Here is a 128,870-nt window from a genome sequence, read left to right as displayed (position 1 = left end):
TCATAGTATTCTCCTAAACCAAGCAAAATTCATATTAAAATTGTTACTGTCATTGATATCAGAAAATTAAAATATATATTAACAAAGCAAATTCTTAAAATGTATATTATAATTTAGGAAATTAAAAGCATATACATTTACATTCTGCTTTATGTAGTTAAGTGTATCTTTGAACTCCTAGTAGAATAATTAGAAACAAAATTAGAAAAGATCAAAATGCCAGTAATTATAAATTTGCTATAGTGAATATAGCAAAATCTCAACGTTCGGAACTATCCAAAATCTCTATCTAAGGTGTTTTATTTCGATAACCTCTTTTGGTATTCAAAATAAAATAGGATCCGATAGCCAAATTCGGACCCGTTAGCCATGGCTAGAGTTTGAGCTTGGTCTTCTACTTATATTTCTTATTCAATTGAGTTAAAAGACTCCATTTAAAATGGAAGGGTATATTTGTCAATTTATTTATTAAAATAATTAAATAAAAAGTTAAATAAATAGAAAGGTATAGAAGAAAGAAATTTTAGTTTATATGGAAAAATTGGCTATTATGATGTGTTAATGGGGAAATTGACTATTTTGAAAGTTTGAATGGGCACACCGGAAATTTTCCCTTTTTTTATAGCTCATATAGAAAACAAGCATTCAAAACAAAATATATATATATATATATATATATATAGAGAGAGAGAGAGATGGGCTATGGTGCATTGCAATGCATAGGCCATGGTGTGTATTGGACCATAAATCACCGATTCAAAGTCCAAATGATCGATCCAAACCGTTCATCTTGTTCTCCATATTAATATGTGCTTGGAGACCAAATTTTATACTTTTTGGAATTTTTTTACTATTTATTAAGCCACTTTGAAAATCGCTGATCCAACGGTGGCCTCTGATTTTACTGTTCCAAACAGTCACCGTTGGATCAGCGATTTTCAAAGTGGCTTAATAAATAGTAAAAAAATTCCAAAAAATATAAAATTTGGTCTCCAAGCACATATTAATATGGAGAACAAGATGAACGGTTTGGATCGGTCATTTGGACTTTGAATCGGTGATTTATGGTCCAATGCACACCATGACCTATGCATTGCAATGCACCATAGCCCATCTCTCTCTCTCTATATATATATATATATATTAAATTTTGAACTAGATGCTGTCAGTTGCCAGCATTCGTGTATGTAGTGTCTTCGATCTCTATTCAGCGTTCTTTTGCTTTAGTTTTTTTTTTTTTATGAATCTTAATTTATGGACGGTGGTAATTGCCAACATCTAGTTTGGAATTTAAAATAGTCGCCAAATTAGCTCACATGTGTAATCCTAGATTTTCGAAGCTTAAATAAAGTATTTGGGAAGGAAGGAATGAATGCATGAACTATTAAATATATAGAATAACAAAATTAATTATAGAATAGGTAGAAAGGGAAAATAGCACAGCTAGGAGAAAGTCCTAAAACAGTTGGTTACTCAATTATCAAGGATTTGATTTTTTTTTTTCACGACTTTACAGTTTGTGTGAAGGTTTTTATTTTTTTTAAAATGAAATTAGATTGATTAGGTTATTTGGTAAATGGTGAGCTTTCTTTTTCTATGTCAATTCAATTTTTACTTTTGGATTTTCGGCCGTAATCCTCTACCCCATGAAAAGCTTGCTGATTGGATTGCGCAGGAAGTGCAACTGTGGATTGCCTGGTGTTGATTTCACAACTTTGGTTTTGTCTGTTTGTTTGTTTGATTAAGAAAGGGCATTAGTTTCTAGTCTTTTCTGTTTTTTCCTTTTTTGTGTGTTGCTCTGTAACATACTTATTGCGGATGATTTGTAAGATGTAATTCTCATTATTAATAATGCAAACTCTTGACTGCTTCTGTTAAGTTTCTCCAAAAAAAAAAAAAAAACCATATCCGAGTAGAGGTCGAAATATTTTTAGATTAAATTCGTTTAAAATTTAGGTTGAGCGGGACGTAACACCGTATTAATTTGGTAATTAATTGAAGTCCAAGTAAATATTCGGGTGCAAAACAGATAGATTTGAGGGGCGTTTGATTTGGTTTCAGTCACTAGTCAGTAAAATAATGGAAGCGTCTAATTGTACATAGTCTTTTGTCCACCATTTGTCTACAGCTTTGATTTGCGCGAATACTGTAAAATTACTTCTACATGCTGTATAATTATACAATATATCACATAAAATATATCAGTTAATCACAAAACATCCAGCAACTATTTGAAGTGGTCCCATGATAGTTAGAAAAAGATTGCAACTTGCACAATAGGACAAAATAAATGTACTTTCAAACTGTACTTTCGGAAATTACAGTTATAGGAAGTTATTGGCAGTTAGAGTTAGTTATTAGCAGTTATTAGCGGCGCAGTTAGAGTTAATTATTAGCGTCCGCACTGTGTTGAATCTTGTATACTGTAAAATTAAATCTTGTATACAGTAAAATTTTCAATTGAACCTTGTATACTGTAAAATTGAATCTTGTATACTGTAAAATTGAATCTTCTACACAGTAAAATTTACAATTGAATCTTGTATACTGTAAAATTGAATCAGCAGAACTGTAAAATTGAATATTGTATACAGTAGAATTTTCAATTGAATCTTGTATACTGTAAAAATTAAATCTTGTATACAATATAATTTTCAATTATATCTTGTATACTGTAAAATTTTCAAATAATACTGTAAATTTTCAATTGAATCTTGTATACTGTAAAATTTTCCCATAATACTGTAAATTTTCAATTGAATCTTGTATACTGTAAAATTTCTAAAACTAAACTATAAAATAATACCATCTATACTGTAAGATAAAATGTAACAAATGCTACATTTCAGTTTAAACTACAACCTATAAAGAATCATGTATACTGTAAAATTGTAAAATATAAACCATAAAATAATACCATGTATACTCTAAAATTGCTAAATCTATACATACATCCATCATCACACAAAAAATCTGTTCACCACAAAACAACATATGTTCACCACAAACAACATCTGTTCAACATAAGATAAAAATATTCACCGCAACATTCAGAATAGCATAATAGCAACAAAAAAACTATGGACAAATAATTTTTACATTAAAAACCTCTTGTGTTCATTATTCGGATGAGTAAGAAGCATCTCTATCATCTCTTTCCTCTAGATTTTCACAAGATGAATACTGTAAAATTACAAGATAAATACTGTAAAATTAACAAATCATCTCTTTCTTTCAAATTTTCACAAGATGAATACTGAAAAACTACAAGATGAATACTGTAAAATTAACAAGGCAATATTGTAAAATTAACATATCAATACTCCATATCGCCTCTCTATCATCTATTTCCTCCAGATTTTCACAAGATGAATACTGTAAAATAACAAGATGAATCATGTAAAATTAACGGGGCAATACAGTAAAATTAACAGATCAATACTTCATATCGCCTCTCTATCATTTCTTTCCTCCATATTTCATTTGAAATGCTAGATCTGTTACTTCATACAACGAAAACAACAAATTCAACATAAATAACTTACTAGATTTGAATTTTGCCGTGCTCTTCAACAAAAACAACTTCTATTCGATCGGACTCCACGATTGAAGGTTCCATTGTGATCATGTATAAAAATGAGATCGAGTCAGTAATCTCAATTAAAATCGACATTGCAAAGGAAAAATGAATCAGAGAAGGTAAATACAAAAAAATAACAATTACAATTTTGTTGCCATCGCGGCCGATCCAGATTATTTTTCCGATCCGATCTAGAGGGGAGAAGGGTTTGAGGTGATATCAGATTCGTATAATTGAATCTAAAGTGGTATGACACCTCCATATGTACTTTATCATTTCTTCTGAGCACATCGTCTCCATTATCGGTTGCCCCTCTCTCTTGGGGTTGCTTTTAGTCTGTTTTTCCAGGAGATCGATAAAAAAAATTGGCAGTTCGGATTGAAACCTTTTTTTAATTAGAAGTTCGGACTGAATTCATTTTTGTGTTCTCTTCTTTGAGAGAAAGGGACGAAACAACGATTAATATTTAGTGGAGTAGAGACGAAGAATGAAAAATACAGAGATCGGAGGAATCTCTAATGGAGAGATCGTTAAAAGAGATCTGAAAATTGATTGGAAGAAGTGATATGAAATCGAATTAAAAAAACGGAAGGAATGAGCGAAGAGATCTAAGACAATATCGGAGTGGGGACCATGAACGGTTAAAAGACAGTTAAATAGGAGTGGATAAGGTTGTGGACAAATGGTGGACAAAACTCAGTGGACATAAACATTTTCTCATTTTATTTTATTGACTTTTCAAAAAAGAAAAAAAAATCAAATCAGGTTTAATTTTCATGCAGATTTTTTGGGTTAGCTTGGATTTGACAATCCCTAAACTTGACAACAGTGACCTTAATAATTACTTAATACAGATGGAAGACAGGAATTATATGAAAATTATCGGCCACTTTCTGGATATTTTTTAGAAATTAAAAAATTGAATTGTCAGATTGATTTTTTTTTTCTTCAAAAATAGTAACAACCGAATCAAATTTTCTTCCGTCACAATATCAGAGCACCTGTTTCACAACATATCCAAAAAATAGAGTTACGCTGTTACGGGAACTAAATTTTCGGTCCACCTCCTAGCTGCAACGAAAACTTGATTTGGTCCACCCTCTTTTCTTTATTTTTTAAGTTTAACATATATAAATAATCATAAAATAAATAGTTTTAGTGAATACTTTTTATTTTTTATTTATGTTTTTGTACTAGTATTGTTAACAATTTAAAATTCTTTGTGTACATGTGTATTGTTATAATATCAGAGAATTTGGTCTTTTAGTTGTTGCTCGATTTCTCTTGATTTCTTCTTCAAATTCTTCATTTCTTCTAATCAGCATAATTGATCCAAAACTTCGACATTAACCTAAATCTTATCGATGAACTTAACTAAATTAAGATATTTAGTTTATTTTTCAAGATAAACCCTAGTCAAATTGTATATCAATTATCAAATTATCACCTATCACTTGGGCTTCCTCTATTTTACAGTGTCCAATTTGCCCTTAATTATATGGATGAGGAGCAGTCCAAAATATCTAATCATGGTTAATTGGTCATTGTACATTAGAAATGGTTTAAATGGACCAAGTGACAACTCGTGGATTAAGATTCCATTTATCTAGCCATGTTTCAAATGGTTCCAATGTGTCATACAATGTTACAAACCAAAACATAATTGTTTGTAACTTTGTATTAATTTTTTGGTGTACATGATCGATGTTGTGAATAAGTTTAAGATAAGAATGTGTCATTCTTTGCAACTTTTTTTTTATGAATTTCAAGGCAGGTTATATATTGGTGTTGTTCGATAAAGGGTTCTTTAGATTCATTACTTAATTAGCTCCTTAATTTTATTAAACAATATCTTTTTAGTAAATATTAAGTTTTGCTAATTTTGTCCGAATTCTTAAGGTTAAGTCTCTCTTGTCAGGATTATAAAGGCATCATTTCTTTTGAATTAGACCTCCTTATTATATTTTCTTGGTTCCTTAACGCTCTTTTTTATCAACTCCTCAATCATACTTTAATATAATTAATCCCTCCTCTTTTACTGAACAACATCATTATTATCAACCCTTAATCATATTGCATGCATATAATCCTACTTCATCAAGAGAATGGTGCAAAGATATCATCACTCATATGTTTAAGTACGAGAGACAACAATCGTCATGATGAACATATTCCTTCCGCATAAGTCATGCATAAAGAAACATTATCTTTATAACTACCGATCAAGGTTAGTGTTGGACGACATCCTAGAAATACACATTTTTTATGTAGAAAAAAATGAACATCTCAAACCTTAATTCAACACTTTATAAAATATTTAATAACACAAATGTTGGGATTTTGGGTAGGTTAAAGTGCAACAATTCAATTTAGTTCATCAGATTACCCGAAAACCAGAATTCATATATAAAACTAATTTCAAGATTAATATAGAGTTTACCACTAGATGCGCAGCGGAAAGTTCAAGCCCTAGTAGTAACACCTTCTTCACTTCGTACACCTCATGTCGGATCCACGCAACAGCAACATAGCCACGTCTCTATCGGTATCCACACAAACAAGTTGACAAACAACTGCAAGTCAAAGTGCTAGCACCAACTTACAGTCACCTTCTTGTCTTTCTGTTTTTCCTTTTTGGTTTCTAATTTAGCGTGAATTCAGACAGATCAGATTTTCGGTATCATCCAATAAAACTGAAAATGTTGTTCTTCTATTTTTTGTCTCTCTTTCTCTTTTGGTTTCTTATCCGAAAATATATCCTTATTTTCGATTTTCTGTCTTTTTCACTTCTGTCCGAAAATGAACAGTTTAGAGAGAGAGATAGTGATCCATCCGAAAATAGCATATGATTGTTGTATTTATAATACAACACACCTGTTGATTGTATCTATTGATCAAGCCTATTCAGAAGATCTTATCCATTTAATTCGCACCTATTCAGATATGTCTATCTAATCATACTTAATTAACTATTAATTAAGACCTAAAATATTCTAGCATGAGAGTACATATCTAACAACAAATACAATCCATATAATATTTTGTTTGGAATCTGCCCAATGACGTATTCTCTAATACACATCTATGAAATTAAATTGATAGCCCCAAATACATGGTTTGTAAAACATTACCAAGATTTAATTCTCATGCTAAGGTCAATCAGTTTTTCATGCTAATTACCAAACTTTGAGACAATTTAGAGTAATCATCATACACATTACGGAGTTGTACAAATTCAAGGAACAAAATGATATAAATCATCCAATGTATGCACAATACATAGAATACAATCATTGGATGATTGACTCTTGTTCACCAAAAAAAGATAACAAAAAAATAAATATATTAAGCACTTCATGTACATAATATCATAAAAATATAAATTTCTAAATTTTTGTTCTCATTATTTAAAAAATATATAAATTAAACGATAAAATATTGTGTAAATATTTTTTTTGTCATAAATCACCAATTAATAAACTATATACAATATTTGATAAATAAAATTTGTCATAAATTACAAATTAAAAAATGTATAAAAAAATTGTATAAATTAATCTAGTCATAGCAATAAAAAATGTATACATACAAATAAAAAAATCAAATAAGCTATAAGATAACAAGAACAAAATATGTCTACCCATATCCTTATTAGATAAGCGAACAAACTTTTTTATCCATATCTGTGCATTTTATGTTAACGAAAACAATGTCTTGTGGAATACAATACAAATACAAATAGGATAAACAGACGAAAGAATTTCGTTATCATTCGTACGGGATTCAAATCTGCTCCTTTTCTTGAGAAAAGGATCATCCTTCTATTTTTTCATCTGAGTCATTCAAAATCGATCACACGGCTCTAGTTACATCTGATTCATTTTAATATATTATATTGATATAAAAGAAAAAAATAATTGAGACTGTGTGATCGATTTTCAACGACTCAAATAGAAAAATAGGAGGGTGCATCTTTTCTCAAGAAAATGAGCAAATTTGAATCCCATTCGTACGTACATGATACATGAGATCTCATTTCCCTCATGTGCAAATCACGAGATGATTATCTGCACTTAAATTTTGACTTGAAGTTTCTTGTCCGTAAAACGAATGTTTTCAAAAAATAATTTAAGGACCTCATGACTCTGGTCAATGAAAATTTTCAGCTTCTACAAAATGCTGTTCTAAGATTATTCCCAATTAAAAATTTTAGCTTCTACAAAATTTTCAGCAAACCGGCAAAAATGGTGCATAACTTGATTTCTTTTTAAATATAGTTAGACCTTAAAAATTAATGTCATGTCGTACGTAGTTACAAAAAAAAAAAATAGCACTAGATCATCCAAATTATATATCTAGGGTAGAACATATATAACACAAATAAAAATAAAAGAGATATTATAGTGGTGGTGATTTATATCCATTTTTCATATTTAGATATTAATTGTACAAATGAAAGGTAGTAGAAAATCAGATTGGTGGTGTTGGGATTGCACAAATGAAAAGTTTGAAAGAGTAATTGTCAAAATTAAAGAATTTGAAAGCAGAGTTTGCATATGAAAATTATAAGTGAGGTTCTATTGCAATATAAATATTTTATTTGTTTGTGGTAGTTAACTCCCCGACAAATTCGAGTATTCGAAACTTGCGTGCTACAAAATATAATAAAAGTGAAAGTAACATCCCACTTTAGAAACAAACGAAATTACAAGAGTAAGGGACAACTTCGCTCTGTCGTGCAGAGAGGAAAAAACGGGAGATCGAGACCTAGCCGCGTCCCTTTCTCTACTCCATTTTATCTTTCTCATTTTCCTCTAGATCTCTATCCGACACTAGTATATTCTCCTCTTCCATCTCTATCTCCTTAAGAAGAGAAGAGAATGAGAGAGAAAGGAGGGAGCCGAACCAAGTAGAGCCGACCGGAGTCGAGAGCGTGGTATCATCGGAGCTTGAAGCGTATAGTCTCTACCCATCACGATCGAAGTGAGGCGGTGAGTTAATCTGGTCGTCGGAGCGCGGCAGTAACTAGATTCAGCCGTCGGGAGCACGGCGGTGAATAAATCCGGTCATGGAACATAGCGGTTAGTAGATCCGGCCGTTGGAGTGCCACGGTGAGTAAATCGAACCGTCGGAGTGCAGCAGTGCGTGTCAAAGTACGGCGGTGAGTAGTTCGGATCGTTGGAGTGATGCGGTGCGTGTCAAAGCGCGACAGTGAGTAGTTCGGACCGTCAGAGTGCGACGGCTATTGGACGAAAACAAATCAAATCGTGAAGAGAGTTGGAGAATGATGTATTAGAGTGTTTAAGAGTGTAAATAAGTAGGATTAGATGATGAAAGTAGTTTAGATAAATTATTGAGAATAAAAGAGTTTAGATTTAAAAATTAGAGTCATTTGACTCTTGTAATTATATTTTTTATCAATAAAATTATTAGTTGGCATCTAAAATCACTTACTTTAAAAAAATAATAATAATATCCCTGTACTTCTTTTTTTTATCTCCACTCTTATCTTATTGGAATCATTTCAATGTAACTTAGCTCAATTAAATAAAATGAAAACGACCCTGCAATAAAAAGTGTGAATTTGAAAAGGAAGCTTTATAATTTTATTTTCCGAAATTTTTATTTCTACTATATTCATACAAAAAAATAAATCAAAACATTTCAGTTTAGTGAGAATTCGAGATTCACTCAGGCTGCCAATTTATTTAGCGGTTCCAAAGACTGAGGATCGCCAATCTGTCCTACAGCTCAAATAAAATTTCAATTGGCGGAGATGAGGTGGCACATATTTCAAAGAAATCATAAAATTTATGTAAGAAAAAAGAAAAAGAAAAAAATAGGGCCGCCAATTTATTTGGAGGCCCCTAGACTAGAGTTGCAGGATCAATTGATACTCTCTAATCTTTGAGGCCACTGAATGATTTGACGTAGTTTTCGAATTCTCATCAGACGATACTGTTTTGTATTTTTTTTTATTATAGTATAAAATTTCGGTTTTATTTCTCCTCATATCGGAACCTACTCAATTAAAGATATATATTGTGTTTGGAAAATGATACTAATTAAGACGACTCAAGTTTGTTCTCTCTTTTTTTGTCGCAAATTCATAAAAATAAAAATTCAATTGAAATGTGGATTAAATGCAATTATATATTTTTTATTTCTCCATTAGAACTTCATTTAAAACTTTAATTGTAACTTAAAACTCAAATGTCAAAATATATTTTTTAAATATCATCGATATCATTTCTCTGTACATACGTAAAAGATTAAAAAATGTCAACTTTATTTTGATCAGTATTAAACTATTAATGGACAATAAAAATACACTAATGTAGATATTTTTTGAACGTTAGTTGATTTAACTTGTTCATTCATATGAAAACAAAGCAGAAAATACAATTTTTTTATGCATCTAGAAGCCAAGATGTTATTATTGTGATCTAGAAGCCAATCATTTAATGATTGGACCCTGATAATCCCCCCCCCCCCCCCTCCATTCTCATCCTCTCATTATTCTTCCAATTTTATTTGTTCAATCTCGTTCACATTTCTCACGATCTATAAGAAATTTTGCGAATCTAAAACCACGAACGTCTTCTACACAATTTTATCTTTCAAATGAGATCCATGATGACATACTTTCAAGCTCGTCGTCACGCAAGTATTTATACCTCGTAATTTAAGATTTATGCCTAGTATTTTACACATATGACACTGCTGACATTTAAAAGTATTAATATCAAGTATTACAAGTATTTATATCTATGTGGTCAACTATTTTTGTTAGAGAAAGGTTGACGCATGGACGATTGGGGAAGGTTGATGCGGAGATGCGGGGTCCACGATTGGAATAAATACTTGGATTTTTTTCATAAACCATAATTAATAAAACGTTTTTTAGGGAACCAATATGATTGATTTTTTTTTTCAAAAACCATAATGACTGTGGGGTTCCCACGGTCTCATTTTTTTTTTTTTTATAAAACAAAATTTTTTTAAATTTTTTGTATTAAAATATTAGAAATGTTGAATATATTTCTTTGAAAATAGATGAAATATAATATAATTTGATTTATTAGAAAGACTGTAATAAATAACCCGGATCAATATTTTTCAGGTCGGATTTGTCGCGGCTGTAAGAAAAATTAATATATTTCTTTATGTGTTATTAGAAAAAAAATAAAAATGCTTAGATTCTGAGTTATTTATCCCGGTTCAAAAGTCACTTCTAGGTAATTCAGAAAATATTGTGATCCTTCTAGGACATTTAATTTATAAAAAGTTATATCTATTTTGAGATTTCTTTTTGAATAACAATCATTAAATAACTTAAAATTTTTTGTTTTTTTCAAAAATAGATACAACTTTTCATCATGAGTAAAACTTGAATTCCATTTCTGCTCACTCCTGGCTCAAATCCTAACTATGCCACTGGTGCTCAGCCTAGAGCAAGATGGAGGATGTTACTCTTTAACACTGGATCAAAGACTGATTCTTCTTACAAATGGCTATAAACTTTTATAAACATGTTTTCAAATTCTAAGATATATGTAACAGTAACTTTTCATATATATATAGAGAGAGAGAGAGAGAGAGAGAGAGAGAGAGAGATGTGATTACCCAACAAACCAAAATGGGTCGCTCTTCATTGCTCTTGCTGTTCCTAATCTCTGTTTCTCTAGCCATCATTACAAGATCCCAAACTTCAAACCCACAAAATATTACAAGCATTAACATAGGAGCTCTCTACACATACAATTCCATCATTGGTCGCGCTGCTAGACTTGCAATTGAGCTGGCAGTAGAAGATGTGAACTCAGATCGAACCATACTCCCTGACACGAAGCTCAATGTAATCTCACGTGATACCAATTGTAGTGCGTTTCTTGCTACAATTGAAGGTAATGCACCCAACTATTTTTATACTCCTAATGGGATATAATAATGTTTGACATTTTTTTTATTAAATGATGTGGTCTTAGAGTAGTGGATTGGAGAAAAAAAAAATGTAGAATTAATTTGATTTTCAGTGGCTGTACTCTTTGCCAGCCGACCTTAATTAATAAAACGATTTTGCGGGGTCTACATGCAAAAAAAGCTCTATAGTTTTCATGAGGTTTTGATTGGAATATGCATATATCGACTCGAGAGCACTTACTGTTCCTTCTCATCATGTGTTTTTCCTTCAACTTTGAAATCAATTAGAGGCTCGCCTAGCTCACCAAATTCATCTCGGATATATATATATATATATGCATTAAGAGGAGGGATCGAGTTACAACACTCTTGAGTTACAACAAAGTTACAACATCTATTTTTTTTCATTTTCAAAGTCCAAATCATCGATCCAAACCGTTAGATATTCAATCTATATTAAAATGTGCTTGGAGACCAAATTTTACATTTTTTGAAATTTTTTTACTATATATTAAGATGGGTACAAAATCGCTGTTTTTTAATGGTGCAGAATTTTAATAAAAACAGCAATTTTGTACCCATCTTAATAAATAGCAAAAAAATTCCAAAAAATATAAAATTTGGTCTCCAAGCACATTTTAATATAGATTGAATATCTAACGGTTTGAATCGATGATTTGGACTTTGAAAATGAAAAAAATAGATGTTGTAACTTTGTTGTAACTCAAGAGTGTTGTAACTCGATCCCTCCTCATGCATTAATTATATTCGTAGATACATATTCTCGATGGATTAGTCATTAATTCTCTATTCAGAAATTTTCAATCCTAGAGTCCAAACCCTGACCCGTTTGATTTTCTTGGAGATTTAAAAGAGCTTCCTACATGTCATGAATATTGGTAGAATTACCAAAAATTTTAACTACTGATTTGGAAACAAAAATTAATAGCTAATTGACAGCATGCATGCTCATTTTTCTTTTAGGGGCCATTTAATTCTTCACCTAGTTTCATGTTTTCATCATATATTGGTATATATCCCTCTTATACGTACAACATGCAAAACATCAAGTATAGTTCAATAGTTTATCATACATTTCATCAATTGAGAGAAGTTTTTAATATCTTTACCGAATATGGCAGAGGCACAGCATTCAGCAGAATGACGAGCTCTTTCGTATTAATACCTATACTGACTTTGGCAGAGGCATTGCCACAGTTATGTACTTTTAGATTTTGAAATTCTTGTTGGCAGCAGCGGACTCAAAATTTTCGTCAAGGGGCAAAAAAGTAATGAATCGGATTTAAACCCATTAACTAATTAGGTATCCAATTAAAAAAAATAATAACATTTTGACTTATATTTTCTAATGCTCCGACTTATAATTTTTTATCTTTTAACTTATAATTCTAATTATCGATCATAATTCAAGAAATTTATTTTGATTTTATCATTTTAACACTACATTTAACCCTGAATTACAAATTAAACATCCAAATGGAGCAAAAAAAATTTCAAGGAGGAGCAAAGTAGATCAGTACCGATAGATCACCACTAAAACTCAAAATCCAGGAGAGGCGGCTCCCCCTGGTCTACTCTAGGTCCGCCCTTGCTTGTTGGTCATATTTAACTGGGCCTGTTGTCTACAACCCATCGCCAATTCTCTCAAAAAAATTCGTGAACACGGTTAGGGGTGCAAAAAAGGTCATGACTCAAAACTCAATTCGGAATCAGTTCGGATTCAACTCACTATAACTCGAGTTAAAACTGACTCGAGTTTACTAACTCAGTTAATTTATGAGTCGATTCCAAGTTACCCCCAACTCGATTCAGAATCAACTTAATTGGACTCATCACACTAAATCCTAATTCATATATTTCTAATTTTTGTGCCCCCCAAAACCTTATACCTGCTTTTCAAATTGCCACTTAAAATTTAAAAAAAAAAATCAGAAAAGCGACTAAACCTAATCCCCAATTTCCCATTCTCCACTTTGTCTCCGCCTCGCCTTTTTCAGATTATGTACTATTTTGGTATTTTTGTAATTTTTAATTATGTGTTGGCCATTATCTCCTTATGTACCTTTAATTGTGTATTATTTTGATAAACTATGTAATTTTTTTTGTTAGAATTAAATTAGACTGTCTCACTATGTATTACATTATGAATTACGAATCGACTCGCTTCGACTCGAACTGCTCGCAATTTGATTCCAAATCAGAGTTTTTGACTCAAAACTAAATTGGTGACTCAAACTCAACTCCGCTCGTGAGTTCACGAGTTGAATCCAAGTTATCGTCAACTCGGACTCAACTCGGCTCATGAGCAGCCCATTACACAGCCATCGCTAATTTTCTCGCCCATTGCTAAATCCTGAACCTAATAAACCATTGCTAATTCTCTCTCAAAAGAAAAGAAAAATTCATCTAAAAAAACTACGGGGGGCAGGCTGGCGGGGGCGGGCTACGGACTGGTGGGGCTGCATCTGATGCGCTCAGAAGTGCCACTGGCCGCACTTCTAAGCGGGAGATGATGCAACAGTGCTTTGAATGGGGTATTTTGGGAAGAAATGGAGTTGATTATTTTCCATCTGGAAGCGTGGTTGGTCGACTAGAGACTGTAATTCTGTCAGTAATCAGAATATCATATGAGAGGGATAAAACAATTAAGGGGATGTTAATTGATTGTGGGGTTGAGGTGTCTAATGTGCTCGGTGTAACATGGTGAAAATGGAGAAGACTTTCCTGGGATACAGTTTTAAGCTGATGGTAAGGGGTACTCTTCAATCTTATGCAAACTTTATAAATTTCATTTGTGATATTCTAAATATTTATCTTAAAAGGATGTTTGTGTAAATTTACATTTGTTCAACAAGTACTAAGTATAATCTTGACTATGTATGCCACCTTTTTTTTTTTTATAGTAATTAATGTATTTCTTCTATTTATACCACATGTTGCTGATTAAATAGTCCAAATAAGTACAATTTGTCATACGTTTATTTTGCATATATAAAATTTTGTTAATTACTTCATTTAATCTGCCGATGTACAAAAATAAGTTCCATATAATTCTTTATTTTGTATAAGTTATGGTGTATTGTTTCTATTTGCACAAAAGTAATACTATTAGCTGCTATTACTGACTAAAGCATGTTTTACATTCTCGGTCATAAAATTCTTAAAGAGACATGATTGATTAAATAAATCATGTTTTGCTAAAATTCATAAAATTCTGCTATTACTGAATAAAGCATGTTTTTCTATTATGACTAATTTATAAAAAAATGAGCCAATAAATAAAGATTTCAGCCAAAAGTTAGTTTATTGTATGATGATTTGGGCTTATATAGAGCCTTACAAAGCACTCTTACAAATAATCCCCTAGACCATTTCATAATGGCATATTTATCGATAAGCCCCCCAAAACTATTCTAATACAATAAACGATAAAGATAAAAATATCTCAACACTCTCCCTCAAGATGGCCAAAAGATATCCATCAAGCCCATCTTATCACAAAACATATCTAGATCTATTGAGCTAAGTCCTTTGGTGAGACAGTTAGCTATTTGATCTCCAGTAGCTACATGACTCAGCTCCAATAGTTCACTTTCTAGCTTTTTCTTTATGAAGAACCTGTCGATCTCCACATGCTTGGTTCTGTCATGCTGCACAAGATTGTTGGCAATGCTGATCGCTGACTTGCTATTGCACCACAATTTCATTTGAGCTTCATGATTCACCTTGAGCTCTTCTAACAACCTCTTCAGCCACACCATCTCAGCAACTCCCAATGCCATAGCCCTGTACTCGGCTTCTGCTATCGATCTCGAAACAACTGGCTGCTTCTTGCTACCTCAGAATGTGATACACTGCGTCCATATGGTCCTTCCTAGGGTCATGCATGTAGCGGCTCACCACGCTCACTGCAAATGAGATATCGGGACGAGTATATGTCAAATAGATCAATCTGCCTACCAGTCTTTGGTACCTCTCACGATCAACCTGTTCTCTTGCCTCTGCACTCATCTTGGCCTTCACATCAATTGGAGAAACTGCAGGGCCTGTCTCAGTGAGCAGGTCTAGCACATACTTCCTTTGGGACATAACAATCCCTTCGGGGGCACAGGTCACCTCAATACCGAGAAAGTATCTAAGTCGCCCCAAGTCCTTTACCTCAAACTCCTAGCCCAATCTCACCTTCAGCTGAGCGATCTCACTCTCATCATCCCCAGTGATAATCATGTTATCCACATATACGACAAGCATAGTGGTGTGAGCTCCTCGTTGCCTAAAAAACACTGTATGGTCTGCATTGGTCTGCCGATACCCCATGCCTACCATAGCTTTCCTGAACCTGTCAAACCAAGCTCGAGGGGATTGCTTTAGCCCATAAAGAGACTTCTTGAGTCTGCACACCTTACCCACTATCCTTTTCGTGCCAAAACCTGGTGGTATCTCCATGTACACCTCCTCCAACAAGTCACCATGAAGAAAAGCATTCTTCACGTCGAGTTGGTGTAACTTCCACCCCCCATTTGCGGCTAAGGAAACCAATGTTTGTACTGTGCTCATCTTCGCCACGGGTGCAAAGGTCTTATCATAGTCTATACCATAGGTCTGACTGTACCCCTTTGCCACCAATCAGGCCTTGTACCGCTCGACCTTCCCTTCCGGGCTTTGCTTCACTGTGAATACCCATTTGCATCCAACGGTCTTCTTGCTAGGTGGTAGTGACACAAGCTCCCAGGTTTTGTTCTTGGCGAGGGCCTCAAGTTCCTCTAGCATGACTGCTTCCCACTTTGGATCCTCCTTAGCACCCTGCCAACACTTAGGAATAAAGACAATGTCCAAAGATGCAATGAATGCTACATGTACAGGTAATATGTGTGAGTAAGAGACAAAGTTGGCAATGTCATGTGGGAAACCATATCGGTCAGGAGGAATGCCTGCATTCTCGTGAAGAGTCCTCCTTACCGATAAGGGAGTGGGAGGAGTAGAGAGAGGAATCATATCATCTGTGTACTCTGAGTCTGCGGTGGATGGGAAAGGTGTCTCAGGAGTCGAGGTAGGCAGGAACAAGGGACTTGGCACAAGCGTCACTATATGTATTGTTTCCTCATTCTCCTTTTGTCTCCTCGTGTACACTCTCAGCTCCCCCTGAGCCTGAGGTCCACCACCCTCGGTATCAGTCTCCCTTTGATTTGGCACAATGACCGGCTCTATAATCGGCACAACAACCGACTCCACCACAACTGAACAAGGGATAGCCCCTACACTCACCATCTGCTGCATCTCACCACTACTACTACTCTCCCCCTCTCGCCTCATACCTCCAGTATCGAATGAATCCTCAAAGAGTGAGATAACCTCAGAAGTGTAGTATGGCTCAAGCTCTCGAAACGTGACATCCAAACTCACAAACAACCTCTTCTTAATGGGGCTCCAATAGTGGTTTGCTAACGGGTTACTCGTGACTCGTTCCGGGTTACCCGTTAGGGGTAACGGGTAGGACGGGTAAAGAGGTAGGCCGGGTACGGGTAAAACCCGTGACGGGTAGACGGGTAATTTTCCCAAAACCTCTATCCGGTCCGTTTATTACCCGTACCCGTTGCGGGTTGACGGGTACGAGTCCGGTCCGCCCGATTTTTTTTTTCTATTTTCTTCAAAAAATTCAAAATTTTTTGAAGTGAAACGGGTCGGGTACGGGTAACGGGTACGGGTGTGCGGGTAGACGGGTACGGATACAACGGGTTTTTTTTCAAATTAGGTTGTCCGGTCCGTTTATTACCCGTACCCGTCTACCCGTTTGTACCCGGGCAACGGGTACGGGTAGCTCGGGTAGCGGGTAACGGGTACGAGCCGGGCAAAACGGGTTGAACCCGTTAGGGGTTTAGCAAACCAGTAAGCTCCAACACATATACCCATTTTGGGTGACCGAGTATCTCACAAAGACACATTTGACCGCCCTTGGGTCCAGTTTTCCCACATTGAGTCTTCTGTCCTGCACAAAACAGATACATCCAAAGGTCCTCAAAGGAAAGATATCCCCATTCTTACCTTGCCACACCTCAAACGGAGACTTCCACTCCAATACTCATGAGGGTATCCTATTGATCAGTTGCGCAGCGGTCTTGACTGCTTACCCCCACAAGTAGTTCGGTAGATTCATGGCAAACATCATACTCCTAGCTACTTCCAGGAGATGCATATTCTTTCGTTCTGCTACCCCATTCTGCTCAGGTGTGTATGGACAAGTGGTCTGATGCTTTATTCCCTGGGATGACAGATACTCCCCAAAGGCCCTGTTGGTGTACTACGTCCCATTATCAAACCTCAATACCTTTACAACTGCCCCATATTGAGTCTGAACCCCTTTATGAAAATCCCTAAAGCACAAAAGAACCTCACTCTTGTGTTTCATCAAATAAAGCCAAGTCACACGAGAACAACAATCAATGAAAGTCACAAAATATCGAAAACCACTAACAGTAGGTGTAGGACAAGGTCCCCATACATCAGAATGTATCAAATAAAAAGTACTGGAACTCCTAGACTCAGAACTAACATAAGAACTACTAGTATGCTTGCCCAACTCACAAGCATCACAAACAAGTTTATCTTTATTAGCTTTTTCAAATAAAATGGGATACAAACGACTCAAAAGACCAAAAGAAGGGTGGCCCAAACGCCTGTGATGGAGTAGAAACAAATCTTCCACACTACTCCCAACTCCTCCAGGGCTCTCCACAATGGACGAAAGGGCTGAGTCCATCCCATCTCGCTCCATGTACCACAGTCCACTATGCCATGTACCAGTCCCGAGCCTCCTGTCCATCCTCTTCTCCTGGAAGATCACCTTAGGAATATCAAAAGTAACAACACAATTTAGTTGGAGGATAATTACACTTATAGATAAGAGATTTACGGGAAAAGAATGAGCATGCAAAACATTAGACAAAGTTAGAGAGTTGGTACATTTTACTGTAACCTTACCAACCACAAGCCGGGCTGTACCATCAGCTGTCTGGATGCTTTCTAGAGCTGCTAAGCGAGTATAGGAAGAAAACTCCCCAGCAGCACCCGTCACATGCCTAGACGCACCAAAATCAACTATCCACTCGGCTGATCTAGTGGTAGGAATAAAGGCAAGAGCAAGTGAATCATAAGTACCTGTGGCTGACTAAGCAAACAGAGCAAAGTTACCTTTTGATGAAGATGAGGTGGATGCACTATCTCCCACACTCACTGCCTTCTACTTCCTCAGCATCTGAGAGAACCCATCCAAGAGTGTCTGATCCTCCTCGGTGAGATCCCCACTAGCTTCTTGTTCCTCCTCTGCAACCATCAGATGTGCCCGGTTGCCTACTCTTCCACCTCTCCGACCTCCACGGCCGCGACCATGACTCCCAAACTGCCCCCTCCCACCTGTGTCTCTCTCCTTGGGTGTCTTAGGGCAAGCTTGCTTCATGTGACCTACCTCACCACAATTGTAGCACTGTCGAGTCTCGCCTCTGTACCCTGTGTTACCTGAGTTGGAGACTGCTAGAGCTTACTTCACCTGTGCAAGTCCTCCTGCCCCAGCTTGCAGTCCAATCCGGCTCTCCTCATGTATCATAGCCGAGATTGCCTCATCCAGTGAGGGAATCTTCGATTGAGCTAGTAGCACCGCACACCTTGGCTCAAATGCCGAGTTCAACCCCCTCATAAAGTGCATAGTCCTCCTCTGGACTCTATGATCTCCTTTCTTGCACTCGGTGTCCTTGCAGTACGCGGGTGGTGAGAAATGATCATAGTCTGCCCACAGTCGCTCCAGATCTGCGGCATACTTCTGGATCGATCTCTCTCTCTGTGCCACTGCCTCTATCTCCCGCTCGATCTGAAATACCCTCAAGTTGTTGTCGGCTCCTGCATAGATCCTCTGCAGCTTCCCCCAGACATCACTCACGGCCTCTATGCCATCCACCGTGATAGCGATAGATGCGACCATCAAGTTCAGAAGCCAGGTATGCAGCAGGCTATGAGTAGTCTTCCACTTATTGTGCTCAACCGAGTCCTTCACTGGTTCCCCCTTCTCACCTGTCAGATACACCTCCAGGTTCCTTCCTGATAGAGCCCTCTTAACCCGACGTGACTGTTCGCTTACAAAGGTAGGCTACAAAGTCTCAGGTACAGCAAGCTATACCAGTTTAAACCTTGAATCTACTCTCGTCTAGGGTTGCAAGTGCACAACCCTATCCGTATAGTATATTAAGGTATCGATCCTCAGGGACGGTTTAATTCGATTCTAAATTCCTACAAATCCGAGTTAGGTACTAGAAGTGTGAAGAGTTGGGTTTGGTTTGTCTATATTTCCTAATTTCAAGTAGCAATTCGATTAATAGTGAATGAAAACAATTAAAGGTTTTAGTCTTGAACAATGATAAAAGGGGCGCTCCCAGGGTTTCAGGTTTCATCTCAAACTTTGCCTTCTCTGGACCTATCATTCGACTCGCATCATCTCTGATGCGACCCGTTTGATGCGACTCGCATCATCTCTGATGCGGGTCGCATGGCCCTCGAGCAGAGCTGACATGTGTTTGTATCTAAGTTGATTTCTTGTGCGAGGCTTCGACCTGTGGCTCTCACCTACTGGTATCTAACCTAAATTGATTGTCTGGTTTGCTAGAAGTATCCACAACCTTTCAATTATGGAAAATTCACCTCTCGGCTACTATTGATCATAAATCTACTTTAAATACTAAATCTCAATTGCAAGAAACATCAAGGTCAAATTACTAGAAGAGATGCTATAAACATCTAACAGTAGACAATCAAGAATCAATCAAGCAATCAAAATCAAGCAATCAATGAATACTCAAACAAAGAATCACACAAGTTCAAACTTAGATCAAATCAACATGCAACTCAAAGACAAAGTTATGAGACTACATCCTAACCCTAGGAACTAAAGATCTACTCAGTCATGATGAAACAAAGCATAAAAGAGAGATAGAATAGGCAGATCATGATGAAGCTCGAAGATCCAAGGTGGATTGGAGAGGATCTTGCAATCTTCTCTTCTCCTCTTCTTCAAGTAAGCTCCAATCTCCTTCTTCTCTCTTGATCTCTGCTCTCTAAGTGTTCTGGAATGTATGGGGGAAAAAGCTCCCGAAATTCTGGCATAGGACCTCCTTATATAGGCAACAGATCTGACTTGGGCTTTGCTGTCTGCTCTGGAAGCTCGCGATGCGACCTGCATCAGGTCTGATGAGGGTCGCATCGGCTCTGATAAGGGTCGCATCGACTCTGATGAGGGTCGCGTCGACTCTGATGAGGGTCGCGTCAGATGTGATGAGGGTCGCGTCAGATGTGATGAGGGTCGCATCAGATGTCTCAGAATTCAGTAACTTCCCTGATTTTGCCCGTTTTCGCCTGATTCCTGCAAAGTAAGAACCAAAACATAGCAGTACCACATTCTATGGATATTCAATGTAAAAGACACCATTTGTTGGTTCAAAACATAGATTTTTGTATGGAAACAAGTCGAAATAATAGGTCTAATAAAGTGATATCAAATTCCCCCAAGCTTAACATTTGCTTGTCCTCAAGCAGAGATCTGTTCTTTGTTACCGGGTTGGACTCTAAATGCAAGTTAAGTTCCTAAATGTGAAAATTTACATGAATTGCTTAAATCAAGAGCTTCGAGAATCTTTATGGTACGATTTGGACTTTCCTTGATCAATTTTGATTCACCCCACAAATTGACTAATCAAACTTCAAGTTCTAGAATGTTTTAATACTTGCAAAGCTGAATACTCGAATTGATCAATCTATCATTCTTTTACTAAAATCAAGGTCTCATTTGTGGAGATTTTCCCTTTTTCTCCCCCAAGCTTGGAACAAGCTTAGGTTAGCAAGTCGCGGACTTCGTGTGTTGATATATGCAAAAGTTATTTTTCTTTTCTAAATTTGGGAGACGAGCTCAAAGGCGCCCAATAGGACTTATTGCCAGTACTCTTATTTTCTCCATCCTTTCTTTTTTTTTTAATTTGGGAGACGAGCTCAAAGGCGCCCAATAGGACTTATTGCCAGTACTCTTATTTTCTCCATCTTTTTATTTTTTTATTCTTTTGCTTTTGCACATATACCATGAATACACACATCCATTGGTATTCATTCATACCAATGAATATCCAAATCCCCATTTCCCTATTTAAAAGGCACAGTTCAGTTTCAAAAATTGATTTTTGATACAATTCAAGTTTTCATCCTTTCAAGTTCTCAAAACATCCCTTCCTAATCAGTTCTTTGATCAATTATGAGGTTAGTTCTAATTTTTCAAAGTCATCCAAATCACAACCAAAATTGTTCAAACAAGTCCTTAACCCAAGCAATCACACAAATTTATCACCTAAAAATGCAAATTTTGGAAAAATAAACATGACCTAAATGCAGATACAGTTTTCTTCTATTCACCCCCCCAACCTTGAATGAAGCATTGTCCTCAATGCTTGAATTCACACAAGAAAAAGTAAAATAGAAGAAAATATGGAAACTAACCAGACATGGAGTGGGGGGTGAGGCGGGGGCGTCTCACTGATTGGTGGGAGGTGGATCAGGCGACACTGGGGGAAGCACCCACTTCTGTGGTACACGGACCATGCGATCAAGCCCTTGCATCAGGAGAATCCACAAGATTTCTTTCAAGGTCATGATAGAGCACCTGATCGCACCTGTGTTAGCTTTCATTTTCTCCAAGAGCGTGGCAGTCCGATCGGGTTTGAGATCTGCACTTATGATTACAAGACAAGATTTATCTGGGACTAGGAACTCATACCTGAAGTTAAAGCTAGCTTGGAGATTCTTGAGTTCAAAAGTCGGCGCCTCTGGTTGGGCTTTGACACAACCCGCGTCTGGTGCAATCGGCTCGCGTACGGATCCCGCGTGGGTTTCATCCAACCCGCTTCCTCTGGTCTCCAAGTCTTCAGGTCGTGGCACGCGACTCGCGTGAGATTCATGCAGCCCGCATCCAGGTTCCTCCAGGTCAACAGTTGTCACCTCTGCTCCATACACTGGTTCTAACTTGTTTGTTTCAACCTGCAACTCATCAGGGTAATTTTTAACTGAACTCTCGTATCCCTCGCGGAGTTGTCCCTTAGCCAATTGATCCATTAGCGTATTCATCATCTTGCTTCGAGCAGCTAATTGGGCATTGATCGCTTGCATCTGCTCGAGCATCATCTGATTCATCTTCCCTTGCTGGTGCATGAAGTCACTCACAGCGGGATCAATGTACGGCTCGGGTGGATCAGATTGAAATGCGTGGTTGTTCGAGTTGTTGAATGGTGCATTGTTGTAGAAATTGCGATTGTAGGTGCTGAGATAGTTGACCTGCTCGGGTTCCTCATCCCATTCTGCCAGTGGGCAAGACTCGTAAGAATGCCTCATGTCCCCACACATGACACATGGCTGTGGTCGATGGTTACCGACTGCCTTCATGCTCATTTTGATTAGAGCCTCTTGCATGGCTTCCTCCAGCTCGGCAGCTCTAGCAGATAGAGCTGTGATCTGATCAACCCTGTATCGACCGCCTCCTCCTCCTCGAGAATTGTCGTGACCGGACCACTGTTGGTATCTTGCCATAGCATCTTGAGCTTCTCTGTCTCTTCCACGCGAGTCGCGTCGGTTGTGATGCGGGGCGCGTCGAGAGGTGGTTGTGCAGGAACAGCTGTGTTCCTGTGGTAAGAGAAAAATAAAAGAAAAAGATACAAATTAAAATCTAGATTAACTTGGATAAGCAAAAATCTAGAAAAGAATTAATAGCCGTCCCCGGCAACGGCGCCAAAAACTTGTTCGCTTACAAAGGTAGGCTACAAAGTCTCAGGTACATCAAGCTATACCAGTTTAAACCTTGAATCTACTCTCATCTAGGGTTGCAAGTGCACAACCCTATCCGTATAGTATATTAAGGTATCGATCCTCAGGGACGGTTTAATTCGATTCTAAATTCCTACAAATCCGAGTTAGGTACTAGAAGTGTGAAGAGTTGGGTTTGGTTTGTCTATATTTCCTAATTTCAAGTAGCAATTCGATTAATAGTGAATGAAAACAATTAAAGGTTTTAGTTTTGAACAATCATAAAAGGGGCGCTCCCAGGGTTTCAGGTTTCATCTCAAACTTTGCCTTCTCTGGACCTATCATTCGACTCGCATCATCTCTGATGCGACCCGTTTGATGCGACTCGCATCATCTCTGATGCGGGTCGCATGGCCCTCGAGCAGAGCTGACATGTGTTTGTATCTAAGTTGATTTCTTGTGCGAGGCTTCGACCTGTGGCTCTCACCTACTGGTATCTAACCTAAATTGATTGTCTGGTTTGCTAGAAGTATCCACAACCTTTCAATTATGGAAAATTCACCTCTCGGCTACTATTGATCATAAATCTACTTCAAATACTAAATCTCAATTGCAAGAAACATCAATGTCAAATTACTAGAAGAGATGCTATAGACATCTAACAGTAGACAATCAAGAATCAATCAAGCAATCAAAATCAAGCAATCAATGAATACTCCAACAAAGAATCACACAAGTTCAAACTTAGATCAAATCAACATGCAACTCAAAGACAAAGTTATGAGACTACATCCTAACCCTAGGAACTAAAGATCTACTCAGTCATGATGAAACAAAGCATAAAAGAGAGATATAATAGGCAGATCATGATGAAGCTCGAAGATCCAAGGTGGATTGGAGAGGATCTTGCAATCTTCTTTTCTCCTCTTCTTCAAGTAAGCTCCAATCTCCTTCTTCTCTCTTGATCTCTGCTCTCTAAGTGTTCTGGAATGTAAAGGGGGAAAAAGCTCCCGAAATTCTGGCATAGGACCTCCTTATATAGGCAACAGATCTGACTTGGGCTTTGCTGTCTGCTCTGGAAGCTCGCAATGCGACCTGCATCAGGTCTGATGAGGGTCGCATCGACTCTGATGAGGGTCGCGTCGACTCTGATGAGGGTCGCGTCGACTCTGATGAGGGTCGCGTCAGATGTGATGAGGGTCGCATCAGATGTCTCAGAATTCAGTAACTTCCCTGATTTTGCCTGTTTTCGCCTGATTCCTGCAAAGTAAGAACCAAAACATAGCAGTACCACATTCTATGGATATTCAATGTAAAAGACACCATTTGTTGGTTCAAAACATAGATTTTTGTATGGAAACAAGTCGAAATAATAGGTCTAATGATCGGCGTAAAGCGCAACACAAGTTTCGGTACGCTTGGGAGCGTACCTTTTAAACCTCGGTTACACCTTCCGATTAGGGTTGCAAGTGCACAACCCTATCGAGGAATATAATCGGGTATCGATCCACAGGGACGGTTTCTTTATCTAAAATTTTACTTAGCTTAGCTAAAGACTAGAAGTGAGAAAAAGGGGTTTTGGTGTTTAATTTTCCTAAGGAATCAACTCAAGCAATCACACAATGATATAGAATAGTAAATGTGCAAGAAAAGGTATAAACTGTGTTTTGATTTGGGATAAAAGGTGTTTCAAGGGTTTCAGACTTCATCTCTGATTTGCCTCTAGTGGTACGGCCCTTACCAAGTTGGTACGGCCAGGCCGCACCAACCTGGTATGACCAAGCCGTATGGGGCTTGGTACGGGTAGGCCGCACCACTCTTGTAAGGGCCGTACTGGTTTACCAGAACAAAGCTTACAAGTTCGAGTTGATGTATTTCTTGCTGGTACCTCGTATTAAACTCTTGATAAAGGTTCAATTGACCATACCTAAGGTTCCTAAACCTCAACTCTCATTTGTTGGTTCAAGATCTAAGTTTTGGATTCAATTCTTCACCTTCTAGGGTTTCTAAACCTCAACTCTCGTGTTTTGGTCCAGATCCTCTAGTTGATTGATTGGAGATCTAAGGTAACCTCTAATCTGTCGATTAGAGGAGAATTCAACCTTTCGGCTTCAATTCGATCAAGTCTACCTAAAGGGATTGGTTTGGTTGAGAGAAGGCAATGGTCACATGACCTTGTTAGGGTTGATCTACCACTATAGGCACACCACATGCAATCACAGCAACACAAAGCAATCAAGACAAGCAAATTCACAATCAAATCAATCACAAGAGTTCATACAAGATCCAAATCAAGAAAAGCAACACAAATCAAGAAAATCCATCTACAAACCCTAGAAACGAAAGTCTACTACTCACAAGTCATGGATCTGTCCAGATATACAAGAAAAGAGATAGAGAAAGTCATGAAAGAACTAGATTGAAGATCGGGAATGGAGAAGGTGTAGATCCGTCGATTCTCGCCTCTTCCTCTTCCTTGATCTTCTCTTCTTGCTCCTTTACTCTCTTTCTCTCTTTCACTGAGCTCTCAATCTGGAATGAAGTGGAATACTCGAAAATGGAAAGATCCCCCGCTATATATAGCCTCTGCCAAGATTTGAATTCTGTCAGGCGGCACCTATGTACGGCCCGTACCAATTTGGTACGGCCAGGCCGTACAAGGTGGGAAGAAGGCTGAAACGGCTAAGTTTGGTACAGGCCGTACCAAGTTTGGTAAGGGCCGTACCAAGGTGTCCAAAAACGCCGTTTCTTCGTGTATTTTGCTCCAATCCTGCAGAAAACAAACAAACTCTCAGCAGTACCAAATTCTAAGAATATATCAATGAAATACACATGATTTTGACAATTTAGAACGTGAATTTGGTACGAAATCAAGTCAAATATAGGCTAAATATGCGAGGTATCATCTAATAAAGTGATATCAGCGACCAGCTCAAATACGTGGCTGATCCATCAAGTTTCAGCTCCACATTCTGAAGATCTAGCTTGACCTGCACCGGAGCAGGTGCTGAGACCGCAGTCTTGGTCGAGGCACTAGCTCCCTGTATGAGCCCGACCAAGACCTTCAGAACCTCAGGATCGATCTTGCCTAGACACTCCAATCCCGTACCTCCCGTGCCATCTCCTGACATCCTCAAACACCTTCCTCCTCTTCCAAACCCAATCTTGCACCCTCAAGATCTAGATCTTACTCATTTCCCCCTCGCTTCCTTTTCTTGACCCGATCTTGATTTATCCAGTCATCAAAGATCGAGATCCAAACCCGATCAACCCTCCTGCGGGTATCGTGGGGTATAGGCCCCCCACGCCAGCCGACCTCAATCAAACAAACAAGCCTAGGTGGTGGTCGGCCTAAAGAAGAAGCAGCTAGAGAGAAGAGAAGGGAAACCGGTTGGAGAGAGAAAGGCGGCTGCTACAGTAATGCGGTGCTACAGTGACGTCTATACCATAAAGATTTCAGCCAAAAGTTATTTTATTGATTAATGATTTGGGCTTATATAGAGCCTTACAAAGCACTCTTACAAATAACTCCCTAGACTATTTCATAATGGCCTATTTACCGATAGACCCCCCAAAACTATTCTAATACAATAAACGATAAAGATACAAATATCTCAACAATAAATAAGACCGAAAGTAATACTATGATTGTTTAAATTAAATGTTGTCTATAATTTCTTACTTGTATAAATTACAATGTATAAAAATATGTTGCTATATGGACAAAAGAACTACTATAATATGTTATGATCAATTACTAACTAAAATATATTTTATCTAGCAAAAGATCATGTCAACTTAACAAATAAATTTTTTCTCAAAGAGACATAGGTAGTTCAAATCAAATTTTATTTGTGTTGATTTAAGAGATAATTTTTTTGTCATAATTTTTTTTTGCCTACCTCTGATGAAAATCCTGGCTATGTCCCTAGACTTTGCCCTCCTTGGTACTAAATGTTTTGCACATCTGTTACAACCATCTATTTTCTAAGAGTAAACATGTAAAAACTAAAGTCCTAACAATTTTGGTTTATTTTGCTGGATCAAAAGATAAAGAAAAATCAGCAAATCTTTCATGGAGGTATGTGTAAATTTGCATTTCCATATCTATACACACAGAAGTGCCATCATTTAATAAAAAAGCTTTCGACTGTCTATGCATGTTTCTTTCTCTTTTTAAATCTTTGTGGATCTTCTCCTAAAAATCATCTGATTCTTTTCTTGGTACCCTTTCTGTTTATTGTGGTTGTTTTGTGAGGAATCCTTTTCTTTTCTTGTTCACACTGAACTTTTTGGTTCGTTGAGGAAGCCTTCATCCATATTTAGTTCCTGTGGGATCTCAACCCATAACCTCTTAAAAGTTATCTTAGTATATCACTTGAGCTACTTGGTCATTTGAGCCAATGTATTTTCATCTATTATGCTATGGGATTGTATTAACAACCTGCGTATACCTATCAGGTATACTAGATTTGTTAGGTTGCAGCCTAGGGGGCCTTGCTGATATGGTCTTAAACTTTTATGATACCATGATAGTGAAATTAGGAGCACTAACCAAGCTCTGAATTAGAATCAAATTCCTACAAGGTGGTGAGCAACTAAATAAAAAATAAAAATGCATAAGCAAATAGAAATATATGTCCTTTTGTGTTCAAAACCTTTCTAACAATTTTTTTGCTACACATTCTTGTTCTGGTCATGATTCTCTCCAGCATTACAAGTACTAGAGAAGAATGTGGTGGCAATCATTGGCCCACAATCATCAGGAGGCAGTCACATACTCTCCCATGTGGCGAACTCACTACAAGTACCATTAGTCTCATTCTCTGCAACCGACCCGACTCTCTCCTCCCTAGAATTCCCCTACTTCCTCCGTGCCACTCAATCTGACCAGTATCAGATGCGCGCCATAGCCGACATTATAGACTTCTTCCAGTGGCGTGAGGTCACCGCAATTTATGTTGATGATGACTATGGACGTAATGGTATTGCCGCCTTGGGTGATGAACTGGCGCTCAGAAGGGCAAAGATTTCATACAAAGCGGGTTTTGCACAGGCCATGGATCAGACTGATATCACTGACTTGCTTCTACGGGTCAATTTAATGGAATCACGAGTTTATGTCCTGCATGTGAACCCAGATTCAGGTCTGACCGTCTTTTCTGTTGCTCAAAAATTACGCATGACAGGACCTGGTTACGTTTGGATCGTAACTGATTGGCTGGCTGCAGTCTTGGATTCTAATGGGTTCGGATTAGGATATGGATACAGGTCAGTGGATGCCGACCCAAAAGTTCTTAATCTGATACAAGGGTCAATTTTGCTGAGAGGTCATACACCAGATTCAGATCTCAAGAAGAAATTTGCATCAAGATGGAGAAACAAAACAGGCAATACAGCTACTGGGTCCAACCTCAATGCGTACGGTTTGTATGCTTATGATTCAGTGTGGTTAGTGGCACATGCAATTGATCAATATTTAAAAACGAATGGAAACAGAATAAATTTCTCAACTGACCCAAGTTTGCATGATGTGAATGGAAGCGCTTTAAACCTGGCAATTTTGAAAATCTTTTATGGTGGTGAGGGCGTACTACAAAATCTGTTGAGCACAAACTTCACAGGTGTTACTGGACAGTTTCAGTTTGGCGCAAATCGGGACCTGATCCGCCCCGCATATGATATCATCAATGTGGTGTCTACTGGGCCACGATTGATTGGTTACTGGTCAAATTACTCGGGTCTATCTGTAGTTTCACCCGAAATCCTGTATGAAAAGCCACAAAACTTTTCAGGTCAGTCCCGTAGGCTATATGATGTGATATGGCCTGGTGGGACCACGAAGCAACAACGTGGTTGGGTTTTCCCAAACAATGGCCAGCCCTTGCGAATTGGAGTGCCAAACAAGGCCAGCTTTAAGCAGTTTGTGTCAAGCGGGTCTAATTCTAAATCCAACAGCAATGCTAGTGGGTTCTGTATTGATGTTTTTAATGCAGCAATCAAGTTATTGCCATACCCAGTGCCTTGTTCTTTTGTACTGATTGGAAGTGGTACTGATAACCCGAATTATGATCATATAATTAATATGGTTGCTCACAATGTACGCGCTCTTTCTTTCTGCCCCCCCCCCCCCCCCCCCCCCCCCCGTAACACACATACACACACACTTGCCGCATGGTAGCCAACTGAACAACTTTAATTGGCATTAGGAGCTAAGACTACCATATGAGTCAAATGCTATAGCCTGTATTGGATAAGTCCTGGTTGAAATGCCGGTCAGATATACGTCGAAATTCCCAATACCATACCAGAGTGATATCAATGCCGTGCCAATTAGACTCGGTACCAAGACAGTCCATTTTTGGTACATAATACCTGTATGAAGGTATTAACTGATGGCTAACTAACAAGACCAACAAGAACTGAATGAATTGGTATCATGTGGTATGCTTGATACCAAGACATAGAGGTGACTTATCAGCAAGGTTCTGGTATTGATCTGTACATGTACTATATAAATTGTACGTGAAGTTGGTCCAGTGGGTATAGCTTATGACATATCAAATAGCATTTAACTCTACTTATTCACTTGAGATCTTGAGATCTTATCTACTTTTAAACTTGACAGGAATTGGACGCTGCAGTGGGGGACATAGCGATAGTGAAAAACCGAACAAGGATAGTGGATTTCACACAACCTTATGCTGAAGCAGGTTTGGTGATAGTTGCACCAGTTAAGCACGACAGCTCAGGTGCATGGGCCTTTCTAAAACCATTTACACTCCCAATGTGGTGTGTTATTGTTGTGTTTTTCCTATTTTTTGGTGTTGTTATTTGGATTCTCGAACGCAGAACCAACAAGGATTTCCATGGACCACCACAAGAACAAGTTTCCACTATATTTTGGTGAGCAATCAGTTCCTACCTATTCTTTTTTTTTGCCAAGTTACCATCTTTTCAATGTCTTGTAGCAGCAGTGGAGATTGGACATTACCGTTAAAGCACATTACAATTTTTATGACATTATTAGCAAATGTATTTTTTTTTTATTTGTATAATTTGTTTTAATTTTCTATTGAGTTCCTTTTCAAAAAAAAAAAATCTATTGATTTGTTTTCTTCATTCTGCAGGTTCAGTTTCTCCACTATGTTCTTTGCACACAGTATGTCCTCTTCCTTCATCTCTGACTTGAATAAATAATAACAAGGCAGAAGAAATGAGTATTCTTCCATGTGATACCACAAACCATGACACAAACCCTAGAAAACAGTGTAGGTCAACGTACAACCAGAAATTGAAAAATGATAGAAATAAAACTAGGGAGAGGGGCTTTCTGGGTACTTTGAATAAACTTTGTGATGAATATTTTTCCAACACTTGTGATGGCACATAGGACCTGTTTTCAGGGGCATGCTTGATAATATTTGGTATTGTCACAGAGTATATTTTTAGAAATAAAAGAAAATTACTAAGTATATAATATTGTTTTGGCTTTGTTGTATTGCAATTGTAGAAGAGGACATAGAATCTGGGCTTGGCCGGTTTGTGCTGATCGTGTGGTTGTTTGTGGTCTTGATTGTTACATCCAGCTACACTGCATCTCTCACATCAATCTTAACTGTGCAACAACTCTCCTTTGGCATCAAAGGCCTTGATAGCCTAATAGCCAGTCGTGATCCTATTGGGTATTATAAAAACTTCTCATTATTATTGTTAACTTGTGTTTGGAATGAATACATCCAAAACTAACATTCTGGTCTAGATTCTAATGTGTTCATTCCATTTGAATAGAACACTTGTGGATTTAAAAACAGTCATGTTTCTAAGAAAGTACTAGGTACATTCAGTTTCTTCTGCATATACAGGTAATGGTGCAAATAAAAGGAAACCTTGAATTTTATTGGAGTAGCTTGTAGTTACAAAAAGTAGACAATTCCTGGTCAGCTTGTAATCAGTCATTTTGGTGGAACACTTATAATTCAAAAATCCACATATTCATTGTTAGCACTGAAAAAATAAATTAATTTTCATTATATAGAGGAAAGAGTTGCTAGTAAGCATTGATGTTGAAAGATTACTTTTGTAGAATATATCAGTCAAAAAGAAGCTCATTCCCATCAGCATTCTTTAATCTATGTCTATCTTACCAAGAGGTCACGGCAGGGATCGCAATCATACAACTCCAATTATTAAGGGACTAAAATGGAAAAATTATCTTCAAGGGCTGTAAAGGAAAAAGGATGATATTTTAGAGACCGGCTCTTTTCTTTTTAGTACCATACCTACATCATGAATCTTTAGATATAAAAGATTCAACATTTTCTGACAGGTACCAGGTTGGTAAATTCACAAAGAATTACCTCATAGAGGAGCTGAACATACCTGAGTCAAGGCTTGTGCCTCTAACTACTATTGAAGAGTATGCTGATGCCCTGACACGTGGGCCCCAGGGAGGTGGTGTCGCGGCAATAGTTGATGAAAGCCCATATATTAAGATTTTCCTCAAAAGTTATTGCAACTTTCGCATTGTTGGTCAGGAGTTCACCCGAGAAGGATGGGGTTTCGTAAGTCTCTTTTTAAGACTTATTGCAAAGTATATAGTAAAATTTCAATTTGAAGATATGTTTATAAACTCTTAAAATCATTTACAGTTTGAAAACACTCAATAATTCAAATTTCAAAGGCAAAATAGTGTCCATATTTTAAAGAGGGTTGAAATAACTTTACATTTGGTGCTCCCACTAATCCTCTCTTTTATAAACTTTTAATCAAACTCTAAAGCTGAAATGTCAAATAAAATGGTGAAATGTGATGCATGTCATTTCTTCTATGCACACTTAAAAATTACAAAATCTTCTGTATAAATCTAATGGTATAGATAATTGTAGAAATTAATTTTACAATTTCTTGGTCGTGACAACAAAGTTGAGATGCCATAATATTTTATGTACGTCAGAGTCAATAATATAGGTCAAATTGAACAGTTTTCACGAACAGTAGCATGAAAAATGGAGGCAACCACACCTACCTTTTTTGAAAATACAGTTTTTTTAGGATCATAGATTAATAACATACATATGCTTGAGACTACTTGTGTAATCTACAAGACTACAAGTAATACATGTATTTGAATCATACCATTTAATCATGTATATTTCTCTTAATAGGCATTTCAAAGAGATTCTCCGCTAGCAGTTGACCTCTCAACTGCTATTCTGACGCTGTCAGAGAGTGGAGAACTCCAGCGCATTCATGACCAATGGCTGAACAGCTACGATGGGTGCAGTTCTGAGGATACAGATATCGAGTCAATTCGTCTAAGTCTAAGCAGCTTTTGGGGCCTTTTTTTACTATGTGGTGGGGTTTGTTTTTCGGCATTAATTATATATTTTATAAAGATATGTGTTCAGTTTAAAAATAGAACAAGCCATACAAGAGAAAATGAACCTTTGCCTGCTGAAAAAACGCTGCCATGTGTCAACCAGCCAAGACGGCTCACTAGTTTGTGTAGTTTGAAAGATTTGATCAAGTTTATGGATACCAAGGAAGCCTGATCTGAAGAAGAGATAAAAGAGCGGAGAGGTGAAAAAGTCAATTACGAGAAAATATAGTGATAATGGTCACCAAACCTCACAAATTTCTATTGATTAAATATTTTTGTGTAATATGTATGCTGGGTTCTTGTTTATAATATATAGTTTGGAAGTTCTTTATTGATATTGAATTGTGAAGGGGCAAAAGATTTGGAAAACATAATCGCCAGTGAAGATTAGGATATGTTTGGATGAAGTGAGAATAGCTAGAATAGGGAGCTATTCGAGAATAGAGGCTATTCGGAATAGCAATATGCATCCAAATAATATTTTTGCTATTTGAAACAATGATAATAGTTGCTATTCTCTATTCTTTGTAAATGTTGGAATAACTACTATTCGAAAATGTGAAAAGAGAGAGAAAAAATGTTTCCTTCTCGGATTTCGTCCCGAAATGACAAAATTGACACAACTTTCATTATCTCCACGTCGTGAAAATTTGTTTGAGACCCCATTTGCATATCTTTCCTTTTAATTAGCACATTGATAATACTATTTTTTTTATCGGTTACAGCTATTCACTATTCCAAATATACATTCCAAACAACATTTTTACCAAGGTTCTAAATAGCGTTTATAGCGGCATAGCGGGGAGACCAAAAAAAAAAGCTTTAGCGAATAGCGCAGCTATAGCGGAAGCTATCATAAATAGCGTTTTCTTATTTCAAAAATTATATTTTATATTTCTACTAATAGTAAGCATGTCTCATCAAGAAAAAAAAAACACCAAATTGATTAAAAAGTTATAATATTCATATTGAAATTCAATTTCTCACGGACAAGGTTCCTAGGCATTGTTTTAATTTTTCATTTTTGGAAAACACAACAATAATGCATAATACAAAATTTAATTGATATAGCGGTATAGCCCGCACATGTTCCATTATATTGATATAGTTTGATAAAGTAAAAAAAGCCCATCTGGACATTAACGTCCATTAAAATTGCAAAATCATAAGCCAATGTAGCATAGCGGACCGCTATTGCCACTACGCGCTACACGCTATAGCGGCCGTAGCTCGATTAGCGCAGTTTTACCCCGTAGCTTACCTTTCTAGGTCCAAAACCGCTATAGCTAGCTATTTAGAAGCTTAATTTTTACTAATCCGAATAACATCATTTTCATACTAATTTGAAAATTACTATTTTTTTTCTATTTTCATTTACTATTCTTAAATTTCACTATTCTAGTTATTCTAGCTCTTATCCAAACGTACCTCTAGAGGGTTCATTTCATTGGCAAATAATACATTAATATCAAGATTTTGACAGAAATTTAATCTTATCCAAAGACGATGGGATAATAATACTATTGTTTTTTTTTTTTTGAAAGTTAGTGGCTTTAAATGCCTACTAACGATTTCATTCATAAAAAAGATAATAATACTATTGATAAATCATTTATTTCCAAAATGTTCTTATGCCTGAATTATCTCAAAATACTTCAGGTAGGGGGGCGGGGCAGATCTGCGGCCAAACAAGGCCGGGTGCTTACAAAAAAATTGCATGATATATTGCTAATGAGTAATGAATAGATAACGACTTCATTAACTAGTCCTGGTAATTGTACCCCATTCATTTCTTTAGAAATGCGGGACCCACTAAACATGAGATCTCAGTTTTACGATGTGCAAATCATGAGATTAGTATATGCAGATTCTTGTCCAAAAGAAAACAATGTTTTCAAAGGTAACACTACAGCAAAAATGATTTTTAGCGACCGGTATCAGCGACCGGCGTCAGTTCCAGTCGCTAATACTAAATTTTTCCAAAAAAAAAAAATTAATCTAAAATCAAGCGACGGACAGTATCAGCGACCGGTATCAGCGATCGGCGCCAACACCGATCTCTGAAAATGTTTTTTATTTATTTTTTATTAATGCCGCTGAAATTTTGGAAAAAAATGCGCGGCTACAAAAATAAAACGCGCCATCCCGATCGAAACCCTCTCCTCCAGTTCGCACAAGAAAGGGGCCGCCTCCCTTCTCCTTCGTTGTCGCTGTCTACTTCGGTGCCTCTCCCTCCTCCGGAGCCTATCTCCTCTGGCGCCTCTCCCTCCTCCGGTGCCTCTCTCCACTGTCCGCCGTCGCCTCTCTCCTCCGTCCGCCGTCGCCTCTCTCCTCCCAGCGCATCACCGTCTCTTCTCCAAGTATTTCACTGAATTGAATTGGTTTAGCGATTCTGTCACTAGATTTGGATCGTTTGGTTTAGCGATTGTTTGGTTTAGCTATTGACAAATTGACAGATTGCGACTGATTTAGGTGCTCTTATTTCGGCTGTTCTGTGATAGACCTAGTAACAAAGTGACTAACTTTTCACATTAGAACTAGTAACAGTAATGCTCTCTCTTTTTTTAAAAAAAAAATTCTGGTAAAGAGAGGTCTGACTCTCTTTTCACATTAGTTGATAATTAGTGTTAGAAAAAGTGTTAAGTATTATTAAAAATAGCTAGCCGGAGCCATGACAGATCGAAGGTACTAAATTAATTTGCAACTGGAATGCTCATGAAGCCTTTGGACATGCCGGGATTGTAAATTTTGGGCTTTAATAAAGTTGATGCATGTGAAAAAAAATAAACTAAACTTAGGCTAATATTTCAGGAACGTGCAGAAAATGGAGTTTATATATGTTTCTATATTTGTCTTTAGAAGATTGTAAATATGGTCTTTTATTTATCTTTAGTAGTTGGTTAATTTAAAGGGAAGTATACTTGAATGTTTGTGTTGTGTTTGATGTTTGAGAAAGAGATACTAACATGGCAAAATGATCTCTGTCAGAAAAATGATAAGGTTATAATTAGCTCATACTGGTATTTGACTGGACTAATACAATCTATGATGTGAATAACTTGGTATTTGACTTGACTAATACAATCTATGATGTGAATAACTTGATTGGTGCCTTATAGTTCATGAGATGACTTCACTTTGTTTTGGTAGGCAATTAATTAACGATATAAGGACAAACTATGAGTCCGAAAAGATACAAATTGTTAACTTGAAAAAGGCAAAGGTACAAACCAATTTGTTTTTTCTTTATTAAAATTGGAAAAAAGGCATGGTTGCCTTGTGATTCTCAATACTTAAAGTTTGTGAGAATAACTGTAACACCCGATAAATTTTTATATTATTTTTAAAATGACTATGGACTTATTTGTAATTTTCAGGATTAGAAGGTTACTTTGTATAAAAATGTTGAACTTTAAAAATATATATATATATATGATCCAACGTGGCATTCTCCCACGTGTCTCTCATGCATAAACTTCATCCCTTTGACCACCGTTAAAACCTCTATATAAAGTAATTTTCTTTCGGATTAAAGTGAAAAAAGAAGAAGAAAACATAACCAAATAAAATTGGAAAAAAAAGAGAGAGAAAGAGAAAATATGAAAGAAATTTAGAGAAAGTGGAAGAATTACTTGATATTGATTAAGATTTGATTGTTCTGTTCGATTGGAATTCTGTCTACGTCGCGTTGATTCTGAATAGTTGTTGCAACTTGAATTGGATTTCTGAATTGATCTCTATCAGGTAACCAGACTTCTCTATAATCTGTGCTTTCGATTTGTATGATTTATTTGCTATTGAATTGGGTAATCGGATTATGATAGCATATTTAACTGGAATATGGGGTCTAGATACTGAAATTGTTTTTAATGGACTGGAAATACTGGGAATCACCTGTTTCAGGGATTTCAACTGGAATGGAACTGATTTTACTGAAAACCTAGACCCAACTGATATTATCAGTTAAATATGCATGCGTAATCTGATTTTTAATTGTGTGGATTAATCCAATCCTATTGAAATGGTTGATTACTATTATTAAGTCAATTATAGAGAAGCTGCGTCGTTAAATAACTGGTTACTCGGCTTTGTAGCTGATCCCATATTGCTTCTGTTTATTTCTGTTGCGACGTAGATTGACAGGACGGCGGATGGATGCGAGGATGTCGTTCTGTCGCGTCGCGTGCCCGGCCCAATCGCTGGGGCGTGACAATAACCAACCCTTCATTATTTGGGAGAAACTCAAAATAGTTCATAACATGCATTCCCTATAGTTTCTGTAATTTTCTCTTGATATTTAATCTTATTTGTTATAATAGTTCATAATTGTTCATAGCATTCTTCCACATTCTCTGTAACAAATCAATCTCAAAAGGGAGAAACTCAAAATAGTTCATAACAGTGGATATCTTACATATGTCTGATTGCATGTAATTCATAGCATACACAGGTTGCAATTGCATTTACATTCTAAGTCTTTTTTGATGGTGGCTATGCAAATCGACTCAATTATTGTAGGTGGCTATGCAAATCGGAACATAGGTATTGAATTTATCATGTATACTTCTTTGTTTAGTGAATATGAGTTTGAGTCTGTCCATTTATTTCAGCTTGAAAGTATTTGAGTCTGTCCATTTATTTCAGCTTGAAAGTATCAGTGATGAAGCCTATTAATTGACTCAATTGTCATCAAAAAGGGTCAAAAATATCCTTCTGTTGAAAACTGGCAAATCAGAGAATATAAACTTTGATTCTGGTGGACAGACAGATAGAGGATTTAATTTCATGCAGTTTAGGCTCAAATTTTGATCAATTTGGATTTTTTTTGCTATTTTTAATGAATTTTTTAAGTTCAGTCCTTGAAATGGGAAAAAACAGCAAAAATAACAGAATTGTTCCTAGTTTACCCCTGTGTTTAGCCACTATATATATATATATAGAGTTAGGCTGGGGTGCTATGAATAGCATAGTGGCCTCTATGCTACGGCTCAATATTTGAGTTTTCAAAATCCAAACAGTCGATCCGAACCGTTCATCTTATTCTCCATATTAATATCTGCTTGGAGACCAAATTTTACATTTTTCTGAATTTTTTTACTATTTATTAAGTATTTTACAAAATTGTTGATCCAACGGTGGCTGCACAAAACAGTAAAACCGTTGGATTAGCGATTTTCAAAGTGGCTTAATAAATAGTAAAAAAATTCAGAAAATTATAAAATTTGGTCTCCAAGCAGATATTAATATGGAGAATAAGATGAACGGTTCGGATCGACCGTTTGGATTTTGAAAACTCGAATATTGAGCCGTAGCATAGAGGCCACTATGCTATCCATAGCACCCCAGCCTAACTCTATATATATATATATAGTGGCTAATATGCATTCGGTTGCATATGGACCGAAGTGCTTACGGTCCAAATTTGATTTTTCAAAATCCAAACGGTCGATCTGAACCGTTCATCTTGTTCTCCATATTAATATGTGCTTGGAGACCAAATTTTATATTTTTCTGAATTTTTTTACTATTTATTAAGTATTTTACAAAATTGTTGATCCAACGGTAGCTTAACAAAACAGTAAAATCAGCAGCTACCGTTGGATCAACAATTTTGTAAAATACTTAATAAATAGTAAAACAATTCAGAAAAATATAAAATTTGGTCTCCAAGCACATATTAATATGGAGAACAAGATGAACGGTTCAGATCGACCGTTTGGATTTTGAAAAATCAAATTTGGACCGTAAGCACTTCGGTCCATATGCAACCGAATGCATATTAGTCTCTCTCTCTCTCTCTCTCTCTCTCCTATATATATATATATATAGAGTTAGGCTGGGGTGCTATGAATAGCATAGTGGCCTCTATGCTACGGCTCAATATTTGAGTTTTCAAAATCCAAACAGTCGATCCGAACCGTTCATCTTATTCTCCATATTAATATCTGCTTGGAGACCAAATTTTACATTTTTCTGAATTTTTTTACTATTTATTAAGTATTTTACAAAATTGTTGATCCAACGGTGGCTGCACAAAACAGTAAAACCGTTGGATTAGCGATTTTCAAAGTGGCTTAATAAATAGTAAAAAAATTCAGAAAATTATAAAATTTGGTCTCCAAGCAGATATTAATATGGAGAATAAGATGAACGGTTCGGATCGACCGTTTGGATTTTGAAAACTCGAATATTGAGCCGTAGCATAGAGGCCACTATGCTATCCATAGCACCCCAGCCTAACTATATATATATATATATATATAGAGGTAGGCTAATAAACAATCGATTGTTCCTAGCCTCCCGTGCAACCAAGTCATTTTTCGATTTTTAAAGTCTAAATGATCGATCCAAACCGTTAGATGTGATCTCCATATTAAAATGTGCTAGGAGACCAAATTTTACATTTTTTGGAATTTGTTTACTATTTATTAAGCCACTTTGAAAATCGCTGATCCAACGGTGGCTTAACCAATAAGTAAAATCAGAAGCTACCGTTGGATCAGCGATTTTCAAAGTGGCTTAATAAATAGTAAACAAATTCCAAAAAATGTAAAATTTGGTCTCCTATCATATTTTAATATGGAGATCACATCTAACGGTTTGGATCGATCATTTAGACTTTAAAAATCGGAAAATGACTTGGTTGCACGGGAGGCTAGGAACAATCGATTGTTTATTAGCCTACCTCTATATATATATATATATATATATATATATTTTTTTTTTTTTTTTTTTTTTTTTTTTTTTTTTTTTTGCCTCTCTAGTCTCGACACATACATGACTGATTTACTGACTTACTGTTACGGAATTCTACATCTTTATTTTTATGATTTTTAACTTTTTTGCTGGCACAAATATATCACGATTAGGTGAACAAGTGCTGATTTTTCAAACAGTGTTATGCATTTAGATATTACGAAATTGTACAATATGGAATCTCACGGATACGGATCTCATGAATTAATTCGAGAGATTTCATATTCATGAGAATGCACACTAAATTGTTAAAATTGACAAAAAAAAAAAAAAAATAACTGTTCCGATATACTATTAAGAAATAAATGTGAATTTTTTTTTCTCTCTTTCAAGTGCTACATGTCAATATTATTATTTTTTATCAATAATTAACTAATTGAGCGAGCTTTAACAAAAGTACAAAACTGATTTTTTTAATGGAATATATTTTCATTATTCAATATTATAGTATTTAATATTAAAAAATATTGTTGTAAATTCAAAAGTTTGTATTATCGTAAGAGCATCTCTATCCCAGCCATTAAAATTAAATTCTAAATAATTGTTAACCACCACTTAGAAATTAAGTCTCTAAAATTTCTAAACTTTCACATTCATAAAATTAATTTAGAGTTTCTAAATAGACCACGTGAGCAATAGATTAAAAATGGGCTTATTTGAGGAATCATTTAGCCAACGTGGTGTTTAGAAATATTTTCTTAATAAAAAACTTTGTCGAATAGTTTGAATAAAAAACTACGGCATATCTCTAAAATTATATGAACTTAGAGTAGAAGTCACCACGTCAGATTGAAAACTCATAAAATTTTAGAAATAGAGATGCTTTAATATTAATATTAACGGGAATATAATGTATACCCATCAAAGTCATGTATTTTCCATTCTAAAATTCATAATATAAATTTTCTTCTTTTAAATTTCGTAAAGTCACAAATTTATCTAGTTTTTTGTTTTATTATTAGAACTCATTTAAATTTATAAAATACACATTTTTATTATATATATATATATATATATATATATAAAACATTTTTTCTGGAGCTGTGGTGCAACTAATTGGTTCTTCGATTTTCAAAGGCATATGCTTATAAGTTATGCATTTTCAAAATTCAAATAGTTGATCTGAAACATTCAACATGTTCTTCATATTAAAATGTGCTTGAAGACCAAATTTTACATTTTTGTGAAAACAAATTACTATTTATTTAGAATTTTTCAAAATAGTGTTTTAATATGCTATAAAAAATATGAATAATAATTTTTTTTAAAACAGGGTTTTCAAAAAATCTGAAAAAAATAGTAAAAAAGTTTCAAAAAAAAATATAAAATTTGGTATTCAAGCACATTTTAATATGGAGAGATGTTGAGCTCTTCAAATCGACCATTTAGACTTTGAAAACACAACAATAACTTATAAACATATTCTACTAGGTTTAGATTTTTGAAACCAAATCAATGGTTAGTTGTAGTCTTTTTTCACACTTTAAACCACGTCATGGCCGTGGATTTATCCGTAACTGCTGGGGTCGCACTATTGATGTGGTTCCATTAGTATGTCTTTAGTGGAACCACACCATTATATTTTTCGAAGAAAAACAATCAATATATCTTTTGAAGATTTTCTTTTATTTCTAAAAATAATCCGTATTTAATATTTTTTCTCTAAAAACAATGCACGAACACACTTCTGTCAAGTGTCTATAAAACCTGAGTCATTTATTTTTCGAACTACTCAATAAATATCATTTATTTAATTTTATCAAATATAATACACTTCATATCTATACTAAAAAACAATATTGGACTTTTTCACAGAGAAATTATTATAATTTTTAATTGCAATAATTACTAAACCGGTTATCTATTATCAAATAAATTTAATGTCAATGTTACTTATCCCTTAATTTATTGTAATTGATAACCTGAATAAAAGTTTCAAGCATGTCAAATAAACTAAATAATCCTGGTTTTGTACTGTTGCACACCGTTCATTTATTTAGAAATGCGGGACCCACTACCCCTAATATTCCCCATGTTCAAATCGCGAGATAGTATATGCATTTAAATTTTGACTTGCAGTTATTTATCCATCAAACCAATAATTTTAAAGATAATTATAAGGACTTAAAACTTCTGTTCAAGAAAATATTCATGTCGTGCATTCAAAGGCGGAGTCAGACTTTCTGACTATAGAGGTCAAACATGAATGGAATTCAATTATATTAAATTTTCTTGTTACGAATGCGAGTCAATATTACAGTATCAATAGCATTTTACTCTAAATTATAAAGAAAATTGTGTATAAGTACAAAAATTTAGAAACAAATAGAAGTCAGTTGGCCCCATTCCCTTTGAATACTCCGCCTCTGCATACATCGTTAAAAAGAAGTAATAGCATTACATCGTCTATATTCTCTCTAAGAAGGTATAAAATATATGTAATATGACAAATAAATAGAAAGAAGATAAATAATAATGTTAGAGATTTATAACCATTTTTTTTCTTATGGAGTTATTAATTTTAAAAATGAAAACTAGTAGAAAATCAGATTGGTAGTATTGGGATTGCACAAATAAAAGTTTGGGAGAGTAAATATCGAAATAAAAAATCTTGAAAGGAGAGCTGCATATGAAAATTAGGAGGTGAGGTTTTTGCATGATACGGAATTAGATCAAAGGTGAAATTAATAAATCCCACTTGTAGTGCCTTTCTTTGTCTTCATTCGGATTTTAATGGAATCTTTTCAATGTGCTTAAAAGAACCCTCCAAGAAAGTGTGAAAGCTTTACAACTTTCTCGCCAGATCGGACCCTACACCAGTCACCACCCAACGTTTGTTGTCCTTGTTTTTAATTTCGAGAGCATATTTGGAATTTTTTAATTTATTGAGGTGAGGATACTAAAAAATATCGGTATATACAAGTTTCCAAGAGAAGGAAAAATATCTTTTCCCGGGTTTGATTACTTATAAAACTATGCAAAACGACCCTTCAAAAGAAAAATATCCGTTCCTTCGTCGCTCCATGACACCATGACCCCTCCTCACTCTATAGTCTATAAACCATCTATTAAACCAACCAATCTATAGAGAGAGAAAGAGAGATGCCATAACCCAACAAACCCAAATTGATGGGTCGCTTTCCATTGCTATTGCTGTTCATAATCTCTCTTTCTCTAGCCATCATTACAAGATCCCAAACTTCAAACCCTCAAAATATCACAAGTATTAACATAGGAGCTCTCTACACATACAATTCCATCATTGGTCGCGCTGTGAGAATTGCAATTGAGCTAGCACTTGAAGATGTGAACTCAGATCGCACCATTCTCCCTGACACGAAGCTCAATGTAATCTCACAGGATACCAATTGTAGTGGGTTTCTTGCTACAATTGAAGGTAATATACTCAACATTTATTTAATTTCAATGGGATAGAATAATGTTTGACTTCTCTTTTTGTTCAATATACTGTGGTCTTAGAGTAGTGGACTAAAAAAAAATGTAGAACCGACGCAATGCTTCTCAAAAGTTAATAAAAGGCTAAAATTATAAGCATGTCCGTATTATTTTTGATAAGTTGTATATCAAATTTGGTGCAGTTTGAAAACCGATTTTGATTATCTATCAAATTGTTTTAAAAATAGTTATTCAATTCTATTGGGAATTGATTTTTTCCGAAACAATATTTTAGTATGTCAAATTTATAAGCAGTTTTTTAAGATAATGGAGCCACATTTGTAACTTTATTTTTTATTTTGATGAATTTTGACATTAATTAGTTATCACCTTTATCAGCTAAATTTGATTGTCAATATATTCCTTCCTTTTTTTTTATAAGACACCCTATTATTATTATTATTATTACTAAATATTTAATTTTATGATTTAGAAATAAAAGATGGTGAACTGATGTTTATTGTTGTTAATCGTTCTCAATTTCGCTCTAAATTTATATAAACAAACTACAGTTTATTAAAATTCTAGTTCTTATGGTGCGAGCAGGATTGATTTTTATGTTATAGAAGCGAGATGTTTAGATTTTGGATTTCATACAGCAGCAGCAGAGTGATGAGCCAATTCATATCAGTACCACTTCACTGACTTTAGCCAGCTTGCTACTAAATGTTTTGCACATCTTCCAGCTCCCATTGATTTTCTAAGAGTAAACGTATACAAACTAAAGTCCTTACAGTTTTTATTTATTTTGCTGCATACACACAGAAGTGCGGTCATTTATTTAAAAAGAACTGTCTATGCATGTATCTTTTTTTTGTTCTTCTTAAATCTCTGTGGATCTTCTCTTAAAAAGCATCTGATTCTTTTCTTGGTAACCTTTCTGTTTATTGTGGTTGTTTTATGAGGAATCCTTTCCTTTTCTTGTTTGCACTGAAATTTTTGGTTCATTGAGGAAGAAAAAATCAATGTGAGCTTTTCTAATTTTTTTTTTAATTGAACGGAAATGCCTCATAAGATTTCATCCGTATTTATTGGCTATGAGGTCTTAAACCCATAACCTCTTAAAAGTCACCTACTTGGTCATTTTCTCCCATGTAGCTTATTATGGTTTCAACTATTGTGCTACGGGATTGTATTGGTACAACCTGCATATACCTATTAGGTACTAGATTTGTTAATTAGTTTGCAGTCTAGGGGCCCTTGCCAATATTGGTCTTATACTCTTATGATACCATGATATATATATATATATATATATATATATTTATCAAAATTCTGAGCACCGAACAAACTCTGATTTAAGAATGAAATCTCTACTAGGTGGTGAGTAACCAAATAAACAGAATCAAATACATAAACAAATAGAAATATGCGTCCTTTGCGTTTAAAAACTTTCTAACAAACTAGTCTCTACAAATGCTTGTTTTGGTCACGATTCTCTCCAGCATTACAAGTACTAGAGAAGAATGTGGTGGCGATCATTGGCCCACAGTCATCAGGAGGCAGTCACATACTCTCCCATGTGGCGAACTCATTACAAGTACCATTAGTCTCCTTCTCTGCAACCGACCCGACTCTCTCCTCGCTAGAATTCCCCTACTTCCTCCGTGCCACTCGATCTGACCAGTTTCAAATGCGTGCCATAGCCGACATTGTAGAATTCTTCCAGTGGCGTGAGGTCACCGCAATATATGTTGATGACGACTATGGCCGTAACGGTATTGCCGCCTTGGGGGATGAGCTGGCGCTCAGAAGGGCAAAGATTTCATACAAAGCTGCTTTTGCGCAGTCTGTGGATCTGACTGAGATCACTGACTTGCTGCTGCGGGTCAATTTAATGGAGTCACGAGTTTATGTCCTGCACGTGAACCCAGATTCAGGTCTAACTGTCTTTTCTGTTGCGCAAAAGTTGGGCATGACAGGACCTGGTTACGTATGGATCGCAACTAGTTGGCTGGCTGCAGTTTTAGATTCTAAAGGGTTTGGTTTAGGATATGGGTATGAGTCGGTGGATACCGACCCAAAAGTTCATAATATGATACAAGGGTCAATTGTGCTGAGAGAGCATACGCCGGATTCAGATCTCAAGATGAAATTTGTGTCCAGATGGAGAAACAAAACAGGCAATACAGCTACTGGTTCTAGTCTCAATGCATACAGTCTGTATGCTTATGATTCAGTGTGGCTAGTGGCACATGCAATTGATCAATATTTAAAAACGAATGGAAACAGAATAAATTTCTCTACTGACCCAAGATTGCATGATGCCAAGGGGAGCACTTTAAGCTTGGCGGTTTTGAAAATTTTCAATGGTGGTGAGGGCTTGCTACAAAATCTGCTGAGCACAAACTTCACAGGTGTTACTGGACAGTTACAGTTTGGCCCAAATCGGGACCTGATCCGCCCCGCATATGATATCATCAATGTGGTGTCTACTGGGCCACGATTGATTGGGTACTGGTCAAATTACTCAGGTCTATCCGTTGTTTCACCCGAAATCCTATATCAAAAGCCACAAAACTTGTCAGGTCAGGCCCGTTGGCTATACGATGTGATGTGGCCTGGTGGGACCACGCAGCAACCACGTGGTTGGGTTTTTCCGAACAATGGCCAGCCCTTGCGAATAGGAGTGCCAAACAAGGCCAGCTTTAAGCAGTTTGTATCAAGCGGGTCTAATTCTGGATCCAACAGCAATGCTAGTGGATTCTGTATTGATGTTTTCAATGCAGCAATCAAGTTATTGCCATACCCGGTGCCATGTTCTTATATACTGATTGGAAATGGTACTGTTAACCCGAATATTGATGATGCGATCAACATGATTGCTCAAAATGTACTCCCCCCCCCCCCCCCCCCCCCCCCCACACACACACACACACACACCAAGTGTACAACCTTAATTGGTACCAGGACCTAATACTACCATACAAGGCAAAAGCTGTAACCTGTATTGGAGAAGTCCTGGTTGAAATGCCAGACAGACATATGTTGAAATTCCCAATAACATACCCGAGTCATATTAATGCCATGCCAATTAGACTCGGTACCAAGACATTCCAGTGGTAGTAATACCTGTTTGGAGGTATTAACTGATGGCTAACTAACAAGACCAAAAAAAACTGAATGAATTGGTACCATGTTGGTATGCTTGATACTGAGACGGAGAGGTGACTTGTCAGTCAGGTCCTGATAGTGAACTAACTAACAAGACCAAAAAAACTGAATGAATTGCACTTGAAGTTGGTCCAGTGGGTATATGACAGATCAAATAACATTTTATTTTATTTATTTTCTTGAGATCTCCTGTACTTCCAACTTTTCAGGAATTGGATGCAGTAGTGGGGGACATAGCGATAGTGAAAAACCGAACAAAGATAGTGGATTTCACGCAACCTTATGCTGAAGCAGGTTTGGTGATAGTTGCACTAGTTAAGCACGGCAGCTCATGTGCATGGGCCTTTCTGAAACCATTTGCACTCCCAATGTGGTGTGTTATCGGTGTATTTTCCCTATTTGTTGGTTTTGTTGTTTGGATTCTCGAACACAGGACCAACGAGGAGTTCCGTGGCCCGCCTCGAGAACAAGTTGCAACTATATTTTGGTGAGAATTCAGTTACTACCTTTATTTTCTCTTTGCCCTCTTTTCAGAGTCTTGTAGCAGCAGCGGAGATTGGGCTATTCAAAACCATATCATGGATTTCCTTTTTTTTATGAAACTGTAGGGCACATTACAGTTTTTATGAACATTACTGGCATATGTACTAATTTGTTTTAATTATCTTTTGATTTCTTTTGAGAAAAAATAACCTATTTATTTGTTTGTTAATTCTGCAGGTTTAGTTTCTCCACTATGTTCTTTGCACACAGTATGTCCTCTTACTTGAGTTGAAAAAATAAAAACAAGTCAGAAAGAAAATGAGTATTCTTCCATATGCACAAAGCATCACACTAACACTAGAAAATTGCAGATGTCCATATGCCACCGAAAATGAAAAAATGATAGATATAAAACAAGGGGGAGGGTCTTTCTGGGTGCGTACTTTGAATAAACTATCTGATAAATAGTTTTTTTCCAACACTTGTGCTTGCACACAGGACCCATTTTCAGATGCATGCTTGATAATATTCAGAATTGCCACACAGTTTATATTCATCAGAAATGAAAGAAAATTATCTAAAAATATAATATTGTTTTGGCTTTACTGTATTGCAATTGTAGGAGAGAACACAGTATCTGTGCTCGCACGGTTTGTTTTGATTGTGTGGTTGTTTGTGGTCCTGATTATTACCTCCAGCTACACTGCATCTCTCAGCTCGATCCTAACTGTCCAACAACTCTCCTCTGGCATCAAAGGCCTCGATAGCCTCATAGCCAGCCATGACCCCATCGGGTATTATAAAAATACATATCTTTTTTTTTCTTTTCTTTTTTTTTAAAAGTTAGATGGCCAGGGTCACTAACAAATTGTATTAATAAAAATGTTTATTGACAAATATAAAAAGACATATCTTATTGTTAAACAAATAGTTTTCGCAAAATGCAACTTCTCATCATCACTATTATTGGCAAATAAAACACCTAATTTCTGGTGTTTGGAAAGAATACATCCAAAACTGACATTCTGGTCTAGATCCTAATGATCTGTCTGTTCCATTTGAATATAACTCTTGTGGATGTAGAAACAGTTGTGTTTCTTAGCAAATGCTGGGTACATTCGGGTTCTTCTGTGGTATACTTTAGTCAAAAAGAAGCTTATTCCCATCAGCATTCTCCAATTTATGTCTATCTAACCAAGAGGTAACGGCAGGGACCACATTCTTACAACTCCAATTGTTAAGGGACCAAAATGGAAAATTTACCATCAAGTACTGTAAAGGAAAAAGGATGATACTGTAAAGACCAACTCTTTCTTTTTCCTATGATACCTACCTCATGAATCTTTAGATATACAAGATTCAACATTTTCTGTGACAGGTACCAGGCTGGTACATTTACAAAGAATTACCTCATAGAGCAGCTGAACATACCTGAGTCAAGGCTTGTGCCGCTAAGTACCATTGATGAGTATGCCGATGCCCTGATGCGTGGGCCCCAGGGGGGTGGTGTTGCTGCAATAGTTGATCAGAGCCCATATGTTGAAATTTTTCTCAAAAGTTATTGCAACTTTCGCATTGTTGGTCAGGAGTTCACCCGAGAAGGATGGGGCTTCGTAAGTCTCTTTTTAAGATTTATTGCAAAGTATAGTAACATTCCAATAGGAAGATATGTTCATAAACTCTTTAACTCATATTAAGTTTGAAAAAAACCCTATAAATCAAATTTCAATGGCAAAATAGTGTCCATATTTTGAGGGTTCAAATGACTTTACATGTGGTGGTCCCACTATGCCTATATTTTCTAAACTTTTAATTGAACTCTAAAGTTGAAATGTCAAATTAAAATAGTTAGATGTGATCTATGTCATTTCTTCTATGCATGCATAAAAAATTACAATATTTCGTAATAAAATCCAATGGTATAGGTAATTTCTAAATGTTAATTTTACAAGTTCTTGGTCATTAAAACAAAGTTGAGATGCTATAATTTTTTTTATGTACGTCGAGAGTACATAATATAGGTCAGATCCAATGGTTTCATTTTGTTATTTTATTGTTTTAGAATTTTTGATATCATGCATTGAAAAGTAGAGGCATGAACATGGAGGCATCCAACCTACCTTTTTTTCTAAAAATACAGTTTTTTGAGGATTGTAGATTAATAACGTGCATCTGCCTGTATAATCTATTTTTTTTTTGAAAACTTGGTAGTAGCTACCAAGGTTCGTGAGGGGGAATCGAAATCTCGACCTTTGGGTATAACAACTCTAGGACATTTTCCTAGCCAATTGTGCTACCTCCCCTTTCTCCTGTATAATCTATTGGGTAATGTATATGAATATGGAACATACCATATAAACATGTATTTTTCTCTTAATAGGCATTTCAAAGAGATTCTCCTCTAGCAGTTGACCTCTCAACTGCTATTCTGACATTATCAGAGAATGGAGAACTCCAGCACATTCACGACCAATGGCTGAACAGCCACGACAAGTGCCGCTCCGAGAATACAGATATTGATTCAAATCGTCTAAGTCTAAGCAGCTTTTGGGGCCTTTTTTTAATATGTGGTGTTGTTTGTTTTTTGGCATTAATTATATATTTCATAAAGATATGTATTCAGTTTAAAAAATACAACAATAGAACAAGTGATACAAGAGAAAATGAAGCTGCGCCAGCTGACAAGACGCTACCATGTGTCCAGCAGCCAAGACGGTTTGCTAGTTTTCCTAGTTTCAAAGATTTGGTTGAGTTTGTGGATACCAAGGAAGCAGATCTCAAAAATAACAGAGAAAAGAGAGGGCAGGTGAAAACTTCCATTACGAGAAAATCTAGTGATATTGGTAACCAAACCTCACAAATTTCTATTGATTAATTATTAGTGTAAATTTGCAGGGTTCTTGTTTGTAAAATTTTAGTTTGGAAGTCCTTTATTGAAATTGATTGTGAAGGGGCTAAAGATTCAATGTGGAATAAGATTTGGAAAACATAATTGTCACTAAAGATTAGTGATGTGATTTTTACTACTACACAAGTAATAAATCCTAATTTACCCTCAATTCGGTTGCAAGTGTACAACCTTGTCAAGTAGTATTTAGGGATCGTCTCCACAGGGACAATTCGGAATATTAAACCTAACTTAACTAATTTAATTTAGTAAAAGGAAATAAAGGAATTTGTTTGTTTTCTATGATGGTTTGGTTTGTTGCTGATCAAATTGAATTAACTAAATTCTAGGTCTAAATGTGGTTTTAAACAAGAATGAGAAATTAGGGTCTCTTAGGGTTCCTATCCACTAATGTCACGATTAATTGATTTATTAAGGTTGTTCTTATAAATATGAAGGCACAGTCTAATGTTATCGGTATAAAGTGATATTTCTATGTTAATACCGTCTTTAAATTAGTATAAATGTCACCTCTCGGTACTTGGTTACACTAACCCAAAGTTATTAAGTCTTTAACTGTCCCAATTGGTATAGAAAGTTATTCGTCACCTCTCGGTACTTGGTACAATTTTCTAACCTATCGGGTTAAGCCCGTATAAGATGAGCGTCTCCTCTCTGTACTTAGCCTATCAAATACTCTTTTCTTTATGGTCAGGACTAAATATTCAATTTCTCAATTGTAAATACCGAATCCTAGGGTTTCATGCAATTTCGCTTAAGTCATCACAAACAAGTAATATAAAGAAAAGATCATACCAAGGAACAAGTAAATATAATATAAAATCAACTAATCCATGACATAAGTTTCAAGTTCTAACCCTAATCAACCCTAGAAATAGCCTTAGCCAATCATGGCTGCAGCACACAAGAGAAATAACAAGTAAAAGAGTTCTAAGAGAAAGAAATCAATGTAACCGCTCGAAGAATTCGCTATCTTCTTCTCCCTTCTTTTGTCTCTCCTTTTTCTCCTTATTCTCCTGTGTTTTTCTCTCTTTCTAATGTCTAAAATTCGTCCCTAAAACAGTTATCCTTCCAGAAATAAAAACAACCAATAAATAGCAAAAATCGCTTCTGGAACTGTTTATTGCGGGCCGCAATGTACTGTAGCAGTTAACAGACTGCGCAGAAAAATTCTGAACAGGTCCTTGCGGGCCGCAATAAAAGTCCTTGCGGGCCGCAATACATTCCTTTTATATTCTCAGGTTGTAGATCTTCTCGTTAGCTTTCCAAAAAGTGGTCGCAATCCTAAATCGGAGTTACGAGTCAAAAGTTATGGCCGTTTTAAGTTCAGACTCAATTTTTGGCTGACTGCTACAGTGTATTGCGGACCGCAATTACTTTATTGCGGGCCGCAATAACTTTGCTGGAATAAAAGGGGCTCTGACTTGTTTGGTTGCGGGCCGCAATAACTCCATTCCGGGCCGCAATAAATGTTGGCAGAAGCTCATTTCTTCGTGCTAACTCACCTGTTTTGAGTCGTTAAGCTCCATAAACTTGATTACCTGTAGAACAAACATAACTAGGGCAGTAACTTGAACTTTTGGACATTTCTAACCTAATTAAACCTAATTTAAACTAATTTAACCAAAACTTGGCTTAATTTACATATCTAACCCTAGGTTTAAATAGATACAATTTTGGCTTATCAATTAGAGTGTTTATTTCATTGGTAAATGAAAACAAGATTTTGACACATTTTAATCTTATCCAACGAGGATGGGAGAGGGACACCTCATGTTGCTTTTGATCAGATATTAATACTATTGAGAAATCATTTATTCCCAAAATGTCCTTATGCCTTAATTATCTCAAAATACTTTGCAATTACAAACAACATGGTTTCAATTTTGATTCAGTAAAAGAGATTTGGTAATGCATTATTAAAAAGTCTGATGTCAAAGAAAATATTATAATTTGACTTTTAGTGCCATATTATGGGTTGTTTGGTTGGAGAGGAATAAGTTACTGTTTCATTTAAACAAACCTTAAATGTGTGATATTATTACCAGGTATGATTATTCTTTAATAAGATTTTGGATGACTGCTTTAGGATTCTTTTTGGATGCAATTTGTTCATTAATCATTTTAGACACAGCTGAAGAAATTGCACACGGATAAGAAATGGCATAGGTGACTGGTACAATCTTGGTACCAGCGGCAGTGGTGTGGCAGTGTTGGGCTGAAATTGTGGTGGCTTGTTGAAAATATGTGTTTGAACCTGAATGTAAATAATGTAAGGGTTCTGTGGCCTAAACTTAATTAGATTAGATTTTGGATGACTGGCCTAGGATTCTTTTTGGATGCAATTTTTTCATCAATAATTTCAGACACAGCAGAAAAAATACACCCGGATAAGAAATGACACAGAGGACTGGTACAATCTTGGTACCAGTGGGCTGATATTGTGGTGGCTTGTTGAAAATTTGTGCTTAGTCCTGAATGTAAAGCTTTAGTTTTTGCCTTTTGTTGTCTACATGTGGAGAATTAATAATCGTAATTTGTGCAGTAATGTTTGCTTGTTTCTGATTGAGTCAAAACTTGGTATATATCTTTTTGAAGGGTAAACTTGGTATATCTTTATAATTTATCTATCTAGATAAACTTGGTATAATTCAAGAACAGAAAGCTTTTCTTTTTGAATTTGCATAAAACAGTCACTGCAACGCAATTTAATTGAGTTTTACGCGTAGCTTTTGTCGTCTGAGAGATTGATCTGAAATTTTTTTACAACGCGTAGCTTTTATCTCTCGACTCTCTGAAAGGGTAAGGCCCCTTGGGCTGTCAACTGTTACGATATAGATAGTATTTCATACCAGTTAATGTTAAGTTAACAGGAAAAAAAATAAAAACTTTATCCTTATCGGTACTCAATTAAGTTAACGAACAAGAAAATATCATATCCGTCTTATTGAATACGGTTCGGATCGAATAAAAGGATGCCATTGACACTCTGATTTGTATAAAAACATTTTTCAAAGTAAGAGAAAGAAGAAGAAATGAATATGGACATGGAGCCATGGAGTAATTAATAGTTATATGATTCTAAAACGATGAATTAATGAATACAACTAATATATCTTATAGAAATTTGGAAAAGTACAAGATTGTAAAAAAAAATGTAAGTTGTTTCGTGGAATTTGAACTCTTTTATCTTTATTTTTGAACTTCCAGAATTGAAGCAATTGTGAAGCAATCTTCCGTGTTTATTGAGTCGGAAAGAGAAAAGGCATTGCAAGATTGTCTATCCTCACCACTAGATTAAGATTCATCAGATTTCGATGAATAAACTTTATTTATACCATCTTATCGAATACAATACGAAAATAGAAGGTAATCACAGCATGTCAGCATGCTACATAGACAACCTTACCATGTTAGAATATAATATTAGAATAATTATACTAATCCCCCCACCCCTGTCCCCCCATTTATCCCCGCACTCTCTCACTTCCTTAACTGTCATATCCCCTCACTTATTTGGCTAAAAATTTCCATTTATCCCCGCATTAAATTAGAGTCATTTAATACCAATTCCCGCATTAATTATACTTTCCTCTAATAACAATTCCCGCATTAATTATTCCTTTAAAAATAATTTCCGCATTAATTATATTGTTATCTAATAACAATCCCCGTTAATAAATATTTATTTGTTATTTCTGAGAAGTATTTATCCATGTAACATAAAATATTTATCCATATAACATAAAGTATTTATCATTATGTCTGAGAGTATTTATCATTGATGTTTACCGTAAGTTGCAATTATGTTTGAGAAATATTTATCTATGTAACATAAAGTATTTATCCATGTAACATAAAGTATTTATCCTTATACATGAGAGTATTTATCATTATGTCTAAGAGTATTTATCACTTATGTTTTACTGTAAGTGCAATTATGTTTGAGAAATATTTATCTATGTAACATAAAATATTTATCGTTGTAACATAGAGTATTTATCATTGATGTTTTTACTGAAAATTGCAATTATGTCTGAGAAGTATTTGTCTATGTAACATAAAGTATTTATCATTATGTGTGAGAAGTATTTATCATTGGGTGAGGGGATTGTTTATTTAATGGTCCCCAATTGTGCGGGGACAATCCAAAAAAAAAAAAATTTTGTGCGGGGATAACTGACAAGTATTTATGAGGGGATTGTTTATTTAAGGGTCCCCAGTTGTGCGGGGACAATTCAAAAAAAAAAAAAATTTGTGTGGGGACAATTAATGGATTGATTTATTCAGTCATAAATAGAGATCATTGCATAGGGATTAATACTTTGCAAATTCAGGATAAATACTTTGATGCTTCAAGTTAAATACTAACATTTTTTGCGGAGTTTAATGATTGAGCGGTCCTCCCCATGACTTTTTTGGCAGTTAGTGCGGGGTTTTTTGCGGGGATAGACCTGCGGGGATTGTTATCATGATCCATAATATTATGGGTGGTGCCATCCGAATTTTTTATTAATAAAAATAAATAAATAAAATATCAAAAAAGGGATGGCTTTTGAGTTTTATCGATATATATAGGTAGATAGGGACGAATTTTTCTGTCCAATGGACGGCACCAATTATCCCGTTCGGCTTTCTTTAATTTACCCGACCAGATTAGTTGCTAATTTTGCTTAACAGAAAAAAAAAATCTTGGACGGGATAGATTATCCCGTCCGGTAATGTAGAATTTTTTTTAAAACAAAATTTCATTATCTAAGATGAAACCAAAAAACAAAAACAAAAAAAGCTACAGTACCGGACGGGATAGACGATAATCTATTCCGTCCAAGAGATTTTTTTTTTCATCTAAGCGAAATTAGTGGAGCACTAATCTGGATGGGATGATTTATCCCGTCCAGAACACTGTAGTTGGACGGGATAAACCATCCCAATCTACCTATATATCGATAAAACCCAAAAGCCATCCCCTTTCTCGATATTTTATTTATTTATTTTCTATTAATAAAAAATTCGGTGATGCCTTACTAGGGCCGCAAACGAATCAAACCGAATCTAACTTACTCTAGTTTGAGTTTGATTTTGAATAAGTTTCAAACCGAACTGGTTTGATTTGTTTCAGAACAAACTAATTTCGAATCGAATTAATTACGAACTAGAAATTTTTCGAATCGAAGTTGATCGAATTACGAACTACAATTTTTTTGGGCAGCCTTACTTGTATCGGTAGTTTATGCATTAGTTTATACATACATTATATATACAATTACCTTTTAATTCCAGACCGTGGAAAAAATTCACGGTTTGGGTATTTTTTATAATATATGTATATATAATATAATGAGTGTGACTAATATGCTTCCAGTAGCACTTCGGCCGAAGTGCTACCGGTCCAAATTTTAAATTTTAAAATCTAAAAAGTCGATCTAAACCGTTAGATGTGATCTCTATATTGAAATGTGCTTGGAGACTAAATTTTACATTTTTCAGAATTTGTTTACTATTTATTAAGCCACTTTGAAAATTGCTAATCCAACGGCAGCTTAACAAAACAGTAAAAATCTGAAGCCACCATTGGATCAGCAATTTTCAAAGTGGCTTAATAAATAGTAAAAAAAATTCAGAAAAATATAAAATTTGGTCTCCAAGCACATTTCAATATAGAGATCACAGTTCAAATAGACATTTTAAATTTTAAAATTTGAATTTGGACCGGTAGTATTTCAGCCTGAATGCATATTAGTGACACTCATAATATAATATATGTATATGTATATGTATATATAATCAATATATGTGTGTGTATATATATAGAGAGAGATGGGCTATGGTGCATTACAATGCATATGCTATGGTGTGCATTGGACCATAAATCACTGATTCACAGTCCAAATAACCGATCCAAACCATTCATCTTGTTCTCCATATTAATATGTGCTTGGAGACCAAATTTTACATTTTTTGAAATTTTTTTACTATTTATTAAGCCACTTTGAAAATCGCTGACCTGGTGGTCCAGAAATTTTTACTGTTCACCCAGATTTTCAATAAATCTAAAAAAATAGTAAAAAAATTCCAAAAAATGTAAAATTTGGTCTCCAAGCACATATTAATATGAAGAATAAGATGAACGGCTTGGATCGGTCATTTGAACTTTGAATCGATGATATATGGTCCAATGCACACCATAGCCTATGCATTGCAATGCATCATAGCCCATCTCTCTCTCTCACTATATATATATATATATATATATATAGAGTAAAGCTAGCGTGTGACATGCTCACCAAGAAAGTTTGGTGAGCATAACTCCAAAAGTATATCGGATCGACGTCAAATGTCAAATCCAAACCGTTGAAATCCATGTACTTCATGAGTGATGCATATATATGCAAAATTTTGAAAGTTTCGAGTTTATTTGCTACACGGTCAAGTGGTCAAAGAAATGAACATTTTATTATAAGTTATTTTATATATTCAATTTTTATTATTTCTTTGACCACTTGACCGTGTAGCAAATAAACTCGAAACTTTCAAAATTTTGCATGTATATGCATCACTCATGAAGTATATGAATTTCAACGGTTTGGATTTGGCATTTGACGTCGATCCGATATACTTTTGGAGTTATGCTCACCAAACTTTCTTGGTGAGCATGTCACACGCTAGCTTTACTCATATATATATATGAGATGGGCTACGGTGAGTTGCGAAGTAAAGCGACTATTTTACTTCACGCTCATATTTTGCGATTTTAAAGTTCAAAACGTCAATCCGAACCGTTCATCTTGTTCTCCATATTGAAATGTGCTTGGAGACCAAATTTTACATTTTTTGGAATTTGTTTACTATTTTTTAAGCAATTTTGAAAGTCACTGATCTGATGGTCCAGAAAATTTTACTGTTTTTTACTGTTCACAGCAAAACAGCAATTTTAAAAAATGCTTAATAAATAGTAAAAAATTCCAAAAAATGTAAAATTTGGTCTCCAAGCACATTTCAATATGGATTAAACATCTAACGGTTCGGATCGGTCGTTTGGACTTTCAAAATAAAAATACGGCGTGAAGTAGAAACGCGTTTTACTTTGCAACTCACCGTAGCCCATCTCTCTCTCTATATATATATATAATATATGGGAGATGGCTAAAATGAGCCATGGAGTAAAACAAGTTTTTGCTCCATGGCACTATATTTTCATTTTGAAAATCTAAATAACTAATCCGAACCACTCAACACGTTCTCCATATTGAAATGTGCTTGGAGATCAAATTTTATATTTTTTTTGGAATTTTTTTACTATTTATTAGGCCACTTTGAAAATCGCTGATCTGATGGTCCAGAAATTTTTATTTATTTTTACTGTTCACAGCAAAACAACAATTTTCAAAATTACTTAATAAATAGTAAAAAAATTTCAAAAAATGTAAAATTTAGTCTCCAAGCACATTTCAATATAGAGAACATGTTGGAAGGTTCGAATCAGCTGTTTGGATTTTCAAAATGAAAATATGGCGTGGAGTACAAACGTGTTTTACTTCATGGCTCACCCAAGTCAACCTCATAATATATGTATATGTATATGTATATATGGAGTTAGGCTGGGGTGCTATGGATAGCATAGTGGCCTCTAAGCTACGGCTCAATATTCGAGTTTTCAAAATCCAAACGGTCGATCCGAACCGTTCATCTTATTCTCCATATTAATATGTGCTTGGAGACCAAATTTTACATTTTTCTGAATTTTTTTACTATTTATTAAGTATTTTACAAAATTGTTGATCCAACGGTGGCTGCACAAAACAGTAAAACCGTTGGATTAGCGATTTTCAAAGTGGTTTAATAAATAGTAAAAAAATTCAGAAAATTATAAAATTTGGTCTCCAAGCAGATATTAATATGGAGAATAAGATGAACGGTTCGGATCGACCGTTTGGATTTTGAAAACTCGAATATTGAGCCGTCGCATAGAGGCCACTATGCTATCCATAGCACCCCAGCCTAACTCTGTATATATGTATATATAATATAATATATGTATAATATATGTATATGTATATCAAATTTGACCTCTGCTAATAAATCAATAAGTCTGGACTGATACAGGGACCAAATTGCAAAAGTGATTACACCAACATGTAGAGCATTCAAAAATACACATAATTGACACAAATTTCAATTTATTTGGGTTTTTCTACAGTTAGTTATAAATTTTCAAAGTTCAGCTTTCGAAAAAAATTTAAACAGCCATAACTTTGGCTAGGAAAGTCGGATTTGTACGTATGACCCCTTTTCGAAAAAGGAGAACGAGACGAATCCGAATATTTTCCAGTGGGTCACTCTTGGGTATCTGAAGCATCAGAATTTAAAAAAAACGTCGTTTAGTGAATCAAAAATTCAGTTTAAGTTTTCGTTCAACGGTAGACGTATAACGATCGGTATTTTGTTTATAAACATCGTTTGGGTTCTTTTATTGTTTTTTTTATAATATAATATTATATATTATATAATATTATGTATATATAATATGAGGAGGGATCCGATTACATCCTTTTTTGGTGACACCGAATTACACTCTCCATTTTCAAAGTTTACAAAGTCCAAACAGTCGATCCAAACCAAGGTTCTAAATAGCGATTATAGCGGCATAGCGGGGGGCTAAAAAAAACTATTATGAATAGCGTAGCTATAGCGGAAGCTATCACACATAGCGATTTTCCCTTTTCAAACTTTATATTCTATATTTCTACTAATTATCAACATAATCAATATTAGAGAATTGATGTAACAACTAAATGACAACTAATCTAAGTCTATACTTTTTATCAATTACGCAAATAAGAAGGAAAAAAATCTAAAAAAGTAACATTATTTAATAGTTTATACTTTATGGTATTACATATTATAATAGACAAAGAACAATTAATTTTATAAGGTAAATGAAGTCAATATACATATTTAAACATTTTATAATTATAATAATAATCAAAATCAGCTTTCAATTGAAACGAACGATAATAATTTTACAAATGAATACTATAAAAAGAGTAATCAAAATGAAGAATTAGTATTGGAATATTTCTCGATATAGAATGATAGAATAAATCACAAATAAAAATAGAAGCATATAGTTTGGTTTAGTATACTTATCGTAGAAGACCATGTAGCATTATAAATAAGAATAGAAGTATAGAAGTCCATATAAATTGCAAAAAAAAAAACATGTAGCATAGTGGTAGCTATAGTGAGTCTCATATAGCGGTAATAGCGGTCAGCTATTATAGCTATAGCGGTCGTAGCTGAGTTAGCGCAATTTTATCTCATAGCTTAGCGTTTATGGTTCGGAAAAGCTATAGCGCCGCTATAGCTAGCTATTTAGAACCATGATCCAAACCGTTCAACTTGTTGGATATGTTAAAATGTGCTTGCAAATCAAATTTTACATTTTTTGGATTTTTTTTTACTATTTATTAAGTATTTAACAAAATTGTTATATTCAGACCGTTGAATTTTTGTACCCATCTTAATAAATAGTAAAAAAATTCAGAAAAATGTAAAATTTGATCCGCAAGCACATTTTAACATATCCAACAAGTTGAACGTTTTGGATCGACTATTTGAACTTTGTAAACATAGGGTGTAATCCGGTGTCACCAAAAAAGGGTGTAATTGAATCCCTCCTCATATAATATATAATATATAATATGTGGAGGGATCCGATTACACCCTTTTTTGGTGACACCGAATTACACTCTCGATGTTCAAAGTTTCAATAGTCGATCCAAACCGTTCAACATAATGGATATATTAAAATGTGCTTGCAAATCAAATTTTATATTTTTGGAATTTTTTTTACTATTTATTAAGTATTTAACAAAATCGCTATATTCAGAACCATTGAATTTTTGTACCCATCTTAATAAATAGTAAAAAAAACTCCAAAAAAATATAAAATTTGATCTGCAAGCACATTTTAACATATCCATCATGTTGAACGGTTTGGATCAACTGTTTGGACTTCAAAAATATAGAGTGTAATCTGGTGTCACCAAAAAAGGGTGTAATTAGATCTCTCCTCATATAATATATAATATAATATATGTATATATAATATATAAGAGGTGGGCTACGGTGAGTTGCGAAGTAAAGCGACTATTTTATTTCACGCTCATATTTTTCATTTTTAAAGTTCAAAACGTCGATCCGAACCGTTCATCTTGTTCTCCATATTGAAATGTGCTTGGAGACCAAATTTTACATTTTTTGGATTTTTGTTACTATTTATTAAGCAATTTTGAAAGTCGCTGATCTGATGGTCCAGAAAATTTTACTGTTTTTACTGTTCACCGCAAAACAGCCATTTTAAAAAATGCTTAATAAATAGTAAAAAAATTCCAAAAAATATAAAATTTGGTCTCCAAGCACATCTCAATATGGATTAAACATCTAACGGTTCGGATCGGTCGTTTGGACTTTCAAAATAAAAATGCGGCGTGAAGTAGAAACGCGTTTTACTTCACAACTCACCGTAGCCCATCTCTAATATATAATATATAATTATAATATATGTATATACATATAAATATATTATATTATATAGAGAGTGACTAATGTGCATTCGAATGTATATGGACCGAAATACATACGGTCCAAATTCAACTTTTTAAAATCCAAACAGTCGATCCAAACCGTTCATCTTGTTCTCCATATTAATGTGTGCTTGGAGACCAAATTTTACATTTTTCTGAATTTTTTTACTAGTTATTAAGTATTTTACAAAATTGTTGATCCAACGCTAGCTACTGATTTTACTGTTTTGTTAAGCCACCGTTGGATTAACAATTTTGTAAAATACTTAATAAATAGTTAAAAAAATCAGAAAAATATAAAATTTGGTCTCCAAGCACATATTAATATGGAGAACAAATGAACGGCTCGGATCAACCATTTGGATTTTGAAAAGTCGAATATGGATCGTATGTATTTCGGCCCATATACATTCAAATACAAATTAGTCACTCTCATATACATATACATATACATATACATATACATATACATATACATATACATATACATATACATATACATATACATATATTATAAAAAAAAAGAGTTTAAAAAAAATAAAACAAAAAAAACCAAACCGTGAATTTTTTTCCACGGTTTGGATATTTTTATAATTTCGGCTGAATCATGATTATTATTAATAAAATATTTATGAAAATAGATATTTTTAAAAAACTCGGCCGCATCCGGTAAACTTAATTATCCATCTATTATTCTTAGCTTACCAGTTCTTCTATTTTAGAATATCATGGGCGTGTGGTCAGCTGACTTGTTCCAACCCGTTAACATTTGTGAATTGTCACATTCAGGTTCTACTTGTGTTATTCATTAATGCATTTATTCTTAAACCAAACTAGAGAAAAATGAAACTATATATTCTGCCTCTTATAATACATTCCTTTCCTTATGTTTTACAAGAAAACATTCCTTTCTAGGCAACAAGGCAATATGAGCAGGACCATTGTTTCTGTTTTACAAGAAAACATTCCTTTCTAGGCAACAAGGCAATATGAGCAGGACCATTGTTTCGGTTTTACAAGAAAACATTCCTTTCTAGGCAACAAGGCAATATAAGCAGGACCATTGTTTCTGTTCAGGCAGGAGCATATTACAGCTAAGCCAGGTGGTGCTTAGCCATCCTTGTGATTTAATTTTTTTAAAATAATCTATATTGAAATTTAATTGAATATTTTATTTTATTTAATATAATTCAGTTCTCCCTCGTCAAATGCTAAATGTCTGCTTGTGGCTTAGTTGTCTGCATTTTATCAATAATTCATTATTTGTAATGATTATTATTTATTATGTTATTATTTTAAATAACTACTAATTATCATTATTTATATTATAATGTAATACATTGTTATCATTATTATCGGTACTATTATTATTACAATTAGTTATATTATTATTAACATTATTAATTATAGTGTCATTATATTTAATTATTATTCATATTAATTTTGCAAATATTCATATCATATTATTTACATTTTTATTATTATAAACTGAATCATCATCATTAATTATCATTAGTATTATAATAAATAAAAATTATGGTCGTTTATATCATAATCATCATTGTTACCATTATCAATAAAGTAGTTGTTGTTATTATTATTATTACTCAATCGATCTTTTCACTATTCTAATTAACATTATACCAAACAAAACATTTTCACTCTTCCAAGTTGTAAATAATGGATCCGTAATCTACTATTCTTTTCTAACAAGAAAAGCAGCTTCCTACTATTATTTTCTGTCTATATCTCTCTTCGAAGAACATGAGAGAGAGAGAAAGAATCATGTACGTGGGAGAGAGAGATAAAGAGAATAGCAAGGAATCGAGAAGGGATGTTAAAATTCAAGTCAGAGCCAAATTCGAAGGAGCTATCTTGGGACCCACTAGGAACGATTGATGCCGGTCATTCCTCATTTTCCATGTGCTGGAGGGAGGACAACTTGTGGGCTAAAGAAGCTACCTTCAGTATACTGGCATTTGAGATGCGATATCCAAATTTTTGAAATTTGAAATTTGAAAAAAAATTGAAATTTGAAAAAAAAAATGAAATTTGAAAAAAAAAAATGAAATTAAAATTTGAAAAAAAAAATTGAAATTGAACTTTAAATTTTGAAATTTAAATTTAAAATTTATCCGCATAAAAAAAATTGAGCAATAGGCTGGTATTAACCCCTCAAAATTCAAAACAATTACTCGATTGCTCATAAGTCATAACAAATGCTTGCTTAATAGAAAATACAAATAAGTAAAAATATGAGTCGGCTCGCAAACCGACTTGTGAACTCGTGAGTTGAGCTGAGTTACATGAGCCGAGCCGAGCTTTTTTCTTTCAAAAGCTAGCCGAGTCGAGTTCGGGCTTTTTTAAGTTTTGATTCTAATTCGTTATGAAATATTGAGCCGCTCAACTCATCGATTCACGAGTTGGCTCGACTCATTAGCAACCCTAGCTGGAACATTTTCTGAAACAATGACAGCAAATTTTTAAAAATAGAAAAGAGGCTGAAATGTTTTCTAAAATAGAAAAAGTGGGCTGAAACAAAACAATAATAATAGTTTTTTTCTAAAATTTGGATCCAAATTTTTTTCTCCAATTTTTTTTTTCAGATCTATCTATACCATCTAAAAATTCCAGCATTCTTTATGTTTCTCTTTATTATTTAATAACAATTTCTAGAAATAAAAATTCTCCTATTTGGGTACTAGACGAGGCACGTTTGTCTTGTTCCAAAAAATTCCACACACCACGACACCAACTGTTTCCTCACACGTGGCAACTTGAAAACCAATTATTCACCTGATTTTTTACAGCTAGATTAACATTCTTAGCAGAAATGGACGGGTAGATAATGACTGTGAGTGGTTGTAGACATGCATCTTGAAAATATGGTATAATTAATTAATAACATGCTTAGCAGAAATGTACGGGTAGATAACTGATAACCATTCATTCACCTGATTTCTTTTTCTTGCCTCTCTGCACACACAAGCAGAAATGGACAGATGACGCCTATGGGCTTTTCATCAAAAACAAAAGAAATGGACAGATGGATAATGACTGTGAGTGTTACTCAATTCCAGAACTTTTTTATGGTTTTAACTTTTTGCGGAAACCATTAATATATATTAAACACAAGGTGAAGAAATGTGCTGATTTTTCGAATTGTATAAGCAAAAATATTGAAGACATACAGTCAACAAGTACCGATTTTTCAATCAATATTACGCATTCAGGGTCCATTCAAATGTCAGGAGTGTTGAGAATTCCCGAAATTTTTATTAATAGAAAATTAATTAATTAATTAAATATCAATAATGGAGAACAAATCTGAGTTTTTTCGAGATATAGGGAAAACGTGATAGTTTTTATCTGGACGTTATAGACTATCACGGCCTAAAACAGTGCTAGTTTCTGACCAAAACAGTGTCATTTCCTGCCAAAACAGAGGCCGAAACAGACTGTTCCTGGCCGTGATGGTCTATAACGTTCAGAGAACGTTATAAACTATCACGTTTTTCCTATATCTCAAAAAAACTCAAATCTGTTCTCCATTATCGATATTTATTTAAATAATTTCCTATTAATAAAAATTTCGGTGAGAATCCAGGTATGATCCATATAGGGTTACAATTCGATTTTAATTTAATGAAAAAATATAGCGGAAGCTATTTTATAAACGTTAATCGTAATTGTTCTTCGTCTCACTTGCGTGTTAAATGTACACAGCAATGAAAATCATATCTCTACAACAATAAAATATATATATATATATAGAGAGAGAGAGAGAGTAAGACTTGGATGCTATGGATCGCATAGAGAGCTATGGTGCTACGGCTCAATAATTGAGTTTTCAAAATTCTAACGGTCGATCCGAACCGTTCATCTTGTTCTCCATATTAATATGTGTTTGGAGACCAAATTTTACATGTTTTGAAAATTTTTTACTATTTTTTTAGCTAGATGGAAAATCACTTGATCTAAAAAATTCTGCACCATTCAGATATTTGATTTTCTACCTATCTAAACAAATAGTAAAAAATTTCCAAAAAATATAAAATTTAGTCTCCAAACACATATTAATATGGAGAACAAGATGAACGGTTCGAATCGACCGTTAGAATTTTGAAAACTCGAATATTGAGCCGTAGCACCGTAGCCCTCTATGCTATCCATAGCACCCAAGCCTTACTCTCTCTCTCTCTCTCTATATATATATATATAGAGAGAGAGAGAGAGAGAGAGAGAGAGAGGGAGAGAGTGGCTAATATGCATTCGGTTGCATATGGACCGAAGTGCTTACGGTCCAAATTTGATTTTTCAAAATTCAAACGGTCGATCTGAACCGTTCATCTTGTTCTCCATATTAATATGTGCTTGGAGACCAAATTTTTATATTTTTCTGAATTTTTTTACTATTTATTAAGTATTTTACAAAATTGTTGATCCAACGGTAGCTGCTGATTTTACTATATATATATATTGTCTCTACCTATATTCATACAAACAAGTTAAAAACAATCATGAGTTGACATGCTTATTCGGATGTCCAAAAACATGTTCCATTGAATGAATTATAATATATGAATTATAATATATTTAGATCCTAAAACCATTAAAACCTTCGAGTAAGCATGAGTGATCGATTTAATTGTACATTTTCAGTCGCATCCATTCAGTTGCAACTTTTCAGAGTGCATGAATTTTGGTCTATAATTTTTGCGGCAGAGTATAATTTAATCCATATTTAATTTCGGCTAAAATAATTGACATGTAAGACATTTGTAACAATGAGATTAAACGGGATACATATCGCATGAATTTATTCGTGAGATTTCATACTGGTAAAATGACGTAATTTGTTATGAAAATTTACAAAATAATTGTTCGATTATGTTGTAAGAATATTAAAATTATTTTTTCTCTTTCAAGAGCTAGCTATCAATGCTAATTTTTTTATTAATAATTTGCTAATTTAGTGAGCTTTAACAACAGTACAATTTTAAGCTTATTTTGTAAAGGAATATACTTGCATTATTCATTAATCATTATTATAGTCTTTTAATGTAACACTGTGAACTTTAAAATTCAGATTTAATTAAAATAATAAGTGGTTAAATCGAATAATATATATATATACGTATATACGAAATTAGTGACGTGGATGGTGAACAATAATTATACGATTAATTGTGTTAAGAAAGAGGAGCAATGGGTGTTATATAAATCATTTAATCAATATCGAACAAGTGGAGGGTTTATTTTGCAAAAAGACCACTTACAAGTGGGGGCCCTTGTCATTCCTTCCTCTTTCCCTCCTTCCTTTCCTTTCCTGCGCCCCCATCTCTTCTCTTTTTCTTTCTTTGCTTCCGCCAAGAGGGAAAGACAACGAGAGAGTGAGAGAGAGAGCCCCCGGTGACCGTATTGCCCGAAAACGGAGATTTCGGAAGAGGAGCTCAAACCTCGCACATCCATCCGTTCCATTGGTAATTCCCCTTTCTATTTCTCTCTCATTTCTTGATTCCGTATTTTTAGGGTTTCGGTGAAAACCCGTAGAATCGTACCAAACTGATTATTCCGTGCCTTTGTTGTTTCTATAGTGTAAATTGATTGATTTCGTGTTCCAAAGTGCAACCAAATTTCCAACTTATGGATTTTCCCAAAAATTGATTAGGGTCTAAATTGTAAAAGTGTCGGAATTTAATGAATTGACCTATGTATAGATCCTAACGAGCACGGCTAGCGGGATTGACGAGCTTACCGAGTCGCGAGATCGCGGACCCTCTACGTGCCCTACGTAACCAGGTGCAGGGGTTCACGGGATCTGTTTTGGGGTTTATTCGTAGAACTAAATAACGGTGCATATTATTATATTTATGTTGATTGCTTGATTTAAATAAACTGTGCATAGCATGTTGAATCTCTGATTGAAAGCATTTGTTGCCGCATTGCATTAATTGTGATATTAGTGTAATTGAATTGTATAACTGTTAAGATTCTCATGTTGGTACGGTTTATCGATTGTTGATCTGTCGTTTTGAATAAGTGAGTGGAACCACAGTATGACTTGGATTGATTGTGTGAAGTGAACAGTGTATCATAGTGGAAAGTCTAGCTAGCTACTAGACTTTCATCCAGGACCCTTATGCGCATCTGGAGAATGGCCCTAGTGAACCCAGTACCGGTTGGGTAAGGGAAGTGCAGTGTAATTTTAGGTAGAACTGTGGTTCAGTGATTCAGTGAAAGTGTCAGTGATTTCTTTTTGAGAAAATTGATATTCTGTTGCATATTCGCGGAATATGCCCGTGTATATTTTAAGTGATGAATTGATGAAATTGTACGACTTGAAACCAGAAATTAGAATTGTTAAGCCGGAGGTGATCGATAGTTGATATCTGTACCTCATAACCAAACGTATATATATTATATCTGTGAAACCAAATCTTTCTGGAAATTCGTTGATTGATGTTGATGAGATGTGAATTGAAATCTGTTTGAATCTATTCCCGGTACATGTGCATTTATTATTATTGGTGAATAAATAAATAGATACCCTTTTGCTAGTGTATTTAGTTATGGTGATGGATTTCTCACAAATCCAGTAGCCCTATAAATTCCGCACTGAGAAAAACGGATGACAGGTTTTTCTCACCCCCTCCCCTCGGGGAATTTTTCCCTTTGAATTGAAATGTGCAGGTAAACGCGAGTGAAGTGGGACTCGGGCTCGACGCGTGAGTTTAGGCCGAGCTAATAGGTTATGCCAAACCCTTTATGCCCATTTTGAATGTGTAGTTGAACCCGTAGACGGTTATTTTGATGTATACGTTATTATCGAACCGTATTATGTTCTAAAACCCTAACGGTATGTTTTAAATTGTTGTTATGACTTAAATGTTGAAATTGCATGTTTAAATGTCATTAAAATTTCTAGTAAATGGGGAATAATTGTTTAATTATACGGGGATTTGATCGGATTTGAAAACGGGGTGAAATTTCACGAAAATGGGCAAAGGAATGAAAAACTGTACCCTTATTGCGGGCCGCAATAACCCTATTGCGGGCCGCAATGAGAGTAGACAGAGGGAAATTCGCAGATTAAAATCCAACCAGGTCATTGCGAGCCGCAATCAAATTCATTGCGGGCCGCAATGAATGGATGCCGAGGCCAACCAGGTCATTGCGGGCCGCAATGAATGGAGGCAGAGACGATTTGCAGAGGCTGGAAATTTTGGAACTTGTTGCGAGCCGCAACAGCCCTATTGCGGGCCGCAATGGGGATTCTGAAAAATGCTGTTTTGGGTATAACTTAGCCAAATTAAATCGGATTTGAACCAAACTTGTTTTAAATCAAATCATATGATAATTTGACTAATCTGGGCCGTCGGTTAAAGGATTGTTATGCAATTTGACTTCTCCGAAATAAAATTTTCCGGGCTCTATTGAGCGGTGCTTCGTAACCTCAGACAACGCTCGCAGGGCCTGCCGCCCCCCTGCCACCCCCCGCATACTCCTAGAAGCGGGCCCACACATATAAACATAACAATTTATATATATATATATATATATATATAAATCTACATGAACAAAACCGCATTTTAAAACAAAACTGCGCGACCCCCTGTTCCGGGGTGTGACATTTAATATTAAAAACTGTTGTTATAAATTTAAAACTTTGTATTATCACAATATTTAACAAAGTAAACTATAAACTAAATTTTAGGTTATTACGAATATTGTTTTATTTCCAATATCTAGAAATTTCAAGTTTAATTAAAACTCAATTTTGCGCAGTTACAATTTTCCTTTTTTTCATCACAAAAACATCATAGAAAATTTCATTGAGGAAAAATTATTGTACCGACAAATTTATTGTCAAATATAAAATTTAAGAACCACAAATTATATAAAAAAAAAAAATTTAAAATTTTAATAATTACCTAATCGGTTGTCAACTATCAACAAAATTTATTGTCAGCGTTACTTATCCCTTAATTTATTGTAATTGATAACCTGAAACAAAAAGTTCCAAGTATATCCACTTCATCGACTAATTCTAGTTGTTGTTATTTAGAAATGCGGGACCCACTTAAATTTTTAAAGATAATTATAAGGATTTTACTCCTCTGGTCATGAAAATATCCAGCTTCTATATATATTGGAAATCTTTTTTATAAAATTATTACCAAATAAAAAAGAGTAAACCGGACAAAAAGGGTGTATAGCTTAATTTTTTGTTTTTCAAAAAGAAAAATAGTTAGATCTGCAAACATGGCATTCCGTGCATGGTTAAAAAAGAGGTAATAGAACTACATCCTCCAATTTCTCTCTAAGAAGGTATAAATAGAAAGAAGATAAATAATAAAGTTAGAGATTTCATCTAAAAGATGTCGCATGTTCAATTCTATTAAGGGAAAGATTGCAGATTTAATTTTCAAAAATAGCATCTAAAAGACATTGAGATGTACCAAAATCTTTTAATTAAAAAAATAAAACAAAATAATGTCAGAGATTTATAACCATATTTTTTCTTATGAGGTTATTAATTATAAAAGAAAAAGTAGTAGAAAAACAGATTGGTAGTATTGGGATTGCAGAAATAAAAAGTTTGGGAGAGAAGATATCAAAATAAAATACTTAAAAGCAGAGCTTACAATGAAAATTATAAGTTAGTTTTTTGCAGGATACAGTCATACAGAATAGAACAATGGTGAAATTAATATATCCCACTTGTAATGCCTTTCTTTGTTTCCATTCGTATTATTCTTTGTCTCCATTCGTATTATATTGGATTATTGGAATCTTTTCAAAGTGCTTACCTCAGCTAATTAAAAAAATGAAAATGACCTCCAAGAAAGTGTGAATCTGAAAAAGGAAGCTTTACAACTTTCTCCCCAGATCGGACCCTAGAGAAAGATACCATAATAGGATTTGGAAAATGATACCATGACTCAACGTTTGTTCTCTTTTCTTTTCACAAATTCCTTCTTTTTTTTATTTTACACAACTTCATACCCAATAAAATGTCTAATTAAGAAAAGGGTCCAAATGTCTCTACATTTTATGCTTTAATATAAGTCTTTATTTATAAAATGTCAATAACTTCAAATTTAAATGTTAAATTAAAATCATTACATGTTATTTCTATTATTTCTGTATGCACCCGTAAAAGATTACGACCCACATCTAACGACTTGTTTTGACATAAATTTTAAATTTATACTATTAGACAATTAAAAATTGAAGACATAATAAAAACACAACAAATACATGCATTTGAACGAGTAAGTCTATGGTACTATGCATATTACGATTTGTTACCGTGCTACAGCTCTATATTCGAGTTTTCAAACCCTAACGGTTGATCCGAACCGTTAATCTTGTTCTCCATATTAATATGTGTTTGGAGACCAAATTTTACATTTTTTGAAATTTTTTTACTATTTTTTTAGATTTATTGAAAATCACTGTTTTTGGATGGTCCATAATTTTCAGATCAAGTAATTTTCTCATATTAATTTTTTGTTTAGAAATAAGGATTGTTGTTAACTTCGTCATTAATTTTCTTTTAGATGTTATAAATAATTAATATGTATCTCTTCGTGAGAAGCTACATCCATCACCATCGAGTCGACAAGAGACTTAATTTTTTATTTTTTTTTAATATTACCAGTTTGTCGATGTGTGAGGATTAAATTTGAAGGCAAAATTAAGAAAATACCATCCACATATAAACATGTTTCCAACAGAAAATAAAAGGAACAATATCTTTTTTTCCGGGTTCAATTCCAAGAATTCATAGATATTAATTACTCTCTAAAGTAATTAACAAAATGTTTTTCTGGGGCTCTCATTGCCCCCTCCCCTTCTCTATCTCTACCTCCTACTTATTCTCATCAAGTTTGACACCTCTTTATTTTTTTATTAGACTTTAATAAGTGAATAGTTTCTTTAAAAGAATATGTAATTCAAATAATATTTTTTTTAGACATGCAACGAAATTTTCGGTTTTAATTAGATAATATATATATCAAATACCTTTTTTTGAGTATTTATACTAGTCTGCACTACCATAATGAAATTATTTACACAGTTATACCGGTTGCCACTAGTATCTCTGGCCATCTCATATTGATAAAATTACAAAAGACAATAAATTTATAAATAGAAATCAGTTAGATTGGAGTTTTATAAATAAAAATCATATCGAATATAATTGCCATTTTCACCCAAGTAATGTGTAAACAAACAAAGAATAAAATATATATTTTGACAGTATATAATTATTTTTTGTTAAAATATAGAAATAAATTATTTTTATATCTTATATTTTGTACTTCTTATTTACATTTCAAAAGTATTTATATTTTTATGTAAAGTTTTTACTCTTGTTTTTTTTTTAATGATTATAAGAAAGTTTAAATGAAACACAGTTAAATAAGTAAAATATACATTTAACAGTTTGTCTTCTAAGAGTTAGGCTGGGGTGCTATGGATAGCATAGTGGCCTCCCGTGCTACGGCTCAATATTCGAGTTTTCAAAATCCAAACGGTCGATCTGAACCGTTCATCTTATTCTCCATATTAATATCTGCTTGGAGACCAAATTTTATAATTTTCTGAATTTTTTTACTATTTATTAAGCCACTTTGAAAATCGCTAATCCAACGGTTTTACTGTTTTGTGCAGCCACCGTTGGATCAACAATTTTGTAAAATACTTAATAAATAGTAAAAAAATTCAGAAAAATGTAAAATTTGGTCTCCAAGCAGATATTAATATGGAGAATAAGATGAACGGTTCGGATCGATCATTTGGATTTTGAAAACTCGAATATTGAGCCATAGCATAGAGGCCTCTGTACTATCCATAACACCCCAGCCTAACTCATCTTCTAATAACATACTGTATAATTGTGTAAATAAATACTTTAAAAAAGTAATAGACATTCGGTATGTGTATTATCTATCTGGAAACATAGAGATAGAGAGAGGGAGAAATGAGAACTCTACAAAAGTATTTTGTTATTTATTTTAGAGGACGGGCATTTTGTTTGAAAAATTTAGAAAATATAGCAATCACAGTAATTTATAATTTTTTTTAGAGGAGGGTTCAAATGTCTCCATGTTTTTGTGCCTCCATCATGCCTCCATCTCTCTCTATCATTTTCAAAGTTCAAACAGTCGATCCGAATTGCTCAACCTAACCTCCATACTAAAATATGTTTGGAGACCAAATTTTATATTTTTAGGAATTTTGTTTACTATTTTTTTAGATAGGTACAAAAATACTGTTTTTGGATGGTTCAGATTTACTGATTTTGTGTCTATCTAAAAAAATAGTAAAGAAATTCCTAAAAATATAAAATTTGGTCTCCAAATATATTTTAGTATGGAGGTTAGGTTGAGCGGTTCGGATCGACTGTTTGAACTTTGAAAATGATAGAGAGAGATGGAGGCATGATGGAGGCACAAAAACATGAGGCATTTGAACTCTCCTTTTTTTTTTTTATTGATAAAATTTTCCATTAATTAATATTCGTTCCTTACTCCATGATCACTGTACAAACCACCAGCTTCATCACTGTTCTTTCCTTCCCCCGTCCTCATTCTTTATAGCCCATCTATTAAACCAACCAATCTCTAGACTAGATTCCATAACCCCAAAACCCAAATGGGTCGCTCTCCATTGCTCTTGCTGTTCCTAATCTCTCTTTCTCTAGCCATCATTACAAGATCCCAAAATTCAAACCCACAAAATATCACGAGTGTTAACATAGGAGCTCTCTACACATACAATTCCATCATTGGTCGCGCTGCTAGGCTTGCAATTGAGCTGGCACTAGAAGATGTGAACTCAGATCGAACCATACTCCCTAACACGAAGCTTAATGTAATCTCACAGGATACCAATTGTAGTGGGTTTCTTGCTACAATTGAAGGTACTAAACTCAACATTTATTTAATTTCAATGGGATAGAATAATGTTTGACTTTTTTTAATTAAATATACTTTTGTCTTAGAAGGGACTTCCAATTTAAAGAGAGTATATGAGGTTATACCTTCTGTTTCTGTATTTGTTCTAACAATAGCCCATGTAAAGTTGGGATTGTTCTATTGACAACCGTGACAACCGACACAATGCTTCTCAAAAGTTAAAAAGCTAAAATTATTTTTTGGTTAAAAAGGCCGAAGCCCAGTTTCATTAATAAAAACGAAACAAGTTTTGGAAAAAGCTAAAATTATAAGTATGTACGAATTATTTATAAGTTGTATATCAAATTTAATGCAATTTGAAAACCTACAAATATGATTATCTATCAAATAGTTGTAAAATTGTTGATTTAATTTTATTGGGAATTCATTTATGACAAAACAATATTTTAGTATGTCAAATTTGATAAGAAGTTTTTTAAGATAATGGAGCCACATTTGTAACTTTATTTTTATTTTGATGAATTTTTGACAATATTTGTCACCTTTATCAAATAATTTGGTTGTCAATATCCACTAAAAAAATTATATTTGTCACCTTTATTAATATAATTAGCCGCTATTAAGTTTTCAAAAAAAAATAATTTGGTTGTCAATATGTTCCTTCCTTTTTTTATAAGACACCCTATTATCATCATCATCATCTATTATTATTTAGTTTTATGATTTAGAAATAAAAGATGGCAAGTGATGTTTGTTGTTATGGTGCAAGCGGACTGAGTTTTATGTTATAGAAGAGAGATGTTTAGCCCTTGGATTTCATACAGCAGCGCAGAGTGACAAGCTGGCTTGTATCAGTACCTATACTGACTTTTGCCAGGTTGCTACTAAATGTTTGCACATCTGTTAGCTCCCATCTATTTTCTAAGATTAAACGCATAAAAACTAAAGTCATAACAGTTTTTGTTTATTTCTCTGGATGGATACAAAAGATAAAGTAAAATCAGCAAAACTTTCATAATGGTATGTATGCATACGCATATGCATACACACAGAAGTGCCTTCATTTAATTAAAAAGGTTTTGACTGTCTATGCGTGTTAGCATGTATCTTTTTCTTTTTTAAATCTTTGTGGATCTTTTCTTAAAAAGCATCTGATTCTTTTCTTGGTACCCTTTCTATTTATTGAGGTTGTCTTGTGAGGAATCCTTTTCTTTTTTTGTTCACACTAAAGTTTTCTGTACATTGAGAAAGTAAAAACCTAAATTTAGTGTGAGCTTTCTAATTTTTTTGAACGGAATAGGCTCATAAGACTTCATCTATATTTAGTGGCTTCGAGGGTTTTAACCCATGACCTCATAATTCATATTGTCACCTTAGTATATCACTTGAGCTACTAGGTCATTTGCTCCAATGTAGCTTATTATGATTTCAACTATTGTGCTATGGGATTGTATTGGTACAATCTGCATATACTTATTAAGTTGCAGTCTAGCAGCCCTTGCCAATATTGGTCTTATACAATTATGATACCATGATAGTTTATTTTTTATTAAAATTCTGAGCACCAAACAAACTCTGAATTAGAATGAAATTTCTACTGTGGTGAGTAACTAAATAAACAAAATCAAATACATAAACAAATAGATATATATGTCTCTTTGTGTTTAAAAACTTTCTAACAAACTAGTCGCTACAAATGCTTGTTTTGTTCAATATTCTCTCCAGCATTACAAGTACTAGAGAAGAAGGTGGTGGCGATCATTGGCCCACAGTCATCAGGAGGTAGTCACATACTCTCCCATGTGGCAAACTCATTACAAGTACCATTAGTCTCCTTCTCTGCAACCGACCCGACTCTCTCCTCGCTAGAATTCCCCTACTTCCTCCGTGCCACTCGATCTGACCAGTTTCAAATGCGTGCCATAGCCGACATTGTAGAATTCTTCCAGTGGCGTGAGATCACCGCAATATATGTTGATGACGACTATGGCCGTAATGGTATTGCCGCCTTGGGGGATGAGCTGGCGCTCAGAAGGGCAAAGATTTCATACAAAGCTGCTTTTGCACAGGCTGTGGATCTGACTGAGATCACTGACTTGCTGCTGCGGGTCAATTTAATGGAGTCACGAGTTTATGTCCTGCACGTGAACCCAGATTCAGGTCTAACTGTCTTTTCTGTTGCTCAAAAGTTGGGCATGACAGGACCTGGTTACGTATGGATTGTAACTAATTGGCTTGCTGCTGTTTTGGATTCTAAAGGGTTCGGTATAGGATACGGGTACAAGTCAGTGGATACTGACCCAAAAGTTCTTAATCTGATACAAGGGTCAATTGTGCTGAGAGAACATACGCCGGATTCAGATCTCAAGATGAAATTTGTGTCCAGATGGAGAAAAAAAATGGGCAATACAGCTACTGTGTCAGGTCTCAATGCATACAGTCTGTATGCTTATGATTCAGTGTGGTTGGTGGCACATGCAATTGATCAATATTTAAAAACGAATGCAAACAGAATAAATTTCTCTACTGACCCAAGATTGCATGATGTGAATGGGAGCACTTTAAGCTTGGCAGTTTTGAAAATTTTTAATGGTGGTGAGGGTTTACTACAAAATCTGCTGAGGACAAACTTCACAGGTGTTACTGGACAATTACAATTTGGCCCAAATCGGGACCTGATCCGCCCCGCATATGATATCATCAATGTGGTGTCTACTGGGCCGCGATTGATCGGGTACTGGTCAAATTACTCGGGTCTATCTGTTGTTTCGCCCGAAATCCTGTATCAAAAGCCACAAAACTTGTCAGGTCAGTCGCGTAGGCTATACAATGTGATGTGGCCTGGTGGAACCACGCAAAAACCACGTGGTTGGGTTTTCCCGAACAATGGCCAGCCCTTGCGAATCGGAGTGCCAAACAAGGCCAGCTTTAAGCAGTTTGTGTCAAGTGAGTCTAATGATGGATCTGACGGCAATGCTAGCAATGCTAGTGGGTTCTGTGTTGATGTTTTCAATGCGGCAATCAAGTTATTGCCATACCCGGTGCCGTGTTCTTTTATACTGATTGGAAATGGTACTGTTAACCCGAATAATGATGATATGGTCAAAATGATTGCTCAAAATGTACTCTCTCTCTCTCTCTCTCCCCCCCCAAACACACACACAGACATATGTCAAAATTTCCAATACCATACCAAATTAGACTCGGTCTCAACACATTCCAGTGGTAGTAATACCTGTATGAAGGTATTAACTGATGGCTAACTAACAAGACCAAAAAGAAAATTAGTGCCATGTTGGTATGTTTGATACTGAGACATGGAGGTCACTTATCAGTCAGGTCCTGGTAGTGAACTGTACATGTACTATATGAATTGTACTTGAAGTTGGTCCAGTGGGTATAACTTATAGCAGATCAAATAGCTTTTTTTATTATTATTTTATTGAGATCTCATCTACTTCTAAACTTTTCAGGAATTGGACGCAGTAGTGGGGGACGTAGCGATAGTGAAAAACCGAACAAAGATAGCGGATTTCACACAACCTTATATTGAAGCAGGTTTGGTGATAGTTGCACCAGTTAAGCATGACAGCTCAAGTGCATGGGCCTTTCTGAAACCATTTACACTCCCAATGTGGTTTGTTACTGGTGCATTTTTCCTATTTGTTGGAGTTGTTGTTTGGATTCTCGAACACAGAACTAACGAGGAGTTTCGCGGCAAGCCTCGAGAACAAGTTGCCACTATATTTTGGTGAGCATTCAGTTACTACCTTTATTTTTTCTCTCTTTACCCTCTTTTGAAAGTCTTGTAGCAGCTGTGGATATTGGACTATTTGAAAACATATCATGGATTTCCTTCTTTTGACAGAACTGTGTAGCACATTACAGTTTTTATGAACATTATAAACATGTGTACTTTTTTTTCTAATTTGTTTTAATTATCCATTGATTTCCTTTTTAGAAAAATTATCTATTAATTTGTTTTGTTCATTCGCAGGTTTAGCTTCTCCACTATGTTCTTTGCACACAGTATGTCATCTTACTTCATCTCTGACTTGAAACCAAAAGTAATACACAAAGAAATGATTATAGGTGCACAAAGCATCACACAAACGCTACAAAACAGCAGATGCCCATATGCAACTAAATGAAAAATGATAGATATAAAATAAGGAGAGGGGCTTTCTGGGTACTTTGAATAAACTATCTGATGAATAGCTTTTTCCAACCCTTGTGCTGGCACATAGGACATGATTTCAGATGCATGCTTGATAATATTCGGTATTGTCACAAAGTATATTTTCAGAAATAAAAGAAAATTATTTTGAAATATAATATTATTTTGTCTTTGCTGTATTTTTAATTGTAGGACAGAATACAGTATCTGTGCTTGGCCGTTTTGTGCTGATTGTGTGGTTGTTTGTGGTCCTGATTATTACCTCCAGCTACACTGCATCTCTCACCTCGATCCTAACTGTCCAACAACTCTCCTCTGGCATCAAAGGCCTCGATAGCCTCCTAGCCAGCCATGACCCCATCGGGTATTATAAAAACCATATATATCTTATTGTTAAACAAATAGATTTCGCAAAAACACCCAACTTGTGGTGTTTGGAAAGAATACATCCAAACTAAAATTCTGGTCCAGTATGTGGTATAAAAGATTTTCTGTGACAGGTTGTGCCTCTATTCAACTTGTGGTGTTTGGAAATAATACATCCAAATTAAAATTCTGGTCCAGTATGTGGTATAAAAGAATACATCCAAACTACTATTCAACATTTTCTGTGACAGGTACCAGGTTGGTAAATTCACAAAGAATTACCTCGTAGAGGAGCTGAACATACCTGAGTCAAGGCTTGTGCCTCTAAATACTATTGAAGAGTATGCTGATGCCCTGACGCGTGGGCCCCGGTGGGGTGGTGTCGCGGCAATAGTTGATGAGAACCCGTATGTTGAGATTTTCCTCTCAAATTATTGTAATTTTCGCGTTGTTGGTCAGGAGTTCACCCGAGAAGGATGGGGTTTCGTAAGTCTCTTTTCAAGACTTATTGCAAAGTATATAGTATCGTTCCAATTTAAAGATATGTTTATAAACTTAACTCGTATACAGTTTGAATTTTTGGAAAACCCAATAATTCAAATTTCAATGGCAAATAGTGTCCATATTTTAAAGAGGGTTCAAATGCCTTTACATTTGTAGCTCCCACTATGCCTCTATTTTCTAAACTTTTAATTAAACTCTAAACCTGACATGTCAAATTAAAATGGTTAGATGTGATCTATGTCAGTTCTTCTATGCACGCATAAAAAATCACAACATTTTGTAATAAAATCCAATGGCATAGATAATTTCTAGATGTTAATTTTCCAAGTTGTTGGTCATAATTATTTATGTACGTCTAGAGTACATTATATAGGGCAAATCCAATGGTTTCATTTTGTTTTAGAAATTTTTGTAATAATGCATTGAATAATTAGAAGCATGAAAAATGGAGGCATCCACACCTACCTTTTTTTTCTCTTCTAAAATGCAGTTTTTTTAGGTTCATAGATTAATAACGTGCATCTGCTTGAGACTACTTGTATAATCTATGGGTAATGTATATGTATTTGGAACATACCATTTAAACATGTATAATTTTTTTCTTAATAGGCATTTCAAAGAGATTCTCCTCTAGCAGTTGACCTCTCAACTGCTATTCTGACATTGTCAGAGAGTGGAGAACTCCAGCGCATTCACGACCAATGGTTGAACAGCCACGGCAGATGCAGCTCCGAGAACACAGATAGCTCTGAGGACACAGATACCGAATCAAATCGTCTAAGTCTAAGCAGCTTTTGGGGCCTTTTTTTAATATGTGGTGTTGTTTGTGTTTTGGCATTAATTATATATTTCATAAAGATTTGTCTTCAGTTTAAAAGATACTACAACAAAAGAAAAGAAAATGAATCTGCATCGGTGCGACCACTTGTCAATAAGCCAAAGCCTCTTTCTTGTCTTGCTATTTTCAAGGATTGGATCGACTTTGTGGATACCAAGGAAGCAGATCTCGAAAAGAAGAGCGGACAGGTGAAAACTTCCATTACGAAAAAATCTAGTGATAATGGTAGCCAAACCTCACAAATTCCTATTGATTAATTATTAGTGTAAATATGCAGGGTTCTTGTTTATAAAATTTAGTTTGGAAGTCCTTTATTGAAATTGAATTGTGAAGGGGCTAAAGATTCAATGTGGAGTATGATTTGGAAACATAATTGCCTGTAAAAATTAGAGAGTTCATTTCATTGGTAAATAAAAAACAAGATTTTGACACAATTTAATCTTATAAAAGAAGGATTGGAGGGGGATACCCCATATTGCTTTTGATCGGATCATAATACTATTGATAATACATTATTCCCAAAATGGCCTTATGTCTGAATTATCTCAAAATGTTAGCACATTACAATCAACATGATTTCAATTTTGATTCGGTAAAAGAGACTTGGCAATGCATTATTATGATGTATGATGTGCAAAGAAATTGTTATTAACATATTATTTGACTTTTGATGCCATCTTATGGGTTGTTTGGTTGGAGAGGAATAAAATTTGTTTCAATCAAACTAACCTTAAAGTGGGAAATTATTACCAGCTATGTTTATTTCTCTAATTAGATTTTGTATGACTGGCCTAGGAATTTTCTTTTTTTGGATGCAATTTGTTCATCAGTTATTTCAGACACAGCTGAAGGAATTGCACACAGATAAGAAATGACATAGTGGACTGGTACAATCTTGGTACCAGTGCCAGTGGCAGAGGTGCGGCGGGATGAAATTGTGGTGGCTTATTGAAAATGTGTTTGATCCTGAATGTAAATATTAATGCAAGGGCTCCTTGGCCTAAACTTAATTTGTTCTGAGCTTTGCTTTTTGGCTTCTTTTTTTATAAATGTGTAGTATTAATAATTGTTATTTGTGCAGTAATTTTGCTTGTTTGTGACTTCCATCATTTTTTTAAGGGTAAGTATGATATATCTTTATAATTTATCTTACAATGTACGTGAATTGAACACAGAAAGATTCTCTTTTTGAATTTTGCATAAAACAGTCACTGTGCACTATTGGGTCTTATTGCTTATTACAACAGTCCATTTTTACATAAAAGTTCTTCTAATTGCGGTAGGTACAGTAAAGTTGCTTTAACTATTTTACTACATAAAAGTTCTTCGACTCTACCAACCGTATGCATTGAATTGTTGTCAGGCCCGGCCCTGGGGCTGTGCAGCCAGGGCGACCGCCCCGGGCCCCAAAATTCTAGGGCCTCTAAAAAGAAAAATTAGTTTGTATATATATAAAAAAAAAATTGTATATATAAAAAATAAATAAACTATTAGAGTTCAAATTTTGTATATATAAATGGTTCAAATTTTTCTATAAATAAATATGATTTATTGGCATATCAATAAAAAACCTGACCGGCTAATTGCTTCTAGGGGTGTTTATTGGGTCCGGTTTAGTCGGTTTTGAACCAAATCAAATTAGTTTGGACTAAACAGTTTGATTTATTCGGTTTAATGGTTTGGTTCAGATTGCTTTTTAAAACCGAATTACAACTTCAGTTCGGTTCGGTTTGGAAATTTTCAAAATCGAAAAAACCGAACCAATCGAATTTTTATATATTATGAATTTGGTCCAGACTACCCCTAGTTTATTTCTTAATACCTCGTTTATTTCTTAATCAATTGCTTTAAATACTTTGGTTTATTTCTTAATATACTTCGGTTTATTATAAATCAATTGCTTTAAATGAAAAAATTAATATCTTTCGATTTGAACCGAAGAAACTGAAGAAACCGAAATAAAACTTTAGTTCGGTTCGGTTCAGTTCGGTTCTATTTTTAAAACCAAATTGTAACTTTGGTTTGCCTAGTTCGGTTCAATTGAAACCGAACCGAACCGATGAACACCCCTAATTGCTTCCATAAGTACTTCAGCACCATATGTTTATAAGTAGTTTTTGCGTTTTAAAAGTCCAAATAGTCGATCCAAACCATTTAACCTAATATCCATATTAAAACGTGCTTGGAGACCTAATTTTACATTTTTTTTTGAATTTTTTATTATTTTTTAAGGTAAGTAGAATTTTTTTTATGGTTCAGAAATTTCTAAATTAATGGATTTTCTACCTATCTTAAAAAAAGTAAAAAAGATCCAAAAAAAATGTAAAATTTAGTTTTCAAGCACGTTTTAATATGGATATTATATTGAACAGTTCAGATCAACTATTTGAATTTTAAAAATACAAAAATGACTTAAAGCATATAGTGTTGAAGTACTTATCAAAGTGTATTAGCCGGTCTCATAAATTTTTTGTATATATAAAAGGTCCCAAATTTTCTTCCGCCCCGGGCCTCAAAATCTTCAGGACCGGCCCTGATTGTTGTATCCGTTTATTTCCCATGCCCGGGATTTATTTTAGAGCGAGTCTATGGTACTATGCATATCACGGGTTGGTCCGTAATACGGCTCAATATTCGACTTTTCAAAATTTTAACGGTCGATTCAAACCGTTCATCTTGTTCTCCATATTAATATGTGTTTGTAGACCAAATTTTATATTTTTTTGAAATTTTTTTACTATTTTTTTACATATTTAGAAAATCACTTGATCTGAAAATTTTGGACCATCCAAAAAAAGTGATTTTTAATAAATCTAAAAAAATAGTAAAAAAATTTCAAAAAATGTAAAATTTGGTCTCCAAACACATATTAATATGGAGAACAAGATGAACGGTTCGGATCGACCGTTAGGATTTTGAAGAGTCGAATATTGAGCCGTATTACAGGCCAAATCGTAATATGCATAGTACCATAGACTCACTCTTTTTTTTAAAGAAAATCTAATCAATGGAATATGTTATGAATAATAAAATAAATGCAAGAGTAATGGAACTAGACACATCTCGTGTTTGCCCCTCGGAAATGGTCACTTGTTTAGACTTTAGAGAGAAACTGTGGTTCAAAATAGCAGTGCTATTAATAAGACTATACCTTATTCATTTCGACAGAGAAGACAAGGAAAAACAATGTGCACTCTTGGATCTTATTAGTACGATCTCATCTCTGCCAAACCAAGACAAAATCTTAGGTACACAAAATTCAACATTCAATAAGGTTATTTTTGTGATAGCAAGTTAAAAATGGAATTTTATTTTTGTGCTTCAATTATGTCCCACATCTTTATTTTTATTTTTAAAATTTAAAAAGTTAATTCGAGCCGCTCATCATGATGGAGACCAAATTTTTTATTTCTAGTAACTATTTACTATTTTTCTAGATAAACACAAAATCATTATTTTTTATGAATTAGAATCTTTTGAAAAAAATAAATTTTGTATCTATCTTATTAAATAGTAAATTTTTTCTAAAAGAAATATTGGTCTCCACGCACATTTTAATATGGAGATCATGTTGAACAATTCAAATCGACTCTTTCAACTTTAAAAAACAGAGATATATTTTTTTTATATAAAATATTTGTATTTTATTTATTTCATAATTATTGATATCATACATCCAACATTGAGCTCTTCATTAAATGGCAAGTTGTCAACATTGCCAATCCAGGATGGTTTTCCAGACTGCGCCATTAGATTCCAGCACCAAGTAATAACCAATAATATCTCAAAAGGGAAAAAGAAAAAAAAGAAAAAGTAATAACCAATAGTAACTTGACTTTATATAGCATCAGAATATTAAATTTTGAGTCCTATTGAGATCCTATTGGTAAGAGCGGGAAGATGAAAGTGAAATACGAAGAGCATGAAATCGCCTTGCCCCATGCACTGGTAAACCATGAGAGACTACAAATGTAGGAGAAAAGCGGCAGCAATGAGCCGGACTTATTCTGGCAATAGTCTCTTACTCTGGTTTATAGATGCTGGTTCTGGTACGTTTGTGTGTTAAAGTCAGAAGCTTATTTTCTTATTCTTTTCTAGCACTGGAAATGTAAGCAGGAGTTATAGCTTTTGAATTGCTTTACTGAGATTGACCTACGGTTCTTGTAAGAAACCAAAAAAAAAAAAAAAAAAAGGAATATTAAATTTATCTCTGAGTACGGCCGTTGTAATATCCTCAACACCTGCCGAAATTTTTATTAATAGGAAATTAATTAAATAAATATTCATAATGGATAACGAATCTGAAATTTTTCGAGATATATAGGGAAAACGTGATAGTTTATAACGTCATCTGGATGTTATAGACTGTCACGGTCAAAATTAGCAATACTAATCACCGCAATTATTAATTAACTAAAAAAAATAATAAAAAAAAATCAATCTTGACCGTGATTGATAATCACGTCCAGCTCACGTGTTACATAAACTTACATATCACTTAGGCTAGAAATTGCCTGGCCGTTATTGATAGTCATGGCTAGAATTTTGTTTTTTAGTTAATTAATAAGTGCGGTAATTAATATCGCTAATCCTGGCCGTGATAGTCTATAACGTCAAGAGGACATCATACACAATCACATTTTCTCTATATCTTGAAAAAACTCATATTCATTCTTCATTTTGATATTTATTTAAGACGAGGATTCAAATGCCTCCATTTTTTGTGCCTCCATTGTGCCTCCATTTTTTAAAACTTTAAAAACTCAAAATTTAAGACTTAAAATTCAAAATAAAAACGTTGGATATGATCTACATCATTTTATCTATTCACATGTAAAAAATTATGACATTTCAATTTTGTTTTGGTTATCATCAAAAGCTTGTAAAAAACATGCTAATGTGGATAATTTCTGAACGTTGATTTTTCAACTTATTGATTCACATAAAAACAAAATTAAAATGTGATAATTTTTTATGAGCACATAGAGAAAATAACATAGATCACATCTAATGGTTTTATTTTGACTTTTAAATTTTAAATTTTGAGTTATTAAAATTTTGAAAAATTGAAGTATAGTGGAGTAGGGCTGGCAAAAAAATTCGAGGTTCGTGATTCGATTTGGGTTTGATTCGAGTTTAATTCGATTCAAAATGGGTTCGAATTGAAACGAACCAAACCAGGTTCGGTTCGGAATTAATTCAAACCAAACCCAAACCTAGCCTGGTTCGATCGAAGTGGGTTCGATCATTTTTATGGTTCGAATCTCATAATAACATCAGCCGTCCATTTACCTGATGAAATTAAAATTCAAGATAGAGAGTCATAATTTAACTTAGCCGATACTCCATCGCTCTTAAATCTCAATAACCTAGTTCTCTCTCCACCTCTCCCTAACTCACTCTCCCTCTAGCTCTAAAATCTAGCTGACGCTCTCGGCGACTGGCTGTCTCTCCGGCTGTCACTCCTCTCTCCGGCCTAGATGACTGTCTCTCCTCTCTCATCGGTCGTCTCTCATAGTTCATACCAGAAAAGCCGTCTCTGATGTATTTTTTCATGAATAATTTTTCAACTTAAAAACACTCATTTCATAGTTCATACCGGTAAAAGGAAGCCATGTGAATTGTCCCGCGAGAAAAAATTAATGTATAAACTACCGGTATAACTGGGACTGCTAAAAAATAATTTAGTTCGTGATTCGATTCAGGTTCGATTCGAAAAATGTGTAGTTCGAAATGGGTTCGGTTCGAAACGAATCAAATCAGGTTCGGTTCGAAATTAATTCAAACCAAACTCAAACCTAAGGTAAGTTCGGTTCGGTTCGGTTCGGTTCGGTTCGTTGCCACCCTACAGTGGAGGCACAAAAAATCATTTGAACCCTCCCTTTATTTAATTAATTTTCTAGTAATAAAAATTTCGGATACCAATAGCTGTACTCCATGCTTCGAAAACATTAACAGTAAACAAACACTGACATGGTCATTTAATTTCACGTTTACTCGTACAGAGAGTCAGAGAGTGACAACTACCCATATTTATTTCACCTTATGGCATATGCTTCTCTCTCGTTATATTTACACTGCACTGAAGATGTACCCAAGCGCACAATTAACACTACTACACTATTATACCAGTATACCACCTTTTACTGGATAATACCCAATAAACCACTGTTGCCTTGTAGCAAACATGGCGTGGCTAGATTTCACTGATTTTATACTGTTTGTCACCACCGCTACCCTAACGTTTCTTTGGTGGTGTAGCTGTCAAAAAGCTAGTAAAGGGACCGATGGCCTCCCGCCTGGCCCGTCTGGCTGGCCAGTTGTCGGCAACTTGGTGCAAGTCATCTTGGAACGCCGGAACTTCATGTATGTCGTGCGCGACTTGCGTGTAAAATATGGCCCAATATTCACTCTCAAAATGGGTGCTCGCACCATGGTTATCATCTCCTCATCTGACTTGATCCATGAAGCACTGATAAAGCGGGGACCAGTTTTCGCCAACCGGCCTCCGGACTCTCCAACCCGTCTCCTCTTCAGTTGCGAAAAGTGCACTGTCAACTCAGCCCACTACGGCCCGCTCTGGCGGTCTTTACGCCGAAATTTTGTGGGTGAGCTTGTGACACCAACACGTGTCAAGCAGTTTTCGTGGATACGTGACTGGGCTATAAGCAACCACTTTGAGCGCTTGAGAACCGAGTTCCATAAAACCGGTAGCGTGCAAATCCTGGCAAACTGCCGTTTAACCGTATGCAGCATCTTGTGTTGCATTTGTTTCGGCATGAAAGTGCCTGAATCACATGTGAAGGAAATTGAACAAGTAATGAAGGAAGTTATGTTGGTTTCCACACTAAAGCTGCCTGATTTTTTACCAGCACTAGCACCTTTGTTCAGGAAAGAGTTCAAAGAAGCAAAAAAACTTAGAAAGAGGCAGCTGGACTGCTTGTTGCCTTTGGTGCGGGCTAGACGTGCTTTCGTGCAAAACGGTGGGAAGATTGATTGCACTAGGTATATAAGTTATAATTTCTGATAACGTTTAAAATATATTGGTTAATGCAAGCTCAAAAAATATATTTTGAAAGCGAAAAGGAGTTGAAGAAATAAATTTCTGATTCTTTCCTAGATTTTATTTTAAAAGAGAAAGAAACAAAATACTAAAGTTATAAAGATTAATTAGAATTAGTATCTGTGTAATAAAGAGCAATTAACATTTTACCATGTCTAACTTTTTCCTTGATCAGTGAAAATGCATGTAAGTTCGAGATGGTTTCGGGGGTTGGTGAAGCATACTTAGATTCCTTGATAGGAATGGAAGTAGAAGGAAGGAAAGGAGAGCTAGGAGAGGAGGAATTGGTGACACTTTGCTCAGAAGTGATGAGCGCCGGTACTGACACGAGCGCCACTGCTCTTGAGTGGATCATGTTGCATGTGCTCGATCCGACAGTGCAGGACAGGTTGTACAAGGAGATTGTGGGCAAAGTAGGGATGGATAAGAACAGGAAGATCACTGAAGCTGATGTGGAATCCATGGCCTACTTGCAGGTGTTTTCTTATGTTGCCTTTTTATTAATTAAAAAAAAAAAGCATTTGTGATATAATCTCCAGTTCAAAGAACAATTTCTTATACGTATATATGGTGATGTGGTCCTGTTGTACACTAATACTAGTGGTCATAACTGCTGTCACCTTTTCTTCCATCGCATTAATTCATTGTGCAAAGTATTATCCTTGCAAAACACATCTTGACTATATGGCACAATTCATGTTTAATCCTTTGTTAAAAAAAATAATACCTTTTGAGTTTTTGATATATGCAAAACAGTTTACTAGCTATTTGATTGCACAACAGCTGAACTTAGGAAGTGCAGCTGCATATATATGTGGAGAAATTATAAATTAAGCTCTTAGATCTTCAGGGTTTATTGTATAATTTTGCTTAACACTAATAAGCCAGTTAAAATTTCAGGCAGTGGTGAAGGAGACGCTAAGGCGACACCCGCCGAGTCACTTTGTGTTGTCCCATGCTGCAACACACGATACAGAGTTAGCTGGGTGCGTATTGGGAGACACTTATCCTTTCAAAATTATCTTAAAAATTTGAGACATTCTTCATAAATGCATTAAAAATACATATTTTTGTTGTCCCTGTGGAGTGTTCTTTACATTGCATTAACGCTTTAATGAAACATACCACGTGAACATAGATAAATATCTCTATCTATCTAGAAGCAAGCCGTGTTGAGTTGCAAAATAGGAACCAGCTAAGCAAGTACTTAAATTTTATCTTTGATGGTATGATCAGAATTTTTTTTTTTTTTTCCTTTTTTGACAGTTTAAATTTAACACTGAAATACCTAAAGACAAGAGATATGCAATTAGATTTTATTATATGCTCGAACCAATTTTATGAACCTGCATGATGTGGTTTAATTATATATCATTTTTCTTGTGATAGGTACCGCATTCCGGCTGATGCAAACGTGGAATTTTACACGGCATGGGTGACACAAGATCCAAGCATATGGACAAACCCTGACAAGTGGCAACCAGAGAGGTTCTTAGAAGGAGGAGAGGGATATGACACTGACATAACAGGGACACGAGGTGTGCGTATGATGCCATTTGGAGTCGGGCGCCGGATCTGCCCGGCAGCAACTCTTGGCATATTGCATGTGCACCTCATGCTATCCAGGATGGTACGCGAATTTAAATGGATTGTGGTTCCTGGAGAACAACCGCCGGATCCGACAGAGACATTTGCATTCACCGTTGTTCTCAAAGAACCACTCAGGGCAGCAATCCTCGAGAGAGACGGAAATGAGTAGAAAGCATTTGGAGAATTATAAAATATATATATATAGGACTCTAGCCATTGATCAGTTGCATTGTTTTTCCTCTTGATTTGTATTTCAGTGTTATTTCTGATGAGTTAATACCAGTTACTATTAGTGGTATGTAGCAAGTTGTGTCAGATCAGTGGAGAGACCAGGCATGTCATAATATATTAATTAATTGTGTGAACTGTCAAATATAGCATTTTATTTACGGTGTGCTAAATGTTAATTACCATTGGTACTATGTAGGTTGAGCTGTTTAATATTCCTTGGTATGAATTTTGGGTGAAACTATTTGAGCATTATCTTTTTATCCGTGCACTGCCATTAATTACATATGTAACCGTATACTTCTAGTAGCAGTCATAAATACATAGGGACAGTAACAATAGCAGAGCATGTGACCTCCTCCAGTAAACGTGTGGATTAAATGGTGGGATATATGTTAGGATTGATATCAATTAGATATTTGAATTACATAATGCAAAGTTGTATTGGAAATTAATGTTTGACATCAATAATCCAGAGCAACACTGAAGAGTTGAATCTGTGGTGGAAATTATTAAAGAGGGGCATTTTGAACCCATTCAAGTAACACGAAAAGAGTTCTCAGAGCATTTATATTCCTGAAATTCTTGGAGTTTCTAATCTGATGTAGCAGTTTCTAAATCAGTTTCAGGAATGTAGATGGGTTTCTTATTTAGCAACTTTGCTTCAAAGTTTCTTAATAAGAAATCATTTATAAACTCTGATGTGGTCAAATAATTCGCTGAAATTATTTTCTCTTTTAATTTATTTGCTAATGTGGTAATTAAGAAACTCTAATTTTGAGTTTCAGAGATATGAGGATTTAAATACTTTTAGAGACAATTTTTAAAAATTAGTTAACAGTTATTTAGAAACTCCAAAAATTTCAAAGATGTAGATGCACTTATTCTACGTATACCTTTGGATCCTTACCTTTACCTTTCTGATCAATTTCCGATTGGTAATAAATGCTGGGTTTTGGTCTCACTTTCTAGATCCAAGTCAACAATTAATTATCATCAAACCAGAACACGTGATGAAGACACAATATCTTGTCAAAAAAAAATGAAGACCCAATAACAGATCACATGGAAATCACTCGAGAGGAGAATTGGAGATGAATGAACAGATATATTGAAAGAAAAAAGAAGTCCATAGTGCACTATTTATTTGCGATTTTCTTCGCTGTTCTTTTGTCGAGACCCGAATGAGTTGAGATGTAACCTAATTTTTTGGTTTTGAATCCGGACCATCCGATTCTAATCTGTGATAATCCATCTAAAGTGGAGTGCACACATCCCAAGTAACTAATTCAAATCCGGAAGTGATCTCAAGCAACAGATTCTAATCAGACGGCCCTGATACAAAACCTAAAAGTTGGGCTACTTTAGGGGATCCGGACCCGACCCGAATCCGCTTCATCGAAGAGGAGTTTGACAATTGTATTATTTGGTAGCGGCTGTGAAAAAAAATAAACGACGAGTTGGGCTACAAAAATTTGGACTGTGATAAGGTTACAAATAGCCCAATTATACATGGCCTAAACTTACTTTTCAAGAATAGGTGCCATGAACTTTAAATTTTCTGAAATTGTCCATTTTGATTCTTGATTTGTTAGAACAGAATTGTGATGGTAATGGTAATTTCTCTCAATTTCTTTTTCTGTAGCCTCTTTAGAAAGGACCTAGTTAGGCTCATTTTTAGCAAGTCTCCTCATTTTTTTTTTGTGTCAGGTAAATATCCTTTAAACAGAGGGTCTGGATATTAAATACCATATAAAATGGATAAAAGAGCGCCTTTCCATCCAACTCGCGTTACAGATATTGTGATTTGCGTTATAACGAAACCCCACAATCTCTGTAAAGCAACTCTCTCTATATTGCGGTCTGTTCTTGTAGTTCAAAGTCATGTAGAAATGCACACTAACGTGCATTCACTACCATGTTTTTAAATTAATTAAATCAAGTGATATAATCATATAATCAACTTAGATGATTGATTTATTACTAACTATTGTCCTATACATGTGGGTGAATTTATAAGTACTAAATCCAAAAAAAGATCAAATATTATATAATGACATATGCCGGAAAAAATTAATTTTGGTAACAAAATCAACATCAATATTCTGCTACTATTTGGACTCATCATCAAGGATTCCACTATTTGAGCTATTATTTTTTATAGTATCTAACTGCATACTGACTCTCTCTGTTTGACAAGCAAATTTGTAATAATTTGAGTGATTTAGGATGCTTAAATGCAGCTTAAGATGCTTCAAAATAGAAAAAAAAAAAAAAAGAATAATTGAATATCTACTTTACTTTAATTTCACTTTATTTACCAAACATTCTGCTCAAAAATAATAATTATGTTTACTAAAAGCAGGATAATCCGACCAAAACCGGTCAGCTAAACCTGAGTTGAGCAGATTATTCGACAAGTTTTAAACCTTATCAGATCCCAAATCCCAAATGACAAGATGTCCAAAATGTAACTATCTATGCATTACCGTCTCACAATAATTCAGTCATTGTGCCAACTATTAGGGTTACATCCTAAACTATGTGGCAAAGCCCCCACCCTGATGTATTCTATTGGGTTTATTAAAGTTAAAACTTCCCGGAACCGGGTAGGTTGCATACCTAAATAATGCATAGCTAAAACAAAAACCATTTTCTGTTTGCTATATCAGTAAGGTAGCCTCAAATTGAGTCTTCTCAACCAAATTGAATGCAGAACCATGTTGATCAAATCAAACTGCTTTGCTGGTCTATTCAGCTCAAAGTGTAGCCGTACCTGAACCACCCTTGACTGTAGTATACTGTACCTACGCTCCGAAATACCCCCTAAAATACTCTTTATTTCAGGTATTTTCTCCACTGGTATGTTTACTGAAAATTTGCTCCAATTTAACACATCACCAAAAGGTAGTGAGTAATTCACTGAGATAATGACTGGCACACAACCAGCTAGTATGGACTCGACAATTCTCGGACTAGCGACCTCATACCCACTGGGGCAAAGGCAATACCTAGACTTGAGCATGAACTCTTCGTAGTTTAGACCCCTCGGTAAGTGTTCATGCACAATTACATCTTGGTCCTTGTCTTTCCATTGTCTAAACAAGATTTCTCTTATGTATCCATGAGCATGGCCAGCAAAGAAGGCAAGTATCGATCGATTGGAAGGTGGATATGGGTTTATATGATGTTGGAGGCGTCGGTGTCGTACATTAACCTCAGGAAGTGGCACGTCTTTTGCCTGGTAGAATCCAAATTCGGATTTATTTGCATTGCATACAACACGAATGGAGTTTGTATATAGCTGGTGATTAGCACTTGACAAATATGGAGCCTGTCAAAAAAAAAAAAATTAAAGAACAAACTTCTACCAAAGTTTCAGAACTACTTGTTTGTTTACAAAAAACATAAAAGCGATGTTGTATAAGACTTTGGTGGTTCAGTGTAAGATACTTTCTAGTTTCTTTAATGAAACAGGCTTTATGATTTTTATCAAAAAGATAAATAAAAAATAAGACTTTGGTGGCTTTTGACTTGCGAAGATTAAGGAAGCTCAAATATTAAGGTATCGATCGGCAGTTAAATAAAAAATAGCACTCATTTGACAAAAAATGATCTGTTAGACAGTACATCAATTGTGAGTCATGATGACAAGTTAATAATTTTCCGGTCGAATAACTAAGAAAATAAAACTTAAGGTAAGGAGTAATTTTTTTAATACCCAATCATGGCAAGAGACCATGAAGTGATCGGCTCCAAGGCTCCTATTCCAAAAGGGATACTTCTTGGCTATTATATCCACATAATCTGCTACCAACCTGCATTGTGGACCCCAATAGTCAGGCATGCCACGACGGTAGATATACTTCACTATGTTCGCCATGCTAAAAGGTAGAAAGAAAACTTGAGCTTCATCAGGATTCCGAGCTCTGAAAGGGTTCATCTCATCTTCAATTTCATTTATGAGGTGTCCTTCTATTGAATAAATGCCAGATGTGGGCCCGCTGTGAACAATCGGCGGTTCTCCTTCACTGTATGTCCATATCCTGAACCTTTTCTCCATCTCGATATAACTCCTGATATTGTACAAGATGCAGCAATGGTTAGTTACATGGATTGGAACCTTACTCTAATATGCCTAATTTTTTACAAAGTATACAGGATACTTGGTGACGACGAAACTGCAATATAAGAAATATATAGGGTCTGTTTCCCAATTTGACCTTCTATATAAAGTGTGATTATGTGAAGTTTGAAACTAAAGGGTCTAGCACTAAAATATATGGAGATAGCATTTTTACAAACCTTGAGATGTTTCAGAGCTTCATTTTGCTAAATGAGTCTAAAATACTACATGTCTATTTTGAAAACACTACATGTCTATTTTGAAAATAAATAAATAAACAAAATTCAGCACTGACAACCAGGACCAGACCACAAAGCTGCTCTGCTATATTCATTGACATGTTATAAATATGATTGTGAGAAAAGAAAAGAAAAGGAAAAAAAAAAAAACATATGATAGATGACTGGCAGCATGCTTAGTATGTCTACATAAGCATCAGCAACCAGGAGTTATACAGTAACGGGTAATGGACTGTAACATGTATGTTTGTCAATGTCACAATGGTTTCTAAGGCGTATATCTTACTGTGGACTTAACTGATGAAATGCATACGCATTTCGGTAAATGACACCTCTTGGAATAAATTCTTCCTTTCTTGTTGAGATGTGCATGTGAGTAATAATAGCATGTCGAATCGCCAGGCGTGCCTTCACAAGTCCTTTCTCTATTTTGCCTAAATTCTCCGGTCCATGTGGTAAAGATGGAAACACTGGAACTACTGCCAGAGGAGCTTTGTTAAAACTCCTGTTGACCGTTTCTACAATTTCGGTTGAGTCGATGCTAAATCTAGTCAAGTGGTATCGCTTGAGAAGAGCAAGTGCTGTGAAGAGTAGAAGAAGGCTACAAAGAGGCAATAAACTAGAACTAGAGTTCATGGTATTTCTACTTCTTCATGTTTAATGGCTTTCTAAGTGTTACCAGTATATGGTAAGTTCTGCATTAGAGAAGCGCTAGGTTCCATTGACAAGAAGCGTATTCAATTATTTTATGTAAACTCATCTAATCTAAATTTCATAAATTTGAATCAAATGCCTTTCTTTTTGCATAGGAGGTAGTGACATATTAAGACTCCAGATCTCAAGAAATGCTAAACACAACGTATGCACTACGGAGTCGATAATTAAATCGCGCCTTTTCAATTAGCAGAGGGGAAAAAAACATGCGCCTAGTACAGTCATCAATGAACCCATGTATAAATCTAGTTGGGCCTGTGCGAAAGCCCAGTAAAACCTCATCACATAATTTGTTTTATGTTAATATGTTTTTTTTTTAGAGATGTTTTATGTTAATATGTTACTATGTTAGATACAAAAACAGCGACAAAAGGATTTTTTATTACTTTGACCATAATTTTAGCAATACACAAATAAAAAAGTAACCGATGCTCGCCAAAAAAAGACGCCAGCCATTTTGCATAGTTGCATACTCTATTTCAGATACTTATTCATTGAAGTTGATGCAAAAAGTAGACTACAAAAATTTAGACAAGAAAGTCTCTAATTATTCTACCAACAAACAAAAGAAAAGAACCCATTTCCAGTCAAGAGAACTTGAATCTCAACATTTTATTTTTAATTTCCACCAATTTGCTGGGGTTTTCTATTCAAGTTTAACCTCAGTCTCTCTCCTTGGTGGATCCAACTGCAAATAGTAGAATGGTTCTGTCGGTTCTTCCCTGAAAATGTCAAGCAGTTGTTTTAGTTAAGATTTACACACTAAGGATTGATCATATCAACCCTCAACAGTACATATCAGGCAGGTAGGCATGAGGCCTGAGATCCCATTATCTCCTTGGAACAATCCCAAACAATGCCATGTGATTGGGCAAATGCATATTCTACTTTCTAAAGCTAAAATTAATTTGTTTGAATGAACAATTTTATTGGACAACCCAAGTCCTGATTAGTGGTACATACCAAAACCAGATTAGCACATCACATTTTGGGCAATTCTAACAGCTTAATTGCTAATCTGTCCTCATAATTGTAGAAACATTATGCTAGTATGAGCTTAAGTTCACCATTAGGGGCCAAGAACCATCAGATTAATGTCAAACAACAAATTCAAACTGTTGATTTTAATCTACACAATCCTGAGCCACATTCATCCCAAGTTTTTAATTTTTAAGTTTGTCCTATATATAAGATCAAGAGATCAGAAATTATTACAAGATGAACCTATCAGGATAAGCGCAAGAACCTCTTTGCTAAGCTTAAGCTTATACTAGCTTGCTCAAAACATTTCAAAAAAATTTAATATAACTCTACCCAGGTTGAGATCGCATGCATCTATAGAAAAGCTTGAAAGGACCCGGTACAGTCTTGAATGGGTTTCCTTCAAAGCATGCCTGAAAACCAAAAGAGAAATTATTTCAATACAGGGATTCTTATATACCATTTGATTGTTAAAGCAACATATGCAACACAAAAATATAAAGCAACATATGCACCCCTGTACCAGTAATAACTGATATCAACACAAAAATATAAGCACCCCTGTACCAGTAATAACTGATATCAACACAAAACATATTCTTTTGAGCATGTGCACATGTACAGTTAGTTTAGCTTACCACTCCATCCAGAAAAACAATACTAAGAGCACCAGAGTATCAAACTTCTTTTTTTATCTCTCAGGATTCAATAGCAACCACAGAAAAGATTGCAACATAGCAGCTACATCAAATAATTGCAATTTTGCTAGTACCAGTCCTCACAAAAAGTGTACTGCAACATACAGCACCATTTTTTGGCCACATACTATTGTACTGACCAAAATTTCCTCCAGAATAAACAAGTACCGGTCCACACCAAATCAGACAATTAGTACGGTTGAAACAAAATTTGGTCATGTCATCATTGTTTGACAATTAGTACCAGCCCAATACTAATACCATATAGATAATGACTGCAATATCCCACAAGGAAGAAGAGAAGGAAAATAGAAGAAAAACAAAACCTGAATAACATCTTCGACTCGGTCGTTGCAACGATGGGCCTTAGGCTCTCTTGTTTCTCCCTCTGGTAGGCCCCACGGGCTCTCCCTCCTAGGTACTGGTCGTGTACTCATTTCCTATATGTGTGTACAAGTCAAGCTAGAGAACCACAATCCAGTTGTTGTCAGCTAAAATGCTATTTTACTGAAACCAAATTGGTTTGGGAATAAATAAAAAATAAGATCCCTTGGAACAATAATCTGATAATAAAAAAGACAATTTTCGTTTATTATCAGAATAAACCCTAGTAATGATTTTCATGCTCTAAGAGCTAGCTTTACTGCCAGTATTTCCAATTGGCTTGTTCAACCAAAACCACAAAATTGGAATAACAATGCCCAACAGAGCTACCAACCATAAAATTATATGATGAAGGTAAAACAGAAACCCAATCAAAACATTATGTGTAAACTATCGATCTTACCCAAGTTTGAACAAATTAAGAGGAAAGCTAACAAAAAGGAAGTAACAGATAAAATGTTGAACTTCAATTAAATAGGAAGAGACCTCCGAGTTACGCCGATTCTTCCTTCTAGTATGCTTGCGACTCACTGATTTGATCTTTTTACCGATTCTTTTGATGCGATTTATGATCGGAAGAGAGATTTGGGATAATGGATCCTCAAATCCGGACCATCCAATCAGAATTTCGGACCTACCACTAGTCCACTACCGGGCCAAGTCTGTAATGCACGGGCACGGCGTCTTTTAGATTCGTGCTAATTTCGGACCTACCACTAGTCCACTACCGGACCTTTGTGTTTAAACTATTATGCTTGGTGAACTTAACAGTCTAGTTCTACTCATTTGTAAGACTAGCTATTATTTATTATTATATATTTTTTTCATTTAATTAAACTATTGGACGTACAGATTAAGGATATATATTTGTCACTTTTTATAAATGAAAATGTCATATGGTAGTAGTTATATAAAAGAGAACTATATGTGTGTTTTTGAAATGGGTAAATTTCGCCGAAGGTCACTAAACTTTGTAATTTGTCATGAATTGGTCACTCAATTTTAATTTGTCACAATCAAGTTACTTAACTTTTTATTTGTCTCAAATTAGTCACTCTATAATTTTGTCCAAAACGCTAACGGAATATGCCTATTCCGTCCAAAACACTAACAGAATATGCTTATTCCGTCCAAAATTCAAACTGAATGAGCATATTATGTCCGAAATACTAACGGAATGAGAATATTCTGTTAGCATTTTGGATGAAAAAGTTATAGATTGACAAATTTGGGACAAATAAAAAGTTAAGTGACTTAATTGAGATAAATCAAAGTTGAGTGACTAATTTGTGACAAAGTACAAAATTTAGTGACCTCTGAAGAAATTTACTCTTTTGAAAAGTACATTGAAATGCATTATATTTCTTTTATTTAGTTTGAAACTTGGAATCATTTATATGTTACCTTTTCCCTTCTATTTCCTGTGTTCAATTATTTACAAATTCTGAAAAGTATTGTAGGAAAATATTATAGGACTAAAAAGAAAAGTTATATAAATTATTAAATTATAAAAAAAAAACTGTATTTGGCATTGTACAAACAAATTACTTTACAATGAATAATTGACATTGAAAATTTTAACTATTATTTCTAGCAATAAAATGTGTTCTGAAATATTTTATTTATGATTTAATATCACGTGTACATTAGTCTATATTAAGTTGTAGTCTATATCTCAGTGCATTGGAAAGTTAGCTGAGTCATCTCTGATCTCTATGATTCTAAAATTTTAGTTATGTATATTGAAATTTAATTAAATTTTATTTTTTTCGAACTTTCTTTATAGTTCAGTCCCCTTAATAATAATCAAATGTTTACTTGTAGTCTAGTAGTTAGAGCTTTATTTTGTAGTCGAGAAGTTCAAATCTCATTCACCACATTGTGCATTTTAATTTTTAGTCCCCTAAATCAAAAATTTATAGTTCCGCCCCTAAATGCTGGGATCAGGCTTTCATTATTTTGATTTTTTTGTGTTTGCATTATATTAAGCTAGTGATTTTATTTTTGTGTTTGCATTATTTAGGGGGAATTTCATGTATCCCCTCAAAAATCTGAAAATTACGTATTCCCCCCTCTAAAATTATGAACATCATATTTATCCTTCTAAAATTCAAAAACTCACAAATTTACTCAATTTATTATTTTTTCTAATAAAACTCATTCTACCTTCCTCTATCATTTCTTCTTCTCCTTTCTCTGTCTCGGATAAATTCTTACTTGCCAACAAATTGAAATTCTTGTTATTAACTAACTATAATATGTACTTCATATCATCTAAGAAGGGAGATTAGCTAATTTCTTACCTGCCAACAAATTTAAATTCTTTGTCATTGAAATCTTTGAACAAGATAACGATTATTTATTTAACTCCTTTTTTGCTCCTCACTTGCTCGGTGTTGTTTGAGTTGATAAGCCCAACAAAAGTTTCACTCGGGCTTTTCATCAAACATGTTATATGTACTAACCAAGATAATTTAAACAATTCAGGATGATTGGAACTAAACACATGTTGTATATTCCAAAAGCCCTTAATTTAAAAAAAAAGAAAAAAAGAAGAAGAAGAAGAAATGCACCCGTGGTAACTCTTGGGGATGGCACAAGGAATGCATTTGTGGCAACACAAAAAATTACAAGAAACAACCAAAGGACTACACAACCTTGCAAGGAGGCCATATGCTCTTCTTATCTTCCTTTATTTCCTATTCTTTTGAAAAACCACATACGTATAGGTTGTATATGTATATCAAGTATATTTTTGTTTATATATGTTGACAATTCATCAAAATTATTTTTAGAGGATCTCTGGGACAAAGAGAAAGGAGAAGAAGAAATGATGGAGAAAGGGTAAAATGAATAATTTATAAATTTAAAATGAGTTTTATTAGAAAAATCAATAAGTTGGGTAAATTTGTGAGTTCTTGAACTTTGGAAGGCTAAATATGATACTATGAATTTTAGAGCGTAAATATGTAATTTCAAGATTTTTGAGGGTGATATGTGAAATTGCCCCAATTATTTATTACATAATATTCGGTATTAATTTCGGCCCAAGCTCACCTTTGTCGAAAAATAAACCCGGTCTAGCCCAACCAAATAAATCCAGCAGGGGCAATATCGGTATTTTCTTAACCGGAGCGATAAACCCTAGCCCGATGATACGGAGGTATATAATGGCAGCTCTTTAGCGCTGCCATTCTTTCTTCTCGCGCGGCTCTCTTGTAGCATTCCAGCTTAAGAAACCTTCTTCTACGATCTCGGCTCGCGCACTCGACCATGGTAATTTCAATTTCTCCACATTATCTTCGTTTGATTTTCTATTATTTATTTTTCTCGATTTTAGTTTAAACTGAGGGTTTGAAGCGCGCTTGATTCTGCACAGATTGTAAATTATAATTGTAGAAATTTATTTAGTGAAATTTAAGCCGATAATTATACGATTAAGTATTAACCCTTGGATATTACCAGTCCTGATCATGTTCATTGATGCTTCTCGGATTGTAATTAAATAACTGGTCTTTTCGGTTAATAAAATTTGGTATCAGGCCAATTTCTGCTGTTTGATTTAACTCTGTATTTAGTATTACATATAATGTGTATGATTGCTAATAAAATTTAACTTGATGTTCGGTGAATAAAGTCGAAGAAGGGAAGAACCAGGGAGCCAAAGGAAGAGATCTCACTTGGCCCCACTGTTCGTGAGGGAGAGCATGTTTTTGGCGTGGCCCACATCTTTGCTTCCTTCAATGACACTTTTATTGTGAGCTCTCTCTCGATATATATATTTATATTCTTAATTGTGCTATTTTTTGCCTAACTTAAAAATCTAATTCTCTAATTTATGGTCTTCTTTTCAGCATGTGACTGATTTGTCTGGTCGGGAAACTCTTGTTCGCATTACAGGTTTGATGACTTCCCTCACAGTTCTTTATCTTATGTTAGTTCAAGGATAATTTGTTATATATTCTTGCTAAAACTGCACCTATCATGTTTAACAACTCATGTGAAGAACATTTCAGCATACCAAGCTCCAAACCATCTTTACTTTTACTTCAAGTATTGCCCAAATAACGTGCTCTTCCCAATAGATATGATTTTACTGGAAATGACTCTAGGAGAGGGATTGAACTATATCCGCTACCTGAGAAGTTTCAGATTTTGTGAAATTTGTTACCTCTTGTTATTGTGGGATGACTTGTATAAAATCAGATTTGCTCTGATTTTTTTTTAAAAGGTGGGATGAAGGTCAAAGCAGATCGCGACGAATCGTCTCCTTATGCTGCCATGCTTGCTGCTCAAGATGTTTCCACTCGGTGCAAGGTCTTCCTTCTGCTCTAAGATTGTATTTTTTTTACTGGTATTCTAATTTTGAAAAAATTCCCCTAAACCTTATTTTCCAGATCTTGATATCCGTGAAGGATATTAGGGAAGTGAAATACTGAAAAATAAAACAGCTTTTCTTTCTAACTCATTGTCTCAGAAGGATGCCCAACATTTATGCTCTGTTATGTATTCTAGGCCCTTTTCTGGTAGAATTCTATGAAACTTTGCTCCATGTGATTTTTATTAATTTTTCTGTGTAGGAGCTTGGAGTTTCAGCTCTGCACATAAAGTTGCGTGCAACTGGAGGCAACAAAACAAAAACACCAGGTCCTGGTGCGCAATCTGCTCTTCGAGCTCTTGCTCGTTCCGGCATGAAAATCGGTCGCATTGGTAATGTTCTTTTCTATTTCCTTGTTACAGAATTACTTTATAATGTGATGGTTCTAAGATATGCAAATGAGAATTATGTATACAGGGAAAGAAGTAGATTGATTGAAATCATTTCTATTTATGACCTTATATTTATTTGTCATATTTTTTTCAGAGGATGTGACTCCAATTCCCACTGATAGCACGCGCAGGAAGGGTGGAAGGAGAGGAAGGAGGCTTTAAGTGGGATCTCCAAATTATTTCTCTGTTTGTTCTTTCCCTAGCTTAATCAGTTTTAACATGTTAGTGGGAAAGTCATGTTTAGAGAATGAGTTCAAAATTTTTGTTTAAGATTTTGAGGTGGCATGTTATTTAGCTCAGAGTTTGATTTTTGGATGTTGTTGTTGGAGTTGCCTTCGGATATCTTGCCTCTGTTTGTGGGGTATATTTTGATATATAGTTGAGCATCATACACAATGCTTCCCAATAGCTTGCCTATGCTTCATTATATGCAATTCTTGAACAGGTAACAATAATGGTACTGTCCTTTTTGAAGGAAGGCTAATACAATCAAGTGATCAATTTTTTCGCTGTATGATTCGGTTGATATAAAAGGTATATTACACTATCCAATTAATTTAGAAAAAAAGAAAAGGAACAATTGCATAACTAGTGCAATGTCTTAATTTATTTTATATAGATAGCACGATCAAACCAAGTTAAGGCCCTGTTGAGCCATTGAGATCAAAACTCCACTGGAAGCCGTTGATGTTATGCTAGGGTTAGTGTCGGTCTCCTAACCTGAGAGGTTGGGTGCTGGTGCAGTCCAACCATTTGATTCCCCTGCAGTCTAACTATCGTTTATGAAAATTTTCTCTCGCTCAGTGCTCTTTAAAATTTGTGTAGGGTTCGCTTTTCACGTGTACAAAGTTCATCCTTTTTCTAGCGGAAAATAAATAAATCATGTATTGAATGGAATATGAGCGATTTTATCTGGACAAGAGAATACTCAAATAGAAATTTCTCATTCCATTCTGCATTACTCCTCTCTTTTTTGCGTGTACTTGCTTTTTTTCAAAATTATATTTTTGCAATTAAACTGCACAGCCTTATCGAAGTGCAATTATGCCATGTTGAACAAATCCTACGACTGTGCTCTAGAATTCGACGATTAAAGGAAAGAAAGGAGAGGGAAGAAAGTGGCACTATAATCGGACTTGACCATGGAGCTTGCTTGCTCTATAATCAGAAAATTTGAGGGAGGAGAAGAGGGGATAGAAGGTAGGGGTGCAAATATATCCGACTTTATCCGGATATGTATCCAAAAATTATATACGAATATCCGATATCTGAATATTCATGTGGATACAGATACGGATATAGTTTTGAATTTTAATTATCCGTATTCAAATAGTAGATATATACCAATATATATCATGAAAATATTTATATATATATCTACGGATATCTAATATCTGATCTATATCCGTACCGCTATATGTATCCATCTAATATCCGTATCCAATCCGTTTGCACCCTAATAGAAGGGGAGCGGAGGTGAAGCCTCTATATAAACTTCTACTAGGTTTTTCTCACCCCAAACCGGGAGGAACCCATATCCTCTAAGGTAACAAAATGTTCCTGTTTAGATTTAGACCATCCGATCGGAATTCGGACCAGTCCAACTTGAGGTGAAACGCACGTAACCTCTTTAATCTTCGTTTCTTTCTGGAGCACAGCTTAAGCAATTCATAGAAGTATAGGCTCTTGACCTAATCACCTAACCATGAAGCCATACAACCCATCATTTTCTTTCTTTCATTTTAAGAAATCTTGCCCCATACATGATTGATTTAGTTTTATAAGGTCAGTATGAGACATAGTTGTGACTTGCCAGCTTAAATATATCAGAATATGTTATTATAAAATTATTTTATTAAGATCGATTCCATATAATACTTTTTAGTGGAAGAAATTGAATTTCTTCAATTAGAAACAAACCTATATAGCACAGATGAAGAATAGTTAACTATGTGATGGTATAATGTGATGTATTAGGTACAATAATACATATTGTAAAAAATATGATTAATTCAAAATTAATGAATATAATCTTCAAAAAAAAAAAGAAAAAAAAAAGAAATGATGACGATCCGATGGGAAAAAATGTGGACAATATATGTCTTTGTTCATTTCACCATTAATGTACATATACGAAATATAATAGTTCCAAAAAAAAAAGAAAACTAAAAATCAATCAGCAAAAAAATCAATATAATTACTTTTTACAAAGAATAAAATAATCATCTATATTGAAGAAAGAAAAGGCAAACTATACACACCCATATAGCCTTCCCCTGCTCAAATTTTTATCTCACATTAATTGTTCATTTCAAGAATCACTTCCAAATGGAACTTAACAAGAAACAATAGTCTTTTGATTGAAGAAATTTTGGATGCTAGAAAGAGAAATTTAAGAATTTTCCAATGTCTAAGTGAGCCGGTAATCTTTCCGTTCTTGATCAAAATCTTCGAATGCGGTTGCGAAAGAGGTTCGTGATTTTGACGATCGAGATGATCTTGCAGACGTTGTTGAAGCGGGAGATGTCGGTGGTCTTGTCTTCTTCTTCTTTATTTTCTTTGGGGCCTTTGGTATATCTGGTGGGCATGTTGCATCAGAGAACATCCCAAAAGATGGAATGTCTTTTGGCTGATCAAAATCTGTAATTAAAGATAAAATATAAACTTGTTTTATGAGTGTAATTATAAAATCAAAGTCATGACTTGCCACAAAAGATTTGTAATACAAAACACATGTACCCTATTATAAAAGAAATAAAACACTTCCTAGTTCCTATTCCTTTTTAAGTACATGGATATATATCTAGCTAATTTGTATTTGATTATAACAATGTACTTGGTGCATGTATCCTAACTAATTACTGAACCTACCAAGAATCTTCTTTCTTAAATCATAATTTAATAATAATCTCTCACCAAAGCGGTAATTTTTACAATTTCAATTATATGGACCTTGTCATGCCAACATTTATTTTTTGATATAATAATACCAATAATTCTAGAAATTAATATACAAATCCCAGCTAAGAAGTTTGTGGATAACTCGTTAGCTCTATATCATATTAATTAACTATACCTGGTCAATTCTACATCCTTGTAATAAAATATATTTTTTGAGATCTCGTTTCGTGTAATTTTTTTTAATGCTGCAGGCTGTTTAATATTGTGCAAATTGGCCACTAAGTACAGACTTCTAATAGCTGTTTTTAAATTATATTGATGCTAGAGCTAGATTATATAATAAAACCTCAAGCTCTATATGTAGAAATACATTAATTGATGTTAGATTTTCCTGGTCGGATGTTAGGGGCAAGGTATGATATTTCATAATTAATGGATTGGTCGTGGAAATTTTACAGATAAACCCCTTAAAGTCTAAAACATTGATGCATTTGAAATCAAGATTATTTTTTTTAGTTGAGCTGCAAATTATCAGTTATGAATTTATGCACCAGTATACTTGCCTTGTGATGCCCATGAGGCCGAATCTCTAGAATCAGCAAAGCTGCCTGTTGAGAAATCTGATGATGTCTTCAATTCATTCATCTACAACACATAAAGGCACATTTCAGAAATCTGAGGTCTAATATAATTAATTTTGGCTTCTGTTCATGTCTATGTATTCATATTCATTTTTATTTTAAATCACAAGTTTGAACTATTAATTAACCAATTAGCTAATGAGATAACTTACCCAGCTGGGGTTATTTGTATTTTGGCCATCCCAACCGATGTGTGCCACGTGTTGCACATCCGTCGGAAACCCGATCTCCATCTCATGTTCCTTATAAACTACGACATATGTAAAAAAAAATGTTAGTTTATAAATGAAATGGATGTAAAAGCTTTAATGCTGGCAAAAAAATTCTACTGAATTTGAATTTACCTTCTTTCCTTTGTTCTACAATTTCTGATATATATTAATTTATTTGTACTTCTGCGCATAATCAATCGATGATTATTGCAATCATCAATAAATTTATTACCAGTTAATCATAAGCCATAAATGAAGTCTTAAATTTATCACTTGATTCTTATTTAGAACTTAGCAGGCTTTATTTTGCACTTATTCTAAATTGTGATAATAAATAAACACAATAACATAATTATGAGCTAAGGAGTGAAAAAAAGAGAATGTATTATTACCAAATATTTGAGAGAGAAGCTTGATGCTCTTCACTAGCCCTTTCATCTTGATTGACATGTAGATAAGAGCTCCTCAAAACAGCAAGAACTCCTATATATGAGCAGAGAAAATTTGTGTGAATTAAACTACTTTACTTTTAGGAGAGAAAGGAGACATAGATATCTCACCTACTTGCCTTTTTATTTCTTTCTTTCTTTCCTATTTTTTTTTTCTTGCAGAGAAATGTAAAGAAAAATTTGGTGTATGCTTCATTTTGAAGAATTACAATTTGACTTTTAGGTGAATTCTGACATGTATATGTCCATAGTTGAAAAGGCGAATGACTAAATATTTTGGACAGCTTATCTACTGATCAAATGATACAGGACAAGAACAGTATATAATTTTTTTTTGTACCAACAGAGGAGTATTTGATGTCAATGTAAATTATATACAGAATACAAGTTACAAAGCTACAATAAGAGATTATTGCACAAGGATGAAGATGCTAGCTAGTAATACCTCTTATAAAAGATGGGTGTAATAGTACCCCTTGGCTGCACTATAGGAGTTCAATAGAGACCGCTTGTATCACAAATTCTTCTCTTGATTTTTGCTTCAAGTGCAATGCATTGCACATAAAGGACAAAAAGCTTTTTGCCAGACTATGTACTTGGACCAACGAGAGAGACAGAGCAATTTTGAAGGAGGTGATGAAAAGGGTTTGTTTTGGATGGAGGAGGTATAAATAAAGGTGGTTAGTTTTTTAGAGCGGCTGTATTAATTTTATTTTTTTAGTCTTTAGAATATTGATATGCTTTAGCTCACCTGTCATTGTGTCCAATAAAATCTCTTAATTATATAATCAGATCCAGTGCAATACCTGACAGTGTAGAATGAAATCCGAGTCGTCCATTTTTATCTGACACGAAGTTTAAAGCAATTTCCCAGCCATATAGAGAGAGAGAGAGAGAATTTGGGCTAAGGTGTTTCATGAAGTAAAGCAAGTGTTTTATTTCATATTTATATTTTGCGATTGCAAAGTTCAAAACATCGATCCGAACAATCTAAGTTGATCTCCATATTAAATTGTGCTTGGAGACAAAGATTTATATTTTTTGAAAATTTATTACTAGTTTTTAAATTTTTTGAAAATCACTGAGTTTTTATGGTCCACAATTTTATGAAAAACAGTGATTTTAAAAAATTCGAAAAAAATAATAAAATTTCTAAAAATTGTAAAATTTTGTTTTCAAATACAAATTTAATATGGAGATCAACTTGAACGGTTCAAATCGACGTTTTGAACTTTGAAATCGTAAAATATGAGTGTGAAGTAAAACAATCGCTTCATAAAGTACCGTAATCCAACTCTCTCTCTCTCTATATATATATATATTAAATAGACACCGAATTGATTTTAATTTAACTATAAGGAACTTAAATTAAAATTAAAATTGAAATTGAAATTAAATTAAAATTGAAATTGAGTAAGTATCGTAAATATTTGCCATTTTAAATTTATACTTTGGATTCACTAGTATAATAATCTACGGTTCTGGACAATTCTAGTCTTTGTCAGTGCAAAATTATTTTATTTTTGGGATATATTCAATTCACCCACAACCATACTGAGTATTTGTGTTGTATTTTTTTTTTTTATTTTACTGAAACGTACCAAGCAGTAGGGATAAAATGATCCAACACACAAGTTTCATTATTCAAGGGTTAAATAATTTTTTTTGAAATTTTGTGGACCGCAACGAAAAATAATCAGTAGTTGTTGTAATTTACAAAATAAAACTACGGTATGTAGCAAGAACTCTTTGAGAGATGTAATGTTAGTTGTGAATTGTAATAAATCTTTTGAGATCTATGTGCGTGCATGGTAGCAAGGTTGTGAACCTTTCCATATTTAACCAAAAATATTGTTCTTTCAATGCCAAATTATTATTGAACTATGGAATCGACGCGGTTTGATGTCCCGAGTTGGGATGCAAATCTGTGTCTTGTCGTCCCGTGTCAAGTCGTCTCGTATCAATTCAGATTTTTATAGGTTGTGTCGTGTCAGTTATATTAATTAAACTGTGACTATATGTATTATGTTCAAATATGTCTGATTACATTTGTCATATTTAATTATATTTAATTAACTTTTTATATTTTAAGTTAGCTTTTTAATGGTTATGATCAAGAACGAAGTCAATCATATATAATTTTCATACCAAGAATGAGATCAATTTTACGTATTTGTGACATTTTATTATAAATTATATGAAAAATCATATATAATATAATTTTTTTTTTTGAAAAAATAGAGTCAATTGATCCTCATTCATTGAACCTACATCCGCCTCTGGTTATGATCATGTGTGATTTGTGGTTGTGATTACGTATCGTGTTGTATTGTAATCAGATTTATTTGTATGCCGTGCTGTGTCAATTTTTCAAAGAATGATCACCAGCACACAAACTGTGCTGTGACGTATCTGTCAACGACGTGAATATTTACATTACTAGATGTCAGGTTAAAGCTGATCGATTTATGCCAAAATTTATACAAATTAAGTACACACGAATCTTGATGTAGATCAAATCGATCGGACCGGATATGGGACCGCCGACGCCCGCAAATGTATATGGACTTTTGTATTTACATCACTGACCATGTATTAATCATTTGAATATGTATATATATATTTTTACTGTGTTATATGCCCATGCATATTTTTTACCAAGGGAATTACTCGTTGAAAGATGGCATGAAGCCATCAAATAATCTCTCCTTGTTATCTGTTTTCCTATTGTGTGTGCGTGTGTGTGAGTGGGCGCGTCTAGAACCTAAGACAAAATTATAGCCAAAAAAATTATTTTGATGTACTATTTTCTTCTATATTTTATCACTGGTGGAATATGGTTTAGTTAAGCAAAAATTATTAATGTTTATTCGTTTTTGAAGGTTTCAGATGCCAAAGATATATTATTTTTGTCCTGTTTAATTGAGCTGTACCAGCTAGGATATTGTTGCTTTCAAATTGATTATAATTTATAAGACACATATTTCCATTTCGCCAAGCTGTAATAGCACTGCCTTCTTTTAGATAAAAATATTATCACATCAAAATTTTAAGAATAATTATTTTAGTACCCGCGCTACAGTAACTACGTTACAATACTCGCATTTAGAGAAATAATATATTATGGTCCTCACTAATTTTATAATCTCAACTAATTATTATTCTAAAATTTCAGCAGCATCATATCTCTATGGTCCCTACTAATAATTATATAGTTTCTCTTTTACAATTACCACACTCGTTCTCGCGTCAACCTTTCTCTAACAAAAATAATTTACTTCATAAGAATAAATACTTCAATGCATAGATATAAATACTTTCAGTGCTTAGATATTAATACTTTCAGTGTCATATGTAAAAAAATACTTAGATATGTATATATACTTTCATAGTTATAAATACTTAGAAGATAAGATATTAATACTTAACAGATCTTAATATTTGAATAAATATTACTTGGAGGGTATAGCCCCGCTTAACGGACCTTAATATTTGAATAAATTTTACATCAAATGCGGTGAGGAGAGGGATTTGTATTGTTAAATTAGATTTGTAAATACTCTTTTCTATCAATATATATATGTTGTCGGTATTATGCCGACAACCATAAAAAAAAAGATATTAACACTTAACAAAAATATTAATACTTTGATGCATGACTTGTTATGATTATCCCTTTTCGAGTTCCCCAATCATCTCCGTGTCAGTCCTAACAAAAATAGTTGACCTCATACATATAAATACTTCAGTAAGTATAAATACTTTCAATTGTTAGATATTAATACTTTCAGTGTCATATGTAAAAAATACTTGTAAGTATAGGTATAAATACTTGTACGACGAGGTATAAATACTTCCACGACGACAAGTCTGAAAGTACGTTATTATGGGTCTCATTTGAAAGAAAAAATTGTATAGGTATTAATAGTATGGAAAAAAAAATTAAAATTGTACAGATTTTGCAATCCCTGTATGAAATTATCTTTCTGCATTTAATTTTCAGTGGTCCACCCGTCGGTACAGTGCTGCGGATACTATTATCTTCGCACTACAGTACCCGCACAATAAATCATTGTTCACCTCATAACTATAAATACTTTTGTACATAGGTATAAATACTTCTCTGCATAAATATTAATACTTTAGGAAAAAAATTCGAATTATGGAATTTTTGCGATCCCCACAAAAAATTATTTTTCCATATTTAATTTTTGGTGGTCCCCTGCAGGTACAGTGCAGGTACTATTATGAGCTTTCAAATTTTAAAATGTTATAATCTTTTCTTTTTAAAATTCAAATTTCGATAAACTTCGTCAAAAAAAAAATTTGTTTGCCTACTTGAATTTAACACCCAGGAAAAAAATATCGACTATTATACCAATAGAATTGCAGATATACATAAAATAGATTTTTTTATATAATATACAATGTTTCTTTAAAAAGAAGAACTAGTCTCTAGTCTAGTGGCAAAGACACATGGTCTCTATATGAGAGATTATGAGTTCAAAATTTAGATGAGAGAAATCATTTGTTGTATTACAAAGATATTAAATAGTTGGGTGGCTTGACCTCCAACTTTTAAAATGTTTCTTTAAAAAGAATGAAAAGAATTTAAATGATAAAATATTTTATTGTTTTGTTTCCAATTGGCCCAATTTAACAAATATAAAATCGAAATATTTTTTATTATATAATATATGTAATAGGTGGCATTAGTTGTCTAATATCATACATGGTTTCTCTCATTTGCGGATTGGCATGGGTTAAATCCTGGTTTGATTTTTTAGCAGTATAAAAATAAAACCCTCTATTGTCTTGATGCAAACGTATCAGGTTATTTATTATAATTTAAATTAATTAATCATAATCATCCATTGTAGATGGCACTGTCTGAGAGGCTGTCAATTTGTTTTTGTGTTATTAAGGAAAATATTCTCATATGCCCGGTCTTAACCTATATGCAAAATTTACCCTGGAAATTTGAGAAATATCTTATATTCCACAGCCCACAAATAATATTAGTTGGGAAAAACCAATTCTTAATTAGTTCCTCTTTTATTTTCTCAAAGATTAATTAAATAAGAAAAAAGGTTAGAGAATTAAATTAAATTTGTCAAGATTTATGAAGTGATAAAGTTAATATTTGTAGAGGACTTGTATGAATTTCCAGTTTGCAGAACGTATGCAATATTTGAAGATCTTTGAGGGTACATGTGAAAAATAGCCTTAGGAAGTATGATTTTATTTTTACATTATTTTTCTTCTTTATTTATTATGTGGGGTTTACTGTTAGTAGCTGTCACGTTGCAAAATGTTAGTGCTGATCCTTCCAACTCATGGATTTTACTCGGTGTAGTTTCCTCTTTATTAGGAAAAACCATTTAAAGATATTATTAATTTTGAACGTTGCTATGCCTGATCTGAGCCTTTCATTTCGTACCTGTTCAATCTGGATCGTTCGTTTTTTTTAGGTTTACGTGGCTCCTTTTCCGAATATTATATTTTTAGAAAAATAAGAAATGCTTTTGAAAGAACCAAAAAGATGGTTAAATATTTTCGATTTGTGCAATTCCTGTGAGCATTTGCTAAGAAAATACAAAACTGATACGGTTCCTTTGAATTTCACACCGATGTATACTTGATCACAAACTTTTTTTCCTTCCCAAAGAACCAGGGATGCAAACGGATAAGATACGGATCAAATAGTGGTAAAATTATATGCTTTTATTTTTTGTATACATATACGAATCAGATATAAGAAGGATACGAATACATAACGAATATTAAACGGATACGAATCCAATATCTATAGATATATAATTTTTTTTCATAATATAATTTAAACTATATAATATTATTTACTATTCGAATACGAATAATTAAAATTTAAAATCATATCCGTATTTGTATCCGTATCCGTATCGGCATGGATATTCAGATATCAGATATCCGTATCTAATTTTTGAATACAGACGGGTAACATCCGCTCTGTTTGCACCCCTACAAGAAAATCGTTATATCTATTACGGTTCCTTGCAGTCATTTTATGTATTTTAACACTTTTTACATTGTAATATCATTTGAATTTCAATTTAAAATTTAAATTTAAAAATACAATAAAGACATTATTTTGTTGATAATAATATTTTTTTTTTGAAGTCCAATTCCGTTAATTTATTTGGGCATTGCACCTTTTCTCTCCCAAACTAGCCGTTCTTTCTAATCTCATTGGCTCCTGATATTTATAATTTGTCTTTCTTTTAAGCTTTAACGCCAATTATTGTATAGTTTTTTTTGACAGAGATATCGGTATCTGCTCCTTTATTACACTTAAACCCTGTTTGGATGGAGAGTAGAGGAAGGAATGGGAGGTAAAAAATAGAGGGAATGGAATGGAATAGAAATGAAGATTAACATATTTAACATTTTTATATTTTGATGATTAATGAGAGAAAGTAAATTTAACTTTTTTTCTACTTTATTTATTGTTTGATTCATTAAAATTTAGGAGATTAATGAGAAATTCGGTAACTATTGTAAATTTGAGGAAAAAATATTGTATGAGAATTATATATGTAAGATATAGAATTGGACATTTGTGTCATTTTTTTTTAAAATATTTGTAATAAAATTTCTTTTCATCCGTTACACTTCAATTTGGGAGGGAAACCGATTCTATGAATTATAATGACACAAGGTTAAACCTTTCATGTCCTATACTCTTCACTTTCGATATAATTTTATCAATCAAACATAATTCAACGAAAATTTTTTGTTCCTTTCCATTCCCTCCCTCCCTCTACTCTCCATCCAAACAAGGTGTTAGCCCTGTTCTTCACTTCTTTGGTGAGCTTCCATGCTCCGTAGGTATCTTTCCAGACAGGTGGTCCCCGGGCCCCAGCATTAGCTGTATTTCTACGGAATACGGATTCTACCTATTCGACTCCCCGACTTCCAGCTCGCTCCCCTGTTTGGTAGGTCTTGCAGATTTCTGACAGCTTCTCTGATTTTTCTTTTGTTGCAGCATAGGAAAAATAAATTCATAACACCAAATTTACAAAATTTAAAGGTCTAACGCTACCTTACAATACTCAAAAGCTGCATTTTTTCTTTAAACCATTTACGACTAAAAAAAAAAAGCATTATCAAAGAATCAATCTTTGATCTAGTGACAAAGGCTCATGGTATCTCTATGAGAGGTCATTAATTCGAAATCAGAATGAAAAAAATTATTTATTATAATAATAAGAATATTAAATAGTTGAAGCTTGACCTCATACCTTTACTCAAAAAAAAAAACAGCCTTTTTTTTCTTTGTTGTTGTCATCAATGTCATGTCACGGACTTGTTTGTTTCTCCTCAAAATTCGGTATATAGTTTGTGCCCACAATCACCTGTATCTTTGCTTTTATGTGACAAGAATAAATTAAAGGATCAAGTATCAACAGCATTGAACAGACCAGGAGACGTAACAAATCTTCAATTCTTGAACAATTGTTGCATATTTTATGTTGAGAGCACTCAATGCTCTGATATTAATTGTTGAGCACTAAATGCTCTAATAAAGATGTAAGGAAATAAATGGAGAATTACACAAGAAATCAAGATAACAAGCAAATAAGCACAATATATAAATTAGAGATGACAAAAGATTTTACGTGAAAATTCTTTTAGAAAAAAACCACGGAAGCACACGACACAAATTCACTAAATCAAAGAGTCTTACAAGTACAAAAAAACTAAAAATTTCCAATAACACTCTCTCACAAGTTTCAAAAAAAAAAGAGCAAACTTTAAACAAAACTAAGTAAAAGACAATAGCGAGACAGACTGAACGAGCTTCTCTTTCTCAATTCACGAAATGAGCTCTGGATGAATCGGCGCATTTTAACCCAACCTTAGGCAGCTGCTATAATCCAAAGCGCATAAACCAATTGCCATCGGTTTTCTTCTTTGTCCGATATAAGGAGTATTAAATCCGGCAGCTTCAATTGAAATAACCAGAACCTATTGCCAACGGCTTGACCAAAGCTACCGATAGGAAAACCAAAGCAGCAGCTTAAATTGCGCCAAACAGATTACCATCTGTTCACTTAATTTGCCGATGGAAAAGGTCACTGATCACCATCGGTTTGCACCTGCTACCGTTGGCAAAAGCATCAACGGCATCGGTCTTGCTTTCTAGCCGATGGCAAAGGCAAAACAAGCTGAACCTGTTAATTGTCTTCAAACCAATAATTCCTTTCTTAAAGACAATTCTCCTCCTTGATCTCACAAATACTGTGCCATGTTCCAACCTAACTGCAGCAGTAGTGTTAATTTTTAATATTTTACCACAATAATATGTTATCTGTGAGAGTAAAAATGCTTAACAATATAGGTATTTTTGTAAATACTTCTATCGCTAATATAAATATTTTCAAAAATAATAATTTATATTGACTTATTCTCGATAATAGTTATCTTTTATCCTCGTGAATGAAACATATTTTTGTAGTATCTAATACCACGGGTTAAATTATGTTTATATACTATAGAATAAACTAAGGCTCTCCCTCGAATTTTATCTATTATTAATTAGGTTATACTTTTTGCTACTATATACTTAGCATGCTTCGTTAATTCCTTCGCTTGCTTGATTGTTCATGGCTGCTGCAGTGCTGCATGATTGTATCCCTCGTGGTTTTTTTATACTGACACCTTGCAATTTCCTGTATATTTTACTTCGGGACCTTGCAATTCTTGCGATCTTTTCTTTCTTTTGATTTTCTTTTTTGGTGCTTGGCTACATATTTCTTTCAGCTCACAAAAGAGGATGCAGGTGAACTAAAAAAGGGACAGGAGAGATATAAACGTTCTGACAGAAAATTAATTATTATATGATTGATTAATAAAAGTTCCTTGTTAATTCAGAAATTTCTATTACTATACAGATACTTTTATCAAGTGCTAAGAAAAATCCAGTCTTTAAATGTTTTGGGCTGTACGCAGCCCAAACTATAAAGAATAAGAAATACTGGGCTCAGTCTGAAATCAGAACAACAAATATCTTGTACATGATTTGAGAGGCCTACAATCGACCTACTAACCGCAATTTAAATTGAACCTTATCATTTAAAAAAATAAATAAAGTATCGTGGATACCGTAAAGTGAGAAAATTAATTACCAGCATGAGAATCCGTATACCCTTATATTACATGAGCGTAGAATTACTAAATAGTAACTACCGTTCTTAAACCTGGCACGAATCTCAAAGCAGACCTCACATATCTCAAAGCAGACCTCACATATCCAAACCGTTCTTTATATATTTGTAGGATACAATACCTGAGGAGATATGTTTCCCCGAACAGCAGGGAATTTTTTTTTTTTCCCAAGCATCAATTTTATGGGGAAAGAAAATTCTAGTTGGAGCATCAATTTTTTTAAACTATGTTGGCGTACAAATTATTTGGGCATGTTTGAATGTCTGATTGTGAAGTAAGAGATGTAAATATTTTAATTTAAGTATAAGCTGACAAATGAAAAATAAAATAGAAAAAAATAGAATGGAGCAAGATGTGATTTAATGTTGAATAAATTTACTTTATATCTTCATATGAATTAAGTTATTTCACATTTTTATTTGTTTGTAAAGCTCATTATCACAAATATATATTTAATGTCCGACAACTTATTTTTAAAATGAATTAATTTTAAATATAATTTAAATTATCAAATAAAGTGCAAAATATAAAAAATTAAATGAAACAAGCAACTTAATTTACTTAGCAATCAAGCGTGATCCTTATTAAACTCACCGTTGGTTTCTCGCATTTTACACCGGACATTTGTCATACGGCCCGTGTAAATCTAAACTAAAGATATATTTTGCTAATTGAAAAAAAAGGAGGGATCCAATTACATCATTTTTGGTGATACTGAATTACACTCTCAATTTTTAAAGTTTTCAAAGTTCAAATAGTCAATCCAAACCGTTCAACATAATAGATATGTTAAAATGTGCTTGCAGACCAAATTTTACATTTTTTGGAATTTGTTTACTATTTATTAAGTATTTAATAAAATCGCTATATTCAGACCATTGAATTTTTGTACCCATCTTAATAAATAATAAAAAAAATTCAAAAAAATGTAAATTTTGATATGCAAGCACATTTTAACATATCTATCATGTTGAACGGTTTGAATCGACTGATTGGACTTTGAAAACATAGAGTATAATACGGTATCACCAAAAAATGATGTAATTGAATCTCTCCTTGAAAAAAATCTAAAAGTTACTTCGATTACTTTTAGCCTTATTTATGTACTCTAATAATTCATAGATTAACAATCTAAACCGATGTTACAAAATATTGTGCAAAAAAAACAATAATACCCTCTTCGGTACCTTTTGATATCAAAAAATCCCAAAATTTTTAAATATATCATAACCTCAAAAAAGATAAATCAAACCACCACGTTTCTTGAAAATTTCGAATTTTGACACGGCCGCATCCTTTATGTGCGGCCACTTTTCTGCGGGCCGCATCTAGGAGATGCGGTCACCTTTTTTTTTTTGTTCTTCTTGTGCGGCAGTTCAATCTGAACGAAAAAAAGGGGTGGCCGTATTCCCTAGATGCGGCCATGTCAAAATTCAAATTTTTCAGAAATCGTGGTTGTTTAATTTATCTTTTTTTGGAAGTATGGTATATTTAAAAATTTCGGCAAAAAAATCGAAACAAGCATTGCTTCTGTGACAAAAGATCGTTTAAAAAATCTGATGCATCCAAACACTCATTATTTCATAACAATTTTCATGAAAACTATCGTAAATTCAACATACAATGTTGGTAAAAATAAGACCCACAAATACTCGTCCAATAAAATACTGGAAATTTTTTACACAAAGTATATGTTTGCTATATAATGTGACCTGATTAATTTAAAACAATTATTAATTTTAGTTTTATTTCTGCCTTTTAATTAATTTTAAGTTTTTATATAATAAACATATTTTTAATTATTTAATAAAAAAATATCAAATGAGACTATAGTATTTTACAATGTACAATCACCTAATACGCTTGGTGCTTTGATACTTACGGGTGTTGATCGGTTCTGGTTTAATCAGTTTTAAACCGAACTGAGAGAGTTTGAATTAAACAATTTTTTTTTTTTTCGGTTAAATGGTTCAGTAGGCTTCAGTTCATTTTTTTAAACGTATTAATTGTTCAGTTTGGTTTTGAAAATTGATAAGTTTACCTTGGAAAAGGAAGAACTGAGAGAGGCCTTTTCCGCTTGGCAAAGAAAAGAACGTCAGAGCGGTGCGAGATTTTCCTTTATTTATTTAAAACCAATTAAACCGGACCGACTAAAATTTTTAAACCTGTCTCCCGTCTGAATCAAATATTAAAAGAAATTAAATATTTATAGAGATAATGCATACAACTTGGTTCGGTTTAAAACCAATTAGACAGTTCAAACAAATTTTTCTATTCATCTTAAAAAAAAATGAAACAATTAATAAAAAAATATTTATTTTTATAATTAATCTTCTTATTTCGGTTCAAATAAAAAAATTAAAATTTAGTTTGATTTGTTCAATTCTGTTTTAATTCAGTTTGATAAATTTATGTAGATCCACTTAATTATATTTTTATTTTTTTTAAAACCGAATAAAATTTTAATTTATCTTTTTATTTTGATTTTAAACGGAGCGATGAACCCCAGCAATACCTAATTTTCGCAACTACTACTTGGAATCAAATCTTTTGCCACCCTGTGAGTAGAATTTATTTTATGTCTGCTCTGATATAAACAGTTATAATTAAAGAATCTAGAGTATTTGAGTTTAAAAAAAATATAATTAATATTTAAAGATGACTGTTCAAATAAAAATAAATGAGCAAAGCTAAGGGGTGATGTGTTTACTAAGATAATTTGGTGAACATAACTCCAAAAGTATATCGAATCGACTTCAAATGCCGAATCCAAACCGTTTAAATCCATGTACTTCATGAGTGATATATACACATGCAAAATTTTGAAAGTTTCGAATTCATTTGCTACAAGGTCAAGCAGTCAAAGAAAATGATTAAAATTAAATATATAAAACAACTTATAAATTAACTTACAAAATGTTTATTTCTTTGACTGCTTGACCTTGTAGCAAATGAATTCGAAACTTTCAAAATTTTGCATATACATGCATCACTCATGAAGTATATGAATTTGAACGGTTTAGATTCGACATATAAAATCGATCTGATATACTTTTAGTTTGATGAGCACATCACACTCTAGCTTTGCTCAAAATAAATATGAAATTAATAAATAGATTGACCCGATACACAACGTAGCAGGTGATTTGATTCCCGCGTTATGGACAGAGGTCGCAATACCTAATTTTTTTTTTTTTTTTTAAACTTGGTAGTAACTACCAAGGTTCGTGAGGGAGAATCGAACTCTCGACCTTTGGATATAACAACTCTAGGACACCTTCCTGGCCAATTGTGCTACCTACCCTTTCTCTCGCAATACCTAATATTCGGCACTACTTTTCCTTGGCAAGGCAAAGATAGCAACAACATTTTTTTTTTTTTTTTTATATATATATAGTAAGTTGAAACTGTTAGATAAACCAGGATGAACAAAACTGTGATACTACGAATCGTAACGGAACCGAGAGATCACAACATTACTCTTTATTCCAGGTTCATCGAATAATTTTACTCGGCGTGACTTTCATGGCAAGAAGAAATGTTATGAACCGGGAATTTATTTAATGACTGAAATCTCTCCAGGAAACATGGGGCCCACATAAGATGTATGCCTTGTGCTATACCGTAATCTTTGTTCCGGGATCTTCTAGAGAGATTTCATTCTGGTTCCTATCTTTATCTGGTCACCGTCGTGTTCTTTCCCACCACCTAAAGATATCTCTAGAGACGTGTTAGAAACGGTCACTGACAAAGCAACAATAGAAAATTACTTGAGGCGGTAGGTTCAACAGGGCGGTCACCAAACTCCCTGAGGGCCTATAAAAGGGAGCTTGGATCGCTGGCCAATCCATCAAATATATCTTAGTACTCACAAATTTCTCCGGAGCTCCTTTCTTTCACTTACAAGGTATTTTCTTTCTCTTTTCCTCTCTATTGTTTAAACAATCTCTAGTTTCTTTGTAACTTAGGTAGTTAGTCTACGAATTAGCTATAGATGTTGGCTGATTTTTGAGGAAATCCGATTGTGATTGATTTTTTGGCGACGGATTTCTCTTTAAGCCCGTAACCCTAAGTCCCAAACTTGTGTGAATGAATTTGAGCGACCTTTTATGTGTTTGTTTGTGGGAGTTAATTACCAGATGGCGCAAATAAATCGAGTTATTTTTGAAGGATACTGAATTGGAGAAACATGAATAAGGGGATTTTAAGAAAATGTTTGGGGTCTCGTTTCAAGAGATGTATTTGAGGAGAGTTGGTTGGAAGAAGAAATAACATCAATTTTGGGCTGTAATGAATTTGGTCATTAGTTACTGCTAACTTGGCAATATTTTTACTATTGGGCCTAGCACTTGGTATATCTTTATGGATTTAACTAAGAGATTAGCTTGTATCATATGGTTTAGTGGAGCATAATAACCAAAGAAGTCTTCTTGGTCTCTTTAATCTGAAGTTCTAGATCTTTATTTTGATAAAAATTCATGTTTGTTCTGTATTAGTGACCTCTTAGAAAATTATTGATCTGTCATAAAAGATAACATGTGTTTGATATGTTTTATTTTCTAAAATGTGTCCCGATTTATATCAGTAGTGTGGTTCTTTCTAGGTTTTCCATTAGGCTGCAGCCTGATTAATAGTATTGTTTCTGATTTCTGATGTGATGCTAATTTGTCTCTTTATCTATTTCCCCCAACAGATGCAGATCTTTGTCAAGACCCTCACTGGTAAGACCATCACCCTTGAGGTGGAATCCTCTGACACTATTGACAATGTAAAAGCCAAGATCCAAGATAAGGAGGGGATCCCTCCAGACCAGCAAAGGCTGATCTTTGCCGGTAAGCAGCTCGAGGATGGCCGCACCTTGGCCGACTACAACATCCAAAAGGAGTCGACTCTCCACCTTGTGCTCCGTTTACGCGGTGGCATGCAGATCTTCGTCAAGACACTCACTGGTAAGACTATCACCCTCGAGGTGGAATCCTCTGACACCATTGACAATGTCAAGGCCAAAATTCAGGACAAGGAGGGCATCCCCCCGGACCAGCAGAGGCTGATCTTTGCTGGAAAGCAGCTCGAGGATGGTCGCACCTTGGCCGACTATAACATCCAAAAGGAGTCAACTCTCCACTTGGTGCTCCGCCTTCGCGGTGGCATGCAGATTTTCGTGAAAACACTTACTGGCAAGACCATCACCCTTGAGGTGGAGAGCTCTGACACCATCGACAATGTCAAGGCCAAGATTCAGGACAAGGAGGGGATCCCACCGGACCAGCAGAGGTTGATCTTCGCTGGCAAGCAGCTAGAGGATGGTCGCACCTTGGCTGATTACAACATCCAAAAGGAGTCGACTCTCCACTTGGTGCTCCGTCTCCGTGGTGGCATGCAGATTTTTGTGAAAACCCTCACTGGCAAGACCATCACCCTTGAGGTGGAGAGCTCTGACACCATTGACAACGTCAAGGCCAAGATTCAGGACAAGGAGGGAATCCCACCGGACCAGCAGAGGCTGATCTTTGCGGGCAAGCAGCTAGAGGACGGTCGCACCCTGGCCGACTACAACATCCAAAAGGAGTCGACTCTCCACTTGGTGCTCCGTCTCCGTGGTGGCATGCAGATTTTTGTGAAAACCCTCACTGGCAAGACCATCACCCTTGAGGTGGAGAGCTCTGACACCATTGACAACGTCAAGGCCAAGATTCAGGACAAGGAGGGGATCCCACCAGACCAGCAAAGGTTGATCTTCGCCGGCAAGCAGCTAGAGGACGGCCGCACCTTGGCAGACTATAACATTCAAAAGGAGTCAACTCTCCACCTTGTGCTCAGACTCAGGGGTGGTATGCAAATTTTTGTCAAGACTCTCACCGGTAAGACCATCACATTGGAGGTCGAGTCATCTGACACGATTGACAATGTGAAGGCAAAGATCCAGGACAAGGAGGGTATCCCCCCGGACCAGCAGAGGCTGATCTTTGCGGGTAAGCAGCTGGAGGATGGTCGCACATTGGCTGATTATAACATTCAGAAGGAGTCTACCCTTCACTTGGTTCTTCGCCTCCGTGGCGGTAACTAAGTGAGTCTAGTGCGCGTTTGTACTGCTCTCTTTCTGGTCCAGTGAAGGTCTGGCAAAGGCCTGTGTCAGTTGTATCTGGTGTTTCATGTATGCGGTTTGGAAGTAATACTGTGTTAGGTAATATTGTTATATGTTGGGTAATATGTTCGGTAATATGTTCGGTAATATACTGTCCCTGGTGTTTATGTTAGGTAATACTGTGTCAGTTGTATCTGGTGTCCTACATGTTATATGTTCGGTAATATATTGTCCCTGTATTAAGTAATATTGGCATTGCTGCTGCTTGCCTCTGGATTGCCTTTTGAAATTGCGACTCTTTGAATCTCTTTAAGATTGTGTTCTGTCAAAGGACTGCCAGTCATTCCCTAAAAAAATCTGTTCATCCCTAGATTGCTAGTCATGCTCTTTTGATCTTGAAGATGGTGATCTTTCTGGGTTTAATGCTCTATATATTATATAATCTTTCTCCTGTTTGAAATTTCTCAAGTTCCTTCTAATCTGTATATTTACGAGGAAAACGTAATTTGCTTTTGACGAGTACTTGTTATAGTTCGGTTTTGTGTTTGAGCATAATTTTTAACATGTACCTTATTCTGCTCAAACAAAAAACTGAAACATTTGTGTTTCAGCATAATTTTTTTAACATGTACCTTATTCCAAACAAAAATCTGAAAAACTGAAGAACAAGTCAACTTCTCCGCATTCATATTGTGTTTGTTCTCTTATTTTAGTTTTATAGTTTCACTGGGAGGGTTCAAATGTCTCCATTCCTGTCTCTATTTTTAATAATTTTAATAATTCAAAATTTAAAACTTAAAAATTAAAATAAAACTGTTGGATATGATTTACTTATCTATGCACGTGTAAAAATTTATGAAATTGTAATTTTATTTTAGTTGTCATCAAGAGTTTCTATTAGCACATAGAGAAAATAATATAAATCACATCTAAATGTTTTATTTTGACTTTTAAGTTTTAAATTTTGAGATATTAAAATTTGAAAAATAAAGATATGAAGGCACAAAAAATAGAGACATTTGAACCCTCTCTAATTTTATAGGTAAACTAGTTACCTTTATGTAAATTATGTTACAGATTTGTCAAATTGAAGAGAAATATATCGCTTTCCTTTATAAAAATAAAATAAGATAAAAGAGAACTAAAGGGCCCATTTTCTTAGAGCAATGGAAAAGTTGAGCCTTGAAAAGTCCTTTCTGATGATCTAAATTGTGTCTATGATGCAAATTAATTGTAGTATCTTTTAATGTGTTAAGGCAGCAATTATTATATCAGTGCAATTCTGCAAGTAGATACAGTGATATTTCAAATTAGGAGCAAAAAGTCATATTTCAAATCTTTTCATTGGCCTAATACCTAGTTCACGGGAGTTGGCCAGGAAAGTAAATGCTGGCATTAAATCTACCAGATAGACTATCAGTGCAAGTATGCAGTCAAAGAGCAAAATGATGAAGTGTACATGCTGGCGTCTGAATTTTTGGTTCAGGTCCAGTGTCTAAACTGTATAGCTCCTCTTTATCCGCTGCACCTGGGCCAATTGGGCCTTGGCATTTTCCTTCCAGATAACTGTAGAGACGGATGGGGGGCGATCTGATGGGCATTGAACCAAATTTAGTCTGATTTCCGGCTGGCCTCATCCGATCGATATTAAGATCCGTGCACACTTAATCTGCATGAATCTTAAAGTTGTTCGTACAAATCTTGATGCGAATCAGACTTCTATGACTTGGCATCTGACCGATTTGGGAATTGGTGCATAGTCAGGACACATGAGAGGAAAAAAAGGCAGGGTGATAGAATTACGAAGATTAGACAGGAAAAGTTACTGGTAAACTAGAAACACAATTTATCCATGGTCTAACCTATCTCGTGTAAAACCATATCCGGATTTACGCAGATATGATAATTTAATTCTTGCTGCGAACAAATAATTTCATAATCCTTGTATTACATTGGATTCTGATGGTATTTGAAAAGTTGCACATGAGTGGAATTATACTGTTTATTTGGAAGGTTGATTTAGAAATGTAGGTCCTGAGTTGTAATGAATCAGTATGATGACACCCTTTGAAGTCATCTACAAAGGGTGAATTAATTATTTATGCTGTCGTTTTTAATATGTTGTGCTGTCATTTCTGTTATATAGAGGGAATCTTTTGTTATAAAGAATTGCATTTCCCTGTACCCTAGTAGTAGAACACTTCACTGGTAGCTGCAATACATAAGGTCGGAAGCGCTATAAATTAGATGATGAATTGTTAATTAACTTAATTTTGAAACATGTACTCATATCATATGAAAGGTACTATTTGTATTCTAAATCAATTTATGTACCAGTGATATTAGTCTGGTGTCATGTGGCACCATGGCATTCCGCTTCATCTTTGGTTAAGAGAACAGGCTTAGTTGCTCAACTGAGAATTTTTAGTTGGGCTTACTAGCAACATTGGATTATTGAACAAAAAGTAATTTTTCAGAATTTGTTTACTTAGGAAAGTGGTTAGATGCTCTTGCTCTTCCGATTATGTTTCCTGATCTGTTTGCCATCTGCTCTAATCAGAGGGATACTGTTGTTGTAGTGTGTCAAAATGTTAGATTAAATATGTGTTTAAAAGACATATGGTAATTAGTTGAAGATTATAATTATCATATATTGCATTCAATAATTACTTGCCAGAAAATGCCAGCTCAATAATTGCCAAATTCACCTATCTAGAGGCGGGACCCAAAAAGGAAATCTTATATTGAACTATTGTATGATTGCACAGAAAATAAGAGGATTTTAAGTACCTCAGAAAATAAGAGACTTCCTATAATTTGCTAAGCAAAAGTAAGATACTAAAGTTAACTCTTAGAAAGAGGATGGCAGGACCTGATTCATGTGAATTTTGTACTACTTTTTAAGAGTATAATCACCTATTTATTTGCTTGCAGTATGATTGAACCCTTTTGGAATTGAATTTGCATTCATAATAAAATTCATATAGATGCAATTCCATTAATAATGTGACTGATCTCTCTCGGGTAGAATGTAGAATTCTTTTCAAGCATGGTAAATGTAACACTTTGAGACAATTAATAAATGTAATTATTTTTTATCGGACAGGTGCATGGTATGGGAAGGAGATGAGAAGATATTACCAATAGAGGTGCAGTTCCTTTATCTGAACTTGCATTTCAGCTGATGAATGTGATTTTAATTGTTTTGTAATAACTTTTGAGTGTAAGAAGTTTGATGAATGATGATATCTAAGGTGGGTTGTGTGATTTAGTGGGTACAGAGTACAGACACTTAAATGACTGGTTTGGGGGTGTCTATTTGCTTTGAGGCTGTGCTGTTCTCATCCTTTCTTTTGTTTATTTGGTGTGTGGGTTTGTGTATGGATGTTCAGCTGCATTTTTTTTTTATAATAAAATTATAATTAAATAGAATTTGGTACGTATCACAATTTTTATGTTAATAATTACACATGCTTTTTTGATGTCACAAGTAACTCTTGCTTGGGCTAAATTGACACTGATACACACAGTCCAGGTATGGAGCTGTACCAGTTATTTCATTTTGCCAGTTTGGTTAGCTTCAAAGCAGAAACACAGTCCCAGAATCAACTGGTTTGTATCACTTGGGACTGATGGTAGAACAATGTCTATATATGCAATAAACTTTGAGTGAGGCCATGGTACTAAGTATATATAGTGTGGATTGGTCCGTACTACGGATCAATATTCTTGTTTTCAAAGTTCAAATAGTCGATCGGAACCACTCAAAATGTTTTTCATATGAAATTGTAACTGCAAACTATATTTTACATTTTTTACTATTTTATTTAGATAGGTGGAAAATCACTACTTAGATCAAGTGATATTCTACCTATCTAAGAAAATAATAATTTTTTTTAAAAAATATGTAAAATTTGATTTACAAGTACATTTTTATATGAAGATAATATTGAATGATTTAAATTGAGTGTTTGAACCTAAAAAATAGAGATATTGATCCATAATACGGACAAGTATACGCTATGCATAGTAGCGTAGCCTCACTCATAAAATTTTACGAATATGATGTAATATTGAATGTTGGATAAGAATGTCATAGACATGGAGCTCCTAATGGTCAATATAATAAAGCAGTCTTATAATGTTTTTTCTTTTTGAAAAATTATTGTGTTAATATTCATGATTCTTACATGTTTATTGGAAATAATGTATTTGTTAATATCTTATAATGACAATAGAAGTTTAGAACCCAAGATGTTTCGGGTTCTCTATTGCTTTTCTTGTTGTTGAGTATGTTCATTAATTATGCATCTTTATTGTGAAATTTTCTAATAATATATGTTCACTAAACAAGTCGTGCAACATTTTTGTTTACATGGAATTGATATGCTAATCGTTTTTTTTTTGTCAAATATTAAAACAAACCCTCATTCCTTTCTCTAAAAAAAATAAGCACTCATTTAGAGTTAATTCTTATTATCTCCTCTGTTTTAGGAGGCGGATCTAAAGTCTAATTAGAGATGCCTAAGTCACTTCTATAAATTGAATATTAATTATTTTTTCCTTTATATTTATAATTTTTATAACTACTTATAACTACTTTTAAGTATTTTTTTATAAAATAAAACAAAATTATAGTAACTTATTCAGTCTCTAATCTCAATTTTCTAGTTCTGCATGTGCTCTGTTTTAACTCATGTGCGGAAGAAACAGAGCGAGAGAGCAAAACAGTGTCACCAAAAAAGTAACAAGCAAAGTATTAATTAAAATAAATAAATGAAATAAGCAGTGTATCGACCTCACTGCTGAGCTGTAGATGATAATAGAATTGCTGGGGATCTAAAAGAAATAATTAAAATTGTGAAGTCGGCATAGACATAAAAAGTGATTGGTTAGAGAGCTACGTCGTATGTCGGTTTATCATACAATTAAACATTACATGTAACTTTCAACCCCTGTATTATTTAATAGACTATGAGCTAGCTAGGTGGACCCGTGTTTTGTTGTGATTTTTTTTTTTTTTAATCTTCGCAGAAGTTGCGAAGTTGTGAGAGGAAACTGAACTCTTGATCTTTGAGTACAACAACTCTAGCACTTATTCCTAGCCAATTATGCCACCTCTCCTTTCTCGATTTCGTTGTTTTTTCATATTCTTGTTTTTGACAAGCGAGTAAGAACGTGGGCGCTTTGGTGCAAAAGTAACATAAAGAAAGATCTTGAAGAAAGTGGTGAACATACAATACAAAATTGGCACCGAGATGGATATAGGACGGCCATTTTTATTAATATTCCTAAAAAAATAATTAATTTTAAAAAGGCCCCTGCCCCTGTATACCATTTTTTTTATAATTGTCCTGACCGCCTGGGCTTCGGGCGGCCCAAATTATCTAATGAGGCGCCAGCCCCACAGGCGGCCCAAAAGGCTAGTGAGGCGCCAGCCCTTGGGGCGCCCCATAAGGCAAGTGAGGCGCCATCCCCCGGGCGCCCCATAAATTTATAATTTTTAAGTTTAAATTTACACATTTTCTAAATAAATTCTTAATTTTTCATAATTATAAATAATTGTACAAAAGAATTTCATAAAAAATTATAAATTTATGGAATGTTACATGTATATTTAGAAGGACTTATTTGTGATTTGGATTTTCATCTTATTTGTTTCATCAAATAGTCTAAAAACACAATTGCAATTTAGCGTACTGTACATTTACTGTACACCTACTGTAGCGAAATTGTAATTTTTTTTTAATTATTTTCCAATTAGTCATTTATTACTGTACCCGTAATAAATAAATGTAAAGTGCAAAGAACATAATACCAACATGAATATAAAATAAAAAAAACATAATGCCAACATAATGCGCGCCAATATAATCAGAAACGTATAATACAGCAGTCCCATAGTCAAAATACTACAGTCAACTATATCACAATAAACAAAAACTCTACAATCATCCTCTTCGTTTCCTTCCGGATGGGGACAACCGAGGAGCCGCTATGCCTGTGCGGCTGCACGCTCCTCTGCGGACTCACATATCCTAACGCCTCCTCTCCCAAATCTTCCTCATCGTCTTCCATATCCTCATCCTCCTCCCCCGTATACATGTGCTGCGTACCTGTACTGGCTGCCCATGGATCAAATACAACAACTGACTCTACATTGGCGGGCTGTGTACGCAGCTCCCATGGATCTTGCTCCCAGCTTGCAGCATACGTGGCAGGAGGTGGTGCGCCAAATAATGCAGAGACAAAGCCATCTGCAGTCTGAGATGCACTCCCACCAGCCTCAAAGTCGTGCTCCATCTCCACTCCATATCGTGGTCTGTGGGAGCCAATCACCTTTGTATCTGTGTCGAAAGGGGCCAGCTCATCCACGGTAAAACTGGAATTGGTATTCCAACGAGGTGCTCCATCCTAGATTAAAATAATGTTAGTTTTGCTACATACAAAGAACTCTGCAATAAATAATATAAAGCGGTGATTGACCGTGCCAAGCTCTACCTGAACTCCGTATTTATTTCTATAAGCATCTCATCCTTGGGTATTCAACACCCAGTTGTGGAACGCCCAACCTGAGTCATCAACTGCATAATTGGAAGTTAACTGAGTTAGAACAAACAATTCAACGAAAATAAGAATATTGTGTGTGTCGTACTTTTAATATTAACTTGTAATTACCTGTAGGAGGTGGCGGCATATCGTGACCGTAGATGGCCTCTGGTTGGTAGTCCGGATTTCGCAGTGTAGACTTTATCTCTCGCCAATTGATGTTCTCCCCAGCATCGCGCAGCATGCCAACGAGGCGGCCTTCAAAACCGCCTGTCTCCATGATTGGTGCAGTGTGCTCGAGCATCTCGCATCCTTCGCCATGCACACCAAGCTGTGTCTAACTCCTCTCACAGTGGTCAATAGCTGCACACAACATGATTATGCCAATAGTAAGTAATTAAAATTTGCAATTTTAAATTAAAGTATGTTTCAGTTGTACTTACCGCGCGAGCATTGATCGGACCCCAAGGCATATAATTGCTGGATGAATCCATCAGTCTACGTCGAAGGGTCTCGCCATAATAGCCCGACAGGTAGACTGACGGCATGCCCCATCTCTGGTACCATGCGGCATATCTCAAATTCCCGGGACCAGCACCCAATGATGCAGTAGATGGCGGGCTCCATAAGTGCTGCTCCAGATGTCGAGCCCAGTTGTACTGCATGACGAAATGCTGGGTCCAGTCGACTTTAGACTTATTGTGCGCCGTACTGCACGTACAATTAATTAGAAAGGAGAGAAACAGTGGCAATATTAAAGCGATAATGAAATTAAGTTGATGGTACTTACTTGTAGAACTTGTCGGTATCATCCTTACCCATCAGCGGAAGCTCCGGGATGAAAGCATCCAAGCCAAACTGTCGAGATACCCAATCGGGGTAGTGATACTCCACTATCCAGAAACAGACGACCGGTCCCTGATAATACCATAGCCGTGTCTGCTATAATGTCAGCGAGCTCAGCCATCTACGCTGATACCATGCACGATACGAAAACCAATCGATATTCGCATCTCGGAGCATCTGGAGCTGACCCCGGATATAAGAAATCCCCTTGCCCTTCTCTTCATGATCGTGATGACTTCCCCATATAGCGGCGTACGCGGGGCATCTGTCTGGGTCAGGACCTCCCCACTGGGGATGTGGCCATGGTATAACTGGCCGATTTATGGGCAGATGTGTCCACGACCAATGCTGAAGCAGAAGAAGTGGTCCAAAAATCTGTTTATTTTTCACCTGAAAATTTAACTTAAAATAAAAACTGGGTGCTTCTTATCCAACATTCAATAACAACGTATATTAATACAGACTCAAATTAAAGGTGGGAGCACTCTAGTAGTGTCTCTAGATGGCAAGATAATACGGCATTTACAACCTAATACAACAATCCAATTGAAGGTGTTTGAAGCACTCTAGTAGTGTCTCTATATGGAAAGATAATAGGCCATTTACAACTCTAATAAAACACTCCAATTAAAGGTGTTTGGAGCACTCTAATAGTGTCTCTATATGGCAACATAATAGGGCATTTACAAACCTAATACAACTCACCAATTGAAGGTGTTTGGTGCACTCTAGCAATGTCTCCAGATGGCAAGATTATAGGACATTTATCACCCTCATACAACACTCCAAATGAAGGTATTTGAAGCACTCTAGTAGTGACTCTATATAGCAAGATAATAGGGAATTTACAACCCTAATACAATGCTCCAATTGAAGGTGATTGGAACACTCGAGTAGTGACTCTATATAGAAAGATAATATGGTATTTACAACTCTAATACAACACTCCAATTGAAGGTGTTTGGAGCACTCTAGAAGTGTCTCCAAATGGCAAGATAATAGGGCATTTACAACTTTAATACAACATTCCAATTGAAGGTGTTCGGAGCACTCTAGCAGTGACTCTATATCGCAAGGTAATATGGCATTTACAACCCTAATACAATACTCCAATTGAAGGTGCGTGGAGCACTTGACTAGTGTCTCCAGATGGCAAGATAATAGGGCATTTATAACCCTAATACACCACTCCAATTGAAGGTGATTGGAACACCCGAGTAGTGACTCTATATAGCAAGATAATATGACATTTGCAACCCTAGTACAACACTCCAATTGAGGGCATTCGGAGCACTCTAGTAGTGAGTATATATAGCAAGATAATAGGGCATTTACAAGCCTAATACAACATTCCAATTGAAGGTGTTTAGAGCACTCTAGTAGTGTCTCCATATGGCAAGATAGAGCATTGAGAACCCTAATACAACTCTCCAATTGAAGATGTTTGGAGCATTCTAGTAGTGACTCTATATTGCAAGATAATAGGACATTTACAACCCTAATATAACACTCTAATTGAATGTGTTTGGAGCACTCTCGTAGAGTCTCCATCTGGCAAGATAATATGACATTTACAACCATAATACAACTCACTAATTGAAAGTGTTTGGAGCACTCTAGTAGTGACTCTATATAGTAAGATAATATGACATTTACAACCCTAATACAACACTCCAATTGAAGGTGTGCACTCTAGTAGTGACTCTATATAGAAGGATAATAGGACATTTACAACCCTAATAAAATACTACAATTCAAGTTGTTTGGAGCACTCTAGTAGCGACTCTATATATCAAGATAATATGGTATTTACAACATTAATACAACACTCCAATTGAATGTGTTTGGAGCACTCTAGTAGTGTCTCTATATGGCAAGATAATAAGGCATTTAGAACCCTAATAAACACTCCAATTGAAGGTGTTCGCAGCACTCTAGTAGTGTCTTTATTTAGCAAAGATAAAAGGGCACTTACCACCCTCATACAATACTCCAACTGAAGTTGTTTGAAGCACTCAAGTACTGACTATATAGCAAGATAATACAACATTTACAACCCCAATACAACACTCCAATTGAAGGTGATTGGAGCACTCGAGTAGTGACTCTATATCGCAAAGTAATATGGCATTTACAACCGTAATACAACACTCTAATTGAAGGTGCTTGGAGAACTCGAGTAGTGTCTCCGGATGGCAAGATAATAGAGAATTTATAACCCTAACACAACACAAGGTGTTTGGAGCACTCTAGTAGTATCTCACTATGGCAAGATAATATGGGATTTACAACCCTAATAAAACACTCCAATTGATGCTATTTGGAGCACTCTAGTAGTGTCCCTATATGGCAAGATAATAGGACATTTACAACCCTAACACAACGCTTCAATTGAAGGTGTTCACAGCACTCTAGTAGTGTCTTTATATAGCAAGATAAAATGGCATTTACAACTATAAAACAACACTCCAATTGATATTGTTCAGAGCACTCTAGAAGTCTCAAGAGGGCAAGATAATAAGACATTTACAACCCTGATACAACTCTACAATTTAATGTGTTTTGAGCACTTTAGTAGTGACTCTATATAGCAAGATAATACGACATTTACAACCCTAATACAACACTCCAATTGAAGGTGTTTTTCAGCACTTTAGTAGTGGCTCTATATAGCAAGATAATAGAGCATTTCCAACCCCAGTACAACATTCCAATTGAAGGTGTTTGGAGCACTCTAGTAATGACTCTATATAACATGATAATAGCGCATTTACAACCCAAATACAACACTCCAATTGAAGGTGTTTGGAGCACTCTAGTAGTGTCTCAAGATGGCAAGACAATCGGGCATTTACAACCCTAATACAACTCGCCAATGGAAGGTGTTTGAAGCACTCTAGTAGTGAATCTATATAGCAAGATAATATGCTATTTACAACCCTAATAGAACACTCCAATTGAAGGTATTTGGGGCACTCTAGTAATTTATCTATATAGCAATATAATAGGGCATTTACAACCCTAATACTACACTACAATTCAAGTTGTTCGGAGCACTCTAGTAGTGACTCTATATATCAAGATAATATGGGATTTACAACATTAATACAACACTCCAATTGAATGTGTTTGGAGCACTCTAGTAGTGTCTCTATATGGCAAGATAATAAGGCATTTAGAACCCTAATAAACACTCCAATTGAAGGTGTTCGCAGCACTCTAGTAGTGTCTTTATTTAGCAAGATAAAAGGGCATTTAAAACACTAATACAACACTCCAATTGAAAGTGTTTTGAGCACTCTAGTAGTGTCTCAAGAAGGCAAGATAATAGGGCATTTAC

The 128,870-nt window shown here is 34.6% G+C and overlaps 8 protein-coding genes across 16 annotated transcripts; 5 read left to right on the top strand and 3 right to left on the bottom strand.

The window, feature by feature from the left end:
* Positions 1-11,146: 11,146 nt before the first annotated feature.
* LOC144562235 (glutamate receptor 3.5-like) lies at positions 11,147-33,061 on the top strand. Of its 3 annotated transcripts, none has more exons than XM_078311424.1 (7): positions 11,147-11,487; positions 28,057-29,444; positions 29,973-30,250; positions 30,475-30,506; positions 30,861-31,029; positions 31,674-31,908; positions 32,512-33,061. In XM_078311424.1, the coding sequence occupies exons 1-7, from the start codon at positions 11,220-11,222 to the stop codon at positions 32,896-32,898; spliced, it is 2,757 nt and encodes a 918-aa protein (XP_078167550.1). In that variant the 5' UTR covers positions 11,147-11,219; the 3' UTR covers positions 32,899-33,061. The 3 variants fall into 3 exon arrangements, with proteins under 3 accessions (XP_078167550.1, XP_078167549.1, XP_078167551.1); XM_078311423.1 differs by having other exon boundaries at positions 11,148-11,487; positions 30,858-31,029; XM_078311425.1 differs by lacking the exon at positions 11,147-11,487 and adding an exon at positions 13,949-14,272 and having other exon boundaries at positions 30,858-31,029.
* Positions 33,062-42,517: 9,456 nt separating this feature from the next.
* LOC144562233 (glutamate receptor 3.5-like) lies at positions 42,518-78,951 on the top strand. Of its 6 annotated transcripts, none has more exons than XM_078311421.1 (8): positions 42,518-42,879; positions 44,384-45,771; positions 46,262-46,539; positions 46,773-46,804; positions 47,158-47,329; positions 47,914-48,148; positions 48,916-49,341; positions 78,678-78,951. In XM_078311421.1, the coding sequence occupies exons 1-8, from the start codon at positions 42,612-42,614 to the stop codon at positions 78,720-78,722; spliced, it is 2,844 nt and encodes a 947-aa protein (XP_078167547.1). In that variant the 5' UTR covers positions 42,518-42,611; the 3' UTR covers positions 78,723-78,951. The 6 variants fall into 6 exon arrangements, 4 of the variants coding, with proteins under 4 accessions (XP_078167547.1, XP_078167545.1, XP_078167544.1 ...); XM_078311419.1 differs by lacking the exon at positions 78,678-78,951 and adding an exon at positions 78,036-78,330; XM_078311418.1 differs by lacking the exon at positions 78,678-78,951 and having other exon boundaries at positions 48,916-49,522.
* A 4,970-nt stretch (positions 78,952-83,921) lies between these two features.
* Positions 83,922-86,873, top strand: CYP77B1 (cytochrome P450, family 77, subfamily B, polypeptide 1). Its single transcript, XM_078310916.1, has 4 exons — positions 83,922-84,852; positions 85,086-85,386; positions 85,811-85,896; positions 86,300-86,873. The coding sequence occupies exons 1-4, from the start codon at positions 84,035-84,037 to the stop codon at positions 86,667-86,669; spliced, it is 1,575 nt and encodes a 524-aa protein (XP_078167042.1). The 5' UTR covers positions 83,922-84,034; the 3' UTR covers positions 86,670-86,873.
* Positions 86,874-89,380: 2,507 nt separating this feature from the next.
* On the bottom strand, positions 89,381-90,804 carry LOC144562368 (putative glycosyltransferase At5g20260). Its single transcript, XM_078311587.1, has 2 exons — positions 90,450-90,804; positions 89,381-90,062 (listed from the first exon to the last, which is right to left on the bottom strand). Exons 1-2 carry the CDS (start codon positions 90,789-90,791, stop codon positions 89,397-89,399), a joined length of 1,008 nt encoding a protein of 335 aa, XP_078167713.1. The 5' UTR covers positions 90,792-90,804; the 3' UTR covers positions 89,381-89,396.
* Positions 90,805-92,169: 1,365 nt separating this feature from the next.
* On the bottom strand, positions 92,170-94,503 carry LOC144562358 (uncharacterized). Of its 2 annotated transcripts, none has more exons than XM_078311577.1 (4): positions 94,357-94,503; positions 93,813-93,926; positions 93,122-93,201; positions 92,170-92,529 (listed from the first exon to the last, which is right to left on the bottom strand). In XM_078311577.1, exons 2-4 carry the CDS (start codon positions 93,921-93,923, stop codon positions 92,454-92,456), a joined length of 267 nt encoding a protein of 88 aa, XP_078167703.1. In that variant the 5' UTR covers positions 93,924-93,926; positions 94,357-94,503; the 3' UTR covers positions 92,170-92,453. The 2 variants fall into 2 exon arrangements, with proteins under 2 accessions (XP_078167703.1, XP_078167704.1); XM_078311578.1 differs by lacking the exon at positions 94,357-94,503 and adding an exon at positions 94,306-94,344.
* A 2,502-nt stretch (positions 94,504-97,005) lies between these two features.
* Positions 97,006-99,030, top strand: LOC144562131 (small ribosomal subunit protein uS11y-like). Its single transcript, XM_078311288.1, has 6 exons — positions 97,006-97,146; positions 97,508-97,627; positions 97,725-97,770; positions 98,102-98,187; positions 98,451-98,580; positions 98,735-99,030. The coding sequence occupies exons 1-6, from the start codon at positions 97,144-97,146 to the stop codon at positions 98,800-98,802; spliced, it is 453 nt and encodes a 150-aa protein (XP_078167414.1). The 5' UTR covers positions 97,006-97,143; the 3' UTR covers positions 98,803-99,030.
* A 1,941-nt stretch (positions 99,031-100,971) lies between these two features.
* Positions 100,972-103,313, bottom strand: LOC144562286 (CRIB domain-containing protein RIC10-like). The gene is made up of 5 exons (XM_078311488.1): positions 103,289-103,313; positions 102,787-102,877; positions 102,335-102,432; positions 102,105-102,186; positions 100,972-101,280 (listed from the first exon to the last, which is right to left on the bottom strand). The coding sequence occupies exons 2-5, from the start codon at positions 102,842-102,844 to the stop codon at positions 101,051-101,053; spliced, it is 468 nt and encodes a 155-aa protein (XP_078167614.1). The 5' UTR covers positions 102,845-102,877; positions 103,289-103,313; the 3' UTR covers positions 100,972-101,050.
* A 12,523-nt stretch (positions 103,314-115,836) lies between these two features.
* Positions 115,837-118,312, top strand: LOC144561493 (polyubiquitin). Its single transcript, XM_078310458.1, has 2 exons — positions 115,837-115,957; positions 116,744-118,312. Exon 2 carries the CDS (start codon positions 116,744-116,746, stop codon positions 118,115-118,117), a length of 1,374 nt encoding a protein of 457 aa, XP_078166584.1. The 5' UTR covers positions 115,837-115,957; the 3' UTR covers positions 118,118-118,312.
* The last annotated feature ends 10,558 nt before the right edge of the window (positions 118,313-128,870 follow it).

The sequence above is a fragment of the Carex rostrata genome, chromosome 11 (assembly GCF_964058835.1).
Source record: "Carex rostrata chromosome 11, lpCarRost1.2, whole genome shotgun sequence".
NCBI lineage: Eukaryota > Viridiplantae > Streptophyta > Magnoliopsida > Poales > Cyperaceae > Carex > Carex rostrata.
Note: the sequence above shows the minus strand (reverse complement) of the source record. Positions and strands in the feature narration are given on the sequence as shown.

Coding starts and splice junctions, on each gene's coding strand:
- LOC144562235 (XM_078311423.1), top strand. CDS start 11,220: ATGGGTCGCTCTTCATTGCTCTTGCTGTTCCTAATCTCTGTTTCTCTA. Junction 30,507..30,857: donor CACTATGTTCTTTGCACACA/GTATGTCCTCTT, acceptor TTGCAATTGTAG/AAGAGGACATAGAATCTGGG. Junction 31,909..32,511: donor CCCGAGAAGGATGGGGTTTC/GTAAGTCTCTTT, acceptor TTCTCTTAATAG/GCATTTCAAAGAGATTCTCC.
- LOC144562233 (XM_078311419.1), top strand. CDS start 42,612: ATGGGTCGCTTTCCATTGCTATTGCTGTTCATAATCTCTCTTTCTCTA. Junction 42,880..44,383: donor GTTTCTTGCTACAATTGAAG/GTAATATACTCA, acceptor GATTCTCTCCAG/CATTACAAGTACTAGAGAAG. Junction 46,805..47,157: donor CACTATGTTCTTTGCACACA/GTATGTCCTCTT, acceptor TTGCAATTGTAG/GAGAGAACACAGTATCTGTG.
- CYP77B1 (XM_078310916.1), top strand. CDS start 84,035: ATGGCGTGGCTAGATTTCACTGATTTTATACTGTTTGTCACCACCGCT. Junction 85,387..85,810: donor AATCCATGGCCTACTTGCAG/GTGTTTTCTTAT, acceptor TTAAAATTTCAG/GCAGTGGTGAAGGAGACGCT. Junction 85,897..86,299: donor CACGATACAGAGTTAGCTGG/GTGCGTATTGGG, acceptor TTCTTGTGATAG/GTACCGCATTCCGGCTGATG.
- LOC144562368 (XM_078311587.1), bottom strand. CDS start 90,791: ATGGAGAAAAGGTTCAGGATATGGACATACAGTGAAGGAGAACCGCCG. Junction 90,063..90,449: donor TGGTCTCTTGCCATGATTGG/GTATTAAAAAAA, acceptor TTTTTTTGACAG/GCTCCATATTTGTCAAGTGC.
- LOC144562358 (XM_078311577.1), bottom strand. CDS start 93,923: ATGAGTACACGACCAGTACCTAGGAGGGAGAGCCCGTGGGGCCTACCA. Junction 93,202..93,812: donor GAGTCGAAGATGTTATTCAG/GTTTTGTTTTTC, acceptor TTTGGTTTTCAG/GCATGCTTTGAAGGAAACCC. Junction 92,530..93,121: donor TGCATGCGATCTCAACCTGG/GTAGAGTTATAT, acceptor TGACATTTTCAG/GGAAGAACCGACAGAACCAT.
- LOC144562131 (XM_078311288.1), top strand. Junction 98,188..98,450: donor ATGTTTCCACTCGGTGCAAG/GTCTTCCTTCTG, acceptor TTTTCTGTGTAG/GAGCTTGGAGTTTCAGCTCT. Junction 98,581..98,734: donor CATGAAAATCGGTCGCATTG/GTAATGTTCTTT, acceptor TATTTTTTTCAG/AGGATGTGACTCCAATTCCC.
- LOC144562286 (XM_078311488.1), bottom strand. CDS start 102,844: ATGTCAATCAAGATGAAAGGGCTAGTGAAGAGCATCAAGCTTCTCTCT. Junction 102,433..102,786: donor GCTTCTCTCTCAAATATTTG/GTAATAATACAT, acceptor CATATGTCGTAG/TTTATAAGGAACATGAGATG. Junction 101,281..102,104: donor GGCCTCATGGGCATCACAAG/GCAAGTATACTG, acceptor CTTTAATTACAG/ATTTTGATCAGCCAAAAGAC.
- LOC144561493 (XM_078310458.1), top strand. CDS start 116,744: ATGCAGATCTTTGTCAAGACCCTCACTGGTAAGACCATCACCCTTGAG.